The sequence below is a fragment of the Phyllobates terribilis genome, unplaced genomic scaffold (assembly GCF_046119375.1).
Source record: "Phyllobates terribilis strain yellow unplaced genomic scaffold, ASM4611937v1 Scaffold_13__5_contigs__length_258822181, whole genome shotgun sequence".
NCBI classification, from domain to species: Eukaryota; Metazoa; Chordata; class Amphibia; order Anura; family Dendrobatidae; genus Phyllobates; species Phyllobates terribilis.
In genome coordinates, this window is record NW_027362773.1 from 79,443,190 (window position 1) to 79,587,368 (window position 144,179).

The following is a 144,179-nucleotide window of genomic DNA, read 5'->3' on the forward strand; positions in this document are numbered from 1 at the left end:
GATGCAACCCCTGGGCCTTGGGACACCCGGAGCCGGACCCTTTTTGGTGGATGCTGGTGGTTGTAGTCTTCGTGGCGGCGACCCGGTTCCGTGGCTCAGGGTGGTCAAACCAGTGGCGGAACTATTTATGTGGTTTTGATGTTTAAATGTCCGACTACGCCACCCGTGGATTGCGGTCAGAGTGAACCGCCGCTGCAGGGCAGACCGCTGAGGCTGGTGTTGTGGGTGCAGCAGAGCATAGCATAACTCCCCACGGGAGGAGTATAGCCTCAGGGCAGTGTATGCGGAGGATGGGGGTGATGGTGCAGGGCAGCAGCAGTAATGACACGGAGTCAGTGATGCAGTCCAGGGCCTTTACTCACAGTTCTTATTATCCAGACCACGTCTGCAGGTAACGGCTGCCCACGTCGTACTGTGCTCACCAGGTGAGGGACTCAGACAACTCCCAGATAACTTTGGAGCGCTTCACAGGACCCCCTTTGTGTGTCCTTTGTCTGGCCTTTCTTACCAACCCTTCTGTCCGGCTGCCTCGGGCCTCCTCTTGGTAAACTTGGCGCCAGTTTACCTGACCCTATGTGGTGCCTTCCTAGCGGGTGTAGCGAGGGGCTGCGCCACATAAAATGTCACAGCCTCCGGTTTCTAGCTGAGGGTCGTTTCCTGCCTCCACTAGTTTCGGGGCACCTGTCTCCCCCTTTGGCCTGACCCCTCCACGCAGGTGGATTCGGGCGTGCGGTGGCGACTCGCCCGTCCGCACCCCTGGGATCCCTTCATTCCTCGTTCCTGGAGCCTTCTCCACTCCTCTTCCTTCCTTCTCCCTCTTCCAGGCCTGGGCCTCTGTTACTAGGCCCGCCTCCGGAGCAGAGCTCATGCAGAGCCCCTGCTCCCTGCCACTTCTGCTCAGACTTCTCTGCACTGAACTAAGATGGTGCCCATCTTTTATACTCCCTTCTCAATGCAACCAGGAACTGCTTCCTCCCTGCTCCTGCACTACAGGGTTCCCCTTCCTCAGTGTTCCTTCCCCCACTCCAGCCAGGGACAGGGACTGTCGTGCCCATCTCAGAGGCATATTGGTCGCCCTGCCCCACGGCAATGTGGTGTAATGCATGCAGGTGTCGGGTCCTGATCCACACTCCATCCTTACCTGAGAGTGAGATATCACACCTCTGGGTGAGGTGCAATACCTCTGTAGCAACCGAGCCCTCAGGGTGCTACAGTTCCATTTATCTTCAGCCTAGGTGACGTATTGTGATACAGGGCCGTGATTTTGGCTATAAAAGGGTCCCCTAGACCCCTACCCCAAGCTTTTTAAGAGAATCATATATGGCGTGCCAGGAGACTCTATGGAATGCTTTCTCAGCATCCAACGAGAGTATCTAATTACAAATTTTTAACTGCATCTAGCCCAGGAAATACTTTGTGCCTAGTAGCAGTGTCTGCTAGTCAGCGGATTATCCCGGCTGTTAAGCAAGCTACACCACCTGTAGTTTAGACACTTAATTTTTTCAAAGGAAATGCTTCGGGACCATGGGATACTCAGTGAAGAGCATCAGGAGGCACCCCAAGGCATAGGGGCTGGGACTGGCAGTAGGATGCCTTGCGGTGGACAGCCGAGCTCGATCCTTATAAAAGCTTTTTAACTGCAGCAGCTTTAGTGGACGCTACTGGAGCTGGAATTACGCGGCTGCTGGCATGAGACTGGCCCTCCAATAGATCCTTGTAAATGGATTTAAAGTGTATTCATTCAAATTAGAGAGACAATTTAAATTAAAAAGCTTAGAGCTGCCTCCACCACAGGGGGGCTCGCTCGACCCACCAGCGGACAGGCACCAGTATTGGGAGAGGGGGGCTGGCCGTCAGGGTTCACCGCGGCTCTGGCACAAACCCGGCGACACGGAGGTGGCAGGGGCAGGAGCGGACTGGCCGTGTCGGCTTCTCACTTTTTGGATTTTAGAAGGGCATGACATGCCTATATCTGTGTCTCCCCCTCCTTTTACTCCTCCACCTCTTTTATTTTCGCATGACTATATGTACTTGTCACTTTTCCATGTGTTAGTTATGTCTTCTGAGCAGTTTGTCAGCTTTTGGACACCTTTGAAGGTGTTTTCTATGTGTTTCTATGTGTTTTTGTTTGCCTGCCATTGGTTTTAACGGTGTTCGAAGGTGTTCGACGTACAGTTCGACGAACAGTTCGGCGAACACACGGGTGTTCGACGAACCGAACCGAACTCGAACACTACGGGGGTGGCTCAACACTACTCATCACTAGTTATCTTCTTTGCTAAAATGTGATTAGCGACTGAAGAAGACAACCGGACTAGAAAGACCTCGGCATAAAAGTGAACATTCAATTTGCATTGAATAAGTTTGATTTCCCAGCCAAATTTAAACAAACTGCTAAAATTATCATTATTAGTGATGAACAAATCTGCCGAATTTCAAATTCAAATTGAGCTTGAATTTGGTCAGAAAATTCAATTAGTATCAAACTTATTCAATGTGAATCAAATGTACATTATTCTAGTCTAAGATCTCTGCAGACCCCATAGGATAATAAACTGGGGTGAAAACAAAATTATACTCAACTAGTCCCCAAATGTCCTTCCATAAAGCCCGTTCTAGTATGGTCTTCTTCGGTCCATTCACTGGTGTGGTCTTCATCATGTACCAGTGCCTGGCATCCTTGACATTTCTATGTATCATCACGGCCATGAAGACACCAAAGATGCTGGGCACTGAAAGGCTCTATAGACAGCCTTGCGAAGACCACATCAGTAATAGAGATGAGCGGTGTTCAACTCGAACTGTTCGCCAATCTCAAATTCGAGCTGTTTTGGGCGGTGTTCGAGCCGTTCGACGAACCCGAACGATTTGCAAAAAATCCGGCTGTTCGAGGTTATGTTCGATAACTGTTCATGCACCAAAATCGTAACTGGATTTTTTCACTGTAATACTGTTAATCAATGTTAATAGACAGTTTCAGTGTAGAGTGGGTGGAGGGGCGGGGGATGGATCTCTGCAGAAATAATGCCGATCTCCATTTTTTTTTGCTTTCCCGCATCTACAGTGGGGAGGTGCAATCTGTCAGCCTATCAGCAGCGCACACACGGAGCGAACTGCTTTTTTTTCACACAAGCAAGGGCATGTGTCATTGGCTGTGTATGTCACATGTCCTTGCCCTATAAGACTCAGCTATTTTCCCCGTCGCCACCATTTTCTCACTGCTGCAGCTGAGTGTTAGACGGCACCGCTGTTGCTGTGGGAGCTATACTTTGTAACTGTGTGAATTGCAAGCGAATTTGCTCTTAAATAGAGATGAGCGTTGTTCTACTCGAACTGTTCGCCAATCTCAAATTCGAGCTGTTTTGGGCGGTGTTCGAGCCGGTCGGCGAACACGAACAATTTGAGAAAAATTCGGCTGTTCGAGGTTATGTTCGATAACTGTTCGTGCACCAAAATCATAACTGGATTTTTTCTCAGTAATGATGAAAATTAATGTTAATACGCAGTTTGAGTGTACAGCGGGGCGGCGGGAGGGGCAGGGGATGGATCTCTGCAGGAACAATGAAGATCTCCATTTTTTTTTCTCTTTCCCGCATTTCCAGTGGGGAGGTGCAATCTGTCAGCCTATCAGCAGCGCACACACGGAGCGAAGTGCTTTTTTTCACACAAGCAAGGGCATGTGTGATTGGCAGTGTATGTCACATGTCCTTGCCCTATAAGACCAAGCCATTTTCCCCGTCGCCACCATTTTCTCACTGCTGCAGCTGCGTGTTAGACGGCACCGCTGTTGCTGTGTGCGCTATACCTTGTTAATTTCAAGCCAATTTTCGCACAAATATACAGATAGCTTGGGAGTAGGGAATAGTTGTGATTGCAGTCCTTTTAAGGACTAGGTTACAGCATTTCCTACGACTTTTATCAGGCAGGTCTGTGCTCTTAAATAGATAGATTGTGGGAGTAAAGACTAATTGTAATTGGAGTCCTTTTCAGGACTAGGTTACATCAGTTCCTATCAGTTTTTGCCAGGCAGGTCTGTGCCAGTGCTGTGCAAGTTTTTTTCACAGCATTTGGCTGAATCTAGCAAAGCTAATCCTTTTTGGCCTATTGCAGAGTGTGTTAGTCAGTGGAGTAGCCTATCTGTGTTGCAAGATATACCACCTGTGTATAGAATACCAATTTTTTTACTGCACCTAGTGAAGTAAAATCTTTTGGGCATAGCATCATTCTATTAGTCCATCTATACTGACCTCCATCAGGTTGCAAACTGAATATAATTTTTTTCTGCATCTAGCTCTGAAAAAATATTTGGGCTTCTAGCAGTGTGTGGGACTTGGTCTATTAGTCCATCCATACTGACCTCCATCAGGTTGCAAATTAAAAATAATTGTTTTCTTCATTTAGCTCTGAAAAAATATTTGGGCTTCTAGCAGTGTGTGGGACTTGTTCTATTAGTCCTTCTATACTGACCTCCATCAGGTTGCAAATTAAAAATAATTTTTTTCTTCATTTATCTCTGAAAAAATATTTGGGCTTCTAGCAGCGTGTGGGACTTGTTCTATTAGTCCATCTATACTGACCTCCATCAGGTTGCAAATTAAAAATAATTTTTTTCTGCATCTAGCTCTGAAAAAATATTTGGGCTTCTAGCAGTGTGTGGGACTTGGTCTATTAGTCCATCTATACTGACCTCCATCAGGTTGCAAATTGAATAAAAAAAATTTCTGCATCTAGCTCTGAAAAAATATTTGGGCTTCTAGCGGTGTGTGGGACTTGGTCTATTAGTCCATCTATACTGACCTCCATCAGGTTGCAAATTAAAAATAATTTTTTTCTGCATCTAGCTCTGAAAAAATATTTGGGCTTCTAGCGGTGTGTGGGACTTGGTCTATTAGTCCATCTATACTGACCTCCATCAGGTTGCAAATTAAAAATAATTTTTTTCTGCATCTAGCTCTGAAAAAATATTTGGGCTTCTAGCAGTGTGTGGGACTTGGTCTATTAGTCCATCTATACTGACCTCCATCAGGTTGCAAATTGAATAAAAAAATTTTCTGCATCTAGCTCTGAAAAAATATTTGGGCTTCTAGCGGTGTGTGGGACTTGGTCTATTAGTCCATCTATACTGACCTCCATCAGGTTGCAAATTAAAAATAATTTTTTTCTGCATCTAGCTCTGAAAAAATATTTCGGCTTCTAGCGGTGTGTGGGACTTGGTCTATTAGTCCATCTATACTGACCTCCATCAGGTTGCAAATTAAAAATAATTTTTTTCTGCATCTAGCTCTGAAAAAATATTTGGGCTTCTAGCAGTGTGTGGGACTTGGTCTATTAGTCCATCTATACTGACCTCCATCAGGTTGCAAATTGAATAAAAACATTTTCTGCATCTAGCTCTGAAAAAATATTTGGGCTTCTAGCGGTGTGTGGGACTTGGTCTATTAGTCCATCTATACTGACCTCCATCAGGTTGCAAATTAAAAATAATTTTTTTCTGCATCTAACCCAGCCAATAGTTTTGGCCTAATACCACAGTTTGGCCACTCAGCTCTGCTCGGTTACCATCCATTGTTTTTTTGTGCAAACAACTCCAGAGTTGTGAATTAGTTAACCACCAAAATGAGTGGAAAAAGGCCTGCTGCTGGTGGAAAGGGGAATAGGCGTGTTGGGAAGGGGAAAAAAGGTTGTGTCCGTGGGGTAGGTGCAGAAGAAAGACCATCTTCCAGCCAAACTAAAATGTCTACTTCTTTTAGCGGACAATGTGATAAGATCCCTTTCTTACGGCCACGCCAATCGCTACAAATTCCAGATGAGGCACAAAAACAGCAGGTGCTTCAACGGATATCAAGTGCTCCTTTAAGTGGGCTCTCCTCCACATCAACTTCAACATCACAAATACTCCAGTCCTCAAAGGTGTCACCCAAATCGCACTTGCTTCCTCACAGCTCCCAAATCTCCAGCTGCCCGTCTGAGTATGAGGTAGAACAGATGGTTGAGTCTGCAGAGCTGTTTACTCATACTATAGCCTGGGAATCAGAGGTCGACTCCAGCGCTTCTGTGAATCCAGACGAGGAAATGATCTGCACTGATGCCCAGAATCTTTATGAGTCGGATCCAGGACCAGACGCAGAAGGTTCTGACCATAATGTAGACCCTCATTCCCAAACTGTAACTCCTGTTGGTGGAGACAATGAGGAAGACGATGATAAGACTCAAATACCTGATTGGAGCGACAACTTTCGTTTTTTGTCAGGGCAGGAACAGGTTGGCTCTGAGGACGACGGGTGTGATAACGCACAGGGTGATGATGATGAGGTCGGAGATCCCACTTACTGTCAACCCACAGTCAGCCAAGAGATGAGGTCAGCAGAGGAGGTGGAGGAAGATGCTAGTGACGACGAGGTCAGGTTGCGCCTTCCTGGACAGAGACGTAGTACTGGAAGCACGTCAACAACTGCATCCTCAAACACAACTCTGCCTCTCACCACAAGTCGTGGTGGCTCTTCAGGTCGCATGGGTGCTAAGCCTTGCATAGCCTGGGCATTTTTTCAGATCGATAAAGATGACCCAACTCGTGTTATCTGTAACATTTGTCAGCAAAAGCTAAGTAGAGGCCAAAAAATACATAGTTTGAGTACTTCATGCATGAACCGGCACATGGACATGAAGCATAAGTTGCAGTGGGAAGCTCAGTGTGCTACAATGCGGTCTAGCCGGCCGGGCCAACCACCGTCTGCCATATCTTGTGCATCCGCGGCCTCTTCATCCTCTGTGACTGGGGGGACAGCAGTCACACCTGTTTTGGGGCGCAGACCTGCCACCTCTTTACCCGCAACAGCCAGCGTGATTGGCAGGTCATCATTTTCTTAGGAGGTGGTAACACCAGCTGGTCTTGAGCGCTGTCCGACATTGATAGCACCACCTTTGGATCAAGGCAACCTAACATGTCCGCCTGCATCTTCCTCACAGACTGGCAGTTTGCCGGGGACACCCTTATCAACCCCGTCTAAGCACAATAGCCAGCCCTCGGTCCCTCAGATGTGGACAAGTAAAAGACCATTTCCTCCTAGCCATGAGAAAGCTAAGAGGTTGAATTTCACCATCTGCAAGCTCTTGGCTACAGAAATGCTGCCTTTCCGCCTGGTGGACACAGAGGATTTTCGAGACCTTATGTCCGTCGCAGTGCCCCAGTACCAGATGCCCAGTCGGCACTACTTCTCAAAGAAAGGTGTGCCTGCGCTCCACCAGCATGTCGCACACAACATCACCGCTTCTTTGAGAAACTCTGTGTGTGACAGGGTGCATTTCACCACAGACACTTGGACGAGTAGGCATGGACAGGGGCGTTACATGTCGCTGACTGGGCACTGGGTAACTATGGTGACAGCAGGACAAGGGGCTGCTGTCCAAGTCTTGCCGTCCCCACGAGTTGTGCGTCAATCCTCTTTATGTCAAAGTTCCTCCACTGCTTCTGCCTCCTCAACCTCCTCTCGGTCTTCCACCTGCACCCAAAGCCTGTCTGGTCATGCCACAAGCTTTCTAACTACGCAGAAGGGATCCTGCACACCTCCTTACTATGCTGGCAGTAGGGCTCAACGTCATCAGGCGGTTTTTACATTGAAATGTCTGGGAAATGTGAGTCACACAGCTGAGGAGTTGTGGTCAGCTCTGGAGAACCAATTTCATGAATGGTTGTCTCCACTGGACCTGAAACCAGGGAAGGCCGTGTGCGACAATGCTGCAAACCTGGGTGCGGCCCTTCGCCGGGGCAATGTCACACACGTGCCTTGTATGGCTCACGTGTTGAACCTGGTTGTCCAGCAATTTTTAGCCCACTATCCCAGACTAGATGGCCTTCTGCAGAGGGCACGGTCGCTGTGTGCTCACTTCCGCCGTTCGCATCCCGCAGCTCAGCGACTTACATCTCTACAGAAGTCGTTGGGCCTGCCACTTCACCGGCTAAAATGCGATGTGCCTACCCGGTGGAATTCAACTCTGCACATGTTGCAGCAACTGTGGCAGCACCGACAAGCCCTGGTGCAATACGTTCTGACGTATAGCCTGGGCCAACGAGATTCAGAGGTGGGGCAAATCACGCTGGAGGAGTGGTCTCAGATCAGGGACCTATGCACCCTTCTGCACAGTTTTGAAATGGCGACGAAGATGTTTAGTGCTGACGATGCCATTATCAGCATGACTATTCCGGTGATTTACATGCTGGAGCACATGTTAAACAGAATTCGGAGTCAGGTAGTGGCACAAGAGGAGGTGGAGGAAGTAGAGGAGGAGGAGTTGTATGCGGAAGGGCTAACATCTGCAAGGTCCAGACGGTCGGCAGCACCAGGGCGGCAGGCATGTGAGGGTGGGGGAGATGATTTTACCAGGGCGCATGGTAGCAGCCAAACTAGTGAGGAAGGTGCAGGAGCCCAGGAAGAAGTGGAGGACGAACTGATGGAAGACTCATCAGATGAGGGAGACCTTGATCACATTTCTGTTGTGCGAGGTTGGGGGGAGAGGACAGAGGAAGGAAGCATGATTGTTACCTCGCCACCAACACAACAGGGACTTGGTGCTCCTGGATGCGCAACACACATGAGTGCCTTCTTGCTGCACTACCTGCAACATGACCCTCGAATTGTGAGAATTAGAAATAATCCTGACTACTGGGTTGCCACACTGTTAGATCCCCGGTACAAAAGTAAATTTGCAGAAATTATTCCTGCCATAGAAAGGGATGCACGCATGCAGGAGTATCAGCAGAGACTGTTGCAGAATCTTACATGTGCTTTTCCACAAAATACCAGTGGTGCACGTAGTGAATCTCACAGTTCCAACTTGCCAACCGTGGGACCGTCAAGTGTTCAGCACTCAAACCGTAACAGAACCACAGTATCTGCTGGTAACATCAATTTTGCGGAATCATTTCACCACTTTTTTAGCCCATCCTTTGCAAGGCCACAGGAGACAAGAAGTCTGACACATAGTCAACGCCTAGAGACGATGGTACAGGAGTATCTCCAAGTAAACATTGAAGCCACGACTGTGTCACTGGACCCTTGCTCTTTTTGGGCTTCCAATCTGGATAAATGGCCGGAGCTAGCCACTTACGCCTTGGAGATCTTGTCATGCCCCGCAGCCAGCGTTCTGTCTGAACGTGTGTTCAGCGCTGCTGGTGGTGTGCTGACAGATAAGCGCACGCGGCTCTCCACTGATAATGTAGACAGACTCACGTTCATAAAGATGAACAAATCATGGATCCGAAACGACTTTTCTACCCCTGTGTCATCCTGGGGAGAGTAAAAGCTTGATGATTGGTTAAAATCACCCTACCAACCGTTTTAAGCTTTCAAATTACTAATCATGTTTATCTGTATCTTGACTGGAAAATAATTTGGGCTTTGTAGCAGTGTGCAGCACTGATCCTATTAGGCCATCTATAATAAGCTTCACCAGATTTAAAATTAAAAATAATTTTTAGCTGCATCTAGCCTGGAAAATAATTTTGGGGCTCCGAGATGCGCAAGACACATAAGTGCCTTCTTGCTGCACTACCTGCAGCATGACCCTCATATTGTCAGAATTCGAAGTAATCATGACTACTGGGTTGCCACACTCTTAGATCCCCCAAACTTTTCGATCAACCTTTTCATTTTAATAAAGACCAAAAAAATGGTCATTTTTGAAATTATAAGCATTAGCAGGTTGTTAGAAACTGAAATCAAACAGTTTTCAACTCAAAACTTTATTCTAGGTGATGTTACATTTTCACATAGGACCCCTTGTTCGAAAGGAGCTTCTGAACTCTCTCGTCCATTGAATTTGTCAGGTTTTGGATGGTTTCTGCTTCAATTGTTTTGCATGAGGACAGAATACCCTCCCAGAGCTGTTGCTTAGATGTGAACTGCCTCCCGCCATCATAGACACTCCTTTTAATGATGCTCCAAAGGTTCTGAATGGGGTAGAGGTCAGGGGAGCATGGGGGTCACACCATAAGTTTGTCCCCTTTTATGCCCATATCAGCCAGAGATGCAGATGTTTTATGTGCAGCATGAGATGGTGCATTATCATGCAGAAAAATGATCTTGCTGTGAAATACACGGTTCTTCTTCTTGAACCATGGCAGGAAGTGCTGTTTGAGAAAATCCACATACATTATGGAGTTCATCTTTAGCGCCTTCAGGGATCCTAAAGGGGCCGACAATCTCTCTCCCCATGATTCCAGCCCAAAACATTACTCCACCTCCTCCTTGTTGGCGCTGTAGCCGTGTTTGCGTGGGGTGTCCATCAACCAGCCATCCTCCACTCCATTCATCTGGACCATCGAGCGCTGCACGGCACTCATCCGTGAACAAAACAGTTTTGAAATCAGTCTTCATGTAATGTTTGGCCCACTGGAGCCGTTTCTGCTTGTGTGAAGTGGATAGAGGAGGTCGACAGGATGGCGTATGCACAGCTGCAAACCTCTGAAGGACCCTGCATCTTGTTGTTCGGGGGACGTTGGAGGCACAAGCAGCTTCAAAAACTTGTCTGCTGCTATGACAAGGCTTTTTTGCCGCTGCTCTTTCAACCTGACGTAATTGCCTGTAGGAAAGAGTCCTCAATTTGCCCTTATCAGCACGCACACGTGTGTACTGTGAATCAGCTACATACTTCTTGATTGCCAAGACACTTCATCCTGATCATCGCACAATGTTGATTGTAGTCATGCCTTGACCTAAACACTCCACAATTTGTTGCTTCTCAGCAGCCGACACATCCTTTTTCTTTCCCATTTTGGCAGAAAATGTAGGCTGCTTAATAATGTGAGAGAGCCTTCTTAAGTAGTCTTGCCTTTCATTGGACACACCTGCCAAACTAATTAGCACAGGTGTCTGCAATTGCTTACAGTGATATAAAGAGCCCTGACACACATCACCATCAATGAGTTTAACTGACAAACAAACAAATTCTTCCCTTATCACTCCTAAACACTTTTTGCATAATAATTTGGAACGCGGTGTACATGTGCTTTTCCACAAAACACCAGTGGTTCACGTAGTGAATCTTACAGTTCTAACTTGCCAACCGTGGTCTGTATGGAATTGTTCAATAAAGGGCCCAAAATTAAGATAACATAGATGGGAGAGGTCTCTATGAATAGGAATTCCTAAGTATTTGATACCCTGTGAGGGCCAGGCAAAGGGAAAGTTGGACTGGATGGAATCCTATATGGATTTAGGGAGGGAGACATCGAGGGCCTCAGACTTCGCTGCATTGATTTTAAAATTTTACCATGTAACAAAGTGATCTATTTCAGCCATAACAGCAGGGATGGATATATGTGATTGAGTGATATATACTAGGACATCATCAGCAAATAGAGAGCACTTGTACTCGGTGCCTCCCACCTCAATCCACCTAATATTGGGGTTATGGCGAATTGATGAGAGCAGGTGCTCCGTCACTAGGATGTATAAGAGAGGGGACAGAGGACATCCCTGCCTTGTCCCATTGGTGATTGTGAAAGGTGATGAAAATGTTCTGACGCACCCCCTGGGCCTTGGGACACCCGGAGCCGGACCCTTTTTGGTGGATGCTGGTGGTTGTAGTCTTCGTGGCGGCGATCCGGTTCCGTGGCTCAGGGCGGTCAAACCAGTGTCGGAACTATTTATGTGGTTTTGATGTTTAAATGTCCGACTACGCCACCCGTGGATTGCGGTCAGAGTGAACCGCCGCTACAGGGCAGACCGCTAAGGCTGGTGTTGTGGGTGCAGCAGAGCGTAGCATAACTCCCCACGGGAGGAGTATAGCCTCAGGGCAGTGTATGCGGAGGATGGGGGTGATGGTGCAGGGCAGCAGCAGTAACGACACGGAGTCAGTGATGCAGTTCAGGGCCTTTACTCACAGTTCTTATTATCCAGACCACGTCTGCAGGTAACGGCTGCCCACGTCGTACTGTGCTCACCAGGTGAGGGGCTCAGACAACTCCCAGATAACTTTGGAGCGCTTCACAGGACCCCCTTTGTGTGTCCTTTGTCTGGCCTTTCTTACCAACACTTCTGTCCGGCTGCCTCGGGCCTCCTCTTGGTAAACTTGGCGCCAGTTTCCCTGACCCTATGTGGTGCCTTCCTAGCGGGTGGAGCAAGGGGCTGCGCCACATAAAATCTCAGAGCCTCCGGTTTCTAGCTGAGGGTCGTTTCCTGCCTCCACTAGTTCGGGGACCGGTCTCCCCCTTTGGCCTGACCCCTCCACGCAGGTGGATTCGGGCGTGCGGTGGCGACTCGCCCGTCCGCACCCCTGGGATCCCTTCATTCCTCGTTCCTGGAGCCTTCTCCGCTCCTCTTCCTTCCTTCTCCCTCTTGCAGGCCTGGGCCTCTGTTACTAGGCCCGCCTCCGGAGCAGAGCTCATGCAGAGCCCCTGCTCCCTGCCACTTCTGCTCAGACTTCTCTGCACTGAACTAAGATGGTGCCCACCTTTTATACTCCCTTCTCAATGCACCCAGGAACTGCTTCCTCCCTGCTCCTGCACTGCAGGGTTCCCCTTCCTCAGTGTTCCCTCCCCCCACTCCAGCCAGGGACAGGGACTGTCGTGCCCATCTCAGGGGCATATTGGTCGCCCTGCCCCACGGCAATGTGGTGTAATGCATGCAGGTGTCGGGTCCTGATCCACACTCCATCCTTATCTGAGAGTGAGATATCACACCTCTGGGTGAGGTGCAATACGTCTGTAGCAACCGAGCCCTCGGTGCTACAGTTCCATTTATCTTCAGCCTAGGTGACGTATTGTGATACAGGGCCGTGATTTTGGCTATAAAAGGGTCCCCTAGACCCCTACCCCAAGCTTCTTAAGAGAATCATATATGGCGTGCCAGGAGACTCTATGGAATGCTTTCTCAGCATCCAACGAGAGTATCTACTTACAAATTTTTAACTGCATCTAGCCCAGGAAATACGTTGTGCCTAGTAGCAGTGTCTGCTAGTCAGCGGATTATCCCGGCTGTTAAGCAAGCTACCCCACCTGTAGTTTGGACACTTAATTTTTTCAAAGGAAATGCTTCGGGACCACGGGATACTTAGTGAAGAGCATCAGGAGGCACCCCAAGGCATAGGGGCTGGGACTGGCACTAGGATGCCTTGCGGTGGACAGCCGAGCTCGATCCTTATAAAAGCTTTTTAACTGCAGCAGCTTTAGTGGACGCTACTGGAGCTGGAATTACGCGGCTGCTGGCATGAGACTTGCCCTCCAATAGATCCTTGTAAATGGATTTAAAGTGTATTCATTCAAATTAGAGGGACAATTTAAATTAAAAAGCTTAGAGCTGCCTCCACCACAGGGGGGCTCTCTCGACCCACCAGCGGACAGGCACCAGTATTGGGAGAGGGGGGCTGGCCGTCAGGGTTCACCGCGGCTCTGGCACAAACCCGGCGACACGGAGGTGGCACGGACAGGAGCGGACTGGCCGTCTCGGCTTCTCACTTTTTGGATTTTAGAAGGGCATGACATGCCTATATCTGTGTCTCCCCCTCCTTTTACTCCTCCACCTCTTTTCTTTTCGCATGACTATATGTACTTGTCACTTTTCCATGTGTTAGTTGTGTCTTCTGAGCAGTTTGTCATCTTTTGGACACCTTTGAAGGTGTTTTCTATGTGTTTCTATGTGTTTTTGTTTGCCTGCCATTGGTTTTAACGGTGTTCGAAGGTGTTCGACGAACAGTTCGACGAACAGTTCGGCGAACACACGGGTGTTCGACGAACCGAACCGAACTCGAACACTACGGGGGTGGCTCAACACTACTCTTAAATAGACAGATAGGTTTAGGGAGTAGGGACTAGTTGGAATTGCAGCCCTTTTGAGGGCTAGGTTACAGCAGTTCCTAGCACTTTTTGCCAGGCAGGTCTGTGCCAGTGCTGTGCAAGTGTTTTTCACAGCATTTGGCTAAATCTAGCTAAGCCAATCCTTTTGGGCCTCTAGCAGTGTGTGTTAGTCAGAGGAGTAGCCTATCTGTGTTGCAAGCTACACCACCTGTGTATCTAATATCAATTTTTTACTGCATCTAGCCCAGTAAATCCTTTTGGGCCTGTAGCAGTGTCTGTTACGCATTGTAGTAGCCCATCTGTACCAAGCTACACCACCTTTGTATTTAATAACAATTTTTTACTGCATCTAGCCCAGTAAATACTGTTGGGCCTGTAGCAGTGTCTGTTACTCATTGTAGTAGCCCATCAGTACCAAGCTACACCACCTTTGTATTTAATAACAATTTTTTACTGCATCTAGCCAAGTAAAACCTTTTGGGCATAGAAGCAGTGTCTGGTAGTCAGTGGAGTAGCCCATCTGTCCCAAGCTACACCACCTTTGTATTTAATAACAATTTTTTACTGCATCTAGCCCAGTAAATACTTTTGGGCCTGTAGCAGTGTCTGTTACTCATTGTAGTAGCCCATCTGTACCAAGCTGCACCACCTTTGTATTTAATAAAAATTTTTTACTGCATCTAGCCAAGTAAAACCTTTTGGGCATAGTAGCAGTGTCTGGTAGTCAGTGGAGTAGCCCATCTGTACCAAGCTACTCCTCCTTTGTATTTAATAACAATTTTTTACTGCATCTAGCCCAGTAAATACTTTTGGGCCTGTAGCAGTGTCTGGTAGTCAGTGGAGTAGCCCATCTGTCCCAAGCTACCCCACCTTTGTATTTAATAACAATTTTTTACTGCATCTAGCCCAGTAAATACTTTTGGGCCTGTAGCAGTGTCTGTTACGCATTGTAGTAGCCCATCTGTACCAAGCTACACCACCTTTGTATTTAATAATTTTTTTTTACTGCATCTAGCCAAGAAAAAACCATTTGGGCCTGTAGCAGTGTCTGTTACTCATTGGAGTAGCCCATCTGTACGGATATGCAGCGATACTAAATATCCAATGGTGCCCAAGCTTATAGCCTCCATATTGGGCAGAACAAGTGCTGACAAAAAAACAGACACTCCTGGAACTCTTCCCAATAGTGGTAGCAATAGAAATATGGGGCGCGCGCCTGGCTAACAAAAATATACGCTTCATAACAAAAAACACCAGCCTAGCTCACTGCATTAATAAGATGGCACCATCGTCTCTCCCAGTGCTAGGCCTACTATGTCGGCTAGCATTCCTGTGCCTAAAACATAATGTATGGGTCCACGCTAGCCATGATGCTGAGGGGTCTAACGCTGCTGCTAACGCTTTATCACAATTCAATTGGCAGATTTTCACAGAGCTCCTCCCCAACGCCCACCCATCAGGCAACAGTTGCCCACCCTCCCTATGGGATCTAGTGGCGAATAGTTGAAGCCATTAATCAGAGCGTCAGTTGCCCCGTCGACATGGCAAGCATACGGTAAGACATGGGAAGAGTGGACACGACTAGTAGCAGGCAGACGGGTTGACCAATGTGAACAAGCCAGATTACAAGTCACCATAGAATTTCTCCACCAGCTAATGATGAGGGGCATATCAGGGGCATCAGCGCAGTGATGTCTGACCGGAATAGCATTTCACTTCCAACTACTGAATTGGGGAGATGTGACAAAGAGATTCATCATCAGACAATCCATAAAAGGGTGGAAAAGGGGTCAGCCAAGTCAGGAGTGTAGACGTCCCGTCCCGTGTCATTAAAACTGATTTCTCACATCATATCCCTAACACCATTAACATGACACTCACAATTTGAAGCAACACTACTGTCTACTGCATTTGTGATCGCCTTCTTTGGGGCGCTATGCATAAGCGAATTAGTCCCTCAATCCAAAATTACCACTAGTGGAGGCTTATTACACCAGGACGTAGTCATAGCCAGTAATGCAATACGTCTACGCATACGCAAATCGAAAACGGTTCCAGCGTGCAGGGGCACTTGGGTACTTCTACAACCCACAAACGGTACACTAAGTCGGGTAACAACAGTAAAAACATATATAACCATCAGATCACAAAGTAATTTCTTCCTATCACACATTGATGGAACGCCATTATCAAGATACCAGTTCCAAGCTATATTTAATAAATGCCTAACATCGGCAGGGAACCACCCCAAAGATTACGGGACACACTCATTCCGCATAGGTGCGGCTACGGAAGCAGCAAGAGCAGGACTGTCAGAAACGGAAGTTCAGAGGATAGGGAGATGGCGATCCACGTGTTTGGCGAGATACATAAGACCGGACTTGTTATCCTAACGTGGTTTGTTTCTTTTACAGGTGACGCTAAGCCAACAGTGTGGGTGATAGGCCACTCGTATATACAGTATATTGGGCAGAAAAATGGGCGAAAGTCCGCCCAGGCGGGAGGAAATTAGAGTTTCATAACACATATTTCAACTGGAGAGGTATTAGAGGCCTGCAATGGCCACAGGTACTAATGGAGGTAATCAAGGTAGGGAGAGAGGCAAGAGGTCCGGTCATCTTAGTTATACAGGCCGGGGGAAACGACCTAGGTCATTACAAAAGCGCATAACTAATGGCAATAATGAAACTAGACACTGAGCGCTTCAGAGAATTTTTCACAAAACTAACTATAGTATGGTCAGAGATTGTGCCGATAGCGGTATGGCAAGGTGCGCGAGACATCACGGCCATCGAACGGACAAGGCGAGTAATAAATATTCGGATGGCAAAATTTAGAAGAGACAGAGGTGGTGTAGTGATACGACACCGACAACTGGAAGGAGATAAAGCAGGCCTCATACGGCCCGACGGTGTTCACTTAATGGGTATTGGACTGGACATATTCCTGTCAGGACTCCAGGACGGAGTGGAACAAGCGTTAAGAGTGATGGATGGGGGTCAGAGTCCTGCATACGAGTACGCAGGATCCTCCGTGGCCTGGAAATAGAAAGGACATGTTGGAGAGTTACACTTGTTGGCCAACTTGTGAGTGTGGAGACACAGGGCATGCTGCAACAAGCTGAATTATTTTAGAAATAAAATGCCTTTCTAATGGAATAAGTATAAAGAGTTAATAAAGCTGTGACCGCTCCTCACCCATCCAGTTGTAAGAGTTACATTATTGTAATTGACTAGCAGACACTGAAGCTTTGGAGCAGACCTCTGAGTAAACAGCTCTTCAGACTCAACCATCTGTGTTACCCCAAGCCATAGTGTATGTAGCTTCTTACGGTTAAAAGGGGGGGGGAGCGACCCAACCCACCTGGAAATGACGATGCCAACGTCAAGTAAAACACAGCTAGGGGACTCCAAAAAGAGTCTCCATTTTTTCCAAAAATTGTGGCACAGACACCACTTAAGTGGCATCAATTGCCCCAGAGTTGCTTAAAACGGTTGGTGAGGTGATTTTACCAAATCCTCAAGCTTTTAGTCTCCCCAGGATGACACAGGGGTAGAAAAGTCCTTGCGGATCCATGATTTGTTCATCTTTATGAACGTGAGTCTGTCTACATTCTCAGTGGACAGCCGCGTGCGCTTATCTGTCAGCACACCACCAGCAGCGCTGAACACACGTTCAGAGAGAACACTGGCTGCAGGGCATGATAGGATCTCCAAGGCGTGAGTGGAGAGCTCCGGACATTTTTCCAGAATAGAAGCCCAAAATGAGCAAGGGTCCAGTGACACAGTCATGGCTTCGATGTTCACTTGGAGATACTCCTGTACCATCCTCTCTAGGCGTTGACTATGTGTCAGACTTCTTGTATCCTGTGGCCTTGCAAAGGATGGTCTAAAAAAGTGGTGAAACGATTCCACAAAATTGCTGTTACCAGCAGATACTGTGTTACTGTTACGGTTTGAGTGATGAAGACTCGACAGTACCACCGTTGGCAAGTTAGAACTGTGAGATTCAGTACGTGCACCACTGGTGTTTTGTGGAAAAGCACATGTAAGATTCTGCAACAGCCTCTGCTGATACTCCTGCATGCGTGAATCCCTTTCTATGGCAGGAATTATTTCGGCAAATTTACTTTTGTACCGGGAATCTAAGAGTGTGGCAACCCAGTAGTCGGGATTACTTCGAATTCTGACAATCCGAGGGTCATGTTGCAGGTAGTGCAGCAAGAAGGCACTCATGTGTCTTGCACATCCAGGAGGACCAAGTCCTTGTTGTGTTGGTAGCGAGGTAAGAATCATGCTTCCTTCCTCTGCCCTCTCCCCCAACCTCGCACAACAGAAATGTGATCAAGGTCTCCCTCATCTGATGAGTCTTCCACGCCCATCGGCATTTCGTCCTCCACTTCTTCCTCGGCTCCTGCACCTTCCTCAACAGTTTGGCTGCTACCATGCACCCTGGTTAATCCCTCTCCCCCACCCTCCCATGCCTGCCGCCTTGATGCTGCCGACCGTCTGGACCGTGGAGATGTTATCCCTTCCGCATACGACTCCTCCTCTACGTCCTCCACCTCCTCTTGTCCCACCACCTGACTCCGAAGTCTGTTTAACGTGTGCTCCAGCATGTAAATCACCGGAATAGTCATGCTGATAATGGCATCGTCAGCATTAAACATCTTCGTCGCCATTTCAAAACTGTGCAGAAGGGTGCATAGGTCCCTGATCTGAGACCACTCCTGCAGCGTGATTTGCCCCACCTCTGGATCTCGTTGGCCCAGGCTATATGTCAGAACGTATTGCACCAGGGCTTGTCGGTGCTGCCACAGTCGCTGCAACATGTGCAGAGTTGAATTCCACCGTGTCGGCACATCGCATTTCAGCGGGTGAACTGGCAGGCCCAACGACTTCTGTAGAGATGTAAGTCGTTGAGCTGCGGGATGCGAATGGCGGAAGTGAGCACACAGCGACCGTGCCCTCTGCAGAAGGCCATCTAGTCCGGGATAGTGGGCTAAAAATTGCAGGTTCAACACGTGAGCCATACAAGGCACGTGTGTGACATTGCCTCGGCGAAGGGCCGCACCCAGGTTTGCGGCATTGTCGCACACGGCCTTCAATGGTTGCAGGTCCAGTGGAGACAACCATTCATGAAACTGTTTCTCCAGAGCTGACCACCACTCCTCAGCTGTGTGACTCACATTTCCCAGACATTTCAAAGTAAACACCGCATGATGCCGTTGAGCCCTGCTGCCAGCATAGTAAGGAGGTGTGCAGGATTCCTTCTGTGCAGTTAGAAAGCGGGTGGCAATACCAGACAGGCTTTGGGTGCAGGTGGGGGACCGAGAGGAGGTTGAGGAGGCAGAAGCAGTGGAGGAACTTCTAGATAAAGAGGATTGCCGCATAACTCGTGGGGATGGCAAGACATGGACAGCAGCCCCTTGTCGTGCTGTTACCATAGTTACCCAGTGCCCAGTCAGCGACATGTAACGCCCCTGTCCATGCCTACTCGTCCAAGTGTCTGTGGTGAAATGCACCCTGTCACACACAGAGTTTCTCAAAGAAGCGGTGATGTTGTGTGCGACATGCTGGTGTAGCGCAGACACACCTTTCTTTGAGAAGTAGTGCCGACTGGGCATTTGGTACTGGGGCACTGCGACGGACATAAGGTCTCGAAAATCCTCTGTGTCCACCAGGCAGAAAGGCAGCATTTCTGTAGCCAACAGCTTGCAGATGGTGAAATTCAACCTCTTAGCTTTGACATGGCTAGGAGGAAATGGTCTTTTACTTGTCCACATCTGAGGGACCGAGGGCTGGCTGTTGTGCTTAGACGGGGTTGAGTAGGGTGTCCCCGGCAAACTGCCGGTCTGTGAGGAAGATGCAGGCGGAAAAGTTAGGTTGCCTTGATCCAAAGGTGGTGCTCTCGATGTCGGAGAGCGCTCAACACCAGCTGGTGTCTCCACTTCCTAATGAAATGATGACCTGCCAATCACACTGGCTGTTGCGGGTAAAGAGGTGGCAGGTCTGCGTCCAAAAACATGTCTAACTGCTGTCCCCACAGTCACAGAGGATGAAGAGGCCGCGGATGCACAAGATGGGGCAGACGGTGGGTGGCCCGGCCCGCTAGGCCGCATTGTAGCACAGTAAGCTTCCCACTGCAACTTATGCTTCATATCCATGTGACGGTTCATGCATGAAGTACTCAAACTATGGATTTTTTGGCCTCTACTTAGCTTTTGGTGACAAATACTACAGATAACACGAGTTGGGTCATCCTTATCGATCTGAAAAAATGCCCAGGCTATGCAAGGCTTAGCACCCATGCGACCTGAAGAGCCACCACGACTTGTGGTCAGAGGCAGAGTTGTGGTTGAGGATGCAGTTGTTGACGTGCTTCCAGTACTCCGTCTCTGTCCAGGAAGGCGCAACCTAACCTCGTTGTCAATAGCATCCTCCTCCACCTCCTCTGCTGACCTCATCGACTGGCTGACTGTGGGTTGACATTAAGTGGGATCTCCAACCTTGTCATCATCACCCTGTGTGTTCTCACACCCGTCGTCCTCAGAGCCAACCTCTTCCTGCCCTGACCTAAAAGTCAAGTTGTCGCTCCAATCAGGTATTTGAGTCTCATCATCGTCTTCATCATTGTCTCCACCAACAGGAGTTACAGTTTGGGAACGAGGGTCTGCATTATGCTCAGAACCTTCTTCATCTGGTCCTGGATCCGACTCATAAACATTCTGGGCATCAGTGCAGATCATTTCCTCGTCTGGAATAACAGTAGCTCTGGAGCAGACCTCCGTTTCCCAGGCTATAGTATGAGTAAACAGCTCTGCAGAGTCAACCATCTGTGTTACCCCATACTCAGACGGGCAGCTGGAGACTTGGGAGCTGTGAGGAAGCAAGTGTGATTAGGGTGACATCTCTTAGGACTGGAGTATTTGTGATGTTGAAGTTGATGTGGAGGAGAGCCTACTTGAAGGAGCACTTGATATCCATTGAAGCACCTGCTGTTTATGTGCCTCATCTGCAATTTGTAGCGATGGGCGTGACCGTAAGAAAGGGATCGTATCACATTGTCCACGAAAAGAAGTAGACATTTTAGTTTGGCTGGAAGATGGTCTTTCTTCTGCAGATGTTACTCCCCCCCACCGCGGGGGGGGGGCTCGACCCACCAATGGACAGGCACCAGTATTGGGAGAGGGGGGCTGGTCGTCAGGGTCCACCGCGGCTGTGGCACAAACCCGGCGACACGGAGGCCGCACGGGCAGGAACCGACTGGCCGTGTCGGCTTCGCACTCCAGCGCAGTCCCTCTGCCCGCTCGCGCCCGTAACCTCAAAGGGATGCGCAAGCGGCTTTTCTTCCCAGGGCTGTTCCCCGCACAGCAGGAACGTGGGGGAGCTCAGGTCGGCCTTCCACTGTACTCCCTTACCTCACTCGCCCTCTTTCCTTCTTCCCTTCTCCATCTAACCCCTAGGCTCTGTGGTGTCTGCTCTCTCACAGGTGTACTACCGCGTGTATTCACACTGTGGCGAATCTTTTGGGCCCAGGCATAAGAAGTTGTCGAGGTAATGGATAATATGTGCCCCCTTAGAAACGTCCATTACAACCCATTCGAGGAAGCAACTAAACGTCTGAAATAGTGAGAAGGATCTGGACCACCCCATGGACAAACAGCGATCTGTATAGTATGCTCTTTCCCAGAAGCAGCCCAATAGGTGGACACTATTCGGACGCACAGGTAGTAAGTAACCGGAACACCGCATCAATGTCTGTTTTGGCCATTAGGGTGACCCTTCCCAACTTCGTGATCAGTCTGATTGCCTTGACAAAGGATGTACAGTATATACTACTTTACTTGGTTCTGCGTCGATGTTGTCGTTCACTGACCTGCCCCTTGGATATGACAAATGGTGGATTAGTCCGAATGTATTGGGTTCCGTTTTTGGCACAACTCACAACGGGGATACCACTACGTCTTGTAAGGAAAGTGTTCTGAATGGAACCGCCATTCTACCTAAAAATATTTCTTTTTTTAATTTTCTTGTCACGACGTCTGGCTGTTGGTAGGCTGATTTTAGATTTTTACTCCAGCCTTTCTTGATTTTAGAAGGGCATGACATGCCTATATCTGTGTCTCCCCCTCCTTTTACTCCTCCACCTCTTTTCTTTCCACATGACTACATGTACTTGTCACTTTTCCATGTGTTAGTTGTGTCTTCTGAGCAGTTTGTCAGCTTTTGGACACCTTTGAAGGTGTTTTCTATGTGTTTCTATGTGTTTTTGCTTGCCTGCCATTGGTTTTAACGGTATTCGACGGTGTTCGACGAACAGTTCAACAAACAGTTCGGCGAACATACCGGTGTTCGACGAACCGAACCATACCCAAACACTACGGGGGTGGCTCAACACTAATCAGTAACCGTGCCAACGAAGACTGATGAGGGCTCAGTGGGTATTATTTTTTATTACTTTTTAACCCCTTCCTGGCTCTTTTGAATCCAGCAAGTGGGCCGCCATTTTGCTGGACTGGTGGAATTCGAATGGCAAAAAAAATTATATTTTGGTGATTTTTTTCTACTTATTTATTTATTTTAGTTAGTTATATAGCACCATTGTATTCTACAGCACTTTACCGACATAAGCATCACTTTCTCCATTGGGGCTCACAGTCTACATTCCCTATCAGTTTGTCTTTGGAGTGTGGAGAAAACCCACACAAATACGGAAAGAACATACAAACTCCTTACAGATGTTGTCCTTGGTGGGACAACATCTGGGACAACAAATGCTGTGTTCTAATGCCACACTTGTTTTGTCAGTACATGCGGATCCACCACATGTAATGACATTTCATTCAGTCAAAATCTGCATCGTAGACTAGGGTCTCCGCTACAGAAATTGATATGCTGCGGGTAAGTTTGGGTACGTGCCCATGATCAGGAAATGCTGCAGGTTTGACGCTGCATGGTTATGCAGCATCAAACCTGCAGTGGCCAGATGTTACAGCATAGTGGATGGAATTTCTAGATATCCCATGTCCACTATGCGTGAAACTGAGACTGCAGTTTACCCATGTACACGACATGTGCCACGTCTTTCAGGACTGTAGTATGTCAAACTCAGTTGTGGAGTCGCTAGTCTCCGTAACAGAAATTTGACCACTATAATGTTTTGAATGCAGGAAATCTGCATGTTTCAGTAAAAACATGCGGATTTACCTGTGTTCAATTGAACACAGCGTTTTGGATGCAGCAAAAATATGCTGCGTCCAAAGCGCTGCTACATCCAGATCATGGACACATAGCCTAAAATTAAAAAAAATTGGCATGGGCTCCCGTGTCATTTTCAGAACCAGCAGAGAGAAAGCCAACCACTGGGGGCTGATATTACTTGCTGGGGAAAGGGCCATTAGCAAAAAAATGTTCCCTGGCTATTATTAGCAGCCCACAGCTGTTTTCTTAGCCTTTACAGGCTAGATTTCAGGGAGACCCCAGAAAAAAATTGACATAGGGTCCCAATATAAAATCTAACCAGTGAAGGCTAGGCAGACAGCTGCAGGCTGATATTAATAGGTAGGGAAGGGGCCATGTATCCTGGCCCCCTCCAAGGCTAATAATATCAGCCCTCAGCAGCCCCATAAGATGTGCCAAATCTGGCGCTTAGCCTTCGCTTTTCCCACTTGCCCTGGTACGGTGGCAAGTGAGGTAATAGGGTTGGGGTTCATGTCAGCCTTGTATTGGCAGCTGACATGAAGCCCAGGTTAGTAATGGAGAGGTGTCTATAAGACGCTCCCATTACTGACCCCCATAGTAAAGGTTTTGAAATAAAGACATGGCCAGAATAAAGTCTTTTATTTTAAATAAAATTACACATGGTTTTAATCATGTATTTAAAAATAAAAATAACAATAATAAATAAAAAAATAAAAAAAATAAAAAAGTAATGAAAAACACCATATACTTACCTAATGCCCAATCCCCGAAGCCCTCATCTCCTGTAAGAAACCAAAAAGAAAAAGAACAATATCCCTCACCTGTCCACCGTGATGTCATAATCCACAGTGTCCCACGAAAATCTGAGTCACTTCTACAACAATCACATCAGCAATCACTGATGTGGCTTCTCTAGAGGACAGCGCTATATACACTGACAGGAGTGTAATCACTCCTGTCAGTGTATAGAGCTGTGTTGCAGGAGTTAGGTCACTTGAGTTCATCAGCTGAAGATCAGCTGAGAGCTCCGGTGACCTCATGTACTGCATCAGTGTTGCTTGGGAAAATTCTCACACAGCACCGATGTCATAAGTGAGGTCACCGGAGCTCTCAGCTGATCTTTAGCTGATGAATTGCTGGCTGCTGGGTGATCGGATCACCGTGGGACACTCGGGGTATTGTGGACAGGAGAATATAAGGTGTTTTTTATTTTATTACCGATTTATTTTTACTTTTTTTTTTTTCACAGCGCACAGGCGCCGGCTGAGGAGACTACTTTTCCACCCAGCCGTGCCTGCTTCCGCTATTATCAGCCTTAGTGGCCGTAGGATAATGGGAGGAGTAGTCTCCTGCGAGCAATTCATTGTGTGTTTTTGCAACGTTTTTGACTGATTGACTTGAGTCAGTCACATACAAAGCAAGCATCCACAGCAAATCCGCAAATATTTTTATATCTGCATTTTTGCTGCGGATTTGACTGACTCAAATGAAGTCAATGGGTGAAAAATGCTGGAAAAACGCAAAAAGAATTGACATGCTGCAGATTTAAATGCAACGACAATCCTGACAGGAAAATTCCTGATCATGCGCACAGCATTTCAGGATTGTCATTGCATTAGCTGGCTCACGGATTAACTAGCGTTTTTGGCCCATTTCATGGAAAAAACGCTGCAAAATTGCATGTAAACAATTCTGCTGATCTCTCGTCAGCCTTCCACATATCTATTATGCTGCCGCTGCTCTTCACAGGATCCCAAATGGTCATCTTTGCCTTTCTTTCTGTTTCAAGTCTTTCGGAGTTACTGGCTAGGCAGTATGCTGTAATGTGGGGCACGACGAATGTGTTTGATGCCAATGACTTGTGACATTGCCCTCCGATTGCTCTTCTTTGAAGTTCTACTCCTTCTGATTCTTCTGATGTTGACTAGGCCTCATGTGATCATTGACATGCATCATGTCCACGTGACCACATGGAGGTCAAGTCAGAGGTAGCGACAGAAGACTCACAATGAGAAGCATCGATCGGAGAACTGGGTGGGAAAGGTATAGAGAGGGCCGAGGAGAGGTGAGTATATTGTTTATTCTTTTTAATCCCTTTCCCTCCTTCGGAATCCAGGAAAAAGTATTTTCTGGAATTGAAACAAATCACCGAATTCATCACAAAATTGATTATTTTAGAAATAAAAAGCTCATCTCTAATTATATGCAGAAATGAGCGGATCGATTCCAAACAAATCAAATTCAATTAGTTTTCTCCCAAATTTATGGCTAATTCCATCCAAATTTTGGATGAATTGCTTCATGGAAATCTTGCAAAATGGTGGTCATTACAAGGTCAGTTCATAAGTCTTATAAGTTCATACAAGGTCAGCTCATAGTCCAGTCTACCGCATACTGACATTTTTGGCCCTTCACACTTGATTACGCCTAAGAACGTAATTTTAATGAAAAAAAATGTATCTACAGTGGGTATGGAAAGTATTCAGACTCCTTTACATTTTTCACTCTTTGCTTCATTGCAGCCATTTGGTAAATTCTACAAAGTTCATTTTTTTTCTCATTAAAGTACACTCTGCACCCCATCTTGACTGAAAAAAAACAGAAATTTTTGCAAATGTATTAAAAAAGAAAAACTGAAATATCACATGGTCATAAGTATGCAGACCTTTTGCTCAGTATTGAGTAGAAGCCCCATTTTGAGCTAGTACAGCCATGAGTCTTCTTGGGAATGATGCAACAAGTTTTTCACACCTGGATTGGGAATTCTCTGCCATTCTTCCTTGCAGATCCTCTCCAGTTCTGTCAGGTTGGATGGTGAACGTTGGTGGACAGCCATTTTCAGATCTCTCCAGAGATGCTCAATTGGGTTTAGGTCAGGGCTCTGGCTGGGCCAGTCAAGAATGGTCACAGAGTTGTTCTAAAGCCACTCCTTTGCTATTTTAGCTGTGTGCTTAGGGTCATTGACTTGTTGGAAGGCAAACATTCGGCCAAGCCTGAGGTCCAGAACACTCTTGAAAAGGTTTTCATCCAGGATATCTCTGTACTTAGTCGCATTCATGTTTACTTCAATTGCAACCAGTCATCCTGTCCCTACAGCTGAAAAACACCCCCATAGCATGATGCTGCCACCACCATGTTTCACTGTTGGGATTGTATTGGGCAGGTGATGAGCAGTGCCTGATTTTCTCCACATATACTGCTTAGAATTATCACCAAAAAGTTCTTTCTTTGTCTCATCAGACCAGAGAATCTAATTTCTCATAGTCTGGGAGTCCTTCACGTGTTTTTGAGCAAACTCTATGCGGGCTTTCATACGTCTTGCACTGAGGAGAGGCTTCCGTCGGGCCACTCTGCCATAAAGGCCCGATTGGTGGTGGGCTGTAGTGATAGTTGACTTTGTGGAACTTTCTACCATCTCCCTGCTGCATCTCTGGAGCTCAGCCACAGTGATCTTGGGGTTCTTCTTTACCTCTCTCTCCAAGGCTCATCTCCCATGATTGCTCAGTTTGGCTGGACGGCCAGGTCTAGAAAGACTTCTGGTGATCCCAAACTTCTTCTATTTAAGGATTCTGGAGGCCACTGTGCTCTTAGGAACCTTGAGTAATGCAGAAATTCTTTTGTAACCTTGGCCAGATCTGTGCCTTGCCACAATTCTGTCTCTGAGCTCCTTGGGCAGTTCCTTTGAGCTCATGAATCTCATTTGACTGACATGCACTGTGAGCTGTGAGGTCTTATGTAGACAGGTGTGTGCCTTTCCAAATCAAGTCCTATAAGTTTAATTAAACACAGCTGGACTCAAATGAAGGAGTAGAACCATCTCAAGGAGGATCACAAGGAAATGGACAGCATGTGACTTAAATATGAGTGTCTGAGCAAATGGTCTGAATACTTATGACCATGTGATATTTCAGTTTTTTATTTTAATAAATTTACAAAAATTTCTACATTTCTGTTTTTTTTTTCAGTAAAGATGGGGTGCAGAGTGTACTTTAATGAGAAAAAAATGAACTTTTTAGAATTTACCAAATGGCTGTAATGAAACAAAGAGTGAAAAATTTAAAGGGGTCTGAATACTTTCCGTACCCACTGTATGTTTATTATGGAGACCTCAGAGTGTAATGGAGAATAATTGAATGCATATTGAATTTCCTGGCCAAATTCCAGCGGACTCGCTGAATCGAACTTCCCCATCTGTATGTGCATGTAGTGTATGGCATATAAAGAATAACATAATACTGTACAATTTTCTTCTTTTTCCCCCAAATAAAAGTTTGTATATTGTAAAGGAATTACTATGTATATGCTCCATAATGCAACACCTACATTGAGTAGAGGTCGTCCTGCGAGAAGCAAAGACTTGTGGCTAAACTGGAAAGCCAAGAGGTACATGGCCTGGTGATCAACAATGGGTTAATTGTAGGTGAAGCTTCTGGACCTAAACAGATCCAGTCATCTGTATATTGTCACATGCCTTCTCATTACTCAAGGTCGTCCTGTTACATACTTCTCATTACTCAAGGTCGTCCTGTTACATACTTCTCATTACCCAAGGTCGTCCTGTGCCATGCTCAGTGCGGGAGGCGCAGGGATTGTTGTGCACATTGCTACATTTGTGGAGATGTCTATGTTTGTTCTATATCAATGGTTGGGGATATAAAGAAAAAAAAATATGTTCAAGGTTTGCCTTGCATGAGTGCAGAAAAGCTGCTTAATAAAACAGAATCACAAGAGAAAAGGAATAATATGGCCTTATGACGAGATGTCTACAGCCTTCAGATTAATCCAGCACCTTTCACCGCAATCCAATTCTCCTAATCTCCAATGAATGCCTCAATCTTTCCTATAATAGTCACCTGATGTGCAAGTCGGCATCCGCCATTATGGCCCAAGGTGGCGGCTACAAGAGTGCACAGCCTAATGTAATCTTTATTCAGTGCAGAACTATAAATTCGAGGGTGTAAATGTAACGCAGCCGTTCTATCGGAACTTTGCTCGTGACTTCACGTTAGTCCGTAGATTCCTGGGACTGCATCCTGTAAGTGACTAAACTTGAATTCGACAGATCCGCTCAAATTCGGCCGGAAGTGTGATTCACATCCAACTCATTCGATGAGAATTGATTGTGCCTTATAATGTTCTGATGTCTCTCCCGACCCCAGAGGATAATAAATGTAGCTTTTACAAAGAGTAAAAATATATATTCATGACTCCTTGGCCATGACCTTCTACGCAGTCCTTTTTGTCTTCATCTTCACAATTTTGGTCCAGTCTTTGGCACCATCGAGACTGACTTATAATAACATCATGGGGAGACCTACGTCATGCAGGGATTAGACAATGCCGTAGGCACCGAAGGTGTAGATTGCAGATGTTTATCTAGATGTTGCATGACCTTACTAATCTGGATGCTTTATGATGACACTATTTATCTGGAAACTGTATGACACTATATACAGTGGGGAAAAAAAGTATTTAGTCAGCCACCAATTGTGCAAGTTCTCTCACTTAAAAAGATGAGAGAGGCCTGTAATTAACATCATAGTTAGACCTCAACTATGAGAGACAACATGAGAAAACAAATTCTGAAAATCACATTGTCTGATTTGGAAAGAATTTTTTTCAAATTTTGTTGGAAAATAAGTATTTGGTCAATTACAAAAGTTCATCTCAATACTTTGTTATATATCCTTTGTTGGCAATGACAGAGGTCAGACGTTTTCTGTAAGTCTTCACAAGGTTGGTGCACACTGTTGCTGGTGTGTTGGCCCATTCCTCCATGCAGATCTCCTCTACAGCTGTTATGTTTTGGGGCTGTCGCTGGGCAACACGGACTTTCAACTCCCTCCAGAGGTTTTCTATAGGGTTTAGATCTGAAGACTAGCTAGGCCACTCCAGGACCTTGAAATGTTTCTTACGAAGCTACTCCTTTGTTGCCCTGGTGGTTTGCTTGGGATCATTGTCATGCTGAAAGACCCAGCCACTTTTTATCTTCAATGCCCTGGCTGATGGAAGGAGGTTTGCACTCAAAATCTCACGATACATGGCCTCATTCATTCTTTCATGTACACAGATCAGTCGTCCTGGTCCCTTGGCAGAGAAACAGCCCCAAAACATGATGTTGCCACCCCCATGCTTCACAGTAGGTATGGTGTTCTTTGGATGCAACTCAGCATTCTTTCTCCTCCAAACACGATGAGTTGTGTTTCTACCAAACAGTTCTACTTTGGTTTCATCTGACCATATGACATTCTCCCAATACTCTTCTCGATCATCCAAATGCTCTCTAGCAAACTTCAGATGGGCCCGGACATGTAATGGCTTAAGCAGGGGGACACGTCTGGCACTGGAGGATCTGAGTCCCTGGCAACGTAGTGTGTTACTGATGGCAGCCTGTGTAACGTTGGTCCCAGCTCTCTGCAGGTCATATGCTAGGTCCCTCTGTGTGGTTCTGAGATTTTTGCTCACCGTTCTTGAGATCATTTTGACCCCACGGGGTGAGATCTTGTGTGGAGCCCCAGATCGAGTGAGATTATCAGTGGTCTTGTAAGTCTTCCATCTTCTAATTATTGCTTCCACAGTTGATTTCTTCACACCAAGCTGCTTGCCTATTGCAGATTCAGTCTTCCCAGCCTGGTGCAGGGCTACAATTTTGCTTCTGGTGTCCTTCGACAGCTCTTTGGTCTTCACCATAGTGGAGCTTGGAGCGTGACTGTTTGAGGTTGCGGACAGGTGTCTTTTATACTGATAACAAGTTCAAACAGGTGCCAGTACTACAGGTAATGAGTGGAGGACAGAGGAGCCTCTTAAAGAAGAAGTTACAGGTCTGTGAGAGACAGAAATCTTGCTTGTTTGTAATTGACCAAATACTTATTATTTTCCACCAAAATTTGAAAAAAAATTCTTTCCAAATCAGGCAATGTGAATTTCAGGATTTGTTTTCTCATTTTGTCTCTCATAGTTGAGGTCTATCTATGATGTCAATTACAGGCCGCTCTCATCGTGTTAAGTGGGAGAACTTGCACAATTGGTGGCCGACTAAATACTTTTTTCCCCCACTGAATCTGAATGCTATGTGACAGTATTTATCTGGATGCTTCATGACACTATACGTCTGGATGCTGTATGACACTATTTATCTATAAGTTGTATGGCAATATATAACGGGATGTTTCATGACACTATATATCTGGAAATTGTATGGCACTATATAACTGAATGCTGTATGACCCTATTTATCTAGATGCTTTATGACCCTGTTTATATTAAAGCTATAAGTTCCTATTTATCTGAATGCTGTATGCTATTATTTACATTGATGCTGTATAACTATTTAACTAGATACTTTATGACCCTATTTTTCTGGCTGCAGTATAGCACTATTTATCTGAATATCACGTCACTTTCTTGATACTGTATCACATCTGACTACTGTATTTATCTATCTATATATGCTTATAGTAATGGAATAATTTCTGACATCATGGAATTCGAAAAGAAGCCAAATAGGACTTTAAAAAAGAAAAAAATCATCAGTTGCTGCACAGGTTTGGTTTTAGAGAACAGATCAGAAAAAGCATCATGCAGCATTATCTGACGAGGATATGCATGCTGGATTGATGCACAAACTGCACAGTTTTGAAGCAGTTGCATGTGGCTCAGAATTATAAAAAACTGACCCGATAATACTGATACATGGAAACTGCCTTTTATCTGAATGCAACATGACACTATCTGGATGCTACATGATTTCATTTATTTAGATTTTTGAAGTACTTGACATTGTGGGAATATACAGAAATAATGTGCATTAATTATTCATTTATGCATCTGTTACAAGTGTGCGACCACATTACAATAACTTTTATGGCAGAATGAGATTTAAACTTTTAAAGTCTTTCATTTTAAAGTCAGCAAAAAAAAAAAAAAAGTCCCCAGTTAAGGCAGTGGGCTGAAAAACAGCCCTGACAAAGTGAAAGACGCATGGGGATTATAAAGTCTTCTACTGGCACAAAACAGATGGAGGCTTTCACAATTTTTGCCACAGCAAGGATTCTGAGAAAAGATGCTACAGTGAGATTTCTGTGAAATGTAAAGGTAGAAGGAATATCTATTTATAAAATACTGTAGTAATTGAATCATCTGTTTTGTTCATTCATACTTTTCACCATTAGTTTTTGCTCTTATTGTACATTAATTATTTGATAATGTCTGTTACAGTAGCTATATTGTAGTTTAGAAGCAATATTATACCAGTTATATTCTTGTACATAAGGGGCAGAATTATAGTAGTTATATTCTTGTACATAGGGGCAGTATTATAGTAGTTATATTCTTGTACATAGGGGGCAGTATTATAGTAGTTATATTCTTGTACATAGGGGAAGTATTATAGTAGTTATATTCTTGTGCATAGGGAGCAGTATTATAGTAGTTATATTCTTGTACATAGGAGCAGTATTATAGTAGTTATATTCTTGTACCTAGGGGGCAGTATTATACCAGTTATATTCTTGTACATAAGGGGCAGAATTATAGTAGTTATATTCTTGTACATAGGGGCAGTATTATAGTAGTTATATTCTTGTACATAGGGGGCAGTATTATAGTAGTTATATTCTTGTACATAGGGGAAGTATTATAGTAGTTATATTCTTGTGCATAGGGAGCAGTATTATAGTAGTTATATTCTTGTACATAGGAGCAGTATTATAGTAGTTATATTCTTGTACATAGGGGCAGTATTATAATAGTTATATTCTTGTACATAGGGGGCAGTATTATAGCAGTTATATTCTTGTGCATAGGGAGCAGTATTATAGTAGTTATATTCTTGTACATATGGGGCAGTATTATAATAGTTATATTCTTGTACATAGGGGACAGTATTATAGTAGTTATATTCTTGTACATATGGGGCAGTATTATAGTAGTTATATTCTTGTGCATAGGGAGCAGTATTATAGTAGTTATATTCTTGTACATAGGAGCAGTATTATAGTAGTTATATTCTTGTACATAGGGGGCAGTATTATAGCAGTTATATTCTTGTACATAGAAGCAGTATTATAGTAGTTATATTCTTGTACATAGGGGCAGTATTATAATAGTTATATTCTTGTACATAGGAGCCGTATTATACCAGTTATATTCTTGTACATAAGGGGCAGAATTATAGTAGTTATATTCTTGTACATATGAGCAGTATTATAGTAGTTATATTCTTGTACATAGGGGGCAGTATTATAGTAGATATATTCTTGTACATAGGAGCAGTATTATAGTAGTTATATTCTTGTACATAGGGGCAGTATTATAGTAGTTATATTCTTGTACATAGGAGCAGTATTATAGTAGATATATTCTTGTACATATGAGCAGTATTATAGCAGTTATATTCTTGTACATAGGAGCCGTATTATACCAGTTATATTCTTGTACATAAGGGGCAGAATTATAGTAGTTATATTCATGTACATATGAGCAGTATTATAGTAGTTATATTCTTGTACATAGGAGCAGTATTATAGTAGATATATTCTTGTACATATGAGAAGTATTATAGTAGTTATATTCTTGTACGTATGGGGCAGTATTATAGTAGTTATATTCTTGTACATAGGAGCAGTATTATAGTAGTTATATTCTTGTACATAGGGGCAGTATTATAGTAGTTACATTCTTGTACGTATGGGGCAGTATTATAGTAGTTATATTCTTGTACATAGGAGCAGTTTTATAGTAGTTATATTCTTGTACATAGGAGAAGAATTATAGTAGTTATATTCTTGTACATAGGAGCAGTATTATAGTAGTTATATTCTTGTACATAGGGGGCAGTATTATAGTAGTTATATTCTTGTACGTATGGGGCAGTATTATTGTAGTTATATTCTTATATATAGGTGTTAGAACCTTGTTCTTAGTTTTTTTCCTTTGCTGGTCACATGACCTTGTTGGCCTATTTAATCCTGCTCCGCCCTTCTGGCTTTGCTGGACTTCATTGTTTAACTACTTTCTAGCTAGCCTGTGCTCTGTATCTAACTCTGTTAGTTTGCTTGGTCTACGGACCTCTATGTTCTATATATTTTGTTTGTTCGTCTGTCTGCTACTATTTCTGTTAGGAGATGTTCCATTTTCCTCCCAGTCCTTAGTACTTGTAGGGATTCCTTCCCCACATCTATAGGTCTCCGTACAGACTAGCTTAGGACTTTAGCAGGTCTGATCGCAGGATCAGGTCCCCTGTTACATCGTAGGGATTAAGCTGAGTTCTATCGTAGGGACAGCTCTCCTCTCTTTCCTTAGCTCTGGTAGCAGAACAAAACAGTAAGTCCAGCCCAGCAAATGCTCTAAGGAAAGATTTTTTTTTCTGTTCCATCATGGTGTCGGTTCTGGATTTGGCTAAACACCTGCAGGGACTCTCTTTGGAGGTGACTGAGCTCCGTCAGCACGTGAGTAACTGTCCTGGAGCACATTTCTTGGAGCCTAAGGTACGTTTGCCGGATTTATTTTTTGGTGAACACCGAGAATTTTTTTCATTTAAAAATGCTTGCTTATTGTATTTTCGTTTGAGACCCAAGTCCTCTGGGGATGAATCCCAGCGCATAGGGTTCATTATGTCACTTTTGCGCAAAGAGCCTCAGGAGTGGGCCTTTTCTTTGCAACCTAGTGATACATGCTTCAGATCAGTGGATAGTTTTTTTTCTGCTTTGGGACTATTATATGATGATCCTGACCGTGTCGCATCAGCTGAGACTGAGTTAAGACGTTTGAGACAGGGATCAGGTAATGTGGAAAAATATTGTACTCATTTCCGTCACTGGTCTACTCAAACAGGGTGGAACGATTCTGCTCTGAAAAGTCTATTTCTTGCTGGGCTCAGTGAAAGGGTTAAAGACCTGCTAATTGCTTATCCTACACCTGAAGATTTGCAACAGGCTATGCAATTAGCTATATGGGTGGATAGGAGACTGCGTGCAAGGGTTAATGAGAGCAAATCCTCTGCTATGTCAGTTTCTGGTTATGAGAATGTGTGTACTAACAGTGGTGAACCGATGGAGATTGGATCGGTGGCACCTCGCTCTCAAGAAAAAGATCGCAGATTTTCTGAAGGCTTGTGTTTCTATTGCGGAAAATCTGGTCATTTGATTAAAGACTGTGAGCTTCGTATGAAGAAAGAAAAAAAAATGGTCAGTCATGCCCGTATTGCCTGTTTAAATTCCAAGGGTGTATTTTTAGCTGCTTCCACGATTGCTCAGGAAAAATTAATGGAATTTCGGGTGTTTGTTGATTGTGGGTCTACTCTGAATGTAATTGATGGGGGATTCTTGGAAAGACTCAATTTAAAACCCGAACCTTTATCATCCCCCATTGCTGTGGTCTCTGTGGATGGTTCCCCTTTGAAGAATATTACTCTCAAGGTCTGTGAATTTCCTCTCACTATTAATGGTGTTCACCATGAGAAATTGGATTTGGTAGTGTTGAATAACTTGCCTTCTCCAGTAATATTGGGATTGCCCTGGTTAAAATTTCACAATCCTGTACTGGATTGGTCTACCAGTGAAATTAAATCCTGGAGCCATAAATGTTATGACAAGTGTTGTAACGGGCGTATTGCAGCTTTGGATAGGGGAGAATTGCCTGTTCCTATTCAGGATTTTTGGAGAGTTTTTTCTGAGAAGGAATCGCAGGTTTTGCCTCCCCATAGAGACTATGATTGTTCTATTGAATTTGTCCCTGGAGCGACTCTTCCTAAAAGTCGTTTATTTAACCTTACTATTCCTGAGAGAAAGGCTTTGGAGGAATACATACAGACAAGTTTGGCCGCCGGTCACATTAGGCCCTCTAAGTCTCCTGTGGCGGTTGGATTTTTTTTTGTAAAAAAAAAGGACGGCGGTTTACGTCCTTGTCTGGATTTTCGTGAGATTAACAAAATTACTGTATGCAATCCTTACCCACTGCCATTGATTCCTGATCTGTTTAACCAGTTAATGGGGGCCAAGTGGTTCTCTAAAATTGACCTTAAGGGGGCATACAATCTGTTGCGCATGAAGGAGGGTGACGAATGGAAGACTGCTTTTAACACTCCTGTGGGTCATTTTGAGAATCTGGTTATGCCTTTTGGTCTTACTAATGCTCCTGCATTTTTTCAGAATCTTATTAATGACATCCTTAGACCTTTGATCGGCAAAAATGTGGTTGTGTATTTGGATGACATTTTGATTTATTCGCCGGATCTGGAGTCTCATTGGCGGAGCGTACGTGAGGTATTACAGTTGTTAATGGACAATTCGCTTTTTGCTAAGCTGGAGAAATGTGAGTTCGCTGTACAGAGAATTAGTTTTTTGGGCTACATTATCTCCAGCGAAGGTTTTGAGATGGACCCAGTTAAAGTTCAAGCTGTACAGGAATGGCCTAGGCCTATTGGTTTGAAATCGATACAGAGGTTTTTGGGTTTCGCCAATTATTACAGAAAATTCATAAAAAAAATTTCTAGTATTGTCAAACCTCTGACCGATCTCACCAGGAAAGGTGCTGATGCGGTTCAGTGGTCTTCTGAGGCCATTGAAGCTTTTGTGTATCTCAAGGAGAGGTTCACCTCTGCTCCCATCCTTATGCAGCCTGATGTGACTAAGCCGTTTTTGGTTGAGGTTGATGCTTCCTCTATGGGGGTTGGCGCAGTATTGTCTCAGGATAACGGGGATGGATTACATCCCTGTGCCTTTTTTTCAAAAAAATTTTCGGAGACTGAACTGAATTACGATATTGGTAATCGGGAATTATTGGCTATTAAACTCGCATTTGAACACTGGCGCCACTTCTTGGAAGGTGCGGAATTTCCCGTTCAGGTTCTTACGGATCATAAAAATCTGATATATCTTGATGCTGCCAAGCGCCTGAATGCCCGTCAGGCTAGGTGGGCACTGTTTTTCTCGCGGTTTAATTTCTCCGTTACTTACATCCCTGGTACTAAGAATGTTAAGGCGGATGCCTTGTCTCGCAGTTTTTCTCCCATAGTCGGTGCTGAGAAAGAGGAGAACATTTTACAAGAAGGTGTTGTGATAGCTGCTTTGGACTCCGTTTTGGAAGATGAGATTCTTAAAGCACAGGAGAATGCCCCATCTAACACTCCTCATGGGAGGTTGTTTGTGCCTGGGACCTTTAGGAGAGATTTGTTTGTTGAGTGTCACGAATCTCGGTTGGCAGGTCATCCCGGAATCTCTGAGACCAAGAGACTGGTGGGTCGCAGTTTTTGGTGGCCTGGATGGCAGAAGGAAGTCATTAAGTGGGTGCGCCAATGTACTATTTGTGCTAGATCTAAGTCCTCACATACTCCTGCTGCGGGGTTGCTTTGTCCTTTGGAGGTTCCCAGTGCTCCTTGGACACATTTGGCTATGGACTTTATAACTGACCTTCCCCCCTCTGAGGGTTTTACTGTCATCTGGGTGGTCGTGGACCGTTTTAGCAAGATGTGTCACTTGGTTCCCTTCGTCAAACTGCCCTGCGCTAAAACTCTCGCTAAGGCCTTTGTCAAGGAAATTGTCAGACTTCATGGCGTTCCTACTGACATTGTTTCTGATAGAGGTCCTCAGTTCGTGGCTCGTTTTTGGCGTGCCTTTTGTGACAGGTTGGGAGTTCATTTGTCGTTCTCGTCCGGATATCATCCTGAATCTAATGGCCAGACAGAAAGGAAAAACCAGGATGTTGAGCAGTTCTTGCGTTGTTTTGTGGCAGACAATCAAGAGGGGTGGTCTGAGTTTCTGCCACTTGCTGAATTTGCTCTGAACAATCATACATCTTCTTCTGCTGGTTGTTCGCCTTTTTTTTGTTGTTCTGGGAGACATCCGTCGTTTGGGTCGTTCTCCAAGTTGGGATCTGCCGTGCCTGAGGAGGAGAATTTTTCCAGTGATTTGGAGAGAGTTTGGACGGATGTGCGTGGTAATCTTCAGGAGGCCAACAGAAAATCTAAAGACTACTTTGATAGGAAACGACAGGAGGTTTTGTTCGCTGTTGGTGACATGGTTTGGTTGTCCTCTAGGAATCTGCGGTTGAGGATTCCTTCTAAGAAATTGGGTCCCAAGTTTGTAGGGCCCTTTAAGGTGCTTCAGGTTGTCAACCAATCTGCTGTTAGGTTGGAGGTTCCTACCTCCTGGAGAATTAATCCGGTATTTCATGTCTCTCTGTTGAAAAAAGCTGTTGTATCGGATTGTGACGCCTCTGCCTCTGTTCCTCCGGTGGTGGAGGACGGGGAATATGAAATTTCTCGCATCCTTAACTCTAGACAGTATAGAGGTAGTTTGCAGTATCTTGTGGCCTGGAAAGGTTTCGGACCTGAGGATAACTCTTGGGTGAGGTCGGATGATGTTTCCGCGTCCAGACTTATCAGAGCATTTCACAGGAGATTTCCTGATAAGCCTGGTCCTAGGGGATCCGGAGGATCCTCTTAGAAGGGGGGGTACTGTTAAAACCTTGTTCTTAGTTTTTTTCCTTTGCTGGTCACATGACCTTGTTGGCCTATTTAATCCTGCTCCGCCCTTCTGGCTTTGCTGGACTTCATTGTTTAACTACTTTCTAGCTAGCCTGTGCTCTGTATCTAACTCTGTTAGTTTGCTTGGTCTATGGACCTCTATGTTCTATATATTTTGTTTGTTCGTCTGTCTGCTACTATTTCTGTTAGGAGATGTCCCATTTTCCTCCCAGTCCTTAGTACTTGTAGGGATTCCTTCCCCACATCTATAGGTCTCCGTACAGACTAGCTTAGGACTTTAGCAGGTCTGATCGCAGGATCAGGTCCCCTGTTACATCGTAGGGATTAAGCTGAGTTCTATCGTAGGGACAGATCTCCTCTCTTTCCTTAGCTCTGGTAGCAGAACATAACAATAGGAGCAGTATTATAGTAGTTATATTCTTTTACATAGGAGCAGTATTATAGTAGTTATATTCTTGCACATAGAGGGCAGTATTATAGTAGTTATATTCTTGTACATAGAGGGCAGTATTATAGTAGTTATATTCTTGTACATAGGGAGCAGTATTATAGTAGTTATATTCTTTTACATAGGAGCAGTATTATAGTAGTTATATTCTTGTACATAGGAGCAGTATTATAGTAGTTATATTCTTGTACATAGGGGTAGTATTATAGTAGTTATATTCTTGTACATAGGGGGTAGTATTATAGTAGTTATATTCTTGTACATGGGAGCAGTATTATAGTAGTTATATTCTTGTACATAGGAGCAGTATTCTAGTAGTTATATTCTTGTACATAGGAGCAGTATTATAGCAGTTATATTCTTGTACATAGGAGCAGTATTATAGTAGTTATATTCTTGTACATAGGAGCAGTATTATAGTAGTTATATTCTTGTATATAGGGGCAGTATTATAGTAGTTATATTCTTGCACATATGGGGCAGTATTATAATAGTTATATTCTTGTACATATGAGCAGTATTATAGTAGTTATATTCTTGTACATAGGGGGCAGTATTATAATAGTTATATTCTTGTACATAGGAGCAGTATTATAGTAGATATATTCTTGTACATATGAGCAGTATTATAGTAGTTATATTCTTGTACGTATAGGGCAGTATTATAGTAGTTATATTCTTGTACATAGGAGCAGTATTATAGTAGTTATATTCTTGTACATAGGGGCAGTATTATAGTAGTTACATTCTTGTACGTATGGGGCAGTATTATAGTAGTTATATTCTTGTACATAGGAGCAGTATTATAGTAGTTATATTCTTGTACATAGGAGAAGAATTATAGTAGTTATATTCTTGTACATAGGAGCAGTATCATAGTAGTTATATTCTTGTACATAGGGGGCAGTATTATAGTAGTTATATTCTTGTACGTATGGGGCAGTATTATAGTAGTTATATTCTTATATATAGGAGCAGTATTATAGTAGTTATATTCTTTTACATAGGAGCAGTATTATAGTAGTTATATTCTTGCACATAGAGGGCAGTATTATAGTAGTTATATTCTTGTACATAGAGGGCAGTATTATAGTAGTTATATTCTTGTACATAGGGAGCAGTATTATAGTAGTTATATTCTTTTACATAGGAGCAGTATTATAGTAGTTATATTCTTGTACATAGGAGCAGTATTATAGTAGTTATATTCTTGTACATAGGGGTGGTATTATAGTAGTTATATTCTTGTACATAGGGGGTAGTATTATAGTAGTTATATTCTTGTACATAGGAGCAGTATTATAGTAGTTATGTTCTTGTACATAGGAGCAGTATTCTAGTAGTTATATTCTTGTACATAGGAGCAGTATTATAGCAGTTATATTCTTGTACATAGGAGCAGTATTATAGTAGTTATATTCTTGTACATAGGAGCAGTATTATAGTAGTTATATTCTTGCACATATGGGGCAGTATTATAATAGTTATATTCTTGTACATAGGAGCAGTATTATAGTAGTTTTATTCTTGTACATATGGGGCAGTATTATAGTAGATATATTCTTGTACATAGGAGCAATATTACAGTAGTTTTATTCTTGTATATAGGGGCAGTATTATAGTAGTTATATTCTTGTACATAGGAGCGGTATTATAGTAGTTATATTCTTGTACATAGGAGCTGTATTATAGTAGTTATATTCTTGTGCATAGGGGCAGTATTATAGTAGCTATATTCTTGTACATAGGGGCAGTATTATAATAGTTATAGTCTTGTATATAGGAGCAGTATTATAGTAGTTATATTCTTGTACATATGGGGCAGTATTATAGTAGTTATATTCTTGTACATAGTAGCAGTATTATAGTAGTTTTATTCTTGTACATATGGGGCAGTATTATAGTAGATATATTCCTGTACATAGGAGCAGTATTATAGTAGTTTTATTCTTGTATATAGCGGCAGTATTATAGTAGTTATATTCTTGTACATAGGGGGCAGTATTATAAAAGTTATATTCTTGTATATAGGAGCTGTTACGCACACGCCCGGCAGACTAGCGTGAGCGTGATTAGTGATCCCACTGTACCATGAACCGAGGAGTGCCTGGAGGGGCGTAACTAAGTATCAACCCGATCCTACCAAGGTCTCACGGCGGCTCAGTCGACTCCGTGAACCAGGGAGGATCCGAGCAGAGGGACCAGGCGCTACTCCAGGTCAGACCCCGGTCATAGCTGTTGACCCACACTGGGGAATGAGAAACACAGTAGCCCACATATTGAGATTCACACTAAGGTGGTATGGATGAAATACCACTCACACCCCATATCCGTGTCGCCAACTCGAACAAGATATATGTAAACAGGAGAAGAAACAAGTGTATTGGCATACAAAAATTTATTAGTAATTCATATAAAATTCCATTAATAAATGGCAAAAAGTATATATTGTAAAGTGCAGACATGCAGATCAGAGAACCCCACTTAATCTATAGCCCAAAAGGAAGGGTAATATAGATATATACAAGAAATTACATAAATGTCATAAACCATACAAATATTACACACATATCCTCCTAAAAGGAGGGGATGCAATAAGTATTAAATAATAATGACAAGACAGTAGAGGTAGAAAAAAGGGAAATAAAGCGGGGCAGAAAAAGGTGGTATACATGGACAATAAACATACCACTAAGTGTATGGGGATCACGTATACCATAGTCCTGTACAATTGATCAGTTGCCATAGTGCATATCATGTACAGGACACTGGTGACTCACCCCAAATATTGTCACATGTAGAGAGGGGACCACATGAGGGCAGGTGTCTGTCGTGGAGGGCAGCCTCGACGCGCGTTTCGCGGGTGCTTTTTCGAGAGGCTTGAATGGGGAATGCAGGAACAGGCAGGTTAAACTGGCATATTGACTGGTGGGTACTGGCAGGCACAGCTTGTATGCAGACAGGTGGATATTGACAGGCACAGCTGGTATGCAGACAGGTGGGCACTGGCAGGCACGGCTGGCATGCAGACAGGTGGGCACAAGGAGGCACGGCTGACTTGCAGACAGGCGAACTAGCAAAGCAGAGTAAAACCCCTCAGATGCGGTGAACTAGCAAAGCAGACCAAAACTCAAAGATGTGGTGAACTAGCAAAGCAGAGCAAAACCGCAGATGCGGTGAACAAGCAAAGCAAAGCAAAACCCGCAGATGCGGTGAACAAGCAAAGCAGAGCAAAACCGCAGGTGCGGTGAGCAAGCAGAGCAAAGCAAAACCAGCAGATGCAGTAGACAGGACAGGGCTCTGTTCACATGGAACAGACGGGAAAATACAAGAAGATAGCTGGAACACAGGAGTTAGACACTGAGGGAGGGAAACAGAACGAGCAAAAACAGATACACACAAGGTACTTAAAATGAAGTAGCGAGTGAACACAAAACTCACAAACAGAAGTACAGAGACAATGAGTTGGAGTTAGGTGCAGGTTCAGATACTGCAGGAAAGAGGGAAGATACAGACATAGAGACAAAAAAGTAACGGACTCGGACACTGTTCAGACAGGATCTGAACCAGGAACAAGATACAGGAACGAGCCTGGGAACTCAGCCCCCAGGGTGGCAGAAACTGACTAGAAGTCACAGGTACAGGTAGAGGCCCTGGGTACTCAGCCCCCAGGGTGGCAGACAGACTAGAGTCAGGACAGGACCTGGCAACTCACAGTTGCACAGAACAGACTGTAAGAAGTGTTGCTCAGGCACCTCCTACTGGGTGGAGGGGGTTTAAATATCCAGTGACTCACAGCAATAGGCTGGGGACGCATTAGGACTGCACACACTGTATCTTTAAGAATGAGAAAGCAACAGCGCCGACTCCCTAAGCCAGCAGACAAGAGATATACAAACAGAAGGTACTGGAGCAAAAGTGTGCAGCCTGGCCTGAAAGGTAAGATTGCGGTCTTGCATGGTGGGAGATGGTAAGCCATGCAAGCACGCCGCCAGGGATGTTACAGGAGCAGTATTATAGTAGTTAAATTCTTGTACATAGTGAGCAGTATTATAGTAGTTATATTCTTGTACATAAGGGACAGTATTATAGTAGTTTTATTTTTGTACATAGGAGCAATATTATAGTAATTATATTCTTGTACATAGGAGTAGTATTATCATAGTTATATTCTTGTACATAGGGAGCAGTATTATAGTAGTTATATTCTTGTACATAGAAGCAGCATTATAGTAGTTATATTCTTGTACATAGGGAGCAGTATTATAGTAGTTATATTCTTGTACATAGAAGCAGTATTATAGTAGTTATATTCTGGTACATAGGAGCAGTATTATAGTAGTTATATTCTTGTACATAGGGGGCAGTATTATAGTAGTTATATTCTTGTACATAGGGAGCAGTATTATACTAGTTATATTCTTGTACATAGGAGCAGTATTATAGTAGTTATATTCTTGTACATAGTAGCAGTATTATAGTAGTTATATTCTTGTACATAAGGGACAATATTATAGTAGTTATATTCTTGTACATAGGGTCAGTATTATAGTAGTTATATTCTTGTACATAGAGAGCAGTATTATAGTATTTATATTCTTTTACCTAGGGGCAGTATTATAGTAGTTATATTCTTGTATATAGGGGACAGTATTATAGTAGCTATATTCTTGTATATAGGGGACAGTATTATAGTAGTTATATTCTTGTACATAGGGAGCAGTATTATAGTAGTTATATTCTTGTATATAGGAGCAGTATTATAGTAGTTATATTCTTGTACATAGAAGCAGTATTATAGTAGTTATATTTTTGTACATAGGGGCAGTATTATAGTAGATATATTCTTGTACATAGGTAGCAGTATTATAGTAGTTGTATTCTTGTACATAGAAGCAGTATTATAGTAGTTTTATTCTTGTACATAGGAGCAGTATTATAGTAGTTTTATTCTTGTACATAAGGGCAGTATTATAGTAGTTATATTCTTGTACATTGGTAGTGTAATTCTTCTACCTGCAAACAATATTATACTAAATAAGCTGATATTTACAGAAGGATTGATAAAAATGAACTCTTTTCCAAATAGATTTTATGCTTACTTTGCAAAAAAAGAAATAGCCCTTTAATGCTTCCTACTTTGATATGCATTCATATAAATTAGTTGGTGATAGGTTCTCTTTAACAATCCAGTTACCACAGTGATGCCCAGCGATGTGTACCCTAAAATACTGCAATCATAGCGTACTAATAGTCAGCCCCTAAATAAAAGATTCCCCTCGGTTGAGGTATGTGCTGCCCCGATGCTTACTTCGCAGTTCTTCATAAAAAGCTGATATTGCTGTATCTACCAAGGCTCCATCGTCATCATCTACATTCTGCTCATTCTCCCAGACTGGCATACAGTACATACGTGGCGTCCAGAAGAGGACCCTCAAGGTCATTTAGGTTCTTGCCAATTAACACTTCAAATTATAGTCATGTGGTCGGAGGCGCAGCGCTCTCTCATCAACTGTCACATCTGCAGAAAGTGCTTGTCAAGAGATTGTCCAGAGGGGCTGCTCTGACCTTGCCTATCATTGAAGATGCAAATGTGTAAAGGTGTTTGCAAAGAAAATGTTAGAATATTTCCCTGCATGCGGCTGAAACCGAAGGATCAAACAAGTATCTTCTCCTTATCATTTCTGTAACATAAAGGCAAACACACAAACAAACCCACGCTAATCTCAGATGAAAGAAAAACTATAGAAAAAAATGTTATCTTAAATAAAAAGTAAAGATTTAGCAGAACTGAGTCTCTTTCAGGTATAACTGAGATAATAATAATAATCTTTATTTTTATATAGCGCCAACATATTCCGCAGCGCTTTACATACATTATTATTAGTGATGAGCGAGCATGCTCGCTACTGTTCGTTGCTCGCCGAGTATTTCCGGGTTACTCGGGCGGGAGCTCGGGTCTCCGTCCTGCATGTTTGGCGCTCTTTACAGAGCCAATGAACATGCATGGATTGCCTGCCACACACTGTAATGCCGTAGCCATGTTGTTTGTGGCATTACAGTGATTGGCTGGCCGCACAGCGTCATCAGGTGTATATCAGACCTGGCGCCGCCATGCTCGTCACAGTCACTCCGGAATCAGACAGTGTAGGGAGAGCTGCTGCTGAGCTAGGGAGAGATTTGCTTGTTTCTTAGTTAGTGTAGGTATGCCAGCATATATTATTCACATATCCATCTCAACTAAGAGTCCTTCTGAGGACTAATCCAGCTGTATAGATATCAGTGCTAGGCAGGCAGGCAGGGTATATGGCAGACTGCAGTGCATATAGCAAGAGGGTCCATTCCAGTTCTGTCTGCTGCTGGTGCTTTTACAGATATTTCTAGAAATAGCCCCAGGTATCAGTGACCAGGAATAATTTTCTTTCTGATCTTAATCCTGATTATTTGCTTAAAAAGCAATCCAGAGAACACAGTTTTTCTGCGCCATTTGCTTGTTGGCGCTGCAGAATACAGCCAGGTCCTTTTCATATTACAGCGCTAAAAATCCATCTATTTAAAACTGTGGTTTGTCCGTCACATGGATCACATATAATTGCACTGAAAATTCTGCCATTTCTGGTCTCCATTGAAATTTTGTTGCAGTGTGTCAGCGAAGTTATTGACACGAGGTCATTGTTAAAAATAGTTACCTACAGGTCAGGTATTTATAACTGTGGTTTTCTGTGACACGTATCGCATATCACTGCTGTTCAAATCCAGCCATTTGTAGTGAACGTGGAAAATATTGTCTTCCATTTCAAAATGGGCAACGCGCGTGGCAAGGGACGGGGAACTGGACGTGATGGTGATGATGGTGCATGCAGAGGACAAGGCCAAGGCTGTGGGCTAGCTGAAATTGTGCCACAATAAACACCCACGTCTTCTCGCTCGACCTTCCTGTCCCAATTAATAGGGGACTGCAGCACACCACTATTGAATACAGAGTAGTGTGAAAAGGTTATTGGTTGAATAGCGGATAATGCTTCCAGTCACTTAGCAACCACCACAACCACCCTGTCTTCCACACGGTCAAATCTCAGAAGCTGTGAGTCTGGACCACATATTTCTCACCCTGAACCTTCTTCCTCCCACCATGCCCAGTGCCCGGAGACAACTGATCCCACACTTGGACACTCCGAAGAGCTGTTCACTTTTCCATTTATAGATTCTTGAATCTCGCCCAGTCCACTTGAAGCAGGGCAAGAGGAGATCACCTGTAGCGATGCCCAAATATTTGAGCAGCCACGGTCACACGAAGAAACAGTGTGGTGGCCACAGACAGAAGGCGGGCAACCGTTCCTCGTAACATCAACATGACGGAAGTTGCCAGCATAACTGTTAGGTCTTCCCGAGACTGGTTGTTTTTTAAAGACTCTGCCAATAACCCAAAAAGGCCATTTTCACCACCTGACAGGCCAGCTTCAGCAGAGGTGGCAAAACGACCAGCCTGACCACCACCAGCATGATCAAGCACGTGGCAGCAAAGCACCCGACTTTGTTAGCCGAACCCCAGTGTCCAGGAACAGTGTCTGCAGGTGGCACCATTGCTTCTTCCGCTGTTGTGCATGCATGCCAATCCCCTGTCCATGGTGCATGCGAAGATGCCTCCTGCCCTGCACCTGTGGTTGCGCACTCTCAAGTAGCAGCATCAGGAAGCACGTCCATGTCCTTGTCCCAGCACAGCGTTTAGTTGTCCATACCCCTGTCCTTGGAACGCAAGCGCAAATATGCAGCCAATGCCCCACAGGCCACACTACTAAATTCTCACATTTCACGACTGCTTGAGCTCTAAATGTTGCCTTTTAGGCTCGTGGAGACGGAAGCATTCCGCAACCTGATGGCGGCGGCCGTCCTTCGGTACTCGGTCCCCAACTGCCACTATTTCTCCCGGTGTGCCATCATCTCATTACACAAGCACGTGTCCCAAAACATTAGCCGCGCCCTCAACAACGCAGTTACCGAGAAAGTCCACCTAACCACGGACACGTGGACAAGTGCTTGTGGGCAGGGACGGTACATCTCGCTGACGGCACACTGGGTTAACATAGTGGAAGCCGGGACCCAGTCGGACCTTGGGACGGAACACGTCCTCCCAACTTCAAGGATTGCGGGCCCTAGGTCAATCAGGGTTGCCCCCACGGTCTACAGCTCCTGTACCTCATCCTCCTCAACCTCCTTCTCCTCTTCTGCCTCCATCTCCAAAATGACCACATCAGTCACAAGCTGGAAGCACTGCAGCACTGCCTCGGCCAAGCGGCAACAGGCAGTGATGAAGCTATTATGCTTAGGTGAAAAACCGCACAATGCTGAAGAGTTGTGGACAGCTACAGCCAGGCATGGTCGTGTGTGACAATGGCTGGAACCTGGTGGCGGCTCTGAGGCGAGGCGAGCTCACACTCGTACCATGCCTGGCCCATGTGCTTAACCTCGTGGTTCAGCGGTTTCTCAAATCCTACCCGGAGCTGCCGGATCTGCTTGTTAAAGTACGCCGCCTGTGTGCCCATTTTAGAAAGTCAGCTACAACTTCCGCCCCCCTTGCCGTGTTTCAGCAGCATTTGCAGCTTTCGGCTCACATTCTGGTGTGTGATGTCCCCACGCGTTGGAACTCTACACTGCAGATGCTGGGAAGGATTTGTGAACAGAAGAGGGCAGTTGTTGAGCACCAGCATCAACAAGGCCATCGGTATTCAGTTCAGACTCCACACATAAGACCTCAGGAGTGGACATGGATGTCAGACATAAGTATCATCCTCCAAAACTTTGAGGACTCCACCAAGATGGTGAGCGGCGATGACGCCATAATTCGAGTCACCATCTTGCTTCTCTGTCTTCTGAAACGCTCCCTGCTCACAATCAAAGAGGATGCATTGCAGGCAGAGCACGATGAGATGGAGCAAGGAACCATACAGGGTGATTACACACAGCCCAGCCTCATCTCATCCCAACATGGATTGGGTGACAATGAGGAGGAGGAGGAGGAGGAGGAAGGACAGGAGCTAGTTTCTTGCATTATAGACAGTACTACCTGCACAGCTGTCATACCGTCTGTTCAGCGTAGATGGCCAGAGGACAGAGAGGAGGAGGAGGAGAGCATGGTCAGTCATACTCTTGGTGAGGACACGGAAGACTTGCCTGTTAGTAGTCTGGCACGTATGGCTGAGTTTATGTTACGCTGCCTTTCCCATGACCCTCGCATTCTTAAAATTTTGGGTGACAGTCATTACTGGTTGGTGACACTTCTAGACCCATGCTACAAGGAAAACTTTCTATTTCTTATTCCTGAGGAGAACAGGTCTACAAAAATAGGGCTGTACCAGTAGGCCCTTGTTGCGGAACTGTTAAAAAAATTGCCATCTGAAAATGCTGGCGGCAGAGGGCACACTTCCTTGGACAACCAAGGAGTACAGGCGAGAGAGACACAACTTCAATCCAGCAGAGGCAGGGGAACACTGTCAAAGTTCTGGGAGAGTTTTCTCAGACCATCCTATCGCACAGGCCTTGAGGCGCGGGGTACTCTCACAAGGAGTGCAAAGTTTTGGAAGATGCTGAGGGAGTACCTTGCCGACTGTACCAACGTCCTCCATGATTCCTCTGTGCCTTATAATTATTGGGTATCCAAGCTGGATACGTGGAATGAACTGGCTCTCTATGCCTTGGAGGTCCTGGCCTGCCCTGCCGCTAGCATTTTATCAGAGCAGGTTTTTAGTGCCGCTGGTGGAATAATAACTGATAAGCGCATCCGCCTGACAACTGAAAATGCTGACAGGCTGACTCTTATAAAAATGAACAAGGGCTGGATTGGGCCAGACTTCTCAACACCACCGAATGATAGCAGCGTAACATAAACTCAAATCCAGTGTCTTTTCTTGGGAGGTGTATTCCCATGCATCTTTTCATACCCACACATGGGTATATGCTTCATGATTTTGGCTATTTGCTCTTGTCCTCCTCCTTCTCCTCATCCTCCACCACCATATCACCAGGGTGACTGTGTTCCGTGATGCAACACCCACATAATTTTTTTAAAGGGTGTTTATGATGCCCGTAAAAAAATAAATTATACAGTATGTTCATGTATACCCCCCAGGGGTAAATGTTTTTCTGCCCATACATTAGTGCATGGGCATTACAAGTATAGGAGGCCCGCTCCTTTCTAATGGGAACATTTTTTATGAGGCCTTCCTCCACGTCTCTTCCAAGGGGCATTGAAGTGCCTCCAAATTTTTGGCAGCCCTTGCATTCACTGCATAGGCCAACACTATGGGAGACTCTCTCCTTTCTAATGGGAATTTGTCCTTACTGTGACACTGCTCTATGTGTCTTTAAATTCTTAGTGGGGTTTTCCTAAAATTGGTCAGCCCTTGCAGTCACAGCATGGGCATTACCACTATAGGAGACCTTTATAATGGGAACATTTTTTTACTGAGACCTTCCTCTATGTCTCTTCAAAGGGGTATTGGGTTGCATCCAAATTTTTGGCAGCCCTTGCAGTCACTGGATATGCAATAACAGTATAGAAGACACACTTGTTAATAATGGGAACAACAAGGCATAGTCGGCTGATGGCTCTCTAACAATAGCGAGGGCCGACTGCTGGCCTTTTAAGAATACTAAGGGCCGTCTGATGTCCCTATAAAAATAGGCTTTATGACTTTCAGAGTCCCTCCATCATAAATAAAACAGGACGTGTCTGATGATGTGTCACACTCCACATTGCCAGATAAGGTTGTAAAATGTTAAAATGACATTTCCCGGTGAATGCATTTGTCTTAAAAAATAACGTAAAAAAAACAAAACAATAGGATCTTTCTTTATTATAAAAAACAGCGTCACCAATTTAACCTCAATGTAATCACATTGTTCAGCTCCTGCACCTCCTCCTCCATCTCCGAAATGACCACATCAGTCGCAAGCTGACAGCACTGCAGCACTGCCTTGGCCAAGCGGCAACAGGCTGTGTTGAAGATAACATGCTTAATGCTTAATTGACAAACCGCCCAGCGCTGCAGAGTTGTTGAAACCTGTAACACAGCAGCCTGATCTGTGGCTCTCACCGCTGAACATACATTGTGTGACAATGGGCGGAACCTGGTGACGGAGAAATGACAGCCGGAGTAGATATGGTTTCCCTCTATGCCAGCCCTTTCACCGAGCTAAATACACCTCTCAGCAAAAAAAGCTGTGGACTGGCTCGGTACCGTCCCTGGCCACATTCACCTGTCCACGTGTTTGTGGGTAGGCGGTCCTTCCCAGTAAGTGCACTGGGGAGGGCATGGGTAATGTTGTGGGACCCGTGCTTATGGAAGGCGGAGACGATACCGGGAAAAATAATGGCGGCTGGGGACCGAGTATAGATACCCGGTCGCCGCTGCCATAAGATTGTGGACAGCTTCCGCCTCCAAGAGCCTAAAAGGCCATATTTCAAGTAGAAGCAGCTGCCCTGAAATCTGATAGTTTAGTGTTGCGGCCTGTGGGTGGGTGATTGGCTGGCTGCATACTTGCGCTTGCATTCCAAGTAACAGAAAACTAAGCAGATGGTGGCCCCTATCATCATCAAAGCCTCACCTCGGCACTATGAACTCTCCTGAAGGAGAAGCCAGGGCCCACCGGAGGAGTCTCCAGTTCTCTGGTGGGCCCGTCCAACCCTGCTGAGAAGCAGCCCTGGCTAAGAAAAGTGTGGGGGAAGGTTCCCGGACACTCTATGGCTGCTTTTTTAATGTGAATTGGACATGCTTATGCATGTTATTTCTTAAACCGCATTGCAGATCAGGCTATTGTCCAACTGTGTATTCATGAAATTAAATGCACAAAGAAAGATGTTTGTGTGTCAAAGCACCACCGACAAGTGCGAGTTGATGTTGGACGGGCTGCCATTGCTTCTACAACAGGCTGCATTAGAGGACTTTCTGGGAGAAATGACACCCAGGGTAGATACGGTTTCCCTCTATGCTAGTCCTTTCACTGAGCTAAATACAACTCTCAGCAAAAAAAGCTGTGGACTGGCTCCGTAACGTCCCTGGCCACATTCACCTGTCCATGTGTTTGTGGTTAGGCGGTCCTTCCCAGTAAGTGCACTGGGGAGGGCACGGGTAATGTTGTGGGACACATGTTTGTGGAAGGCGGAGACAATACCAGGAGAAATAGTGGCGGCTGGGGACCAAGTATGGACAACCGGCCGCAAGGGGAATAAGGTTGAGAAAAGCTTCTGACGCGCCCCCTGGGCCGTGGAGTACTCGGTGCCGGGCCGGTAGATGCTGGGGGATGTCACAGTGGTGGTGACCCGGTCCGTGACCCAGGGCAGTCAATAAAAAGGGGTTTATTTACAGGGGATTTATATACAAAGTTCGTGACGCCACCTGTGGTATGCGGCTAAAGGGAGCCGCCGCTGTGGAGCAGGTCCCCTGAAGCTGATGTTACTGCAGCAGGGATGGTGTGGCTCTCCACAGGTAGAGCTTAGCTACAGGGCAGTGTAGATGTTAAAGGTTGTGCTGAGCATTGTAGTGCAGGGGGTGATGACACAGACAATAATCACAGAGACAGTGGGGTGCAGTCTTCCGAGTTTACTCACAGTTGTTAAGTTCCTCGTGTTGCACTGCCCAGCTTACAGCCTCCCACGTCGCGCTGCGTTCACATAGCAGGGGTTCAGCAATCCCCCAGATAATTCAGGAGTACTTAACAGGACCCCTTTCTGTGTGCCTTTCTCAGTCGTCTTCCTGCCCTGGCTCTCACCCTCCTGCCCTGCGCCTCGCAACCAGTGTCCCAATCCGGTAGCCTCGGGTCTTGTCGGGCAACCTGCAGTCCCCTGGACCCTCTGTGGCCACCTTCTCGGCGATATAGTTGTGGATGTGGCCACTGCACCTTGCAAGTACAGCAGCCTCCGGTTCCTAGCTGAGCCTTGTAGTTCTCCACTAGTTAAGGGGCCGGTCCCCTCTGTGGCTTGATCCCTCCACCTCCTGGCAGATTCTGGCGTACGGGTGGCCTCCAGCACTTCCCGTACCCCTGGGATCCCTTCTGTTCCTGGAGCCCTTCTCCTGCTCCCTCTCCTCTTTCAGTTCTGGGCCTCTCACTAGGCCCGCCTCTGGAGCAGAGCTCCTGCAGAGCCTCTGCTCCCCTCACTTTCCTCCTCTGACTGGCTTGTCTTTCTAAGATGGCTCCCCATTTTATACAGCTTCCTTTCATGTGCTCCCCTTATCTACATCCTCCACCCACACCCACTAAATGGTTCCCCCTTACTAGATTCCTCCCACTCCAGCCAGGGAAGGGGCTCAGCAGGACCAGAGGCATCTTGCTCCTGCTGCTGGCCTGGAGTGGTGTGTTGGATGCAGGTGTTAGGGTCCCGGGCAGCACTCCATTCTTACCTGAGAGTGAGATACCACACCTCTGGGTGAGATGCAGTACGTCTGTGGCGACTGAACCCTCAGGGGCGCCACACTTCCGCCTCCACGAGCCTAAAAGGGCATATTTCAAGTGCAAGCAGCTGCCCAGAAATCTGGCAATTTAGTGTTGCGGCTTGTGGGTGGGTGGCTGGCTGCATACTTGCGCTTGCATTCCAAGAAATGGGGTAGGGACAACTGAACGCTGCCCTGGGACAAGGACGTGGACAGTGATTGTTGCAAGTCTGCAACGACAGGTGTATGACGGGAGGCATCTTCGCATGCGCCAAGGGTCACTTATGATGGGCACACTTTTAGGCAGTGAGCTGGGAGTCAGAAATGCTTCCAGAGGTCTTCCCCATGCTGTTCCCATGTCTTTTCAGCACTGTATGCATGTGTCTGATGATGTGTCACACACCACATGGCCAGATAAGGTTGTAAAATGTTAAAATGACATTTCCCAGTGAATGCATTTGTCTTTGTTGAAAGCAATGCAAAAGTGAAAAAAACGCATCAAAAACGCTACGTGTGAACATAGCCCAAGGTGTGGAGGAGTATTTTTGGTTTTGGTTATTTATTTTGCCTTATATACAAGTCATTACCCTGGAAAGGATGTTCACAGGAAAATCCATTTTGGTTTTGTTTTTGTATGTTTTATTGTGAGTCCATAAAAGTGGCGTAATACCTCTGACAACATTGTTCACAGCAGTGATCTGGGAGTCAGAAATGCTTCCAGGGGTCTTCCTCATGCTGCTCCCATGTCATTTGAGCACTGTTCCCATCGATTTGGGCAATTTTTAGGCCCTCTGCTGACCGCCGGGGGGAGCCGCCTGAAAAATGCTCTAGTTTCCCATAGACTTACATTGGGCTCGTTGCTTGGGTCGAGCACCCGAGTATTCCAATTTGCTCGACCCGAGCAATGAGTACCCGAGCATTTTAGTGCTCGCTCATCACTACTCTCTAACAATAGCGAGGTCCGACTGCTGACCCTTTAAGAATAGTAAGGGCTGCCTGATGGCCCTATAAAAATAGGCTTTCAGAGTCCCTCCATCATAAATGAAACAGGATGTGTCTAATGATATGTCACACACCACATGGTCAGATAAGGTTGTAACATTTTAAAATTACATTTAACAGTGAATGCATTTGTCTTGGTTGAAAGCAATGCAAAAGTGCAAAAACGCATCAAAAACGCTACGTGTGAACATAGCTTAAGGTGTGGAGGAGAATTTTTGTTTTTGTATACAGTAGAGACCAAAAGATTGGACACACCTTCTCATTTAAAGATTTTTCTGTATTTTCATGTCTTTGAAAATTGTACATTCACACTGAAGGCATCAAAACTATGAATTAACACATGTGGAATTATATACTTAACAAAAAAGTGTGAAACAACTGAAAATATGTCTTATATTCTAGGTTCTTCAAAGTAGCCACCTTTTGCCTTGATGACTGCTTTGCACACTCTTGGCATTCTCTTTATGAGCTTCAAGAGGTAGTCACCGGAAATGGTCTTCCAACAATCTTGAAGGAGTTCCCAGAGATGCTTAGCACTTGTTGGCCCTTTTGCCTTCACTCTGCGGTCCAGCTCACCCCAAACCATCTCGATTGGGTTCAGGTCTGGTGACTGTGGAGGCCAGGTCATCTGGCGTAGCACCCCATCACTCTCCTTCTTGGTCAAATAGCCCTTACACAGCCTGTAGGTGTGTTTGGGGTCATTGTCCTGTTGAAAAATAAATGATGGTCCAACTAAACGCAAACCGGATGGAATAGCATGTCGCTGCAAGATGCTGTGGTAGCCATGCTGGTTCAGTATGCCTTCAATTTTGAATAAATCCTCAACAGTGTCACCAGCAAAGCACCCCTACACCATCACACCTCCTCCTCCATGCTTCACGGTGGGAACCAGGCATGTAGAGTCCATCCGTTCACCTTTTCTGCGTCGCACAAAGACACGGTGGTTGGAGCCAAAGATCTCAAATTTGGACTCATCAGACCAAAGCACAGATTTCCACTGGTCTAATGTCCATTCCTTGTGTTCTTTAGCCCAAACAAATCTCTTCTGCTTGTTGCCTGTCCTTAGCAGTGGTTTCCTAGCAGCTATTTTACCATGAAGGCCTGCTGCTCAAAGTCTTCTCTTAACAGTTGTTGTAGAGATGTGTCTGCTGCTAGAACTCTGTGTGGCATTGACCTGGTCTCTAATCTGAACTGCTGTTAACCTGCAATTTCTGAGACTGGTGACTCGGATAAACTTATCCTCAGAAGCAGAGGTGACTCTTGGTCTTCCTTTCCTGGGGCGGTACTCATGTGAGCCAGTTTCTTTGCAGCGCTTGATGGTTTTTGTAACTGCACTTGGGGACACTTTCAAAGTTTGCCCAATTTTTCGGACTGACTGACCTTCATTTCTTAAAGTAATGATGGCCACTCGTTTTTCTTTACTTAGCTGCATTTTTCTTGCCATAATACAAATTCTAACAGTCTATTCAGTAGGATTATCAGCTGTGTATCCACCAGACTTCAGCACAACACAACTAATGGTCCCAACCCCATTTATAAGGCAAGAAATCCCACTTATTAAATCTGACAGGGCACACCTGTGAAGTGAAAACCATTTCTGGTGACTACCTCTTGAAGCTCATCAAGAGAATGCCAAGAGTGTGCAAAGCAGTCATCAAAGCAAAAGGTGGCTACTTTGAAGAACCTAGAATATAAGACATATTTTCAGTTATTTCACACTTTTTTGTTAAGTATATAATTCCACATGTGTTAATTCATAGTTTTGATGCCTTCAGTGTGAATGTACAATTTTCAAAGTCATGAAAATACAGAAAAATCTTTAAATGAGAAGGTGTGTCCAAACTTTTGGTCTGTACTGTATTTATTTTGCCTTATATACAAGTCACTACCCTGGAAAGGATGTTCCTTAACATATTTCCCAGGAAAATCCATTTTGGTTTTGATTTTGTATGTTTTATTGTGAGTCCATAAAAGTGGCATAATACCTCTGACAACATTGTTCACAGCAGTGATCTGGGAGTCAGAGATGCTTCCAGGGGTCTTCCCCATCCTGTTCCCATGTCATTTGAGCACTGTTCCCATCGATTTGGGCAATTTTTAGGCCCTCTGCAGACCGCCGGGGGGGAGCCGCCTGAAAAATGCTCGAGTTTCCATAGACTTACATTGGGCTCATTGCTCGGGTCGAGCACTCGAGCATTCCAATTTGCTTGACCCGAGCATCGAGCACCCGAGCATTTTAGTGCTCACCCATCACTAATTATCATGGCTGTCCCCATTGGGGCCCACAATCTAAATTCCATATCAGTATGTCTTTGGAGTGTGGATGGAAACCGGAGAACCAGGAGGAAACCCACGCAAACACGGGAAGAACATACAAATTTCTTGCAGATGTTGTCCTTGGTTGGATTTGAGCCTAGGACCCAAGCACGGCAAGGCTGGAGTGCTAACCGCTGAGCCACCATGCTGCCCCCGAGATGAGCATTTCATTCCGCATAATTCATTAAAACATCTTAGAGCTTTACATAGGACATCAGGATCTCTATTTGAACGACACTTTGTTAGTTCACAAACCTTTTGCAATTCAATTTTGCAACCATTCAGCCCTAAAGATCTTATGGAGAGCCTCTTAGAGCTGAGCAAAAAGATTCCCAGGACGCTGGTCAAGAGACCATGTTGGTATTCCATGGTCACCTGACCAGAGCTCGGCAAACCTCCTACTATCTGCAACATCCTCAGTGCTTCTTCTGATTACTGGACTACCGCAAAGTCATTATTGACCTATTGTTAACTGTTCCAGGTTTGGGCTGTGCTCCCTACACCCTGCTAAACTTTCTTTCCACATCGGGCTTTGAAATTATCCAAGTGTGTTCTCATGTGATTTTCTACCTAAGCCTATATAAGGTCTATCAAGACACACATCTGTTACATGTTTCTTCGGCTTCCGGTACCTCGACTATCTGTCTCCTGCTTGCTTCACTTGTTTGCTGCCCCGACGCCTGTGGCCTGTGTGCCCACCTGCACCTTAGGCTTAGAGGATCCACCTTACCTAGAGAGTCCTTGACAACTATAAGCCAGAATGGCCAACTAATTAGAAAAACACAGATGGTTTCACAGGTAGTAGGAAGTTTGTGATGTCCTGATCTGGTGGCCGGTTGACTAGAGTCCTTTTTCTGACCTCAAGTATCTATGATAGTATGGATCTAAAGGGGCATCATACTGTTTCCTTCATGTACAAAGGGCAACGCTCATGAGAGATGACATATCGTTGACAATGGCAAGCATCTAGAAACTTGAGCCAATATCTAAGATAAAGGGGTTTGCAGAATAAGTCTTATTACCAAACAATGAGCAAGTAGTTGATTTATTTGTCCATCATGGTGCCAGGTTGGCTCTACCAACTCCATGGTGTGAACAGTCTTGAAAACTGGGGTGAAAGCATTGTTATTTCAGCACTTTTTTGTGCTAATGTTGACACTGTATAATTTAGTAATTTAATCCTATGTGTAAGTCGCTATAGAGCACTGTGGTACCTTTATTTGGTCACTGTAGCAGTCCACTACAGTAGGAGTACTTGGAAGTCTGTACAGTATTGACGTTTGTCCACTGTATGGTGGTATTATATAGGGTTTTTTTTCTTGCATTTGTGTCATTGTGCATGGAAATAGTTGTATGACCCACAAAAGATGAAAGTATTCTTAGAGTGACACTTTATTGGTTAATCAGAAAATATGTATTTGCAAGTTGTCAGCACAGAGAAGCTCCTTTGTTAGGCAGGTGAATAACAGAATATGGTCACTGTACATGAAAGCTTATAGACCAAAAAGGGCTTCTGTGCAAGAACAATATATGGGCCCTTTACCGTCCAATAGCTTCTCATAATGCAAAATTTCACCTGTTTTGGAGGTGGCTGTGACCCCCTTACCTCTTAGGCCCCTGTGAGGCTGCACAGGTTGCACCATATGTCCACCTCAGCTTATACAGATGTAGCTTTTGCTAAACTCACAAGATATTACAGTGCAAAAAGTTAACTGAACACTTAGTACAACAAACGCCATTGAATTTGTATAGTAATAGCTCGAGTTACATTTTTCTGCGCTGGGATGTCTTTATCATATTAAGATGACATCTGTACTCTAAACACCTTGGAGAGATAACAGAATTTTAATTTCTAGGAGCAAATCTAATGATTTGGGTAGTTAGCTTCACAGAATGGATGCAGCACAGGAAAAGTCCTGCAGAAAGAAGTTATACACTTTAAGAGTGTTTTACACATGTCCTGGGTATCCCGGGCTCGGCTTCCTTCACCTCTGTCGGCTGCGTTTTGTTGTGCTCCACATCGGGTTTTGCATGTTGCCCGGTGCAACTCAGTGATGTCATCTCCATGATCCTATTTAAGTCCCAAACCTCCTGTGTGTGCCATGACCTTACTCTCCATGTGCCATCCTGCAAGTTGCACCAATACCCGTGGGGGTCCTTCTACCAATATGGACCTGGGGCTTAGCGGCTCCACTTCACAAGGTGAACCTGACAAAGAGGAGATGAGAGTTATAAGCCATTGGCTGAATGGTGAGCACAAGGAAGATAAATCCTTAGCACAAAGTATTTGTAAGATAGGGAATAACTGGCTGATTGCTGGGCATGACCTATAGGACCCCACCGAACCAGAGAATGGGGTTGAGCATGTGCACCTCCTCTCTACTCATTTTCTTGGGAACTGCTGAAAATAGTGGAAGAGTGTACAAGGTGATATCAGGCAGTTCTGTAGACAACGAATGGAGTGGACATGAGTATGAAAACCCTTCACTCTATTCAGATGGAGTTCAGCACAGATTAACATGGATCCCGATTGTCAGACTCCCAACAATCTGCAAATAATCTCCTATTTTATTCATGTGTATGTTTGGCACAAACTCTTTAATTGATGGAAATGAAACTGGAGATGCATATTGGTGCAGCATTATAGAGATACCCTTACCAGAATTGGTAATGGTCCCAATTTTTCCAGGACAGTTGCGGGAAACCAAGTGTACAAGGAGCCATATTTAGGAAATTAGTCATGTTGGGGGCAATACTGGTCGTTCCCAAATGGTGGTAGGTTTGCTTTTACCCAAGACTTTGCAGGAAGCTCGGGAGGCTTTGCCTTCTGGGTTGCCTTTCCTATTTGGTTACTAGTCGTAGACCTACATGGAAATTGAACAGCTGTTCCTTGGTCTCCCTGAATAATATTATCTTTCATGCTGAAAGTTTCACAAAAGTTGAAAATGCCTCCTGATAAGTTCTTTTTTATTGCAGTCAGCTTCTGATTTACACCAGAAGCTATGATATAACCTGCCTAATTTGGCTTTTACATTTTTAAGGGCCTCATAAGAGCTTCCTGGGCTACCTGTATAGTCTGTTGCAGATCGAAGAGACCTTTGTAATGGTTGTGTTACTTCTAACCAAAAAAGGAGAGGTGGTTTCCACACAACGCTTTGCCTATAGGTCTCTACAGTCATTAATTCAGTCTTATTTTTTAAGTTAATGACAAACTGAAAAATGCATAAAAATAAGAGAAAAATACCTCAGATATTACCAGTGTCTGGTTGGGCGTTTTCCAAATCTAAGTATTATAACAAAAATGGCTGAAAACACTGGAGCTATTTTTCCTACCGTCAGCCCTTCTGTGAAATCTCAATTAAGATGCCAGGTTAAATACTCTGCTTGCTAAATGCTTGTCAACCTCAATATCCAGCCCATGATTTCTGAAGACCACGACGTGTCGAATCAAACCCTAGAAGCATCTAACAAGGAGCCCATCAGTAAAGCCATGTATTGACAACCTGTTTAAGCGTAGCAACCACCGCAGACAATCCAGCCTCAAACCCTTTACTCTGCAAAAGAAACTTCTCTGATCCACGATTAAAGAGTTTATTCTACATGACACTCAGTGCAAAGTCAAGAAAAATCTTATCTAGTTCAGCAAAAACAAATTCAGATACTCTAGTAGTGATTTTATACTTAAAGGAGTGAATCCCATGTTCATTCCTCGAAATACAAGAGTGTCTCTCTCTAGAGGACCCAGTATGTATTTGTATGGTATAACATTGTGTAATGCTTTAACTACCCTGGGGTGGTCCTGTAGGTAAACTGAACACCTGCTGTGTGGGCCGTCTCCATATTATACTTGACTTTTTAAGGTCTCACCGAAGCGGACTACCCCTTCAGATGGTCACTTCATTCCACTTTATTGACTTATCAATCACATGTGTAGCATTGATTTTCCTAATACAGAACTTCTAATTCACCGAATAGTCAAAGAATTAAAATATAAACTTATTGCTGCATTTTGTCATGACTAAGGTAACCATATTGCACGCTGTCTTATTATTTAGTCTTTTTTCTTTCCGACATCTTCTTAATCTCACATCATACATTAAATGTGATAGACAATCTGCAAATCATATTATTTAGAAAATTGTTGTTTTATCCAAAAAATGACTCCACAGTTATGACTGTGTGACTCTCGCTGCCCTGCCCTGGGAGATGGGGGTACTCGGAGCCGGGTCAGATGTTGGGGAGGCAGTCGTGGCCTGGACCCGTTCCGTGCCCAGGGCCATCACACTCAAAAAAGGGTTGTAATGGGCTATCAGGGTTGAGTGGTTGCTATCGACTACGCCACCTGTGGTACCTGGTGAAGGCCACCAGCGCTGCTGCAGTCCTCTGAGGCGGGATGTTGTAGCAGCCGACGTTGATGCTACTCCCCACAGGCGGAAAAGGGCCTCAGGGCAGAGAAGAGGATGAAGGGGGTTGAAGTGTAGGAGGTCTGGTGCTGCGCGATGCGGTGCGGTGCCAAAATAAAGAGTCCAGAGGCCATAGGGGTCGACTTCCAGAGTTTTTACTCACGGTGTAGCGTGCAGCTGCAAGGCTTCTCCCTGCTCCTTACAGAGTTCTGCAGTCACCAGTAACGGGGGTCCGACAACCTCCGAGTAATTCAAGTGTTTAATCAGGACCCCGTGTAATGCACACGCCTGGGCTGAGTGGCGTGTGCGTGTGTATGTAGTGATTCCACTGTGCCATGAACCGGAGAGTGCCTGAAGGGGCGTAACTAAGTATCTGCCCGATCCGACCAAGGTCGCACGACGGCATACGACGCCAGTGCACCAGGGAGGAACCGGGCAGAGGGACCAGGTGCTACTCCAGGTCAGACCCCGGACACGGCTGTTGACCCACACAGGGGAATACTGGAACAGGCAGGTTAGGCTGGCACACCGACTGGTGAGTATAGGCAGACATGGCTGGAATACAGACGGGTGGATGCTGGTAAGCACGACTGGTATGCAGGCAGGGAGGTACTGGCAGGTACGACAGGTTGGAGCACCGAGTGGATAGGACCCAGTACAGACTGGGACTCAGGAACAGAACCGCAGACGCGGTGGACAAACAGCAGAGTGAGGCCGCCCAGAGCGGCGAGCAAGAGCAGAACAAGACGAGACCGCCTGGAGCGGTGAGCGAGAGAAGAGCAGGACAAGGCCGCTTGGAGCGGTGAGCGAGAGAGGAGCAGGGCGAGACTGCTGAAGCAGCGAGCAAAGGGTCGGAGCAGAGCGAGACTGCCGGAGCAGCGAGCAAAGGGTCAGAGCAGAGCGAGACTGCCGGAGCAGCGAGCAAAGGGTCAGAGCAGAGCGAGACTGCCGGAGCAGCGAGCAAAGGGTCAGAGCAGAGCGAGACTGCCGGAGCAGCAAGCAAAGGGTCAGAGCAGAGCGAGACTGCCGGAGCAGCGAGCAAAGGGTCAGAGCAGAGCGAGACTGCCGGAGCAGCGAGCAAAGGGTCATAGCAGAGCAAGACTGCCGGAGCAGCGAGCAAAGGGACAGAGCAGAGCGAGACTGCCGAAGCAGTGAGCAAAGGGTCAGAGCGGAGCGAAACTGCCGGGGCAGTGAGCAAAGGGTCAGAGTGGAGTGAGACTGCCGGAGCAGTGAGCAAAGGGTCAGAGCGGAGCGAGACTGCTGGAGCAGTGAGCAAAGGGTCAGAGCGGAGCGAGACTGCCGGAGCAGTGAGCAAAGGGTCAGAGCGGAGCAGGACTGCCGGAGCAGTAAGCAAGGCAGAGCAGGGGGGACAGGGCTCTGTACACACGGAACAGACAGGAAGGGAAAGGCAGAACCAGATACCCACAGGGTACTTGCAGTGAAGTAGCGAGTGGACCACAAACTCACAAACGGAAGTACAGTGACAACGAGCAGGAGTAAGGTACGAGTTCAGACTCTGCAGAAAAAGGGAAGGTACGGACATAGAGAAAAACAGGAAACAGGCTAGGAGAGTATTCAGACAAGAACAGACACAGCAGCAAGAAACAGGAGCGGGTCTAGGTATGCGGCCCCTAGAAGGTGGAACGAACAGGCTAGGAGTGTGTTCAGACAGGAACAGGCAAGATACAGGAACGGGTCTAGGTATGCGGCCCCTAGAAGGCGGAAAGAACAGGTTAGGAGCGTGTTCACACAGGCCTGGAAATACAGCCACCAGGATAGGCCGAAGACAACAGGCTAGAAGATAATACAGAGAGGACACAGTGCAGACACGGGAACTGATACCGAAGGCAGGAAACATAAACGGGACCTGGCATATCAGTGACCTGAAGCCAACTGACAGAACACAATGCTCAGGCAGGGTTTTTTGGGAGGAGCTGGGTTAAATACCAGGTGACAGACAGCAATAGGCTGAGGACGCATCAGGGGTGTGTCTGCAGCAGGTACAAGAAACAGGAAGTGATCGGACGCCGCCCTTAAGCAGCAGAAACAGAGGCAAGCAGACAGCATGGAGGGAAGCCAGGCTAGCAGACTGGACTGGAGATCAAGTGCGCGCTCTTGCACAGTGGGAGATAGACCACTATGCAAGGACGCCGCCAGGTATGTTACACCCCGCACCAGAGTGTTCCTAGACTTCAGACCGAGTCCTCTCCTGTCTGTGTGTGTAGATAGGGCGGGTCTCCCTCTGGACTACTCTCAGAAAAAGGGTATGGGTGGCGACTCCGCTCCTTCCGTTACCTGGTGGGATCCTCTGGGCCTGCCGGGCTTCCCTGACTAGGACGTAGAGTAGCAAAGTCAGGTGTCGGGGGCCGGTACCCCTCTTGCAGCCGGAATCTCTCTGACTAGGCCAGAATAGTGAGGACAGGTGGCGTATACCGCTCAGTCTGCATCCCCCTGGGATCCTTTTGTGATGGAACTACACTCCTAAGCTCCAGGCCTTCTTGGGTATGGACCTTGACCGGGTTGAGACATACGTTATCTCCAACCTGCCCCTCGACTCAAGGCCAGAGTATGAGGGCCGTGTCTCCATCCACTGCAGGTTCACCCAGAAGCCACGTTCAGGGATGAAGATCACAATCAAAGACCTAGTACCCAAGATGGCTGTTTATTAAATATGAAATATTAAGTGCAAACTAAATGTGCGTCCTCCACCCTCACCCTCTACATGGTTCCCCCTATCTTTTGTTTCCCCAGTCTCCCATTTTCCCGAGAGGGGCAGCACACTAGTGCCAATTAGCCCCCTCTGGTGGAAGAAGTATGGTGTTGGATGTGGAGGTGGGGTCCTGACCATTGCACCGATCTTACCTCGAAGGAGGGACACCACACCCCATTGAAGAGGTGCAGCATCCCTGTGGCGGTTGAACCCTCAGGGGCGCCACATGACCAATAGACTTCTTCCTTTTGTCTGACTTACTATCCACTGCCAGTTGTCAAGTGTAATCCACTGCAACAACAGAGATGCTAAAATGCATTACAGTAAGTGAGGGAGGGTTTGTATCTTTCTACAGTGAGTATGAGGGGCTTAATCAATTCCCAGTAAGTGGGGTGGCTCTTTGTCTCTACAGTAAGTGTGGGTGGGTTTAGTCTATGCACAATAAGTGCGGATGGGCATTTGTCTTTCTGCAGTAAGTGGGGGCGAGTCTTTTCTCTATAGTAAGTGGGGATGGGTTTTTATCTTTCTAGAGTAAGGGTGGGTCTTTATTTGTACAGTAAATGGGGTGGGTCTTTCTTTCTGCAGTAAGTGGGGGGCCTATTCTATATACATTAAGTGGGGGTGGTTTTTTTCTTTGCAGTAAGTGGGGGGCTTAGTCACCATACTGTAACTGTGGGTGGATCTTTGTCTCTACAGTAAGTGGAGAAAGGTTTTTGTTTCTATAGTAAGTGGGGACGGGTCTTTGTCTCTACAGTAAGTGGAGATGGGTCTTTGCCTCTATAGTAAGTGAAAACAGGTTTTTGTGACTACAGTAAGTGGGGGTAGGTCTTTGTCTCTCTACAGTAAGTGGGAGTAGGTCTTTGTCTCTCTACAGTAAGTGGGGGCGGGTCCTTGTCTCTCTACAGTAAGTGGAGGTGGGTTTTTATCTCTCTACAGTAAGTAGGGGTGGGTCTTTATCTCTCTACAGTAAGTGGGGGTGGGTCTTTGTCTCTCTACAGTAAGTGGGGGTGGGTCTTTGTCTCTCTACAGTAAGTGGGGGCAGGTGTTTGTCTCTACAGTAAGTGGAGGTGGGTCTTTATCTCTCTACAGTAAGTGGGGGCAGGTCTTTGTCTCTACAGTAAGTGGGGGCGGGTCTTTGTCTCTACAGTAAGTGGGGGCAGGTCTTTATCTCTCTGCAGTAAGTGGGGGCAGGTCTTTGTCTCTACAGTAAGCGGGGGTAGGTCTTTCTCTCTACAGTAAGTGGAGACCGGTCTTTGCCTCTATAGTAAGTGAAGACAGGTTTTTGTGACTACAGTAAGTGGGGGCAGGTCTTTATCTCTCTACAGTAAGTGGGGGTAGGTCTTTGTCTCTACAGTAAGTGGGGGAAGGTCTTTGTCTATACAGTAAGTGGAGGTGTGTATTTGTTTTCTACAGTAAGTGGAAGCCGGCTTTTGTCTCTACAGTAAGTGCAGACGGGTCTTTGTCTGTCTACAGTAAGTGGGGGCAGGTTTTTATTTCTACAGTTTTTGTGTTTGGGTTTTTGTGAAAAGACTGATAGATGTTATGTCCAAACTGTATTTAGAAAACTATCAAGCTCCCTCTAATTGTGGCTGATAACAGCAATAATTTTATATTATAACTCTATTGTTCATCTACAATAGGAATGAGTTTTGGAGCAGCGTATCAAGAAAACATGGATAAAAGTGGAATTCTCTCTATCTATCTCTATCTATTATCTATCTATCTATTATCTATCATCTATCTATTTCTTATCTATTGATCTATTTATCTGCCTAACTATTATCTACAGTAGGTATGGAAAGTATTCAGACCCCTTTAAATTTTTCACTCTTTGTATCATTGCAGCCATTTGGTAAAATCTAAAAAGTTAATTTTTTTTCTCATTAAAGTGCACTCTGCACCCCATCTTCACTGAAAAAAACAGAAATGTAGAAATGTTTGGAAATTTATTAAAAAAGAAAAACTGAAATATCACATGGTCATAAGTATTCAGACCCTTTGCTCAGCATTGAGTAGAAGCCCCTTTTGAGCTAGTACAGCCATGAGTCTTCTTGGGAATGATGCAACAAGTTTTTCACACCTGGATTTGGGGATCTTCGGCCATTCTTCCTTGCAGATCCTCTCCAGTTCCATCAGGTTGGATGGTGAACATTCGTGGACAGCCATTTCCAGGTCTCTCCAGAGATGCTCAATTGGGTTTAGGTCAGGGCTCTGGCTGGGTCAGTCAAGAATACATAGTAACATAGTTTTTAAGGTTGAAGGAAGACTAAGTCCATCTAGTTCAACCCATAGCCTAACATGTTGATCCAGAGGAAGGCAAAAAACCCCATGTGGCAAACACTAAGCTCCACATTGGGGAAAAAAATTCCTTCCCGACTCCATATGACAATCAGACTAGTTCCCTGGATCAACGCCCTATCAAGGAATCTAGTATATATAACCTGTAATATTATACTTTTCAAAAAAGGCATCCATGCCCTTCTTAAATTTTAATAGTGAATCACTCATTACAACATCATGCGGCAGAGAGTTCCATAGTCTCACTGTTCTTACAGTAAAGAATCCGCGTCTGTGATTATGATTAAACCTTCTTTCCTCCAGACGTAGAAGATGCCCCCTTGTCCCAGTCTCAGGCCTCAGAGAAAAAAGATCAGTAGAAAGGTCTTTGTACTGTACCCTCATATACTTGTACATAGTAATAAGATCACCCCTAATCCTTCGTTTTTCCACAGTAAATAACCCCAAGTGTAATAACCTGTCTTGGTATTGCAGACCCCCCAGTCCTCTAATAACCTTGATCGCTCTTCTCTGCACCCGCTCTAGTTCAGCTATGTCTTTCTTATACACCGAAGACCAGAACTGTACACAGTATTCACCCGCTCTAGTTCAGCTATGTCTTTCTTATACACCGAAGACCAGAACTGTACACAGTATTCTAAGTGTGGTCGCACTAATGACTTGTATAGAGATAAAATTATGTTCTCCTCATGAGCATCTATGCCTCTTTTAATGCATCCAATTATTTTATTTGCCTTTGCAGCAGCTGCCTGACACTGGCCACTAAACGTGAGCTTGTCGTCCACCCAGGTCTTTTTCAGTTACAGTTTTGCCCAGTATTTTACAATTAAGCATATAATTATACATTTTATTTCCTCTGCCCAAGTGCATTATCTTACATTTATCCCCATTAAAGCTCATTTGCCATTTATCAGCCCAAGCTTCTAGTTTACATAGATCCTCCTGTAATATAAAATTGTCCTCCTCTGTATTGATTACCCTGCAGAGTTTAGTGTCATCTGCAAATATTGAAATATTACTCTGTATGCCCCCTACCAGGTCATTAATAAATATGTTAAAAAGAAGGGGGCCCAATACTGACCCCTGTGGTCACAGAGTTGTTCTGAAGCTACTCCTTTGCTATTTTAGCTGTGTGCTTAGGGTCATTGTCTTGTTGGAAGGTGAACCTTCAGCCAAGTCTGAGGTCCAGAGCACTCTGGAAGAGGTTTCCATCCAGGATATCTCTGTACTTCGCCGCATTCATGTTTCCTTCAATTGCAACCAGTCGTCCTGCCCCTGCAGCTGAAAAACACCCACATAGCATGATACTGCCACCACCATGTTTCACTGTTGGGATTGTATTGGGCAGGTGATGAGCAGTGCCTGGATTTCTCCACACATACCGCTTAGAATTATCACCAAAAAGTTCTATCTTCGTCTCATCAGACCAGAGAATCTTATTTCTCATAGTCTGGGAGTCATTCATGTGATTTTGAGCAAACTCTATGCGGGCTTTCATATGTTTTGGACTGAGGAGAGGCTTCCATCGGGCCACTCTGCCATAAAGGCCCGACTGGTGGAGGGCTGCAGTGATAGTTTACTTCGTGGAACTTTCTCCCATCTATCTACTGCATCTCTGGAGTTCAGCCACAGTGATCTTCGGGTTCTTCTTTACCTCTCTCACCAAGGCTCTTCTCTCACGATTGCTCAGTTTGGCTGGACGGCCAGGTCTAGAAAGACTTTTGGTGATCCCAAACTTCTTCTATTTAAGGATTATGGAGGCCACTGTGCTCTTAGGAACCTTGAGTAATGCAGAAATTATTTTGTAACCTTGGCCAGATCTGTGCCTTGCCACAATTCTGTCTCTGAGCTCCTTGGGCAGTTCCTTTGAGCTCATGATTCTCATTTGGTCTGACATGCACTGTGAGCTGTGAGGTCTTATATAGACAGGTGTGTGCCTTTCCAAATCAAATCTTATCAGTTGTATTAAACACAGCTGGACATAAGTGAAGGAGTAGAACCATCTCAAGGAGCATCACAAGGAAATGGACAGCATGTGACTTATATATGAGTGTCTGAGCAAAGGGTCTGGATACTTATGACCATGTGATATTTCAGTTTTTCTTTTTTAATAAATTTACAAAAATGAACTTTTTAGAATTTACCAAATGTCTGCAATGAAACAAAGAGTGAAAAATTTAAAGGGGTCTGAATACTTTCCGTAGCCACTGTATCTATTATCTATCTATCTATTATCCATCTATCTATTATCTATCTATCTATTATCCATCTATCTATCTACCTATCTATATATCTATTATCTATCTATCTATCTATTTATCTATTGTCTATCGATCTATATATCATTATCTAATTGTCATGGACTTTATATGCAGACAGATACAGCTTGTATTAAAGTAGATACTCCTGTCACATTGTAACTGAAGCAGCTGTTTTCAGAAGTCCTGTGTACATAATGGATCCCTGGACCAATTGGTGCACGCGCTGCATCCCATTAGTTAACTGATGGCACATATATTCTATAGTATACAGCACATAGAGCCGGTATATAAAAGCACACATCTATACTGAGAGAAGGAGTGTGGAACATCTGCAGTCATTACAGTCTGTTCTTATAAATTAGTCCTACTGTACCTTCCCCATCTGAAGAGACTGGTTAATATTGAGCTATTATGATCGGAGCCGGAAGAAGAAGATGTATTTGCATTTGAAACATATCAATATGGTGAAGCAGGAGATTTAGTCTGACCCTAAATGGGAGATTAACATATTCATATTCGGTGGGGGAAAAGCTGAAGCCTCCATATAGAGAGGACTGCAGTTGCTGTGACCTTGATCCCAGTCTGACTGGCTTGTTAAAACGGAATCATTTAGTGCTTGCAATATCCTTCACCTTATTATCCGCTACTGAAATGTCTTTCTTAGAACAGCCTGACCTACAAATTCCCTCCGCTTCTTCCTATTACTTCCACCCCGCTTTATTAGAATTGCACAATCTCCGAAAAAACCAAACTGTTCGTGACTTCCATATTTAACAAGATTTTGCAGCAAAAAAAACCCCATAAAAAGCCCCGGTTATGTACAGTATATGATGTGGAGGTCATACAACGAAGCATCTGTGAGGAGATGGAACATGTTCAGGATGGATTATCGGGGAGATTCTGAGGAAGGAAAAGGAAAGATGAGGGGACATATACTGGTGACGGTGACCACCTGTATCTGACATGATATTTGGCAGATCTGTATGATCTCTTACAATGGGACAGATAAAGGTAATTCTTTCATATTGTGTTACTTAATAAATTGTTCTATCCATCCATCCATTCATCCATCCATCCATTCATCCATTCATCCATCCATCCATCCATCCATTCATCCATCCATCCATTCATCCATTCATCCATCCATTCATCCATCCAAGCATTCATTCATCCATCCATTCATCCATCCATCCATTCATCCATCCGTCCATCCATCCATTCATCCATTCATTCATCCATCCATTCATTCATCCATTCATCCATCCATCCATTCATCCATCCATTCATTCATCCATTCATCCATCCATCCATTCATCCATCTATCTATCCATCCATTCATCCATTCATTCATCCATCCATTCATTCATTCATTCATTCATCCATCCATTCATCCATCCATCCATCCATTCATTCATACATTCATCCATCCACCCATCCATCCATCTATTCATTCATCCATTCATCCATCCATCTATCCATCCATTCATCAATCCATCCATCCATTCATCCATTCATTCATCCATCCATCCTTCCATTCATCCATCCTTTCATTCATTCATTCATTCATTCATCCATCCATCCATCCACAATTTATCTTTTAGCTATTTCCTATTTATCTTTTCTCTCTCTTTCTCTCTCTCTATATACTGTATCTAGAGATGTACAGTACCGTGCAAAAGTTTTGGCAGATGTAGAAAGAAATTTTGCAAACTAAGAAGCTTTATCAAATAGAAGTGTTAAAAGTTTATTTTTATCAATTAACAAAATGCAAAGTGAATGAAAGAGAAATCTAAATCCCATCAATATTTGGTGACCACCCATCACCTTCATAAATTCTCCTAGATACACTTGCACACAGTCAGCATTTTTGTAGGATCATAGTCAGGACTATGAGTAACCAATTACACCAAACAGCTGACAACGATCATCATTTTCATATGGAGGTTGAAACATAGTCCTTAACTGAAACAAACACAGTTGTGTAGGAAGCTTAAAACTGGGTGAGGAAAAGCCAATCTCTGCTTCAAAGGTGAGGTTGTAGAAGGCAGTTTAATGTCACAGGTCAAACACCATGGCAGTGAATCAATAGAGCGAAAGTATGTCAACGCTCCGCATGTACTGGAGTTTCCTGGAAGTCAAGTATAGTAGTCCCGGCAAAAACCTTGGATGGGCTGAAATATTTAATTCGATTTCCATGAGTTTGCTGGATTAAAAATGGTTTATCCTACACATGAGTTCTCAGACCTTTCTTCATATAATACACCATGGCAAGACTGTTCACAACAACAAGACATCAGGTAGTCATACTGCATCAGCAAGGCTTCTCCCAAGCAAAGATTTCACAACAGACTTGGGTTTCAAGATAAGCTGTTTAAGGTCTTTTGAAGACGCACAAAGAAATAGGTAATACTGAGGACCATAGATCCTCAAAGAACCTTAGATCAGCAGATGAAAGATACACCAAATCGGAAGATGTCCAGCAGAGCCATCATCTCAGAACTGGTAGCAACCAATGTGACTCAGCACCAATCATCTACTGTTCGGAGAAGTCTGGCCAGAAGTGGTTTCATGGAAGAGTTGCAACAAAAAAAAAAGAAACAAAATTTCTACATGGAGAGAAGACTAAGTGACTTAACTATGCACAGAATATAGGAACTGGGGTGCAGAAAAAAAGTCAGCAGGTCTCTGGACTGATGATTAAAAATGTGAAATATTTGGCTGTAACAGAAGGTAGTTTGCTCCCTGAAGAGCTGTAGAGCTACACAATAATGAGGGTCTGCAGGATCAGTGACACATGGTGGTGACACCTTGCAAGTTTGGGGCCGCTTTTCAGCAACTGGAGTTAGGGATTTCGTCAGGATTAATGGTGTCCAAAATGCTGAGAAATCTAGGCGGATACTTTTCATCAGGTAATACTATCCCGGAGGCGTCTGATTGTCTCCAAATTTATCCTGCAGCCGGACAACGACCCCAAACATCCAGCCAATGTCATCAAGAACGAGGAGTCCTGGAGGTGATGATCCCCACAGAGCCCTGATCTCACATCATCCAGTCTGTCTGGGATCACATGAAGAAACAGAAGGATCCGCACAAGTCTCATGCACAGAAGATCTGGGGTTAGTTCTCCAAGATGTTTGGAACAAACTCCTGATTTCCTTCAAAAACTGCAAGTGATAAGTGACCGAGAAGAACTGATGAAGGCAAAGGGCGGTCACCAAATACTGATGGGATTTAGATTTCTCTTTTATTCAGTTACTTTTCCATTTGTTAATAGTTAAAATTAATCTATTAATACTTTCATTTTTTAGAGCTTCATGCTTTACAGCAATTTGTGGCTATCTACCTAGCCACATACGTAAACATACATGTGATTTCCCACACATTTAATGATAGCGCACAGCCCCCTATGTGACTCTCACATCTGATGGATAGGAGGTAGAGCGCTTCTCACTGTTTTTATAACGATGTTTTACAAATTGGGACGTGATGAGCATTTTATCTGACTTTCATTAATGCTGAAGCAAAACAGACGCTGCGGGAAGCCAGCAGGTTCTCACTGTAAAGAGGAAGAGGAAGGAAGTCGGTAAAGCTGTGGGAAACGACACACAAATCTACGTTCAATTCTTTCCCTTCATCGCTGAGAAGTTTTCATCCTAAGGTATTAAAGACAAAAATTATATGATGATTTAAAGGGCTTCTCCACTTTGGGCAATCCCTACTTATTAGAGAAGTCCCTTGACGATAAGGATCTAACGCAAAATGTCCTCCTGCTGCGACTCCTGATCAGTTGTAATCTATGATCAAACATTGCATTAATTATGCAGTTTCTCTGCAGCGCCCCCTCAGGGGAAATGAAGAATTACACAGTGCCCATTCAAATGAATGACTTGTCTATGTAGTACAGGATGAGGAGGGTCCTCCAGAGCGGGAGATGCTCTTTAAAAGAACTGAACTGATGAATGTACTTCTTTTCTTTGCTGCACGTTGCAAACGTCTGACCACGGCTGAATCATCCTCCATTCTGTTCCTCTACATGCAGCTTTGCCGTCCGGTCCGCTAGGGACTATTCTGGGGACTGTGAGGTCCAGATCCCAGACTAGAGAACCGGCATTATTACTCTGGGTCACCAGTACTTACTACATTAAAATATGCTAAACTTTAAAGGGAAGCGTTCACATTGTGCATACTGTTCTATCTGTGCAGGGAGCACGGTGAAGAGCTAGAGGAGCCGAACAGATTGATATATATGTGTATAGGGAAAAGATGGTGAAACTTCTAATTTCATGAACATACGTTCTTTCTGGTCTTAGGAGTCCAGTGGGTGGTCCTAATAAGTGAAGGCTGTCAATCATTGATTAGCCCCTCCTCTTTGACTGCTCACACCAGTGTGAACAAAGGTTTCAATGATATAAAACAAGTTCTACTAATTCTTTTCCCACACACTTATGTATCAATCTGTTCTATAACATGATGCTTTTCATTTTCCTAGCTGTGCTGCCTCCTACTAAGTCCACGTTCACACGTTCAGTATTTGGTCAGTATTTTCCATCAGTATTTGTAAGCCAAAACCAGGAGTGGGTGATAAATACAGAAGTGGTGACGTGTTTCTATTATACTTTTCCTCTGATTGTTCCTCTCCAGGTTTTGGCTTACAAATACTGATGTAAAATACTGAACGTGTGAACGTGGCCTAATAGGTACTGATGGCCAGACAAAAGTTAAAACCACTGATGTGTGACTTTTTGGCATCCAACAAAAAAGAGACCCCAACTAACTTGAGTCCTCCGATTCTTCAATGCTTTTCCAGGGAACGTATTCACATGTGGCTGTTTTTGGTACTGACATTAAACTTCCATTCACAGTGCTTTCAAACTACTAATCATCAAGAAGACAATGCTCCTGTCTTAAAGGGAATCTGTCAGCAGGTGGTTTTTCTATGTAGTCTGATATCAGCATGATATAGGGACAGAAACCCTGATTCCAGTGATGTATCACTTAACTCACTGGGTGCAGCAGTTGTGATAGAATCACAGTTTTCTCTGCTGCAGATCTAGCAGAGCTCGGGAATGCTGAGCTCTTATAACCCCGCCCACACTACTGATTGGCTGCTTTCTGTGAATAACCCCGCCCACAGCATCGATTAGCAACTTTCTGTTTACATTGTATATTTACAGAAAGCTACTAATCAGTGGTGGGGAGGTGTTTGGACTAGGAAACACATGGACAGTTGTCCTGTACTGATAATCTCTTGCTGATAAAACACTGATTGTATTAAAACAAAAAAACACAGCCAACTAAGTGACACATCACAGGAATCAGGCTCTCTGTCCCGATTGGCAACTTTCTGTCTACATTCTATATTTACAGAAAGCTACTAATCAGTGGTGGGGAGGTGTTTGGACTAGGAGACACATGGACAGTTGTCCTGTACTGATAATCTCTTGCTGATAAAACACTGATTGTATTAAAACAAAAAAACACAGCCAACTAAGTGACACATCACAGAAATCAGGCTCTCTGTCCCGATTGGCAACTTTCTGTCTACATTCTATATTTACAGAAAGCTACTAATCAGTGGTGGGGAGGTGTTTGGACTAGGAGACACGTGGACAGTTGTCCTGTACTGATAATCTCCTGCTGATAAAGCACTGATTGTATTAAAACAAAAAAACACAGCCAACTAAGTGACACATCGCAGGAATCAGGCTCTCTGTCCCTACATCATGCTGCACTCAAATTACATAGCAAAAAATCTGCTGACAGATTCCTTTAAGGATAGGTCATTGATGTGTATTACTGGATCATCCCTTTAAAACATGCACTTTTTATTTTTCTTTACTCAGAAAAACAAAACTTCACATATTTCCTATATACAACTCTACATGTTTACAGATATTATGGAAAATCCGGAACTGCTGACCCCATACAGGTCTATAAACGTTATTATGAGCCAAGCCTACACTATAATGAACATTTCCCGTGCAGTTCTTGCTCTTCCATGATGGCTGCTCTTTATCTCTCTGCAGCCTGATGGGTTTCCACTGTTTCTGCACAGTATCAAGGTGGACAATGACCCGAGGCTACTTACCGCATCCTTGACTGACCAGACTCTGACAAGTGACATTTAGGGATTTCCAACCTCGCTCACCTTATGTTCGGCTTTTATACTCTAACCATTGGTCACATAGCTGTTGACATTTTTCAGTCGTTTACGAAAGCCAAGAAAAAAAATCTCCACCGAGCAGGTTTGTAGGTTTGTTAATTTGGAGAGACATTTGGCAGAATCTTGAACCGGTTTCCTGGAAGACGGACTGTACAATGTATTACGTCGGGCACCGGAAAAAGCAAAAAAAAAAAAGTATTAACTCTTAAAAATAGTTTCTACATCCCAGTAAATGCATATTGCTGAAAAATATGCAACCTTGTGCCACCACTTTATCTGACCTCCGGGATCTCTAGGTGGGAACTAAATCCTAAGCAAAACAAGGTGTCAAGAAGTGCTGCCAGGTAGGGAAAAGAGGTGGTGGTGCATGCATATTGTTTGTATGTGCCATCCCTTTACTGTTTGATCCGTGGGGGTGATTTCTATCGATCCAAGTGAATGGGGACAGCTACATCTTATGCAGAGCAATGTGGCATGGACAGTTGCAGAGGAAAATAATTAAGAACCCCAGTACTTTAAGCAGTTACTCCACTACTTTTATTTTGAGGAAACTATCCTAAAAGGCCATATTTTCGGTCCAAGTTTGATCCGACAAAATATCGGATCGGAATCGGCCCAATGTTATTCTATTGGGCAGTGCATATGTCAAAGTATTTCCTTTGCCTGATCTGGTCGTAGGAAATAATCTGATCTGATATTTGGATGGAACTTCACCACATAGGTCAATGAGTGCATGGAAAACATCGGACTACACTCGGATGACATCTGAGTGCGGTCTGGTTTCTGCAGCCTCACAGAATGGAAAAGACAAATATTTTTTTTTCCAGCTTTTCCACATCCGAGAGAATTGGATCACACTATGATTACACTCTGATGAGAATTTGATCAGATTGTGATTTCAATAATCGACCGGATTCTCTTGGATGAGGGAATACATGGTCATCTGCACCAAGCCTTGGAAAGGTCACCAATATCAGAATGGTGTAGGTGCGATCCTCAGTACACCAAATCATCACCTGCTCCCAGTGCCGGCAGTGGCCAAATGTTTTCATTTGTGGAGCAGAATAGCACAGCTCCGTCAGCTGCATAGTGGTCTCAGCGGGATCGCAGAGACAGATCCACTCCCATTCATTTGGATAGGGGCAGATGTGCAGTACCCAGCTGTAGCCACTATGCAGTTGATGGAGCTGTGCTTTGCAGCTCCGCAACTAATCACATCTGGTCGTCACTGGCACTGGGAACAGTCGATCGGAGGAGGTGCTGTGTGTTGCCCCTAAATTGATCTGATATTCCTAAGGAATGATCATCAATATAAAAGTAGTGGAGTGCCCCTTTAACCAGATCTGATTATTTTTTACGCATGAACGACAGAGTTTCCAGAGGTCGGATCCGCACTGATCATAAAGTGACATCACTTTTAGAGACAGAGGTTTTTTATCCAGTTTTTTGTAAAGATATTTTTTTTTTGTTATATACAATATATATTTTTCGTAAACGTATACATCGTACAGTGAAAAGTTCTGTTATTCTTCTCTGTTTGAGTAAAGGAAAGTATTAGCAGCAAAGTTCTAAATGCTACAATCAATGGAATCCTTTTGATCCTCAAACTTTCTTTTGACGTGAAGATTTGTTGTAATAAGTTGGTGCTGGTAAAAAAGGAAATATCAGACCAGAGTTCAGTCTCTTTAACACTTCAATTAATGGATCCAATATTTGCGTTTCATTCCATTTTAGCTTCTATAACTTTTTTTTTTAATTATTATTTCCATTGTGAGTTGCATTGCTTTATGGCATTATTTTTCTGCATTGTTATATAAATATTGTGTAGTTTATATCATTTGTTTTTCAACAAGAACAAAAAAAACATTATTTGACTTCTTTTTACACTGTTCACATTTCACACAAAATAACACAAAATAACAAAAAAAATGCCATCGAAAAATAGTAGAAATTTTCTGTACATATTTCAAGACATGCTGCGGCTTATTTTAAATTGTGCAGAAATATTTCACCCGACTCCTGCTGCTGCTGCAAATTGTAAAATCCACTATATATTTTGAAAAAAAAAATGGCAGTGATAAAACTCTGTCATGCTGAACTTTTTGCAAGGCTAAGTGCCTATGGAGTTTTTTTTTTTTTTAAGTGGTCAAAAACTACAAGTTTTCTAGTGGAACCCGCTTCAGGAAATGTTCCTTCTTTGTGTTGAAATACATGCAACAAGCTACAGACTTATTATACGTTGGAGGAGATACATTGCAGTGTCAGCAGATGGCGCTGTTGTATCTGTTGATGCTTACTAATATGTACTGTTTCTCTTGTTTTAAATTGTCACTCCCTGGTATAGCGGCCATCTTAGGCTAAGTCTCTTTCTTTTTTAGTTCTTGTATTTCTCAAGTAAACTCTGGTTTCTCCCACAAATGTCTGATTGCTGTTACTACTGCTGAAGCCGCACAAATCTGTTACGCTTTGGGGAGTTTTTTGAGCAATTTTTCTTTTCCGTAAGGAGAGGTTTTTGAAGCCTGCTGATTGGACGGCGCCTAGTTTTTGGAGCATTTTTCTTCATGAGATGCTTCAAATAATGGACTTGCACTTTCTTTTTTTCCAACCAGATGTTTTTCAAAATCTGAAAATGCTGAAAAGTCTGAAAATATGTCCAAAGTGGTTTCACAAAAAGAAATGAATAAGAAGCATTTTTTAGTCATCTAAGGCTATGTTCAAACACATTGGGCTCTTTTTTGCTGCAAATTTTTTCGGACATTTTTAGCTGCGTTTTGCAGTACCAGCAAAGTCTATGAGAAACCAGAATTCTCTGTTCACACTTCTTGTTTTTTTTTGTTGCGTATTTTGGGCCTTGGTTGGGTTTTTGGAAAATTGAGCATGTCACTTCTTTCAGCGTTTTTTCAGTGTTTTTTTCACCCATAGGAAGTAATGGGTGGTGAAAAAAACCTTGAAAAAATGCATCAAAAACGCACCAAAAAATGCAGGTAAATTTTTGTCAGCGTTTTTTAAGCGTTTTTGATGGCAAAATAGAATGGGGATATTTTTTTTCCCAGACCCTTATGTACATGCATAAATAGAGACAGAAGGACACTGAAGGACGCTGAAAAAAATGCACAAAAAACGCATAAAAAAACACAGCAAAGCCTGCGTTTTTGGCGCATCTGATTTCCTGCCAGAGATCAGTTTGGGAACATAGCCTTACTGTCATTGTTTGGAGTGGACCTGCTCAACAAACTCAGTGTGCACATACCCTAATAACTACAATTATGTCCCCCTGGGTGACAACCCAATAATGGTTGCCATATTGGAATTTTTTTTTATGTTAATGCCTATAATGGGTTGCAATAAAACCTCTAAAAGTGAAGTCCTCATAGTCTTGTAGTAATCACCTATCTCGCATTATAACGGAACTGCACCAACAGCCGATGATGATATCCGGAAAGGCCATCGGTAATGCAGCGGCTGGGAGTACCTGGCAGAAGTCGTCGCCTCCATATCATCGGCATTAGCAGCGAGAATCATTCATTTCCTCAATGGCTTTTGTTTATTCGGAAAGATCGCATCCTGATTATGTTCGAGAGGCTGTGACATTTGTCAGACCTTGATTCCGCCATCGGGATGTGTGTTCGGCATTTTTCAAGGCGTATGTTATATTTAATTTAGGAACTTTCAGATAACCTTGGATATGAAAGCGCTGAGCAGCATCAGGCCTGGAAATGAATGTGACATACGCCAGGAGATAATGCGATTCCTCTCTAATATCACAATCTGGGGAGCGCATGACACGGAGGCAGCTAATTGCAGAGGCAAAGAGCGGACTACATGGCAGGAAGCACAGGAGACGGGGTGTTCAGTAAGCGGTGAAGGACGTGCGAATTGGATATTGCCCACAGTGACCAATTCCTTTTTTTGGTTTACAATGTATTTTATAAGAAAAAAAAAAAATCTAAATTCTGTTGCTATGGTTACGTATTGTTTGACAAATGACATCATGTTAGTAGAGAAGAAGAAATATGAGCATGCAGAGATTTTCTAAGCGCTTAGTTGTCCTACCACAGGGCATCATCATAGGGAGTGCACAACTGAGCGCCTGATTTTTGAGCACCATCAATTCCAAGGTGCTGAACATTATTATTATGCGTGGCTTATATAGTGTCATTCATTTCACAGCCATCAGCATCCCTGTACCCATTGGGTCTCACCATCTAAATTCCTTATAAGTATGTCTTTAGAAGGTTAGAGGAAACCGGAGAACACCTACGCAAACACGAGGAGGACATACAAACTCTGAACAGATGTTATAGTTGCAGGATTTGAACCCAGGACCCCAGTGTTGCAAAGCAACATTGATAACCACTGAACCACAGTACAGTGCTAACCACTAAGCCACCGTACCTTGCTAACCACTAAGCCACTGTATAGTGCTAACACATCAGCCACCGTGCTGCATATGAAATAAGGATTAAAGTACAGAAAATAGGAAGAAAAGACCCCACCTTCGAGGGCTTACAGTCTGCAAGAGAAGTGGAAAGAAGACAGGAGGTGATGGTAGAAGCAGCTCACATGGCAGGATGATGAAAGTAGGTGGTTGATGATATGGACTCTGGATTTTAAATGTACATTAAATATACTGGAAATTTTATTAGAATTTCTCGCTGTTGCTGGAATACTGGGTTTTATATGGAGACAGCAACAAGTTTCTTGCAGGTTGCATATTTTGTGAAGAAGTGGGTCTTCAGCTTGCGCTCCTAGGTTTCAAGATGGGAAAGAGTCTGACCAATTGGGAAAGTAACTACAAGAAAAAGGGAAGTCTTACAAGGATCCAGAGATTATGTGTGGGAAGGCAATGGGAAATATGGTCATAGATTTAAGGAGATGACAGATAAAGAAGAACCTTCTACAGGCAGCATGGCGATTGGTGCCACTGGACCTTGGTGCAGGAGATAAGTGCCTGTGGGCTACTTAATATAAAAAGGAGTTGTCCAGGGAATGAGACTTGATTTTTGTTCCACAAGATGTTCTTTTCCTTTCCATTTCTACCATTTTAGAGTATCTATAGATTAGCGTTTCATTGTTCATAGGTGGCTTAAATGTCAGCACAGGTTAGGACATTGCTAAGTTCACAATACACTGCAATATTAAAGTAGTGCAGTGTACTGTATAGGGAATGAAGCAATCATAGATTTAAGTCTCCAAAGAGACCTACGGTAACTAAAAATGTAAGAAACATTGAAAAATCATTTTTAAAAATATGCAAAACCACACAAAAATGCTAAAAGTTACATCACCCCTCTTTCCAAAATGTAAAAAGTAAAATTAAAAAAATATACTAAAATAATACATTTGGTATTGTCATGGGTAATTTCCTGAACAGAAAAAATAAAAAAAATTATTTATCCCATAAAGTGAATGCTGTATTGGAAAAAACAAACAAACGGTAATTCCAAGAATTGCAGTTTTTCAGTTATTGACGCCAAAATGGAATCAATAAAGCATTCTAGAACCCTTTAGAATAAGGGACATTAATGGAGGTATAAAATCTGGGTGAATTTCCTGAATATTATCCATTTTCAGCACTTAGAATATTGAATAAGACCATTAGGGATACAACTCATAAAATTATGGCTACTACATTTTTCATAAAAACTCCCCCATACTTAACAATACTGCAGCTGGTATCAGCCAATGATCTCCGGAAGACGGTAATCACCGGTAATAAGTCTCTTGAACTCAAAAGGGCACTTACTGTGCCTTCCAATGCTTTGAGTAGCACTTAAGACTTCACACGTGTAAGGCGTACCATTTCATGTTTTTTGCCATCTTTTAGTTACACAAAAACAGCTTAAGAAACGAGTGAAGATACAAAACTACAGTATATACAGGATGGACATCTTTTCATTAGGAAAACAGTCCTGTCCAATTGGCATTATATCATGACATGTTAGCGAAACCCTAAACAGGATGCAATACCCTTCACAACCACTGGATGGAGACAAATAGACACATGTAGCTTAAACATCTCCCGACAGAGTATCGGAAAATTATGATTTTATTCAAAGCTGGTCATCTTGTGCCACTCAGATATATCGAGAGGAAAGGTGAGGAATTAATCAACTGCAAATTTTTCTTTTAGGCAGTGTCAGACCTTATGTAATAAGGGTTAACAACTGCTGGACATTCTTTTCGGAATCGTTCCAGTCTGCTGCAAAAGAATTAAAAACGTCAGACTTACGTTTTACACCGGCGCTGTTTCGATTTCTCTGCTTTGTTAATGTTCAAGCAAATCAGCAGCCGCCAATTGTCTACAGACTTCTCTAACGCCATCAGAGTGTGGATTTATATTCTGGTGTACTTTGAACATGGTGTCTGATATTCCGCTCTTGTTGTAGAGCAGGAGGAGCTGAGCAGATTGATATATAGTTTTGTAGGAAAAGTTTCAGTATAACTTGCATTTTATGCCTTTTTATATTTGCTTTTTCTATACTTAGGAGTCCAGTGGGCGGTCATTTTCAGTGACTGCCTACTGGACTCCTTAACAAAGAAATTATAAATATACAAGTTATACTGAATCTTTTCCCACAAAACTATATATCAATCTATTCAGCTTTTCTTGCTCTATGACATGATATCTGCAGATCAGACGCCCTATGCAATGTGAACGGATACAAACAAGCAGTATACGGTAAGCTAACTTCCCTTGGACAACTCTAACGTAACGTTCTTCACTTTAGATGGCTCGTATAGCAACTTCTAAGCTATGCACACCCTTGAACATAGCAAAGATGAGCTTGATATTTGACATAACTAGTCATGAGCCAATCTACCGGTTTAATTTGAGCTCAAATTTGGCTACAAAATTTGATTAAAATCGTATTTATTCAATACGAATTGAATGCACTTTATTATTCTCCAGGGTCACTCCAAATCTCAGAGCATAATAAATGTAGGGTTAAAAAAAGAATACTCACCTCACCACTTACCTGTCTCTCTTACGTAGCAGGTCCCCGGCTCAAATCCCAGTGACCTATTCTTTACTCCTCACCCACATCAGAGTCCTCTTCCTCCATCTCCATTCTGTGCCGGAGCGTGATGTCATGATGCGACCCAGAGTTAAAAAATGGACAAAGAGGACATTGAGCACTGCGGAAAAGTAAAGAAGAGGCTAAAAGGAGCTGCGAGGAGGACCGGACAGGTGCTGAGATGGAGGAACAGGTGAGCATTATTTTTTTTTTTTTGCTCCTTCCATCACCTTTTGCAAATTTTGCTGAATTTGCACTAAATGAGTCACAAAGAAATCTTGGATTGAGGAGAATCAGATTTTTTTTTGTAAATTTAAGGCACATTAAATTTATAACATATGGATGTGATACCTAGACGAAAAAGAAACAAGAAGGAAGAAGAATCGACGTCTTCGAAATATGGTGCTGGAGAAGGACATTATCAATACCATGGATGGCAAGAAGAACAAACAAATACATTTTGGAACAAATCAAGCCAGACATGTCACTCAAAGCAAAGATCACCAAGCTACGACTTGCCTACTTTGGACACATCATACAAAGAGAGCAATCACTGGAGAAGGACATTATGGTCAGAAGAATCGAAGGAACAAGGTGAAGAGGAAGACCAGCAACCTGATGATTCTATACTATCAAGATAACGGTGAAGAAGACCCTGGTGGACCTATCTAGGCTTGCACAAGATTAATCTTCTTATAGAGTGTTCACCACCAAGTCACTATGGCTCGAGATCAAGCTGAAGGCCGTTAAATAAATAAATCAATAATAAATATTTGCATACAGCTTCATGATAGCGTCACACCTGTAGGTAAGGGAAGGAGACATTCAGTGAAGCCTTTACGACCTGGTAGAACCGAGGGACCTATTACCTGAACTAGAAGGGTTGGCAAAGAAGTTTTTCTCAACATAAAAATGAAATAATGAACTTGAAGTGTGAACGAGGATGGCATTAATTGTGTATCACTCATTTACTCCGGCCTTGAGGAGTAATTGGTGCAACATTAATGTTTCTATACAGCAGGAGTTCTCAATATGATTTTTCTAAGACTGGAACCAGTGACCCTGTAATATTCTGCAAACATCACATTATTCTGGGGGGAAATTAAAAATGGGGATACAGATTCCAACATGTTTTGCTTACGGCAAAGAATATTGATCAGCCATTGTAAATAGTTCATAAACGGTATATATTCATTAAACTGTGGTAATGACCCGTTGCTGATTTGAAGTGTGTTAATGACCCACTGTGAGATCTTAGCTGATCGAGTCGATCATTAACGGGAAGGTCATTCACTAGATTAGCCATTATTCCCTTCATTTTTTGCATTAGGTCGTGATAAATTATTTCTTAGATATATAATCATGGACTTACTTCTATTTAAGAGCAAAATTATTAGTCAGAGAGAATCTCTATTAGGCAAAATGTAAAGCTGTGGCTTAAACATGCTCAGAAGCTTTGTGTTATGTGGTATAATGTAGATACCGATGTGTCCATTTGGGAAAATATAGACAGACAAGATTTTTTGGAGGATTCAAAGTCAATATATTATTACAACATGCGAGCAAAACTCTCCATAAGCTGCAATGTACAACAGAGCCACTAGGTGACAACATGTAGACACATATAGCGTATTGGTCTCCCGACAGAGTATCTCAAAATCATAATTTTATTTCAAACTTGGTCATCTGAGGGAATACTTGGCAAACATAAATGATTTCAAGTCTCAAGGTCCAGATGAATTACATCCTAGGGTACTGAAGGAGATAGCAGAAGAAATTATTGAACCACTCTTCATAATCTTTGAAAATTCTTGGAGAACAGGAGAAGTCCCAGAAGACTGGAGAAGACTGAATGTTGTCCCTATCTTCAAAAAAGGGAAGAAGGTGAAGCCAGGGAACTATAAGCCTGTGAGCCTCACTTCTATACCAGGAAAGATCTTTGAACAAATTATTAAACAACATGCATGCAAGTACCTTTATGAGAATGAAATAATTAACTAGAGCCAGCATGGATTTGTAACTAATAAGTCATATCAGACTAACTTTATTTCCTTCTATGACAGAATCACTGACTTGGTGGATCAGGGAAATGCAGTAGGTAGAGTATATCTTGACTTCAGCAAAGCATTTGACAAAGTATCTCATACCACCCTTATTGAAAAAATGACCAACTATGGAATGGACAAGGCAACTGTTAGGTGGATTCATAACTGGTTTAGTGATCGGAGCCAGAGAGTGGTCATAAATGGTTGCACATCCAGTTGGAAGAATGTCTCAAGTGGGGTACCAGAAGTCTCTGTCCTGGACCATGTTTGTTCAACATCTTTATCAATGATTTAGATGAAAGAATTGAGGGTAAGCTGATTAAATTTGCTGATGACACAAAGCTAGGAGGGAGAGCTAATACTAAAGGAGAGAGAGCATTTAAAAAGATCTAAACAAGCTTGAACTATGGGCAGCAACTAACAGAATGTTTTTTTAACAGGGAGAAATGCAAAGTCCTACATTTGGGCAAGAAAAAATAAAAAAGCATGTACAGAATGGGAGAAATAGGGCTAATGTGACATGCAGAAGTAGTGCTGTTGCTTTAAAAGCATTCAGCAACTATTAGAAGTAACAAAAGCACAGGAGACAGGAAGTGTTGTGCTCCAGAAGCATTCAGCAACTAGAGGGATTAACAGTCACAGGAGAAGGGGAGTGTTTTAGCAGAGCCCCAGGGGGATTGTGGAGAAGTTGTTTATTGTTCTGGCCGGAGCCGAAGAGAAAAGTGGCTTACGATCTGTATCTCACAGAAGGCAAGGGAACAAAAGTCAGGTCAGGAGGGAAGCTAAACAAAGGTCAGTTAGACTCCCTGAGCTAACAGTGTGGAGTATTATTGGCCAGGAAGATAAGGACTGGAAGGAAGCCTCTCATAGCGATCATCTCCCTCATCACACCCTTCCCCCCTCCATCTCCATGCAGGATAAAGAATGCTGTGTACTATTGAGTCCTTGTGAAGGAAAAGCCTGTGGTTGTGTATGCATTAAAATAGTGCTGTACTGTGCTACCGGAAAATAGACTGTACACTGCTGTGCTGCAAAGGAGACTGTACTGTTACTAGAGCCTGTTGCTCAAAGAGACATTTGCATTGCACGGGCCGTGCCTCATTAAATATTGTTGTTCTACTGTTTATGAAGACTTGTCAGATGTGTCTGGTCAGCAACTGAATCTATCCTATGCCGGAGAGAAGCTGCAGCCTATGATCGCCTGGAATAACGGTTCCCCCAGGATTCCAACGAATTAATGTAGCCGGTCTCACTCCTATCTGAACTTAGGCGGCATGCGTGTAACATTGGTGGCCCATACGGGGAAACCTGAGTGGGAATTAGGGTGTAGAGGGAGAAGAGGAAAAGTGTCTGGAAAAACACAGCAGCACAGCACCTCAATTAAACTCTGCTACACCAGTTAAAGGGGACCAGCCATAAAGAAAACTCACTAGCAGCAATGGCTGTGAAAATACAAATGGACAGAATTAGTGAGCTGCTTCTTCAGTTAACCTGTGAAGAATTGAGAACAGTAGCAGAACATATAAAGATGTCAGAAGAACAGATTTCTAATGCACACAACCGCAGGCAACTGTTAGCTGCCATTAATGAAAAAATGGATGAGCTGGGGGAGAAAGAAGCTGAAGACGTCATGGGAATGTTCCTCCAGGAGCTAGCACAGTTTCTAACCAGGTTGAAGTTAGAGGATGGAGGGGCAGCATCAATTACCAAAAGTGGGAATCTCTGTCCGCAGACTGAACTACAGGAATTGAAGAACAATTCAAAGCCCTAACAACAGCCCTGCAGGAAACTACCAAAACCTCTAAATGGGTGACAGACTCAGACAGGACCTTTAACCTGCTCGGGTTAGATAAATCAGGGAGACAGTCCTCTGTAACACCACAAATCACCATAAGAAAAGAATTCAAGATCCTGGGACAGATTGGATAGTGTGATCAGAAAGAGAGGCTGTGTTATAGGAACTTGTTGAACCAGATTGATGCAAGCTTACACAAAGGCTACCAGCGAGATGAGATCGTTGAGGGGGTGGTGAAAGCGATCAGCCCAGGACTGAACCTCCGCAGTATGCTTGAAATGAAAAGTCAAATGACTTTGCAACAGCTGAAGATGATTTTAAAAGGGCACTATAAAGAAGAGAGCACTTCAGAATTGTTCCACCGACTCATTAACCTCTCACAGAAAAATAATAAATCACCCCAAAGTTTCTTGTTCAGAGCAATTGAACTAAAGGATAGACTGTTATTTGCATCCAGAGATGTAGAAGCGGAAGAGAAGTTTGATGCTGGACTAGTCCAGAAGAAGTTCTTGAGATCATTGGGAACGGGATTAATCAGCAAAGACATCGAGTTGCAGCTGAAACAGTACCTAGAAGATCCTGACATTCTGAACGAAGTCCTAATTGAAAAAATGAATGAGGCAGATAGTTTGGAGTCAGAGCGCGAACAAAAGTTAAAGAAAGGCTCTGCTCCTAAAATCACCAAAATGAGTCAGCTGAAGTTGGAGACCCCCGGTGGCCAGTCTGAAGATCATCATGGAGACCCTACAGTGCCACCTCTGAGTGAGAACCTTAAAGTACCAACAAAAGAGAGGACCGCCAGAGATAACTGGGAGGAATTAATAGGAGAACTGCGAGCCGAGTTGATTGAGGTGAAAAAGTGGATTTGTTCCAGGCTAGACCCTGTATCCCTCAGACTCAGGAGTGAGTTCCAAAACAGAAGATACCCGGCTTGTGAAGCGTGCCATTCATCAAATCAGAGTACGGCGTGTGTCCACTGTCTAAGATGTGGTGAGGAAAGACATTATGCCAAGGAATGTCAACAGTCACGGTCGTTTGGGTTAAAAGACAGGAGGTTACCAGTGTGGGGCGACTATAACCGTGACACAGAGGAGGCCCCAGAAGCAAATCCAAATCTCACCAAACCCCAGAATGGCGCATGAGGTAAAACGGCTGCGTCAGTACTATCCCCAAGTGTGTTCCCATCTACAACAGCTGCAAGGGAGACAGGGGCATCAGTTACTTAATGCCCAGTGTGGAGGTCAAACAATGTACTCCTGGGAAGAGGAGTCCCCAGTCAGTAAAGATAGCCTCATCAGCCTAATTGGTGAAAGGTGCTTTATATAGTGCCAGCTAGATGGACTCCTAGTAAAAGCACTGTGGGACACAGGAGCCCAATTGAGGCTTTTAAATGAAGAATGGAGAAGGCGCTACCTGCCACACACTTGCCTTTGGTCACTAAAAGAACTCTTGGGACCAGTGGAACTCCACGACAAAGCCATCAACCAGACCGAAATCCCTTTCATAGGCTGGGTGGAAGTGACTTTCCAACTCAGGGCCACAAAGAACAGCAACAACATTGAGCTTTTGGTACCTTATCTCATGACCAGTGATCAGAACATGGCAGAGGATCCTATCCTGGGTTATAATGTAATCAGTGAAGTCATCATGAAACACAAGGCAGGGGCGCTGGTGGTGGATGAAATCACCACATCGTTCACCATACCCAATGCCATGGCAGAAAACGTTATTCATAGAGTAAAGAAAGCACAGAATACAATGGACCTAAAAGAAGTCAAGGTAGGCTTGCGCCCAATCATCATCCCTGCAAATCAAATGGTGGGGGTGAGGTGTGGAGTACGGGTAGAACCGGGAAGAAAAGTCCAGAAAAGACTGTTAGTGCCAGAAGACTCCTCAAAACTTCTGGAAGGCCTAGTTCAAGGTGAGACAGTCCTTATGATTCCTACTGGTGGTTTTGCTCGAGTGACAATACCGGTGATGAATACTATGAAGCACAAAATTAGACTGGATCCAAAGACTGTGTTACGTCACATCAGAACAGTTAAAATGGTATATCCAGCCAGTGTGAGACCGCCCAGGGGTCTAAAGTAAATTCAGTCTCCCCACCAAGGAACAGGAGTTGCCCAGGGGCGGAAATTGCGCAACCCACCTCCGGGTCCTGGGACCCCCCAATACCCCTGGAACACTTGTGTGCTGAGGATCTAGCGGTATCAAAACAGATGCTGAGAGAAGAGTGTCATGCGTTCTCCAAAGATGACTCTGAAATAGGCTGTATCCCGTCACTGCATTTGAAAATCAATTTGAAAGACACGACCCCAGTAACCAGAAATTACATGTCTGTGCCAAAACCATTACATCGTGAAGTGAAAGAATATTTACAAGATCTCATCAACAGAGGTTGGGTCTAAAAGTCGAAGTCGTCTTACTCCTCTCCTATTGTCAGTGTTAGGAAGAAGAACGGTACATTGAGACTCTGTTGTGATTACAGGGAACTAAACCGAAAGTCAGTACCTGATCGACACCCGATACCAAAGATCCAAGATATGCTGGATAGCCTATCAGGAAGTACCTGGCTCTCTGTCCTCGATCAGGGTAAGGCATACCACCAAGGGTTTGTCGAAGAGTCCAGTAGACCTTTGACAGCATTCATCACACCGTCGGGATTATATGAGTGGATCTGCATACTGTTTGGGCTCAGTTCAGCTCCAGCAGAATTCCAGAGGAGCATGGAGACATGTTTCGAAGGATTGAGGGATGATATCTGCCAGCCATACTCAGATGACAATGTGGTACACAGCAAAACCTTCCAGGAGCATGATGAACACGTGAGGACCGTATTACAACGGTATCAACGGCACGGAGTTAAGATGACCCCAAAGAAGTGTGAACTGTTCAAAAGACAAGTACAATTTCTAGGGAAAATTGTGTCCGGAGAAGGATATACCATGGGCCCAGCAGAAATCGCTCCGGTACTGCCCTTAAAAGACAAGCGGCCCAATACCGTGGGGTAGTTGAGGCAGATATTAGGATTCCTCTTCTACTATCGTACTTACATTCGGAACTTCTCTAGGATTGCCGCCCCACTATACCTCCTCTTGGGGGGGATGACAGAGACAACAACACCCACGGAGAAAAAGAAGAATGTGGATAGGACCAGGCTTAAAAGAAACAACACCGTTTCGTCCCAACAGCCCATTCTCTCGACAGCAGACCACCAGAAGGTATTGGAAGAACTAGTAGACTACCTGGTAAAACCACCCATCTTGGGATATCCTGATTTCAATTTACCATTTTTTCTTCATTGTGATGCTTCTCAAGTTGGACTGAGAGCTGCCTTGTATCAGCATCAAGATAGAAAAATGAAAGTCATTGGTTACGGTTCTAGAACGTTGACAGAGGCCGAGAAGAATTACTACATTCCAGAAAATTGGAGTTCCTGGCATTGAAATGGGCTATCTGTGAACAATTTAGAGATTATCTCTGCTACATCAAAGAGTTTGAGGAATACACTGACAACAACCCTTTGACCTATGTCCTTACTACAGTCAAACTGAATGTAACGGGTCAGAGATGGGTCGCTGAACTAGCTGACTTCAATTTCAGCATCAAGTACAGGCCAGGAAAATGCAATGCGGATGCTGATGGATTGTCAAGAATGTCACTAGAGCCTGAGGAGTTCAAGCAAGAATGCTCGGAGGAAGTCAGTCTGAAAGCAATTGAGAGCACTACCCAAGCAGTACAAGCTTATCAGGAGGAAGACACGCCATTGTGGTGTCTGTTGATGGTGGAAACCACCATAAAAGCGAGAGAACAAGATCACTCCTGGTCTATTCAACAACTACCAAAAGGGAAAATCCGTAGAGCACAATGGGAAGATCAGATAATTGGCAGAATACTACTTTATGTGGACCAAGATCGGTTTCCAAGTAAACGGAAGAGAGACAATGAGTCACTAGCAGTATCTGTTTTAATTATAGAATGGTCGAAGCACTACCTCAGTGAAGACAATATCCTGTATCATAAACGAGGACAAAACTGACAGTTGGTACTACCCAGAGTATTCCGTAGGTTGGTCTTCAAAGAACTCCATGAAAACATGGGACACCTGTGAGTGGAAAGGACAACAAACTTGATCCATGAACATTTCTTCTGGTCGTACATGCAGAGATATATTGAGAGGTACGTGACCAGGGAGTGTGGGTGTCTGAAAGATATACGTCCCAACACATCAACCCAGGCACCAATGGGCAACATCCAAACTACGTATCCATTTGAGATGGTCTCAATAGACTTTCTACATCTCGAGACGTGCAAAGGTGGTAAGGTTAAGAATACATCTTGGTGGTGATGGACCATTTCACTCGATTTGCTCAAGCATATGCCACCACCAATAAATCGGGTCGGACAGCAGCAGAGAAGATCTTCAATGATTTTGCTATGAAGATTGGCTTTCCTACGAGGTCTCTGTAGAATTCCGAGATCCCACACAACGCCCTATCACCCAGAGGGTAATGGACAAGTGGAACCGAACAATATTGTCGATGTTGTGCACTTTAACAGCTGATGAGAAGAAAGACTGGAAGAGTTCTCTGTCAAAAGTGGTATATGCCTATAACTGCACAAAGAGTGATGCAACGGGTTACTCACCCTTTTTCCTATTGCATGGACGATCGCCAAGAATGCCAATCGACATCATGTTCGATACTCCGGTGTCAGAGACTTACAGAACAGATCCAGAGTACTTTCGGAAATGGAAGGACTGGATAGCAGAGGCATACAACATAGGTGTCACGCCAGGTGTGAGTGCAACACAGAGGGGAAAGGGAAAGGGGGGAGAGGTGACCTCCTAATCTGGACTAGCATCACCCTGTCTCCCCCTAATGTCCCTATACAGCCTCCTGTCACCGATCACATGCCTCGCCCTACTATCACTGGCGTAAGGCTATAGCTTGGGGTAGAAGGAGATGAGCACTAGTCAACCTCCGCTGGCACTCTAAAGACAAAAGGGGAAGACAACACAGGGGAATAACAACTTAGCTTTAGAAGAAACTCCAACAGGGCACAAGGCCTCAAGACTCCAGAGAGGACATGATGCTGCTTAAGCCAAGTTTCAAGTAGAAATGAGTATAACCGGCGACGCCCACCTGGAGGGATCAGGTATATATACACCCAGGCCAGTGGGAGGTAGCCGCTGGGTCCTAAAGACAGCCTCCTATCTAGTCAGCTGTCTGCATTGCCAAGCGTGGAGATGTCCTGCAAACCACTGCAGTATGACTGTCTGTCACCTCTGACACACCCATGACAATAGCGTCCAAAGTGGTTATGCAAGGACAGAGCAAGAGTAAAGAGTACATCAAAAATGTTATGGAGCAGAATTGACACCGGGAAGCTGGGTGCTAGTCAAGAACGTACGTGAGAAATGAGGTCCAGGGAAACTTTGTTCGTACTAGGAAGACAAGGTGTATGTGGTCGTAAGGAGGAAAGCTGATGACAGCCAAGTGTATGAAATCCGATTGGAAACGGGAGACAAGAAAACCAGAATAGTCCATCGGAATTTACTACTACCCTGTGATTATCTCCCACCACAACAAGACTTTCTAGAAGTAGACCGACATCGTCCGAGATCGACTAAGGGACCACCACAGATTGAAGCTCCGGAGGTGGATAGTGATCTTAAAAATTTTGATGGAGAAGAACACACCATTGTATTTCTCGGACCAGCATGGAGAGGGATGTACCATCCTCAGGAGAGTGAACTAAGTCCTGAAGCTCTAGAGTTCGTACCAAGGTGTACAGATAAAGTCCAATTCAGATCTGATGATCGAACATCGGTCCCTGAAGAGACCGATCGACACTCAGGCGGAGCGGAATTACCAGACCGTACGGAAACAAGTGACTCAGGAGAAGTACAGGAACTTACAGAGGCAGCTCCAAGAGCATCTGAGGAAGCACAGGAAATGAGAGTGGCGGAAGAAACTCCTGTGAACGAAGAATCCGTGGTCTCTGAGGAACATCCCACCAGGGGGTTGTCGACTCGAGAAGTGAGGAGGCCTGCGATGCTGATGTATGAGACACTTGGTGAACCGAGTCAAGTGCCAAGGACTGTCAACTGGAAACAGGTATCTCTGCCTGCAGACCAGGTAAGCCCACTTGAGTGGTATTCACCACCGAGAGGCAGTATGGAAGATGTTGCCTGGTGGAAAGACTTGTTTTCATGCTTTAATTTTTCTTGAAAGACTTTGTAGAAACAAAGAACTGTTAAAGCATGGAGAGAGAGCTGGTTGAAGACGTACAAAAAGCTTCAGATGAAGAGATGCTGATTGTTTTAATTGTGTTAGTTGTTTATTTCTTAGAGGCATCCTACAAGAAAAAGATTGTAAGATTAGGTTGTTATCAATGTTTATGAACGTTATACCAATTTCACAATGGCAATTTGTATATAAAGTTATCCAACTTTCACCACTGTCTCAGAATTGGTCAGATTGACCAATTAAGACAAATGTCGAGGACGACATTCAAAAAGGAGGGAAGAGTGTGTCATACAGAAGTAGTGCTGTTGCAGAGTGTGACATGCAGAAGTAGTGTTGTTGCTTTAAAAGCATTCAGCAACTATTAGAAGTAACACAAGCAAAGGAGACAGGAAATGTTATGCTCCAGAAGCATCCAGCAGCTAGAGGAGTTAACACAGTCAAAGGAGAAAGGGTGTGTTTTAGCAGAGCCCCAGGGGGATTGTGGGGAAGATGTTTATTGCTCTGGCCGGAGCCGAAGAGAAAACTGGCTTATGATCTGTATCTCACAGAAGGCAAGGGAACAAAAGTCAGGTCAGGTGGGAAGCTACACAAACGTCAGTTAGACTCCGTGAGTTAAAAGTGTGGAGTATTATCGGCCAGGAAGATAATGACTGGAAGGAAGCCTGTCATAGAGATCATCTCCCTCATCACACCCTTCCCCCCTCCATCTCCATGCAGGATAAAGAATGCTGTGTACTATTGTGTCCTTGTGAAGGAAAAGCCTGTGGTTGTGTATGCATTAAAACTGTGCTGTACTGTGCTACCGGATAATAGACTGTATACTGTTACTGGAGCCTGTTGCTCAAAGAGACATTGCATTGCACTGGCCGTGCCTCATTAAATATTTCTGTTCTACCGTTTATGAAGACTTGTTAGATGTGTCTGGTGAGCAATTGAATCTATTGTGTGCCTGAGAGAAGTTGCAGCCTATGGTCGCCCAGATTAAAGGTTTCCCCAGGATTCCAACGAATTCATGTAACCCGTCTCACCCCTATCTGAACTTAGGCGGCGTGCGTGTACCACTAAACAACAGCACATGTGAAAAAGACTTTGGTATACTAATAGATTACAGACTGAACATGAGTCAACAGTGTAATGCAGCAGCAAAAAAGGCAAACACAATTCTGGATTGCCTTAACAGGAAGCATAGAGTCTAGATCACGTGAAGTAATTATCCCCCTCTATTCCTCTTTGGTCAGATCACATCTGGAATTCTGTGTCCAGTTCTGGGCACCATATCTTAAAAAATACATGAAGAAACTGGAGCAAGTTCAGAGAAGAGCGACCAGAATGGTGACCGGTCTGCAAACAATGTCCTGTGAGGAACGGTTAGAGGATTTGGGAATGTTTAACTAGCAAAAGAGAAGACTGAGAGGAGACGTAATAGCTGTCTACAAATATCTGAAGGGCTGTCATTGTGTAGAGGGATCAGCTTTATTCTCATTTGCACAAAGATAGACTAGAAGCAATGGGATTAAATTGAAATGGAGAAGACACAGATTAGATATTAGAAAAATCTTTTTTGACAGTGAGGGTGATTTATGAGTGGAACAGCCAGCCACGAGAGGTGGTGACTTCTCCTTCACTGGAAGTTTTCACACAGAGATAGGACAGACATCTGTCTGAGATGGTTTAGTGAGTAGTGTTGAGCCACCCCCGTAGTGTTCGAGTTCGGTTCGGTTCGTCGAACACCCGTGTGTTCGCCGAACTGTTCGTCGAACTGTTCGTCGAACACCTTCGAACACCGTTAAAACCAATGGCAGGCAAACAAAAACACATAGAAACACATAGAAAACACCTTCAAAGGTGTCCAAAAGCTGACAAACTGCTCAGAAGACACAACTAACACATGGAAAAGTGACAAGTACATATAGTCATGCGAAAAGAAAAGAGGTGGAGGAGTAAAAGGAGGGGGAGACACAGATATAGGCATGTCATGCCCTTCTAAAATCCAAAAAGTGAGAAGCCGAGACGGCCAGTCCGCTCCTGCCCGTGCCACCTCCGTGTCGCCGGGTTTGTGCCAGAGCCGCGGTGAACCCTGACGGCCAGCCCCCCTCTCCCAATACTGGTGCCTGTCCGCTGGTGGGTCGAGAGAGCCCCCCTGTGGTGGAGGCAGCTCTAAGCTTTTTAATTTAAATTGTCCCTCTAATTTGAATGAATACACTTTAAATCCATTTACAAGGATCTATTGGAGGGCAAGTCTCATGCCAGCAGCCGCGTAATTCCAGCTCCAGTAGCGTCCACTAAAGCTGCTGCAGTTAAAAAGCTTTTATAAGGATCGAGCTCGGCTGTCCACCGCAAGGCATCCTAGTGCCAGTCCCAGCCCCTATGCCTTGGGGTGCCTCCTGATGCTCTTCACTAAGTATCCCGTGGTCCCGAAGCATTTCCTTTGAAAAAATTAAGTGTCCAAACTACAGGCTCCAGGAACGAGGAATGAAGGGATCCCAGGGGTGCGGACGGGCGAGTCGCCACCGCACGCCCGAATCCACCTGCGTGGAGGGGTCAGGCCAAAGGGGGAGACCGGTCCCCGAACTAGTGGAGGCAGGAAACGACCCTCAGCTAGAAACCGGAGGCTCTGACATTTTATGTGGCGCAGCCCCTTGCTCCACCCGCTAGGAAGGCACCACATAGGGTCAGGGAAACTGGCGCCAAGTTTACCAAGAGGAGGCCCGAGGCAGCCGGACAGAAGTGTTGGTAAGAAAGGCCTGACAAAGGACACACAAAGGGGGTCCTGTGAAGCGCTCCAAAGTTATCTGGGAGTTGTCTGAGCCCCTCACCTGGTGAGCACAGTACGACGTGGGCAGCCGTTACCTGCAGACGTGGTCTGGATAATAAGAACTGTGAGTAAAGGCCCTGAACTGCATCACTGACTCCGTGTCGTTACTGCTGCTGCCCTGCACCATCACCCCCATCCTCCGCATACAATGCCCTGAGGCTATACTCCTCCCGTGGGGAGTTATGCTACGCTCTGCTGCACCCACAACACCAGCCTTAGCGGTCTGCCCTGTAGCGGCGGTTCACTCTGACCGCAATCCACGGGTGGCGTAGTCGGACATTTAAACATCAAAACCACATAAATAGTTCCGCCACTGGTTTGACCGCCCTGAGCCACGGAACCGGATCGCCGCCACGAAGACTACAACCACCAGCATCCACCAAAAAGGGTCCGGCTCCGGGTGTCCCAAGGCCCAGGGGGTGCGTCAGAACATTTTCATCACCTTTCACAATCACCAATGGGACAAGGCAGGGATGTCCTCTGTCCCCTCTCTTATACATCCTAGTGACGGAGCACCTGCTCTCATCAATTCGCCATAACCCCAATATTAGGTGGATTGAGGTGGGAGGCACCGAGTACAAGTGCTCTCTATTTGCTGATGATGTCCTAGTATATATCACTCAATCACATATATCCATCCCTGCTGTTATGGCTGAAATAGATCACTTTGTTACATGGTAAAATTTTAAAATCAATGCAGCGAAGTCTGAGGCCCTCGATGTCTCCCTCCCTAAATCCATATAGGATTCCATCCAGTCCAACTTTCCCTTTGCCTGGCCCTCACAGGGTATCAAATACTTAGGAATTCCTATTCATAGAGACCTCTCCCATCTATGTTATCTTAATTTTGGGCCCTTTATTGAACAATTCCATACAGACCACGGTTGGCAAGTTAGAACTGTAAGATTCACTACGTGAACCACTGGTGTTTTGTGGAAAAGCACATGTACACCGCGTTCCAAATTATTATGCAAAAAGTGTTTAGGAGTGATAAGGGAAGAATTTGTTTGTTTGTCAGTTAAACTCATTGATGGTGATGTGTGTCAGGGCTCTTTATATCACTGTAAGCAATTGCAGACACCTGTGCTAATTAGTTTGGCAGGTGTGTCCAATGAAAGGCAAGACTACTTAAGAAGGCTCTCTCACATTATTAAGCAGCCTACATTTTCTGCCAAAATGGGAAAGAAAAAGGATGTGTCGGCTGCTGAGAAGCAACAAATTGTGGAGTGTTTAGGTCAAGGCATGACTACAATCAACATTGTGCGATGATCAGGATGAAGTGTCTTGGCAATCAAGAAGTATGTAGCTGATTCACAGTACACACGTGTGCGTGCTGATAAGGGCAAATTGAGGACTCTTTCCTACAGGCAATTACGTCAGGTTGAAAGAGCAGCGGCAAAAAAGCCTTGTCATAGCAGCAGACAAGTTTTTGAAGCTGCTTGTGCCTCCAACGTCCCCCGAACAACAAGATGCAGGGTCCTTCAGAGGTTTGCAGCTGTGCATACGCCATCCTGTCGACCTCCTCTATCCACTTCACACAAGCAGAAACGGCTCCAGTGGGCCAAACATTACATGAAGACTGATTTCAAAACTGTTTTGTTCACGGATGAGTGCCGTGCAGCGCTCGATGGTCCAGATGAATGGAGTGGAGGATGACTGGTTGATGGACACCCCACGCAAATGTAGCACCCTGAGGATTCGGCTGCTACAGGGGTATTGCACCTCAACCCAGAGGTGTGATATTCCACTCCCGGGTAAGGATGGAGTGTGGAACTGAGCTCAGTCAGCTGCATGCACTACACACATCCCATTTCCGAGGAACAGACCAACGGTACTCCCACTTAGAAATGTGCAGGTACGACCGAGTCTGTTCCTGGCTGGAGTGGGAGGGGGGTGGTACATCCCAGTAGTGTAGGGGCAGATAGGGGGAGCAGCCTGGGTAAAGTTAGGAGCTCATTGGGTGCTGGTCACCTGAGCTCACACATAGAGGGAGTATTTAAGGTGGGCACCATCTAAGATCAGGGTCAGTCAGTCAGCCAGTCTTTGCAGAGAAGTCAGAGGAAGAGAGCAGAAGAGCAGAGCAGCCCCAGAGCAAGAGTGAGAGAGGAGAGAGAAAGACCCAGAGGGGGAGAAAGAAGGAACTCTGAGAGCCCAAATATAATCACAGGGTGAAGAGTTGGCAACAGGGTACCGGATCCCAAACTGGTGGGGGCTACAGCATACCTCAGCCAGAGACCGGAGGCCGTGGGCAGCATCTGCCACGGCCACCCACCATATCCACCCAGAAGGCAGACCACGCATAGGGTCAGGGAACCCAGAGGCAAGGGTTCGCCAACAAGAGGCCCGAGGGAGCCGGACATAGGTGGATCCCTGGTGGGGAAGGCCAGAGACGAGGACAAGACAGAACGGGAGCTCAGAACCACGCTCCAGAACTACTTGGGGGTTGGCCGAGTCCAGGACCTGGTGGACGCAGCACGGCTCGGGTGGTCACTCAAGGCCGGAGTGACCGGAACATCTGCAGTAAGTAAAGAACCCTGAACTGCACAACCCGACTCTGACTCTCATTACCATCATCCCTGCACTTCCACAACCACCATCCTCTGCACCTGACCCCCTGAGGCTATACCCCTCCCGTTGGGGGTTATACTACTTAAGCTGCACAAACACCATCAGCCTCAGCGGACCCTGCTGCAGCGGCGGTCGTAGTGACCGCAATTCAACGGGTGGCGTAGTCGACATAAAGAACTTTAGTAACATCAGTAAGGACTGCCACACACTGAGCTTGACACCCTGGGCACGGACCGGGTCACAGCCACTCGGAGACTACAACCCCCATCTGATCCGGCTCCGGGTATTCCCCTAAAGAATATGGCCCAGGGGGCGCGTCAACTTTGGCGTAGTCGGCAGGATTACGTGCCCACAACAACCGGGTACTGCGTGCCTGAAGAAAAGAACGAGTTTACCTCAAAAAGAAGTCTCCTGCCGGTTCCGGAGGGTCCCCGCCATCGGACCCCATCACAGGTCGTTTCCCGCCGGTTGTCCGCCATTAACAGCTTTTTCCCGCCATCTGCAGAGTTTCCCGCCACTGGGAGACGATTCCCGCCATTTCCAAAGGTTTCCCGCCTTGGAAGAGCGGACGCCAATATGGGCGTGCCAGAGGGTGGCGAGAGGCCGCCTCCCATCGTGGGCCAGGACCGAAAATGGCGCCAAAAGTGGAAACCGCCCCCACCAACAGAGACTGTGATGCCAGAGGTGTCTGTCAGCGTGAAAGAACTGCCCCTGGAGCTGACAATCACCAAGTGGCCCCGGGACCGCCCTCGAAGTGGGAGGACTGAGAACAAGAGAGCAAAGATGGGTGTCGCTTGGAGCAGTCTGGAGAGAGCGCACCCAGAGACGAGAAGCCTGGAGAAGAGTCCAGAGAAAGCACACCCGGAGATGGAGGGAGAGCCAGGCAGCACCGACCCAGAGGTCAGGAGCCTGATGCGGGCCGCCACTCCAGGCAGCACCGACCCAGTGGTCAGGAGCCTGTTGCAGGTCGCCACTCAAGAAGGCCTGCTGGAGATCCTAACACAGCTCCCCCGAGATCGGGAGTGTGCACAGACTGCGCTGGAGGGCCTCGCACAGAGGTTGGCCCGGGTGCAACGAGAGACGTTGGCGGAGTGGAGCCGAGAGATGGCCCAGCAGACCGAGACTCGTCAGCGGAGCACGCCACCCGAGACGAGGAGACAGACCGCCTCTGAGGATGGCGCAGGAGGACTGAAGGCCGGAGACGGCGCCGAGAAGGGAGCCGAACGAATGGAGGCAGGTAAAGGGGACGTCACTACCCCGAGCCGGGAAACCGCGTGCCTGCCCCAGCTCCCCGTCGCAGAGCCCGAAGTACCCCCTGCCGTGCCCGTCGCTGCAACGTCACCGCCGCAGACTAGGCCTCAAACGGAAGCCGCGACCCCTGTGACGTCACACGCCTCGACCCCGAGCGTGGCCAAGCAGGAAGTACCATCGGCCTGGTCGCAAGGCCTAGTACCCCCGGGCGACGCAATACCAACAGCGCCCCCTACCTCCGCGGAGCCCCCGGCCTGGTCGCAGGGCCAAGTAACACAGGGCGCCGCCGTTCTTACGGTGCCCTTTACTTTCAAGGTGCCCCAGGCCTGGTCGCAAGGCCTGGTAAACCCGGGCGCCGCTACCACCACGGCGCCCATAACACCTAAAGTACCGCACCTGGGTGAGGACTTGTTCGCCCAGCATACGTGCCCGGATGGGCAGCCCTTCGTATGGCCCCAGGAATACATCCAGCTGGAGCTGCAAAAAGCAAGGGCCATGTGCGAACCCCTGATCCCGGCTCCAAAGCCCATGAAGAGGATCTCGCCCCCGCTAGAAGAGACCCAGTTTGAGTGGGATCCCACCGGAGAAGACCTCATGGGGTTCACTCAGGAGACTCGGGCAGCCGCAGCGGAGCGTGCAGAGTGCTGCCGGCAACAGCTCGAGGTCTTCGAGAGGGAGCGGAGAGAGAGGCGGGTCCGGGAACAACAAGCCCAAATAAGGAGTGCGGAGCAGAAGAGCCGGACCAGGAGAAACCCCCATGCAGCGCATGGTCCCCGTACCATCGGGACTGTGATAAAGTTCAATCTGCAGCACGGGTGGGGCTTCATCCGAGATCACCGCACCCCAGGCGACGTCTTCGTGACAAGAAGAGACGTTGAGTCCCACCTACCGGAGGGACACAGAGGTCGTGACCTGTATATAGGGGACGAGGTCACCTTCACCCGGCACAAGTGTGCCAAAGGACCCTACGCCCTCCATGTGCATCGCCTGACGGAGGAGGAGCTGCGGTGTGAGGAGGAGCAAGAGGACCCGGACGGGTCTGAAGCTAAAGTTAATCACAAAGAAAGAGCAGGAGGACGTCGTCGTTGAGTACAGCAGAGTAGAAGCTGTATATAGTTGCCCGTCGGGGCACAGTGAACCGTTGCTGCTAATATAGTCCCCGTTGGGACCAGAGAACTGAACTGTTAACCCGTGTGTCCCCATTCCCACTGACCGAGGACTGAGAGCGGTCGTTCCTTCCTAATACCTGGCCGAGGACTGAGAGCGGCCATACCTTCCCTTTGTATATAGTTGCGCTTCCTAAAGCGCCCCCTACCGGTTTTATAGAAGAACTGATTTTTCTTCAAGAGACTGTCGCACTTTACCCGGTCACAAGTTGCACCGTGACCGGAGGTACCAGAAGACAAGAAAGTTTATATGAAAAGTTTATGCTGATATATATGGTGTTTTATATGTTTTATTATGTTGTTTATGCAAAAATTGTATGTTTTGGTGTTGTTTTATATCTTACAGCCCGAGGACGTGATGTGATTTACCAGGGGGGAATGTAGCACCCTGAGGATTCGGCTGCTACAGGGGTATTGCACCTCAACCCAGAGGTGTGATATTCCACTCCCGGGTAAGGATGGAGTGTGGAACTGAGCTCAGTCAGCTGCATGCACTACACACATCCCATTTCCGAGGAACAGACCAACGGTACTCCCACTTAGAAATGTGCAGGTACGACCGAGTCTGTTCCTGGCTGGAGTGGGAGGGAGGTGGTACATCCCAGTAGTGTAGGGGCAGATAGGGGGAGCAGCCTGGGTAAAGTTAGGAGCTCATTGGGTGCTGGTCACCTGAGCTCACACATAGAGGGAGTATTTAAGGTGGGCACCATCTAAGATCAGGGTCAGTCAGTCAGCCAGTCTTTGCAGAGAAGTCAGAGGAAGAGAGCAGAAGAGCAGAGCAGCCCTAGAGCAAGAGTGAGAGAGGAGAGAGAAAGACCCAGAGGGGGAGAAAGAAGGAACTCTGAGAGCCCAAATATAATCACAGGGTGAAGAGTTGGCAACAGGGTACCGGATCCCAAACTGGTGGGGGCTACAGCATACCTCAGCCAGAGACCGGAGGCCGTGGGCAGCATCTGCCACGGCCACCCACCATATCCACCCAGAAGGCAGACCACGCATAGGGTCAGGGAACCCAGAGGCAAGGGTTCGCCAACAAGAGGCCCGAGGGAGCCGGACATAGGTGGATCCCTGGTGGGGAAGGCCAGAGACGAGGACAAGACAGAACGGGAGCTCAGAACCACGCTCCAGAACTACTTGGGGGTTGGCCGAGTCCAGGACCTGGTGGACGCAGCACGGCTCGGGTGGTCACTCAAGGCCGGAGTGACCGGAACATCTGCAGTAAGTAAAGAACCCTGAACTGCACAACCCGACTCTGACTCTCATTACCATCATCCCTGCACTTCCACAACCACCATCCTCTGCACCTGACCCCCTGAGGCTATACCCCTCCCGTTGGGGGTTATACTACTTAAGCTGCACAAACACCATCAGCCTCAGCGGACCCTGCTGCAGCGGCGGCCGTAGTGACCGCAATTCAACGGGTGGCGTAGTCGACATAAAGAACTTTAGTAACATCAGTAAGGACTGCCACACACTGAGCTTGACACCCTGGGCACGGACCGGGTCACAGCCACTCGGAGACTACAACCCCCATCTGATCCGGCTCCGGGTATTCCCCTAAAGAATATGGCCCAGGGGGCGCGTCACAAACACGGCTACAGCGCCAACAAGGAGGAGGTGGAGTAATGTTTTGGGCTGGAATCATGGGGAGAGAGATTGTCGGCCCCTTTAGGATCCCTGAAGGCGCTAAAGATGAACTCCATAATGTATGTGGATTTTCTCAAACAGCACTTCCTGCCATGGTTCAAGAAGAAGAACCGTGTATTTCACAGCAAGATCATTTTTCTGCATGATAATGCACCATCTCATGCTGCACATAAAACATCTGCATCTCTGGCTGATATGGGCATAAAAGGGGACAAACTTATGGTGTGACCCCCATGCTCCCCTGACCTCTACCCCATTCAGAACCTTTGGAGCATCATTAAAAGGAGTGTCTATGATGGCGGGAGGCAGTTCACATCTAAGCAACAGCTCTGGGAGGGTATTCTGTCCTCATGCAAAACAATTGAAGCAGAAACCATCCAAAACCTGACAAATTCAATGGACGAGAGAGTTCAGAAGCTCCTTTCGAACAAGGGGTCCTATGTGAAAATGTAACATCACCTAGAATAAAGTTTTGAGTTGAAAACTGTTTGATTTCAGTTTCTAACAACCTGCTAATGCTTATAATTTCAAAAATGACCATTTTTTTGGTCTTTATTAAAATGAAAAGGTTGATCGAAAAGTTTGGGGGATCTAAGAGTGTGGCAACCCAGTAGTCATGATTACTTCGAATTCTGACAATATGAGGGTCATGCTGCAGGTAGTGCAGCAAGAAGACACTTATGTGTCTTGCGCATCTCGGAGCCCCAAAATTATTTTCCGGGCTAGATGCAGCTAAAAATTATTTTTAATTTTAAATCTGGTGAAGCTTATTATAGATGGCCTAATAGGATCAGTGCTGCACACTGCTACAAAGCCCAAATTATTTTCCAGTCAAGATACAGATAAACATGATTAGTAATTTGAAAGCTTAAAACGGTTGGTAGGGTGATTTTAACCAATCATCAAGCTTTTACTCTCCCCAGGATGACACAGGGGTAGAAAAGTCGTTTCGGATCCATGATTTGTTCATCTTTATGAACGTGAGTCTGTCTACATTATCAGTGGAGAGCCGCGTGCGCTTATCTGTCAGCACACCACCAGCAGCGCTGAACACACGTTCAGACAGAACGCTGGCTGCGGGGCATGACAAGATCTCCAAGGCGTAAGTGGCTAGCTCCGGCCATTTATCCAGATTGGAAGCCCAAAAAGAGCAAGGGTCCAGTGACACAGTCGTGGCTTCAATGTTTACTTGGAGATACTCCTGTACCATCGTCTCTAGGCGTTGACTATGTGTCAGACTTCTTGTCTCCTGTGGCCTTGCAAAGGATGGGCTAAAAAAGTGGTGAAATGATTCCGCAAAATTGATGTTACCAGCAGATACTGTGGTTCTGTTACGGTTTGAGTGCTGAACACTTGACGGTCCCACGGTTGGCAAGTTGGAACTGTGAGATTCACTACGTGCACCACTGGTATTTTGTGGAAAAGCACATGTAAGATTCTGCAACAGTCTCTGCTGATACTCCTGCATGCGTGCATCCCTTTCTATGGCAGGAATAATTTCTGCAAATTTACTTTTGTACCGGGGATCTAACAGTGTGGCAACCCAGTAGTCAGGATTATTTCTAATTCTCACAATTCGAGGGTCATGTTGCAGGTAGTGCAGCAAGAAGGCACTCATGTGTGTTGCGCATCCAGGAGCACCAAGTCCCTGTTGTGTTGGTGGCGAGGTAACAATCATGCTTCCTTCCTCTGTCCTCTCCCCCCAACCTCGCACAACAGAAATGTGATCAAGGTCTCCCTCATCTGATGAGTCTTCCATCAGTTCGTCCTCCACTTCTTCCTGGGCTCCTGCACCTTCCTCACTAGTTTGGCTGCTACCATGCGCCCTGGTAAAATCATCTCCCCCACCCTCACATGCCTGCCGCCCTGGTGCTGCCGACCGTCTGGACCTTGCAGATGTTAGCCCTTCCGCATACAACTCCTCCTCCTCTACTTCCTCCACCTCCTCTTGTGCCACCACCTGACTCCGAATTCTGTTTAACATGTGCTCCAGCATGTAAATCACCGGAATAGTCATGCTGATAATGGCATCGTCAGCACTAAACATCTTCGTCGCCATTTCAAAACTGTGCAGAAGGGTGCATAGGTCCCTGATCTGAGACCACTCCTCCAGCGTGATTTGCCCCACCTCTGAATCTCGTTGGCCCAGGCTATACGTCAGAACGTATTGCACCAGGGCTTGTCGGTGCTGCCACAGTCGCTGCAACATGTGCAGAGTTGAATTCCACCGGGTAGGCACATTGCATTTTAGCAGGTGAAGTGGCAGGCCCAACGACTTCTGTAGAGATGTAAGTCGCTGAGCTGCGGGATGCGAACGGCGGAAGTGAGCACACAGCGACCGTGCCCTCTGCAGAAGGCCATCTAGTCTGGGATAGTGGGCTAAAAATTGCTGGACAACCAGGTTCAACACGTGAGCCATACAAGGCACGTGTGTGACATTGCCCCGGCGAAGGGCCGCACCCAGGTTTGCAGCATTGTCGCACACGGCCTTCCCTGGTTTCAGGTCCAGTGGAGACAACCATTCATGAAATTGGTTCTCCAGAGCTGACCACAACTCCTCAGCTGTGTGACTCACATTTCCCAGACATTTCAATGTAAAAACCGCCTGATGACGTTGAGCCCTACTGCCAGCATAGTAAGGAGGTGTGCAGGATCCCTTCTGCGCAGTTAGAAAGCTTGTGGCATGACCAGACAGGCTTTGGGTGCAGGTGGAAGACCGAGAGGAGGTTGAGGAGGCAGAAGCAGTGGAGGAAAAATGACATAAAGAGGATTGACGCACAACTCGTGGGGACGGCAAGACTTGGACAGCAGCCCCTTGTCCTGCTGTCACCATAGTAACCCAGTGCCCAGTCAGCGACATGTAACGCCCCTGTCCATGCCTACTCGTCCAAGTGTCTGTGGTGAAATGCACCCTGTCACACACAGAGTTTCTCAAAGAAGCGGTGATGTTGTGTGCGACATGCTGGTGGAGCGCAGGCACACCTTTCTTTGAGAAGTAGTGCCGACTGGGCATCTGGTACTGGGGCACTGCGACGGACATAAGGTCTCGAAAATCCTCTGTGTCCACCAGGCGGAAAGGCAGCACTTCTGTAGCCAAGAGCTTGCAGATGGTGAAATTCAACCTCTTAGCTTTCTCATGGCTAGGAGGAAATGGTCTTTTACTTGTCCACATCTGAGGGACCGAGGGCTGGCTATTGTGCTTAGACGGGGTTGATAAGGGTATCCCCGGCAAACTGCCGGTCTGTGAGGAAGATGCAGGCGGACATGTTAGGTTGCCTTGATCCAAAGGTGGTGCTATCGATGTCGGACAGCGCTCAAGACCAGCTGGTGTTACCACCTCCAAAGAAAATGATGACCTGCCAATCACGCTGGCTGTTGCGGGTAAAGAGGTGGCAGGTCTGCGCCCCAAAACAGGTGTGACTGCTGTCCCCCCAGTCACAGAGGATGAAAAGGCCGCGGATGCACAAGATATGGCAGACGGTGGTTGGCCCGGCCGGCTAGACCGCTTTGTAGCACACTGAGCTTCCCACTGCAACTTATGCTTCATGTCCATGTGCCGGTTCATGCATGAAGTACTCAAACTATGTATTTTTTGGCCTCTACTTAGCTTTTGCTGACAAATGTTACAGATAACACGAGTTGGGTCATCTTTATCGATCTGAAAAAATGCCCAGGCTATGCAAGGCTTAGCACCCATGCGACCTGAAAAGCCACCACGACTTGTGGTGAGAGGCAGAGTTGTGTTTGAGGATGCAGTTGTTGACGTGCTTCCAGTACTACGTCTCTGTCCAGGAAGGCGCAACCTGACCTCGTCGTCACTAGCATCTTCCTCCACCTCCTCTGCTGACCTCATCTCTTGGCTGACTGTGGGTTGACAGTAAGTGGGATCTCCGACCTCATCATCATCACCCTGTGCGTTATCACACCCGTCGTCCTCAGAGCCAACCTGTTCCTGCCCTGACAAAAAACTAAAGTTGTCGCTCCAATCAGATATTTGAGTCTTATCATCGTCTTCCTCATTGTCTCCACCAACAGGAGTTACAGTTTGGGAATGAGGGTCTACATTATGGTCAGAACCTTCTGCGTCTGGTCCTGGATCCGACTCATAAAGATTCTGGGCATCAGTGCAGATCATTTCCTCGTCTGGATTCACAGAAGCGCTGGAGTCGACCTCTGATTCCCAGGCTATAGTATGAGTAAACAGCTCTGCAGACTCAACCATCTGTTCTACCTCATACTCAGACGGGCAGCTGGAGATTTGGGAGCTGTGAGGAAGCAAGTGCGATTTGGGTGACACCTTTGAGGACTGGAGTATTTGTGATGTTGAAGTTGATGTGGAGGAGAGCCCACTTAAAGGAGCACTTGATATCCGTTGAAGCACCTGCTGTTTTTGTGCCTCATCTGGAATTTGTAGCGATTGGCGTGGCCGTAAGAAAGGGATCTTATCACATTGTCCGCTAAAAGAAGTAGACATTTTAGTTTGGCTGGAAGATGGTCTTTCTTCTGCACCTACCCCACGGACACAACCTTTTTTCCCCTTCCCAACACGCCTATTCCCCTTTCCACCAGCAGCAGGCCTTTTTCCACTCATTTTGGTGGTTAACTAATTCACAACTCTGGAGTTGTTTGCACAAAAAAACAATGGATGGTAACCGAGCAGAGCTGAGTGGCCAAACTGTGGTATTAGGTCAAAACTATTGGCTGGGTTAGATGCAGAAAAAAAATATTTTTAATTTGCAACCTGATGGAGGTCAGTATAGATGGACTAATAGACCAAGTCCCACACACCGCTAGAAGCCCAAATATTTTTTCAGAGCTAGATGCAGAAAATTTTTTTATTCAATTTGCAACCTGATGGAGGTCAGTATAGATGGACTAATAGACCAAGTCCCACACACTGCTAGAAGCCCAAATATTTTTTCAGAGCTAGATGCAGAAAAAAATTATTTTTAATTTGCAACCTGATGGAGGTCAGTATAGATGGACTAATAGACCAAGTCCCACACACTGCTAGAAGCCCAAATATTTTTTCAGAGCTAGATGCAGAAAAAAATTATTTTTAATTTGCAACCTGATGGAGGTCAGTATAGATGGACTAATAGAACAAGTCCCACACGCTGCTAGAAGCCCAAATATTTTTTCAGAGATAAATGAAGAAAAAAATTATTTTTAATTTGCAACCTGATGGAGGTCAGTATAGATGGACTAATAGACCAAGTCCCACACACTGCTAGAAGCCCAAATATTTTTTCAGAGCTAGATGCAGAAAAAAATTATTTTTAATTTGCAACCTGATGGAGGTCAGTATAGATGGACTAATAGACCAAGTCCCACACACCGCTAGAAGCCCAAATATTTTTTCAGAGCTAGATGCAGAAAAAAATTATATTCAATTTGCAACCTGCTGGAGGTCAGTATAGAAGGACTAATAGAACAAGTCCCACACACTGCTAGAAGCCCAAATATTTTTTCAGAGCTAAATGAAGAAAAAAATTATTTTTAATTTGCAACCTGATGGAGGTCAGTATAGATGGACTAATAGACCAAGTCCCACACACTGCTAGAAGCCCAAATATTTTTTCAGAGCTAGATGCAGAAAAAAATTATATTCAGTTTGCAACCTGATGGAGGTCAGTATAGATGGACTAATAGAATGATGCTATGCCCAAAAGATTTTACTTCACTAGGTGCAGTAAAAAAATTGGTATTCTATACACAGGTGGTATATCTTGCAACACAGATAGGCTACTCCACTGACTAACACACTCTGCATTAGGCCAAAAAGGATTAGCTTTGCTAGATTCAGCCAAATGCTGTGAAAAAAACTTGCACAGCACTGGCACAGACCTGCCTGGCAAAAACTGATAGGAACTGATGTAACCTAGTCCTGAAAAGGACTCCAATTACAATTAGTCTTTACTCCCACAATCTATCTATTTAAGAGCACAGACCTGCCTGATAAAAGTCGTAGGAAATGCTGTAACCTAGTCCTTAAAAGGACTGCAATCACAACTATTCCCTACTCCCAAGCTATCTGTATATTTGTGCGAAAATTGGCTTGAAATTAACAAGGTATAGCGCACACAGCAACAGCGGTGCCGTCTAACACGCAGCTGCAGCAGTGAGAAAATGGTGGCGACGGGGAAAATGGCTTGGTCTTATAGGGCAAGTACATGTGACATACACTGCCAATCACACATGCCCTTGCTTGTGTGAAAAAAAGCACTTCGCTCCGTGTGTGCGCTGCTGATAGGCTGACAGATTGCACCTCCCCACTGCAAATGCGGGAAAGAGAAAAAAAAATGGAGATCTTCATTGTTCCTGCAGAGATCCATCCCCTGCCCCTCCCCCCACCCCGCTGTACACTCAAACTGCGTATTAACATTAATTTTCATCATTACTGAGAAAAAATCCAGTTATGATTTTGGTGCACGAACAGTTATCGAACATAACCTCGAACAGCCGAATTTTTCTCAAATTGTTCGTGTTCGCCGACCGGCTCGAACACCGCCCAAAACAGCTCGAATTTGAGATTGGCGAACAGTTCGAGTAGAACAACGCTCATCTCTATTAGTGAGTCCTGCATTGAGCTGGAGATTGGACCAGATGACCCTAGAGGTCCCCTCCAACTCTTACATTCTATGAGTCTTTGATTCTATGATCTCTTGCCATCTGGAGATGTGTTGAGCTTAAAGGAAAGGTAAGGATAAAACAACCTAATGGAAGTGGATCTGTAAGAATACATGGATGCAAGAGCGGATACTGACAGTGAAGGCTCCCTGTGTAGCACTTGTGGTGAGCCTCCCATCCATCAGGTCCCACCTACATAAACACAGACATTTACAGGGATGCTCCCGCTTATTAATTAATTTTGCAGGGAAAAAAATATTTTGACTTTTATTTTACCTCTAAAAGACAGGTATATAGGGTTGCATTGGTATATAGAGATGTACTGTATTTCTATATAGCAGCACATTATACCTGTAAAGAAGAAGAATACCTTTAAGCTCTTCAGGCAGAAGAAATCTTATATTCCTTAGCAGTGCAGCCTATGAATGACAAAGACCGCTCCTGCCTACTATGCAAGATATTTATGTTAGGTGCTCACAAGGCAAAATGGATCCTTGTGGATACATGGGTAATGGGTGTTGATGCAGCAGGAAGGTGAAGCATACGGGATATAGGTAGCTGAGATACTGGAAACCACATACAGGCAGGAAACATCCTGGAGACCACAGACAGGTAGCCAAGATACTGGAAAACTAAGGCAGACAGGAAATATCCTGGAGACCACAGACAAGTAGCCGAGATACAGGAAGCCGCATGCATGCAGGAGACGACCTGGAGACTGCAGACAGGTAGCTGAGACAGTGGAAACCACAGATAGGTAGGCGAAATCCTTGAGACCACAAACAAGTAGCTGAGATACTGGAAAATGAAGGCAGACAGGAGATGTCCTGGAGTCCGCAGACCGCTGAGACACAGGAAACCACAAGGATGCAAGAGACATCCTGGAGACCATAGACAGGTAGCTGAATAACTGGAAGCCACAGGCAGCCAGGAGAACTACTGGAGACGGCAGACAGGTTGAAAGTGTACTGAAAGCAACAGGGATGCAGGTAGCTAAAGAACTGGAAGCCGCAGGAAGCCAGGAGACGTCTTGAAGACCGCAGACAGGTTGCAGAGGTACTGAAAGTTGCAGTCAGACAGCTGAAAAACTGTCTAACAGTTTAGTAAATGTGGACCACCATGTTTATTCATTGAGTAAGGTGCAGCATAGCGTATCAGACTGTGTACCTGGTGCCTTGTGCTATCTGATACATTCGCCGTGATGAGTCCGATCCTCCCAGCATTAGGAAATTAAAGACAAATTGAATTAAGAGCAGCAGATGGAACAACTAACTTCAGAAATGCTGACAGTTAAGAGCCTTTTAAGCATTAATTGCGCCTGTCTTTGTTTTATGAATGTCACCTGGGGGGATAACAAGATGGCAGCGATGCTTACAAGTGCTCGACAATATTTCATTTGTGACGAAAATTGTCCCTTCTGCCAACAAGAATTTAACAGCCCAATGCCTTGGTCTAGTCACTGCAAAGCAATTACGATACAATTGAATTTAGTGCTATGTCCATGTGCACGGGAAGATGCGCAATATTGAAAAAGAGCCGTCAAATGAGGGAACATTACAGAAATGTAATATTTATTCATTAAACTAGACTGACTTAATGGCTTGTGTCAACACATTAACAACTTCCAGATATTGAGATATCGACCTTACGTTTATGTTATATATCAGTAGCGTTCACGTTTCCAAGTAAGAGCTGAAAAAACTGCATCTGTCAGTGGGAGAGGAGAACATGCTTCCCCTTAAAGGGCTTGTCCCATAAAGAGCAAATCACATACTTACACATGGGCTGGGAATACATTGAGCATGTGCGACCACTGCTCTAGTCACTATCTATACGAGTGGTGGTCGCAGATGTGTCCCTGCCACTCACAAAGAACCTTAAGTCCCCACATCCTCAGGATCAGCAACCAAACCCCAATGATCCTACATTTAGCATTTATCTTATGAAAAAGTGATTAATATTGATTATAGAACAAACCCTTTAACATAAAGGATTATTATGTTCTACTTTTATAGGGAATGTCTTGTTTAGAAGACCCTTCATTTTTAATTATTTAAGACGGCTTCCGACTCTTATTATGGAGAACCTATATAGTCCCTTAGTTAAGATGACAGCCTACTCATTTCAAAGTGGACTGTGTAATACCCCTTTCCTCCTATAGTGGCAGTAATGAGACACTTGCTGTCAATGTCCACAACAGTTCATCGCTGAGTGCTGGAATTGATGTCATTGGTTTATTATTAAAGGGAATATGTTATCTTAAAGAAAAAAAGATTTCAGTAGGCTCATTATCATCAGAGGTAGTTTTGCAATGAAAAAAAACCTCTATTTACAGCTGATAACACAAGATTCACCAATCACAATATGTGATGGCACAGCTCACCTTTTCCTCCTCCCTTCTAAATGATCTTTGCACACGCTCATTAAATGCTTCAATGCAAACGATAGGGTTAAGGTTTGATCATTGTGGCTACAGTACATGTAAAGTTAGACTCTAAAAATGCCCTAGTGGTCAGAGTGAAAATTGCAAGATTTTTTTAATTTTTAGCATTCATACAGATTGTGATATGGAAAAATAAATATTACCCCAAAATTTTACGTAGACATTGAACACCAAAATTTGCTTTAAACAATGTGTCATTTTATGATTAAAACAATGGATTCTTGGGACAAACAAGGGTACAACTTCCTTTTTATTTAATAATACCTATACTATTCATTATAATATTATTTCTGGGTGGCTTAATATCCCTTCTATCAGGTGAAGTGTCCAAATAGCCTGCCACTCTGGAGGACTCAGTTACTAATTCAGTTGAGCTGGCTCTGTGTAATACCACATTTTTCCAGCAGTGGCCACTAGTTACCTTTTCTACTTTTTTTTTCTACACTATGTAACTTTTTTTTCATGAGTTTATGGAATGCCAAAAATGAAAGTATTAAGAAAGTATTATGGAAGATTCTTCCAAGTTATTAAATAAAAGTCTTCTTGCAGTCAATCAAGAGTTAACTGTATACAAGCATCCCCGCCATAATATTACTAAGTGGTTTCATGTTCAATAACAAAAGACATTCCATTATTACAGATTGCAGCCAAAAGAAAAATAAAATGAAAGTCAACATATGTATCTTCTCCATTCGTGCTATTTGTGATGTTTTGTTTTTACACAAATATGTATGTATTTATGCAAATGTATTCTCCCACTTTACATAAGCAAATATAAACTAATACATTTCAAACAATCATCGCAAATGACAAAGAGACAGGAAAGCGTAGGAGAGGCGAGCATGAAATGGCTAATAACTGAGTGTGGGCATTGAAGGAAAGGCAAGGACAGACACTGGCAGAATTCTCGAACAGGTGCGCTGGAAAAGGAAAGAAACACTTTCGGAAATGCTTAACGCACAAAAGTCAAAAATAGAAGAACTGCGCGATATAAATATATTGCGGGAACCATCGTAGAGTTTTCTGTCTATGAGGCCAGATTCTGATCTCAGAAAAGGAATGTAGCAGAATGAATCCTGTTTTAATTGTAAGCTGGGAAACTGACTCTCTAAGACATGATTATGAATCATGCATCGTCTTGGATACTTTGCATCACTTATGTAGTATTACAACCTTTGTACTTCTAATAGGGCGCATTTACTATTGCCATTGAACCTCAAATTTAGCAGAAAATGAGCCAATTCTTTCCCATTTTAAAATTAAATTTGTTTTCGCATTTAAAGAGGATTCTGGTCTTAGGCTACAAGTCTGCAGTCACTCTATGAGTTGATTCTCCAGTGCCGATTTGCCACATTCCAACTAGACATGTCCGGCTTCGCTCAATGCACTTGAATTGAGTGAGGCCACGTATATCTAGTTGGCACATGACCGCATGTATGCACATCTGTCAAGGTGTGTCAGATGTGACAGACAGTCTCCATGCAGTTGGTTGCAGAAGATCTCTTTGTTTGGCATTACAGACACCTTCTTAGAAGCTGTCTCACTCTAGGACCCAGAGGCTACCTCCCTCCTGCTAATTGACACCCAGGCCTGGGTGTTTGAATACTTTCTGTTTGCTACAGGGAGGTGCCAGTGATATTCACATGTTCCCTTGTGAAGGCTTGGAGCTATTGCAGTCTGCTTACTTCCTTTCTGGTGTCTAGAAGGACATTTGGTGTAATCTTTCTGAAATCGGCTCAAGCTAAGTTACTTCCCCCATGTTTGTCTCCCTTGTTGTATTTAGTTATTAGTGGGGACTGACTAGTGCTCATCTTCCCTTCCCTATCCAGGCCTAAGCTCTAGGAAAATACAGGGTTTAGGGTCCTGTGTGATGATTAGTGCGGTACCAATATAGGGACGTTAGGGTTATAAGGGTGATATCAGATAAGCCTAGGAGGTCTCCACTTCCCCTTTCCCTAGTGTCTGGGCTCACTTCCCCTCTTCCCTTCATGTTGCACTTAGTCTTTCCTACATCTTGCGTAACATTATCACATACTTGTAGTGGCAGGCATGCGCTCCCGCTGTCGGCACCCAAGATCTTAGACAGTGCTAAATTTGAATTACAATTATACATTTATTCTTTCTTTTTTATTCTTAATACACTAGAATAAAAAAAAAATTGAAACCAGTGTCAATCAGAGAAGGTGTGCTTGCTTGTCACAAGTGACTGTACTGAATTTTTGCACTTATTGTGCAATCATTTTTCTGAAGGGGGAATAATTGATTTTTTTTTTTAAAGAAAATTCCCAAAAATTCAGACATTTAACAACGACTGTCTAGCTCATTACCTCACAAAGTGTGCATGTCACAAATTTCTTAATACATCATTTTTGGAAAAAGGGTTGAATTTTGTTGACATTCAACTGTGCATATCTGTTTTGCACACATTTTACTAGTCCAAGTTGACATCTGTACATACCACTCCTATACTGCAACTTGCAGCCACATTTTGGTTTCTGCATGTCTAACTATGGTTATTAAACCTAAGGGTTTAATAATTGTGGATGAAAAAGTTGTAATTTTTTAACTATAGTGTTGTACAAAATGTATGGTAAAAGAAAAGTTGGCAATGGATGGGGTTGTGTAAAAAAAAATATAAACCCCATATCATGGCTATAAATGTGGGAGCCGCTAGCAGCAACAGAAGCTACCACTACTGACACCAGCTGTCTGGGACAGGCCACAAAAACAGGCCTCTAATGGCTTTCTTTGACTTCGGAATGCCTATTAGTCAGGATGAAGTGGATGACATTAGGAAATATCTGGCACATCACTTACCTTAGTCACAGCAGGATGATGTTACCTCTGACAGTGACACCGTCAGATTAAGTCAGTGATCTGCACTGAACGGTCTGCCTGACCAAAAATGATTTAGAGGGATAATTTTTAGACCATTTTTTTGTTTAAAAAAAGAAAAGTTTGTCACTACACTGTGGCATTAAATTGTCTGGTGGTTAATACCAGGTTACCATCCGTTTCTAAGCTGAGGTCACTTTGACATTACTAAGGCAGTATTTGTGATATGGAGATTAAAAGGAGTTGGATACAGACCTAAAAGACTTCAGAGTGTTATATGCATCTTTTCATTGCAATTATTCTGGCAAATTAGAAAATAATAAAAAGATAGATAAAAGATAGATAGATGGGATAGAGTAGAAATGAGCGAATAGACTCTCCGAACCTTGGTCTAGCAGCCAAGTCAGTATTCTGTGGGCACTGCACACTTATGGCTCAATTCAGGGTCCAATTACAACTTCCGTGCACTTTTACCAGAAATGTTGCACTGGCGTATACTTTTGGAATAATTTATGATGGATTTTTGTGTAACTTCAAGATTTGCAAAAAAAAATTGCTACATTTCAAGGTGTTGTATGCTACATTTCTGGCGAAAACATCTCGATTAGTGATGAGCGAGTGTGCTCATCACTGCTCGGTGCTCGACGAGTATTTCCGGGTTGCTCGGGCGGGAGCTCGGGTCTCCGCCCTGCATGTTTGATGCTCTTTAGAGAGCCAATGAACATGCAGGGATTGCCAGCCAGTCACTGTAATGCTGCAGCCATGCCATTACAGTGATTGGCTGACCGCACAGCATCATCAGGTATATAAGGTCGGGCTCCGCCATGCTCGTCACAGTCTATCCCGGAATCAGGCAGAGTAGGGAGAGATGCTCCTGCATCAGGGAGAGATTTGCTTGTTAATAGTTAGGCTGTGTGCCCACGATGCGGATTTAATGCGTTTCAGTGGCGGCATTTCCACCGCAAAAACACACTAAAAACGATTGTTAAGATGTCTGCCATGTTTCCCAATGAAAATCCACATGTGCTGTGCACATGCTGCGGAAATTTCCGTTGTAGATTATCATTGTGGAAAAATCGGCAGCACAACCATTTCTTGTGCGTAATCGCGGCGAAATCGCCGCTATTGACTTGCATTGAACTGCATAACATCCGCATGGATACATGTATGCATGCGGATGTTATGCGGTTCAATGCGCGAATGGTACCCGGGTCTGGAGAAAAGGAAACTCTCATCCGACCCGGGTACCATTAGTAAAAAAAAAAATGTAAAAAAAAAAAATAATAATTATACTTACCTCTCTGGCCGCCCCCGGTCTTCTCTCATGTGATGGTCACTGACGTCAGCGGTCGCGTGATCTGTCATCTGACTAAATGACGTCAATGCAGGTCCTTTCAGAACACCGCGAAACGCCGATGACAGAGGACGCCACCGGAGAGGAGATCGGGGGCCACCGGAGAGGTAAGTATAATTTTTATTTTTTATTTTTTACGTTTTAATTCTTTTTCTTAACTATTGATGCTGCATTTAAAGCATAAGTTCGCCACACAACTTACATGGATGGATTTATATTGTGTGGCCAACTTGTCAAGCACTTTTTCAAGTGATGCTCAAAATCGCTTGGAAAAGTGCTTGAAAAAACGCATGCGAAAATGTTTACAAAAAACCTTCTCACTGGCAGAAAAAAGCGCATGTAAAATCCACATCCGTTTTTTCTTTCAGGGAGAGGCAGAAACGCTCAGGAAAAATCCGCATCAATTCTGCATCGTGGGCACATAGCCTTAGTATAGGTATTCCACAACATATATCTATAATATCCATCGGAAATAACAGTCCTTCTAAGGACTAATCCAGCTGCATATTTTCAGTGGTGAAGGTGATAGCAGGAGTTAGGCAGGCAGGCAGTGTACATGGCAGACTGCAGTGTATAATACAGCACAAGAGGCTCCATTCCAGTTCTGTCTGCTGTTGCTGATACAGAAAGTTCTAGAAATAGCCCCAGGTATCAGGGGTCAGGGATAATTTTTTTTTACCTTAATCCTGATTATTTGCATAATACAGCCAGATTCTTTCCATATTACAGCGATAAAAATCCAGAAGTTTGTAGTGAACGTGGAAAATAATGGCCTCCATTTAAATTTTGTTGCAGTGTGTCAGTGAAATAATTGACACCAGGTCGCTGTGAAAAATAGAAACCTACAGGCCAGCTGTTTAAAACTGTGGTTTTCCATCACACGTATCACGTATCACTGCGGTTAAAATCCAGACATTTGTACTGAACGTGGAAAATATTGTCCTCCATTTAAAATGCGTGACAAGGGACGGGAAAGTGGACGTGATGGTGATAGTGCATGCAGAGGACGAGGCAGTGGGCAAGCTGAAATTGTACCAGAACACCCACATCTTGTCGCCTGACCTTCCTGTCCCAATTAATAGGGGACTGCAGCACACCACTATTGAACCCATAGCAGTGTCAAAAGGTTGTTGGTTGGATAGCAGATAAGGCTTCCAGTCACTTAGCCACCACCACCACCCTGTCTTCCACACGGTCAAGTCTCAGTAGCCGTGAGTCTGGACCGCATATTCCTCACCATGATCCTCTTTCCTCCCACCATGCCGAGTGCCCGGAGACAACTGATTCCACACTTGGACACTTCGAAGAGCTGTTCACTTTTCCATTTATAGATTCGGGCCTCTCGCTCGGTCCACTTGAAGCGGGGCAAGAGGAGATCGCATGTAGCGATGCCCAAATATTTAAGCAGCCACGGTCACACAAAGGCGATGGTGGGAAACTGTCACAAGAGGTGGATGATGATGAGACACAATTGCCAGAAAGTCAGGAGGAAGACCAGGGTGCGGAAGTAAAAGATTAGGTGGTGAATGATATAGTAACTGACCCAACCTGGCAGGGGGACACACATAGCGAGGACAGCAGCACACAGTGGAAGGGAGGCGTAGCACCACAACAGGCAGGAAGAAAGGCGGGAAAGCGTTCCCCATAATGCCAACACGAAGGAAGTTGCCAGTACAACTGTTAGGTCTTCCTGAGTCTGGTTGTTTTTTAAAGACTCTGCCGATAACCCTAAAAAGGCCATCTGCACCACCAGCATCAGCAGGGGTAGCAAAACTACCAGTCTGACCACCACCAGGATGATCAGGCACATGGCAGCAAAGCACCCGACTAAGTGGGCCGAACCCCATGGTCCAGCAACAGTGTCTGCGGGTGACACCACTGCTTGTTCCACTGTTCTGCGTGCACGCCAATCCCCTGTCCATGGCGCATGCCAAGATGCCTCCCACCCTGCACCTGTCGTTGAACACTCTCAACTAGCACCATCAGCAAGCACGTCCACGTCCTTGTCCCAGCGGAGCGTTCAGTTGTCCCTATTGAAGTCCTTGGAACACAAGTGCAAATACGCAGCTAACACCCCACAGGCCACACTACTAAATTCACACATTTTGTGAATGCTTGCGCTCGAAATGTTGCCTTTTAGGCTTGTGGAGACAGAAGCTTTCCATTTCCGCAACCTGATGGTGGCGGCTGTCCCTCGGTACTCGATCCCCTGCCGCCACTATTTCTCCCGGTGTGCCGTCCCCGCATTACACAAGCACGTGTCCCACAACATTAGCCGTGCCCTCAACAATGCAGTTACTGGGAAAGTCCACCTAACCACAGACATGTGGACAAGTGCTTGTGGACAGGGACAGTACATATCACTGATGGCACACTGGGTTAACCTAGTGGAACCCGGGACTCAGACAGACCTTGGGACGGAACACGTCCTCCTGACACTGAGGATTGCGGGCCCTAGGTAAATCAGGGTTGCATCCACATTCTACAGCTCCTGCACCTCATCCTCCTCCTCCTCTTCAGCCTCCATCTCCGAAATTACCACACCACTCACAAGCTGGAAGCACTGCAGCACTGCCTCAGCCAAGCAACAACAGGCTGTGCTGAAGCTAATATGCTTAGATGACAAACCGCACAATGCTGAAGAGTTGTGGACAGCTTTGAAAGAGCAGGCCGATCTGTGGCTGACACCACTGAACCCACAGCCAGGCATGGTTGTGTGTGACAATGGCCGGAACCTGGTGGCAGCTCTGAGGCGAGGCGAGCTCACACACGTACCATACCTGGCCCATGTGCTTAACCTCGTGGTTCAGCGGTTTCTCAAAACCTACCCTGATCTGTCGGATCAGCTTGTCAAAGTACGCCGCCTGTGTGCCAATTTAGAAAGTCAGCTGCAGCTTCCACCGCGCTTGCTGTGCTTCAGCAGCGTTTGCAGCTTCCAGCTCACCGACTGATCTGCAATGTCCCCACGCGTTGGAACTCTACATTGCAGATGTTGGGAAGGATTTGTGAGCAGAAGAGTGCAGTTGTTGACTACCAGCATCAACAAGGCCGTTGTTATTCAGGTCAGACTCCACACAAAACCTCAGGAGTGGACATGGATGTCAGACATTTGTACCATTCTCCAAAACTTTGAAGACTTCACGAAGATGGTGAGCGGCGATGACAACATAAGTAGCATCACCATCCCGCTTCTCTGTCTTCTGAAACACTCTCTGCTCTCAATTAAAGAGGATGCATTGCAGGCGGAGCACAATGAGATGGAGTAAGGGGCATTGGAGTTCCTCCAAATTTTTGGCAGCTGTTGCTTCACTGCATAGGCAAACACTATAGGAGACCCACTTCTTAATAATGGGAACATTTTTTTCAGTAGGCCCTCTGACCTCTACGTCTCTTGCTAGGGGCACTGAAGTTCCTCCAAATTTTTGGCAGCCATTGCTTCACTGCATAGGCAAATACTATGGGAGACCCACTTTCTAATAATGTGAACATTTTTTTCAGGAGACCCTCTGACCTCTACGTCTCTTGCAAGGGGCATTGGAGTGCCTCCAAATTTTTGGCAGCCCTTGCAGTCACTGCATATGCAATAACAGTATAGGAGACCCACTCGTTAATAATGGGAACAACAAAGCATAGCCGGCTGATGGCTCTCTAGCAATAGCGAGGGCCAACTGCTGTCCCTTTAAGAATAGTAAGGGCCGCCTGATGACCCTATAAAAATAGACTTTGTGACTTTCAGAGTCCCTCCATCACAAATGAAACAGGATGTGCCTGATGATGTGTCACACACCACATTGCCAGATAAGGTTGTAAAATGTTATAATGACATTTCCTAGTGAATGCATTTGTCTTGGTTGAAAGCAATGCAAAAGTGCAAAAACACATCAAAAACACCACGTGTGAACATAGCCCAAGGTGTGGAGGAGCATGTTTGTTTTTTGTTTTTTTGCCTTATATACAAGTCATTACCCTGGAAAGGATGTTCCTTAATATATTTCCCAGGAAAATCCATTTTTGTTTCATTTTATTGTGAGTCCGTAAAAGTTGCATAATAACTCTGACAGCATTGTCAACAGCAGTGACCTGGGAGTCAGAAATGCTTCCAGGGAACTTTCCCATGCTGTTCCCATGTCATTTGAGCACTGTTCCCATCGATTTCTGCAATTACTAGGCCCTCTGCAGACCGCCGGAGGGGCTGCCGGAAAAATGCTCGAGTTTCCCATAGACTTATTGGGCTCATTACTCAGTCCGAGCACTCGAGCATTCCAATTTGCTCGACCCGAACAACGAGTACCCGAGCATTTTAGTGCACACTCATCACTAATCTCGATGAATCAGGCCCTTAGAATTTTATTTATGAATGAACCATGAACATTGCTACAGCCTCTGTCAGCACCACTGTAACTTTTTTGTTACTATACATATAAAACGACTGAGGAAGTCATTAGAATGTAGAACACGTGTGATGCCCGAGAGCTGCACTGTGTAAAAGTACAGCTGCCCAGCGTGAAGACTTTATATACTGTACAATGTATTTCTAAATACATATAAAGAGTGATAGGCACAGCAGTGCACCAATATATATTAAGTACAGAGAATGCGGCCATTAAAATAACAGATGACTACGCAGGTTAATGTATTCTCTCTTTATAGCTTCCTCTGTATTTATGTATATTAATATGAGGTTTAATGTAGACTGGAGGAATTTAAATGCATTGAGGGAAAATGCTATGATAAATTACCGCGATACATAATTTATGCAAAACCAGCGTTATGTGGATTCTGCATAAATAAAGAGCGAGATCTCTATGATCGGAACTTCAGGGCTTTTTTACTTCCTTCTGTGACTTATTTCGTGTCCTACTTTATATAAAATGGGTTACAGAAGATGACTGCATTTGTTGTCTTTAATCATATGTGGATTTTCATGTTTTTTTAATGTTTTTGTAGCATCCCCCATTTAATAAAAGGAAGTTATGTCATACAAGATTTATGGTCTTAAAGGGGTTGTCTACTTTATTTATCCCATTTATACTTAGGCTTTTAGGAAATTCTGAGTTAATAGAGGGGTCCTTTGTTGGTCTTGGTCAGAGTGGAGAGTGGTTAGAAAGAGAGCGTCTCTCACTCTGGAGGACCAATCCTGTTCTGTATTACTCAGACAATCCATTGATCTTAGTGGGTACTCTGTAATGTCTGATTTTTCCAGTGGTGGCGCTGCAGAGAAATCAAACACTTACTACAATTTTCTTTCTCAGATTACAGCTGATCGCTGGGGTTAAAATCAAGAGGACACTAGTGGAGAACATTATACCATGTGTGCAGGACTATGGCGCCATCATACTGTATGTGGAGCTGTGGGGGCATTATACTATTTGTGGGGGCTATGGTGGCATCATACTTTTGGAGAGCTGTGAGGGATATAATACTGTGTGGCAGGCTGTGGGGACAAAATATTGTGTGGGGGGACGGTGGTGGCTATTATACTGTGTAGGGGACCATGGTGGCCATTATACTGTGTGGAGGCTGTGGGGACATCATGATGTGTGTAGGGCTGTGGTTGATCATACTGAGTAGGAAGCTGTGGGGGCATTATACTTTGTGTGGGGGATATGGCGGCATCATACTGTTGGAGATTTGTGAGGGATATCATAATGTATGGTAGGCTGTGGGGACATTATATTGTGTGGGGGCCATGACACTGTTTGGGAGACCATGGTGGCTGTGGGGACATCATAACATGTGTAGACGTGTGAGGACATCATGCTATGGGGGCATCATTCTTTTTTGGGGTATACTGATGGCCTTATAATGTATGTAAAGGGCTGTGAGGGCATTATACTGTGTTTCAATAGCAGACGAGACATCATACTGTGTTGGGGCCATTGTGATAACATCATATTATGTTGACTATGTTGGGAGCACTGTGGGGGCATCATACTTTACTGAGGCAACTGTGGGGTCATCATCCTGTGCGTGGGGGATTCTGTTGAGCAATTCACTGCAGGGATGTCATACTTTGTATGGGGAGCAGTTTTGTTGGCATCATACTTTATGGGGGCCATGGAAGGGTATCATGGTAGGTGAGAACACTAGGATGCTTAAATAGGGGAAAAATACTGTGTATGTCCCGGAATACACGTCCCTCTTATTGTCTTTAAAAGTTGGACAGTCTGCAGTTCTGTAACTGTGCTTATGTCCCAATACGCTGTCTACTCAGCCAATTGGAACTTTTCCCACGATTTCCATGTATGCTCCTGCAGGGGGTCCCCAAAACAGATAAAAAAAGGTCTCACTCTCTAATATTGTACTGGGTTTGACTACCCAAGACAGAAAGGTATGCTTTTTGGTTTTCACTTCTTGCTTCTTGTATGACCTTGGGCCACATCTGTAGTATGAGCATGAAAAATAGCTATTTTATATTTCAAATCCATATCGAAATAAAATAGGAACCAGACATGTCAGCATTTGTAGGTATCCTACCTCAGTAGACTAGGGGTTATTAGTCCAGACATACTAAAACATAGCTTTAGTTTAAGTTTGCTAACAATCTGAGGTTTAATCTTTATTACTGAAGGGAATTAGACTTTGTATATGCTGTGTTTGCTAGAACCAGAGACAGATGGTTGCACATTATTGTAAATAGGACTACAGGCATATGGCTTAAGATGGAGATGCTTATTGTAGTACCAAAAATATAAGTGGCTATCTGCAACCCATTTTGATGTATCCAACCTTTAATTAAAATTCTGATTATATATTCTGTGTTAAGGTATACTTTATCTGTGAATGTATCTCACTGATACATAGCTTCTTAACACAATATACTGTCTGGGAAGAAAACCTTGTTCTGAATTATAACCTGGTGTAGGATTTACTCTTATTATATGTAAACATTATGACAGAAGTAGAATGGTCCGTGAACAGGTCTTGTCCGGCATTGCTTATCTGTGATAGCTGGCAACTGTCACAGGATTGTAATGTTGGACACTAACCTATGAATGCTCATGCTTACATAATATTAGGTTGGGTAAGCCTTTTTCTAAAATATAAAAGCTGTTGAAGAATTCAGTTATGACAGAAGCATTGTGGACCTGTGAAGAGGACGCTCTTCACAGTGTAGGACCTATTTTGCATTCTCTGTAGTGTTGAGCCACCCCGTAGTGTTCGGGTTCGGTTCGGTTCGTCGAACACCGGGATGTTCGAGGAACTGTTCGTCGAACTGTTCGTCGAACACCTTAGAACACCGTCGAACACCGTTAAAACCAATGGCAGGCAAACAAAAACACATAGAAACACATAGAAAACACCTGCAAAGGTGTCCAAAAGCTGACAAACTGCTCAGAAGACACTCTCTTTAAAAAAGCCGGCCGGCAAATTCAGCAGCGGCATACACCGGTACCCGACAATTTAGACAAGAAGGAATAGAGCATCACACATAGATTAGATAGATAGAAACATGTCAGTCACACATATAAGAAGCACAGTGACAGTGTTGGTTACTGCACTTGTCATTTTGTGTAAAGGATTTATTAAAAAAAATATTAGTGTTTTCATGCACCGTCTCTTTAAAAAAGCCGGCCGGCAATTCAGCATCTGTACCCGACAATTTAGAACAGAAAGAATAGAGCTTCACACATAGATTAGATAGATAGAAACATGTCAGTCACATATATATGAAGTACAGTGATAGTGTTGGTTACTGTACTTGTCATTTAGTATTAAAATAAAGGATTTATTATTAAAAAAATTGGCGTGGGGTTCCCCTTAATTTTAGGCTCTAGCGGAGGTTAAGCAGACGGCTGGGGCAGATGTTTGAAGCCTGGGAAGGGGGTAATACCCACGGAGCTTCCCAGGCTACTAATATCAGCCTCCAGCTGAATACATAGCCTTTACTAGCTATTAAAATGGGGGACCCCCCCAAAAAAATGACGTGGGGTCCCCCCTAATTTAATAGCTAGCAAAGGCTAGGCAGACAGCTGGGGGCTGATATTAATAGCCCAGGAAGGGAGCCATGAATATTGGCCCCCTCCCAGGCTAGAAACACCAGCCGTCAGCCGCCCCAGAAATGGCGCATTCATAGGATGCGCCAATTCTGGCACTTAGCCTCGCTCTTCCACGCTGCCCTGGTGCGGTGGCAGGGGGTAATAGGGTTGGGGTTGATGTCAGCTTATAATGCCAGCTGACATCAAGCCCAGGTTAGTAATGGAGAGGCGTCTATAAGACACCCCCATTACTAACCCCATAGTCAAAGTTAAAAAAAACACAAACACCCAGAATAAAGTCCTTTAATTGAAATAAAGACACAATCCTTTATTGTTCTAAATTAAACCATACTTACCATCACGCCCATTCCAGCTGAAGCCAACGATCTCCTGCAATAAAAGAAAAATAATAAAGCAACCTCATCCTTACCTTTCCATGGTTCCCACGACAGCTTCAGCTCTGCTACATCGAGATGACAGGCTGGACCGCAGCAGAACGCTGCCATCCAGCCTGTCATCCCGCAGACACTGAGAAGCGCAGGCTTGCTTGCGCTGCTCAGCGTCTCTCTGTGACGACATCCAGATGAGCCGAGTTCATGTCCAATGAACTCGGCTCACCTCATGCACGTCACTGACAGCGTGGGAAAATTCTCACGCTGAAGCGCTGATTGCAGGAGAATTTTCCCACGCTGTCAGTGACGTGCAGGAGGTGAGCTGAGTTCATTGGACATGAGCTCACCTCATGCACATCACTGACAGCGTGGGAGTATTCTCCTGCACTCAGCACTTCAGCGTGAGAATTTTCCCACGCTGTCAGTGACGTGCATGAGGTGAGCCGAGTTCATTGGACATGACCTCGGCTCATCTGGATGCCGTCACAGCGAGACAGTGAGGAGCGCAAGCATGCCTGCGCTTCTCAGTGTCTGCGGGATGACAGACTGGATGGCAGCGTTCTGCTGCGGTCCAGCCAGTCATCTCGATGTAGCAGAGCTGAAGCTGTCGTGGGAACCATGGAAAGGTAAGGATGAGGTTGGTTTATTATTTTTCTTTTATTGCAGGAGATCGTTGGCTTCAGCTGGAATGGGTGTGATGGTAAGTATGGTTTAATTTAGAACAATAAAGAATTGTGTCTTTATTTCAATTAAAGGACTTTATTCTGGGTGTTGTGTTTTTTTTAAATACTTTACTAGAAATTCATGGCGGTCATGTCTAATACTGGCGTGACCCCATGAATTTTGGGCTTGGGGCCAGCTGATAATACCAAGCTGGCCCTAACCCCTTTATTACCCAGTGAGCCACCGCACCAGGGCCCTGGATGAGTTGGGTACAGCGCCAGAAGATGGCGCTTCTATGAACGCGCCATTTTCCGGGGTGGCTGCGGACTGCAATTTGTAGCGGGGGTGGCCCAGAAAGCTTGGGCCTCCCTGCGCTGCAGATTCCAGCCCCCAGCTGCCTAGTTGTACCTGGCTGGACACAAAAATAGGGCGAAGCCCCACGTACTTTTTTTTTAATTATTTCATGAAATTCATGAAATAATTAAGAAAAAAAGGGCTTCCCTATATTGTTGTGTCCGGCCAGGTACAAATAGGCAGCTGGTGGATGGGGGCAGCCCGTTCCTGCCTGCTGTACCTGGCTGGACACAAACATAGTGCGAAGCCCCACTTCAATTTTTTTAAATTATTTCAGGAAATTCATGAAATAATTTAAAAAAAATTGACGTGGGGCTTCGCACTATATTTGTGTCCAGCCAGGTACAGCAGGCAGGAACGGGCTGCCCCCAACCACCAGCTGCCTATTTGTACCTGGCCGGACACAACAATATAGGGAAGCCCTTTTTTTCTTAATTATTTCATGAAATAATTTAAAGAAAATTGACGTGGGGCTTCGCCCTGTTTTTGTGTCCAGCCAGGTACAACTAGGCAGCTGGGGGCTGGAATCCGCAGCGCAGGGAGGCCCAAGCTTTCTGGGCCACCCCCGCTGCAAATTGCAGTCCGCAGCCACCCCGGAAAATGGCGCGTTCATAGAAGCGCCATCTTCTGGCGCTGTACCCAACTCATCCAGGGCCCTGATGCGGTGGCTCACTGGGTAATAAAGGGGTTAGGGCCAGCTTGGCATTATCAGCTGGCCCTAAGCCCGAAATTCATGGGGTCACGCCAATATTAGACATGACCACCATGAATTTCTAGTAAAGTATTTAAAAAAAACACAACACCCAGAAAAAAGTCCTTTAATTGAAATAAACACACAATTCTTTATTGTTCTAAATTAAACCATACTTACCATCACGCCCATTCCAGCTGAAGCCAACGATCTCCTGAAATAAAAGAAAAATAATAAAGCAACATCATCCTTACCTTTCCATGGTTCCCATGACAGCTTCAGCTCTGCTACATCGAGATGACAGGCTGGACCGCAGCAGAACGCTGCCATCCTGCCTGTCATCCCGCAGACACTGAGAAGCGCAGGCTTGCTTGCGCTCCACAGTGTCTCTCTGTGAGGGCATCCAGATGAGCCGAGTTAATGTCCAATGAACTCGGCTCACCTCATGCACGTCACTGACAGCGTGGGAAAATTCTCCTGCACTCACCGCTTCAGCGTGGGAGAATTCTCACACTGAAGCGCTGAGTGCAGGAGAATTCTCCCACGCTGTCAGTGACGTGCAGGAGGTGAGCTGAGTTCATTGGACATGAGCTCACCTTATGCACGTCACTGACAGCGTGGGAAAATTCTCCTGCACTCATCGCTCCAGCGGGAGAATTCTCACGCTGAAGCGCTGAGTGCAGGAGAATTCTCCCACGCTGTCAGTGACGTGCAGGAGGTGAGCTGAGTTCATTGGACATGAGCTCACCTTATGCACGTCACTGACAGCGTGGGAGAATTCTCCTGCACCCACCGCTTCAGCGTGAGAATTTTCCCACGCTGTCAGTGACGTGCATGAGGTGAGCCGAGTTCATTGGACATGAACTCGGCTCATCTGGATGTCGTCACAGAGAGACGCTGAGCAGCGCAAGTAAGCCTGCGCTTCTCAGTGTCTCCGGGATGAGAGGCTGGATGGCAGCGTTCTGCTGCGGTCCAGCCTGTCATCTCGATGTAGCAGAGCTGAAGCTGTCGTGGGAACCATGGAAAGGTAAGGATGAGGTTGCTTTATTATTTTTCTTTTATTGCAGGAGATCGTTGGCTTCAGCTGGAATGGGCGTGACGGTAAGTATGGTTTAATTTAGAACAATAAAGGATTGTGTCTTTATTTCAATTAAAGGACTTTATTCTGGGTGTTTGTGTTTTTTTTAACTTTGACTATGGGGTTAGTAATGGGGGTGTCTTATAGACGCCTCTCCATTACTAACCTGGGCTTGATGTCAGCTGGCATTATAAGCTGACATCAACCCCAACCCTATTACCCCCTGCCACCGCACCAGGGCAGCGTGGAAGAGCGAGGCTAAGTGCCAGAATTGGCGCATCCTATGAATGCGCCATTTCTGGGGCGGCTGACGGCTGGTGTTTCTAGCCTGGGAGGGGGCCAATATTCATGGCTCCCTTCCTGGGCTATTAATATCAGCCCCCAGCTGTCTGCCTAGCCTTTGCTAGCTATTAAATTAGGGGGGACCCCACGTCATTTTTTTGGGGGGGTCCCCCATTTTAATAGCTAGTAAAGGCTATGTATTCAGCTGGGGGCTGATATTAGTAGCCTGGGAAGCTCCGTGGGTATTACCCCCTTCCCAGGCTTCAAACATCTGCCCCAGCTGTCTGCTTAACCTCCGCTAGAGCCTAAAATTAAGGGGAACCCCACGCTATTTTTTTTAATAATAAATCCTTTATTTTAATACTAAATGACAAGTACAGTAACCAACACTATCACTGTACTTCATATATATGTGACTGACATGTTTCTATCTATCTAATCTATGTGTGAAGCTCTATTCTGTCTGTTCTAAATTGTCGGGTACCGCTGCTGAATTGCCGGCCGGCTTTTTTAAAGAGACGGTGCATGAAAACACTATTATTTTTTTTGATAAATCCTTTACGCTAAATGACAAGTACAGTAAGCAGCACTTTCACTGTACTTCGTATATATGTGGCTGACATGTTTATATCTATCTAATCTATGTGTGAAGCTCTATTCTTTCGGTTCTAAATTGTCGGGTACCGGTGTATGCCGCTGCTGAATTGCCGGCTTTTCATGTTTCACTGTTGGCACTGTTCCCATCGATTTGGGCAATCACTGTAATGCCACAACCACCATGGCTGTGGCATTACAGTGAGTGACAGACAATCCCTGCATGATTGGTGCTCTAAATAGCGCCAGACATGCAGGACAAGCTTTTGGTGCATGAACAGTTATCGAACATAACCTCGAACAGCCGAATTTTTTGCAAATCGTTCGGGTTCGTCGAACAACTCGAACACCGCCCAAAACAGCTCGAATTTGAGATTGGCGAACAGTTCTAGTCGAACACCGCTCATCTCTAATTCTCTGCCCATCGCTAAACGCTTCTCCAGCTGAAGTTTCCGGACAGATGATGTACATGCTACTAGGGAAATCTTTTTCTTCTTCTATCTAATAGTAAGTATGTAACCTTTATAAGTATTTAACCTTGGTAACCTATAATCAACAAAAGTGTACGCAATATCATAATATCATACTATTCCTTTAATTCTGTATTTTATCTTTCAAATTAACTATTATAAATAAAATTGCGTTATATTACTAGTGGTTGCCTTCTTTAAAGTCGTATCCGAACCTTATTGCTAAAAACTTGGCAATACAACATCCCACCCTCTTGCGCGAGCTCTGTAGGGATCTACCCACCCAAAGGACTTAATGAAACCAGATGCCATTTAAAGAAAACAAAAATATGTCCCATCATGGTTATCCCCACCACTCCGGCAAAGCCTCTCCCACATAGGAATATGGGATTGTCTTTGCAACCAAATTTGTTTTAAATCCCTTGTGCATCTAAAATTGAAAAAATAAATACATAAAAATGTTGCAACTCTACAAATGGAGTGGATTGAGAATATTCTTCTTTTGTGTCTACAGTTCCTATGCTATATTTCCCCATGTTTAGAGACCACAAACAAGTCCCGTGTGTAGTCTAATGCTGCCGACATGGCAAAGATCTACCTCGTCCACTATTATTTGGATCACAATCTTTTTAGCTATCACTGTGCGTATGTATCACCAATACGAATCAGGGACGTTGAAGGATTAAGTTTTCTGCTCGGCAATAGGTTTGGAACCTACTGTATATAGGGACAATAGGGTAGTCAGAGTGATATTAGATCTGCCTAGGGGGTATCCACTCCCCCTTTCCCTAGTTGTCGGGCTTTCTTCCCCCTTTTCCCGTCGTTGTACACTTGTTCCTTCCCTCACCATGCGTGACATTATCTCCAAGGTCACCACCAAGTGGAGTTGTCCATTCCTGGCCATTTGGGGTTCATTTTCTATTTGAGCCAGGTCCATTCTCTACTACTCTACTCTAAAAGTCTGACCTTGGAGAAAAATTAGTAAATGACCAAAATTACGCCAATGCTGGATAGACAGAGTTGTAATGTGTCCTCTTACTAGGAAAATAATGGTGCAACGTATGGGTTTTCTTGAAGATATCACCGGAGAAATGTTAGCCCATGCTGAGTTCATGTCATTTCACAGCTGTGTGGTTCAAAGACTAAATCAATTATTTCAGCAATAACATTGTCATTATTTCCATGCTTCATGATACGTGCAGTAGGGTTTTTTGCCGCCATTGTTGTTACACATGTATGATTCCAGAAATCAAGACATGCAAATCTAACTGGAGAACACACACATCAAACAGGGAAAATGTAATATATTTCTCCCAATATATGTTCTAGGATCCACCCCAGACAAAGTTCATTACTCTGGGTGGGTGAGAATACTTATTTCATTTAATATGACTATTCAGTTTTTTTTGTTTTTTTATTTCTGGGCATTATTCCTCTTGCAGAATCCTTCTATGATCTGTTTTGCACGATGCCTTAACTTTTCTGATTATTAAATATATACAGTGGGGAAAATAAGTATTTGATACACTGCTGGTTTTGCATGTTTTCTCACCTACAAAGAATGGAGAGATCTGTAATTTTTATCGTAGGTACACTTCACCTGTGAGAGACAGAATCTAAAAATAAAAACCAGAAAATCACATTGTATGATTTTTACATGATTAATTAGCATTTTATTGCATGAAATAAGTATTTGATTACCTACCAACCAGCAAAAATTTTGGCTCTCACAGACCTCTGAGTTTTCTTTAAGAAGCCCTCCTACTCTGCACTCATTATCTGTATTAATTGCACCTATTTGGACTCGTTATCTATATAAAAAACACCTGTCCACACACTCAATCACACTCCAACCTCCCCACCATGGCCAAGACCAAAGAGCTGTCTAAGGACACCAGGGACAAAATTGTAAACCTGCAGAAGGCTGGGATGAGCTACAGGAAAATAGACAAGCAGTTTGATGAGAAAGCAATAACTGTTGGCACAATTATTAGAATATGGAAGAAACACAAGATGACTGGCAATCTTCCTCGGTCTGGGGCTCCATGCAAGATCTCGCCTCGTGGGGTAAGGACGATTCTGAGAAAGGTCAGGAATCAGCCCAGAGCTACATGGGAGAACCTGGTCAATGACCTGAAGAGAACTGGGACCACAGTCTCAAACATTACCATTAGTAACACACTACGCTGTCATGGATGAAAATCCTGCAGGGCTCGCAAGGTCCCCCTGCTCACGCCAGCACATGTCCAGGCCTATTTGAAGCTCTCCAATGACCATCTGGATGATCCAGAGGAGGCATAGAAAAAGGTCATGTGGTCATATGAGACCAAAATAGAACTTTTTGGTATCAACTCCACTCGCCATGTTTGGAGGTAGAAGAAGGATGAGTACAACCCCAAGAACAACGTCCCAACCATGAATCATGGTGGGGAAAATATCATACTTTGGGGGTGCTTTTCTGCAAAGGGGGCCGGGGCGACTTTACCGTATTGAAGGGAGGATGGATGGGGTTATGTATTGTAAGATTTTGGCCAACTACCTCCTTCCCTCAGTAAAATCACTGAAGATGGGTCATGGCTGGGTCTTCCTGCAGGACAATGACCCGAAACACACAGCCAGGGCAACTAAGGAGTGGCTCCGTAAGAAGCATTTCGATGTCCCGGAGTGGCCTGGCCAGTCTCCAGACCTGAACCCAATAGAAAATCTTTGGAGAAAGCTGAAACTCAATGTTGCCCAGCGACAATCCCGAAACCAGAAAGATCTGGAGAAGATCTGTATGGAGGAGGGGGCCAAAATCCCTGCTGCGGTGTGTGCAAACCTGGTCAAGAAATACAGGAAACTTCTGACCTCTGTAATTGCAAACAAAGGTTTCTGGACCAAATATTAAATTCTATTATTGCTAATGTATCAAATACTTATTTCATGCTATAAAATGCAAATTAATTATGTAAGAATCATATAATGTGATTTTCTGGATTTTATTTTTAGATTCTGTCTCTCACAGTTGAAGTGATCTATGATAAAAATTACAGACCTCTCCATTCTTTGTAGGTGGGAAAACCTGCAAAATCTGCAGTGTATCAAATACTTATTTTCCCCACTGTATACAAATATATATATTTATAAATGTATATATATATATATATATATATATATATATATATTCTCTGCCCAGATGCCTAATTATTTATTTGTGACTTTTCAGCTGAATTCTAACCATATTTTATTCTGTATTTATCTCACCCAGCCATATTTTCTTTTTGCGTCTGATGTACTTCTGGTTTCTTTTGGAATTTTTAATTTAATCTCAAACAAACTAAAATATGTTTTTACATTTTGGATAAATATTTGTTCTGAATTTTCATTTTTTGGGGGGTTTTGTTACAGGATCACAGATATAGATTGCAAACTCATCGCCAAAGGATTTGACTTATGATGGGGCTAAGATGCTCTACATATCAATGTGTCCTTCCTTAACTTTTCATACATTTGTTTAAGGACTCCAATTCCTTAAGAAATAACATTTGTTATCATTGCCCTTGACATGCTTAATTCACATCATTTGGTGGCTACATATAGCATAAACATCTCCACATTGCTGCACCATATACTTTCAGTGTTTTATGTAAGGGGGAATGTCTGACGTCTTGGAGGTTTACTCCCCTTGTTACAAGTACCCCCCAATTATCACTAGCCTACGTATTGTGCTTGGCCATGTACAGTATAACAGGCAATCAGGACTCTTTAGACAGGAACTATCACACTTAGACACCTGGGAGTACAAGGAATGCACTTCTGTATTGATATCATTGATCAAGAAGGTCCTGGCAGGGTACTATCTAAATATTCCTTAATGCAATATCTGCAGAATTTTGTGGTATGGAGACAGTGAAAGAAATCTTTGCACCAAGTGAAGCAACTCTGCACCATGACTCTCATATAACAAAAATCCTGTGTTTTATTTTATTTTATCTGTCTGTATTAAACTGGCTCTAGACGTAAAATATTGGAACAGAACAATAACATTTGTTTGATATCTGTTTTCCATAAGTCATCCACCTTTCTAAAATCAAACCACTAATTCCACATTATCTACTCGGTGGCTTTACAGACCCAGCATAATACAAACTGGGATGTCACATTATAGGGGTAATGCACATGCAAAAAAAAGTCATGATGTCAACTGTGACATCACAGCACAAGAAGAAGAAATGTAGTGATGTCATCATGCAGGTATAATTGAAACATGATGTCACAATACCCGAACAATTCACATTGTGATATCATTGAATGGTCAGAGTGCAAAAAAAAATCATCATTATATCCTCTGTGACAACATAGCATAAGAGAAAGAAAAATAATGATGTCACCATGCAGGAAACATAATGATGTCACCAAGTAGGAAACATAATGATGTCACTATGCAAGAAACATAATGTTGTCACCATGTAAGAAACATAATGATGTCACCAAGTAGGAAACATAATGATGTCACCAAGTAGGAAACATAATGATATCACCATGCAGGAGACAATGATGTCACCATGTAGGAAACATAATGATGTCACCATCTAAGAATCATAATGATGTCACTATGCAAAAACATAATGAGGTCACCAATTAGGAAACATAATGATGTCACCAAGTAGATAACATAATGATGTCACTATGCAGGACACATAATTATGCGACTATACAGAACAGATAATGATGTCACCATGTAGAATGATGATGATGTCACTACGCTGGAAAAATATAATCTGATTTCATTATGCAAGATGTCACAATCCAGGACACATAATGATTTCAGTACACAGGACACATAATGATGTCACTATTCAGGAAACATAATGATGTCACTATTCAGGACACATAATGATGTCACTATTCAGGACACATAATGATGTCACTATTCAGGAAACATAATGATGTCAGTACACAGGACACATAATGATGTCACTATTCAGGAAACATAATGATGTCAGTACCCAGGACACATAATGATGTCACTATTCAGGAAACATAATGATGTCAGCACCCAGGACACATAATATTGTCAATATTCAGGAAACATAATGATGTCAGTATGCAGGACACATAATGATGTCACAATGCAGGACACATAGTGATTTCAGTACGCAGGACACATAATGATGTCACAATGCAGGACACATAATGATTTCAGTATGCAGGACACATAATGATGTCACAATGCAGGACACATAATGATTTCAGTACGCAGGACACATAATGATGTCACTATTCAGGAAACATAATGATTTCAGTATGCAGGACACATAATGATGTCACTATTCAGGAAACATAATGATGTCAGTATGCAGGACACATAATGATGTCACTATTCAGGAAACATAATGATGTCACTATTCAGGACACATAATTATGTCACAATGCAGGACACATAATGATGTCACTATTCAGGAAGCATAATGATGTCACTATTCAGGAAGCATAATGATGTCAGTACCCAGGACACATAATGATGTCACTATTCAGGAAACATAATGATTTCAGTACGCAGGACACATAATGATGTCACTATTCAGGAAACATAATGATGTCAGTACGCAGGACACATAATGATGTCACTATTCAGGAAACATAATGATGTCAATACGCAGGACACATAATGATGTCACTATTCAGGAAACATAATGATGTCAGTATGCAGGACACATAATGATGTCACTATTCAGGACACATAATGATGTCAGTACCCAGGACACTTAATGATGTCACCATAAAGGAAATTCTATTTGCGGTGAATTGATTTGCTACAAATTAAAAGTTCTCCAAATCCTCTAATTGCCATGAAAAGATGGATGTAACACTCTAAGGTCTCCTAGGACTGTATCCAACTCCTTACAGGCTCCTTAACGCAAACATAGCCATAGTATATTTCAAACTGACCTCAACATATATATAGTTATGGTAAACCAAAGGTAACAATAAACACAGTGACTCTCCTATCACTTTCTTCCTATCAATTAAATTCGGAATTTTCTCACATCTTCACAGTGTGTGACTGCTGTGCTGTCATACACTATCGGTACAGTTTCTTCAGTGTTTTATTGCTTTCTCTCCTTATCTCTATGGGTATCTCTATGGCTGAGCTGTGAGCAGTGACATGTCTTTTCACAACCCAGCGTCACAAAGTAGCTGCTGCATTCCCTGCCTTAGCTTTTATACATGCTCTGATGATGTAATAGAACCACCAGCTGCATCAAGGTCATGTCATCACTCTGATGTAAACTTCTGCAACATGTAAAATTACTGTAATGGAGCAATCATTTTGGGTGACTTGTACAAAGTGAATTGTAAGTTGCTTGAATTAGTCAGATCAAGAAAATTCCTACATATTCGATTTGCATCAAATTGATTTGCTCTTGCATAATGTAGCTATATGTTCATTCAACCAGAATACAGACCATTACTGCAGGACGGTCCCAGCTCAATTATCTTCTCATTGGAACCCCCTTGACTACACCCCTGGCACTCGCTCCACTACCCCCGAACTTTTCCTCTGAGCTAATTACACAAACTCATTGTGAATAAGCCCCGGCGCTAGAAAGATATATGGACCTGCGCTGGTTTGACATTGGCCATTCGTAGAAAATAAGGACGGGAGCAAACATTGCCTGAAAGAAGCATGAAACTGGACTTGGAAATGCAGTTCTGTATGAAAACCTCCATAAATATAAAGCAAATGATCTGAGATTACCCCCCACCAGCTCACATCCATATGCAGATATGTTCCCCACAGCACTGAACATCGCACTACACAACGTTATGTATGTCCTTTACCGGGAGAATTACCATACGCCCTGCGGGGCGCTGCTTACCACTCACCCAACTCTCTTCCCGGAATTGCTGGTACAGAGATACTTAAAGTTAAAGACTTAACTCCATAAAGAAGAATTCACTGTTACATTACATCCTCCGCTAGGGATGAGCAAGAGTCATTTAGATATATTATCATCTGGAATCATGTAATGCTTGGAGAACTTTTTTGATACAGAGCTCCAAGTTTTTTTGCATTGATATAGAGTTATAGAAGTATTCTCATCTCCATGATCCTATCCCAATCTGTATCAGGTGTAGTAATAATAATAATAATAATAATAATGTTAGCAAATACCTTCAATTAGAAATGTAGTATAGTTTTTCTGATTAGCTATGTCTCTTTCCCCATGTGCAGGGCATTGGAGGACTTTAGGTAGCCATGGTTATGACCACTAGCAATTAACTGTCACTATAATCAGTAGTCATAACCATGGGTACCTAAAGTTTGCCCTGCACATGAGGACAGAGACATAGCTAATCAGAAAAACTATACTACATTTCTAATTGGAGGTATTTGCTAATATTGTTATTATTATTATATCTACTACATATTGGGATAGGACCTTGGAGATGGGAATACCCCTTTAAGTGTGAACTGGCTGCGTGCAATCAACATTGGGGGGAGCTTAGTGCATTTTTCGTTCTAGTGGTATAAGCATGGTGTTTTACAGCACGGTGGCTCAGTGGGCAGCACAGTGGCTCAGCGGTTAGCAATATATGGTGGCTCAGTGGTTAACACTTTGTGGTGGCTCAGTGGTTAGTACTGTATGATGGCTCAGTGGTTAGCACTGTTGCTTTTCAGCGCTGGGGCCCTTAGTTCAAATCCCACCAGGGACAACATCTGCAAGGAGTTTGTATGTTCTCCCTGTGTTTGCGTGGGTTTCCTCCGGGTTCTCCGGTTTCTTCCCACACTCCAAAGACTGATAGAGAATGTAGATTGTGAGCCCCAATGGGGACAGTGATGATGACAAATCTTCGAACGTAAGACTACCATCATTTTATAGACAATCATCTTGGCTATCTCATACATAAATTTGACTTACAACTGATTAGCATATGATTAGCTATGCAGATTCTTGTCTTGTCACTGTATTGTTACTGTTTTGCTCCTGGTGGTTCTTATATACTACAAATTACAACCTTATCTCACATTCTCTAATAGCTCAGTGTGTTATTAGGTTGATTCCCAAGCGAAAGGTCACTGGTTTGAATCGAGGAGCCTCCATGAAGAAGATTTCCCAAGAAAAGAGAAGCAGCATCATCCAGCTCATCGATAGCGGTCTCTCGGCCAAGAAAATTGTCAAACTGCATCATGAGAGCGCCATGACAGTTGGAAAAATACAAAATGAAGTCCATCCATCCATTCAAAAGCCAAGAGGTGGACGTCCAAGCAATATACCGTAGTCAACAAGTCGGCTCATCACAAGGTCTATCAGCTCTGGTGACAAACACGGCAGTGGAGAAGGCTCATATGCTTCATAATAGTGAGATCACAGACGTCCATGCAACCACCATGTCATGCACAGGTCTAGAATGGTGGCCCGAAAAAAGGTGAAGAAGCCTCGACATCAGAAACATCGGCTCAAGTTTGCAAAAAAGTACGAAAGTGGAAGACTGGAAACGGGTGATTTGGAGCGATGAGACGAAAGTCAATAGACTAGGCTCTAATGGGGGCAAATGGGTCTGGAAGAAACCAGGGAAAAAAGGGGCTAATGGATCGAGAAAATGAAGGAACTGTCAAGTTTGGTGGAAGAAGCCTGATGATGTGGGATTGTTTCACAGCCAAAGGTGTTGGATACTCGACCAGGATTGATGGTGGTCTCAATGAAGAGCTATATGTGAGTATCCTACAAGACGAGTTACTTCCTACATTCTCATTTGCACAAGGAAAGACTAGAAGCAATGGGATGAAACTAAATGGGAGGAGACACAGATTAGATATTAGAAAAAACTTTTTGACAGTTAGGGTGATTAATGAGTGGAACAGGCTGCCACGAGAGGTGGTGAGTTCCCCTTCAATGGACGTCTTCAAACAGAGGCTGGACAGACATCTGTCTGAGATGATCTAGTGAATCCTGCTTTTAGCAGGGGGTTGGACCAGATGACCCAGGAGGTCCCTTCCAACTCTACCATTCTATGATTCTATGATTCTATGATTCTACACACGGGTACTATGGGTATGAAAAGGACGACATAGTGTTCAAGCAGGACAATAACCTGAAGCAAACGTCGAGATTGGCGAAGAAATGGTTCAAAGACCATGAAGTAGAGGTGCTAGATCGGCCCCCACAGTCCCCAGACCTCAACCCAATTGAACACTTGTGGGTAGAGTTGAAGAAAAAGCTGTATATATACCCCAGTGATGGGACCAGCAACTTTGGGAATGCGAAGAAGAGACCTGGGATCAGATTTCGATCGAGACATGCTTGAATCTGATGGAGAGGATGTCCAGAAGGATTCAGGCAATGCTGAAAGCCAAAGGTGGATTTACAAAATAATAGAAATTAAAATTTAGATTTTTAGGAGCAAAACAGTAACAATGCAGTGACATGACAATAATCTGCATAACTAATCAGTAGTGTTTAGCCACCCCCGTAGTGTTCGAGTTCGGTTCAGTTCGTCGAACACCCGTGTGTTCGCCGAACTGTTCGTCGAACTGTTCGTCGAACACCTTCGAACACCGTTAAAACCAATGGCAGGCAAACAAAAACACATAGAAACACATAGAAAACACCTTCAAAGGTGTCCAAAAGCTGACAAACTGCTCAGAAGACACAACTAACACATGGAAAAGTGACAAGTACATATAGTCATGCGAAAAGAAAAGAGGTGGAGGAGTAAAAGGAGGGGGAGACACAAATATAGGCATGTCATGCCCTTCTAAAGGAAGGCACCACATAGGGTCAGGGAAACTGGCGCTAAGTTTACCAAGAGGAGGCCCGAGGCAGCCGGACAGAAGGGTTGGTAAGAAAGGCCAGACAAACGACACACAAAGGGGGTCCTGTGAAGCGCTCCAAAGTTATCTGGGAGTTGTCTGAGCCCCTCACCTGGTGAGCACAGTACGACGTGGGCAGCCGTTACCTGCAGACGTGGTCTGGATAATAAGAACTGTGAGTAAAGGCCCTGGACTGCATCACTGACTCCGTGTCGTTACTGCTGCTGCCCTGCACCATCACCCCCATCCTCCGCATACACTGCCCTGAGGCTATACTCCTCCCGTGGAGAGTTATGCTACGCTCTGCTGCACCCACAACACCAGCCTCAGCGGTCTGCCCTGCAGCGGCGGTTCACTCTGACCGCAATCCACGGGTGGCGTAGTCGGACATTTAAACATCAAAACCACATAAATAGTTCCGCCACTGGTTTGACCACCCTGAGCCACGGAACCGGGTCGCCGCCACGAAGACTACAACCACCAGCATCCACCAAAAAGGGTCTGGCTCCGGGTGTCCCAAGGCCCAGGGGGTGCATCAGAACATTTTCATCACCTTTCACAATCACCAATGGGACAAGGCAGGGATGTCCTCTGTCCCCTCTCTTATACATCCTAGTGATGGAGCACCTGCTCTCATCAATTCGCCATAACCCCAATATTAGGTGGATTGAGGTGGGAGGCACCGAGTACAAGTGCTCTCTATCTGTTGATGATGTCCTAGTATATATCACTCAATCACATATATCCATCCATGCTGTTAAGGCTGAAATAGATCACTTTGTTACATGGTCAAATTTTAAAATCAATGCAGCGAAGTCTGAGGCCCTCGATGTCTCCCTCCCCAACTCCATATAGGATTCCATCCAGTCCAACTTTCCCTTTGCCTGGCCCTCACAGGGTATCAAATACTTAGGAATTCCTATTCATAGAGACCTCTCCCATCTATGTTATCTTAATTTTGGGCCCTTTATTGAACAACTCCATACAGACCACGGTTGGCAAGTTAGAACTGTAAGATTCACTACGTGAACCACTGGTGTTTTGTGGAAAAGCACATGTACACTGTGTTCCAAATTAATATGCAAAAAGTGTTTAGGAGTGATAAGGGAAGAATTTGTTTGTTTGTCAGTTAAACTCATTGATGGTGATGTGTGTCAGGGCTCTTTATATCACTGTAAGCAATTGCAGACACCTGTGCTAATTAGTTTGGCAGGTGTTTCCAATGAAAGGCAAGACTACTTAAGAAGGCTGTCTCACATTATTAAGCAGCCTACATTTTCTGCCAAAATGGGAAAGAAAAAGGATGTGTCGGCTGCTGAGAAGCAACAAATTGTGGAGTGTTTAGGTCAAGGCATGACTACAATCAACATTGTGCGATGATCAGGATGAAGTGTCTTGGCAATCAAGAAGTATGTAGCTGATTCACAGTACACACGTGTGCGTGCTGATAAGGGCAAAATTGAGGACTCTTTCCTACAGGCAATTACGTCAGGTTAAAAGAGCAGCGGCAAAAAAGCCTTGTCATAGCAGCAGACAAGTTTTTGAAGCTGCTGGTGCCTCCAACGTCCCCCGAACAACAAGATGCAGGGTCCTTCAGAGGTTTGCAGCTGTGCATACGCCATCCTGTCGACCTCCTCTATCCACTTCACACAAGCAGAAACGGCTCCAGTGGGCTAAACATTACATGAAGACTGATTTCAAAACTGTTTTGTTCACGGATGAGTGACGTGCAGCGCTCGATGGTCCAGATGGATGGAGTGGAGGATGGCTGGTTGATGGACACCCCACGCAAACACGGCTACAGCGCCAACAAGGAGGAGGTGGAGTAATGTTTTGGGCTGGAATCATGGGGAGAGAGATTGTCGGCCCCTTTAGGATCCCTGAAGGCGCTAAAGATGAACTCCATAATGTATGTGGATTTTCTCAAACAGCACTTCCTGCCATGGTTCAAGAAGAAGAACCGTGTATTTCACAGCAAGATCATTTTTTTGCATGATAATGCACCATCTCATGCTGCACATAAAACATCTGCATCTCTGGCTGATATGGGCATAAAAGGGGACAAACTTATGGTGTGACCCCCATGCTCCCCTGACCTCTACCCCATTCAGAACCTCTGGAGCATCATCAAAAGGAGTGTCTATGATGGCGGGAGGCAGTTCACATCTAAGCAACACCTCTGGGAGGGTATTCTGTCCTTATGCAAAACAATTGAAGCAGAAACCATCCAAAACCTGACAAATTCAATGGACGAGAGAGTTCAGAAGCTCCTTTCGAACAAGGGGTCCTATGTGAAAATGTAACATCACCTAGAATAAAGTTTTGAGTTGAAAACTGTTTGATTTCAGTTTCTAATAACCTGCTAATGCTTATAATTTCAAAAATGACCATTTTTTTGGTCTTTATTAAAATGAAAAGGTTGATCGAAAAGTTTGGGGGATCTAAGAGTGTGGCAACCCAGTAGTCATGATTATTTCGAATTCTGACAATATGAGGGTCATGTTGCAGGTAGTGCAGCAAGAAGGCACTTATGTGTCTTGCGCATCTCGGAGCCCCAAAATTATTTTCCGGGCTAGATGCAGCTAAAAATTATTATTAATTTTAAATCTGGTGGAGCTTAGTATAGATGGCCTAATAGAATCAGTGCTGCACACTGCTACAAAGCCCAAATTATTTTCCAGCCAAGATACAGAAAAACATGATTAGTAATTTTAAATCTGGTGGAGCTTATTATAGATGGCCTAATAGAATCAGTGCTGCACACTGCTACAAAGCCCAAATTATTTTCCAGCCAAGATACAGATAAACATGATTAGTAATTTGAAAGCTTAAAACGGTTGGTAGGGTGATTTTAACCAATCAGCAAGCTTTTACTCTCCCCAGGATGACACAGGGGTAGAAAAGTCATTTCGGATCCATGATTTGTTCATCTTTATGAACGTGAGTCTGTCTACATTATCAGTGGAGAGCCGCGTGCGCTTATCTGTCAGCACACCACCAGCAGCGCTGAACACACGTTCAGACAGAACGCTGGCTGCGGGGCATGACAAGATTTCCAAGGCATAAGTGGCTTGCTCTGGCCTTTTATCCAGATTGGAAGCCCAAAAAGAGCAAGGGTCCAGTGACACAGTCATGGCTTCAATGTTTACTTGGAGATACTCCTGTACCATCGTCTCTAGGCGTTGACTATGTGTCAGACTTCTTGTCTCCTGTGGCCTTGCAAAGGATGGGCTAAAAAAGTGGTGAAATGATTCCGCAAAATTGATGTTACCAGCAGATACTGTGGTTCTGTTATGGTTTGAGTGCTGAACACTTGACGGTCCCACGGTTGGCAAGTTGGAACTGTGAGATTCACTACGTGCACCACTGGTGTTTTGTGGAAAAGCACATGTAAGATTCTGCAACAGTCTCTGCTGATACTCCTGCATGCGTGCATCCCTTTCTATGGCAGGAATAATTTCGGCAAATTTACTTTTGTACCGGGGATCTAACAGTGTGGCAACCCAGTAGTCAGGATTATTTCTAATTCTCACAATTCGAGGGTCATGTTGCAGGTAGTGCAGCAAGAAGGCACTCATGTGTGTTGCGCATCCAGGAGCACCAAGTCCCTGTTGTGTTGGTGGCGAGGTAACAATCATGCTTCCTTCCTCTGTCCTCTCCCCCCAACCTCGCACAACAGAAATGTGATCAATGTCTCCCTCATCTGATGAGTCTTCCATCAGTTCGTCCTCCACTTCTTCCTGGGCTCCTGCACCTTCCTCACTAGTTTGGCTGCTACCATGCGCCCTGGTAAAACCATCTCCCCCACCCTCACATGCCTGCCGCCTTGGTGCTGCCGACCGTCTGGACCTTGCAGATGTTAGCCCTTCCGCATACAACTCCTCCTCCTCTACTTCCTCCACCTCCTCTTGTGCCACCACCTGACTCCGAATTCTGTTTAACATGTGCTCCAGCATGTAAATCACCGGAATAGTCATGCTGATAATGGCATCGTCAGCACTAAACATCTTCGTCGCCATTTCAAAACTGTGCAGAAGGGTGCATAGGTCCCTGATCTGAGACCACTCCTCCAGCTTGATTTGCCCCACCTCTGGATCTCGTTGGCCCAGGCTATACGTCAGAACGTATTGCACCAGGGCTTATCGGTGCTGCCACAGTCGCTGCAACATGTGCAGAGTTGAATTCCACCGGGTAGGCACATCGCATTTTAGCCGGTGGAGTGGCAGGCCCAACGACTTCTGTAGAGATGTAAGTCGCTGAGCTGCGGGATGCGAACGGCGGAAGTGAGCACACAGCGACCGTGCCCTCTGCAGAAGGCCATCTAGTCTGGGATAGTGGGCTAAAAATTGCTGGACAACCAGGTTCAACACGTGAGCCATACAAGGCACATGTGTGACATTGCCCCGGCGAAGGGCCGCACCCAGGTTTGCAGCATTGTCGCACACGGCCTTCCCTGGTTTCAGGTCCAGTGGAGACAACCATTCATGAAATTGGTTCTCCAGAGCTAACCACAACTCCTCAGCTGTGTGACTCACATTTCCCAGACATTTCAAAGTAAAAACCGCCTGATGACGTTGAGCCCTACTGCCAGCATAGTAAGGAGGTGTGCAGGATCCCTTCTGCGCAGTTAGAAAGCTTGTGGCATGACCAGACAGGCTTTGGGTGCAGGTGGAAGACCGAGAGGAGGTTGAGGAGGCAGAAGCAGTGGAGGAACTTTGACATAAAGAGGATTGACGCACAACTCGTGGGGACGGCAAGACTTGGACAGCAGCCCCTTGTCCTGCTGTCACCATAGTTACCCAGTGCCCAGTCAGCGACATGTAACGCCCCTGTCCATGCCTACTCGTCCAAGTGTCTGTGGTGAAATGCACCCTGTCACACACAGAGTTTCTCAAAGAAACGGTGATGTTGTGTGCGACATGCTGGTGGAGCGCAGGCACACCTTTCTTTGAGAAGTAGTGCCGACTGGGCATCTGGTACTGGGACACTGCGACGGACATAAGGTCTCGAAAATCTTCTGTGTCCACCAGGCGGAAAGGCAGCATTTCTGTAGCCAAGAGCTTGCAGATGGTGAAATTCAACCTCTTAGCTTTCTCATGGCTAGGAGGAAATGGTCTTTTACTTGTCCACATCTGAGGGACCGAGGGCTGGCTATTGTGCTTAGACGGGGTTGATAAGGGTGTCCCCGGCAAACTGCCGGTCTGTGAGGAAGATGCAGGCGGACATGTTAGTTTGCCTTGATCCAAAGGTGGTGCTATCGATGTCGGACAGCGCTCAACACCAGCTGGTGTTACCACCTCCAAAGAAAATGATGACCTGCCAATCACGCTGGCTGTTGCGGGTAAAGAGGTGGCAGGTCTGCGCCCCAAAACAGGTGTGACTGCTGTCCCCCCAGTCACAGAGGATGAAGAGGCCGCGGATGCACAAGATATGGCAGACGGTGGTTGGCCCGGCCGGCTAGGCCGCATTGTAGCACACTGAGCTTCCCACTGCAACTTATGCTTCATGTCCATGTGCCGGTTCATGCATGAAGTACTCAAACTATGTATTTTTTGGCCTCTACTTAGCTTTTGCTGACAAATGTTACAGATAACACGAGTTGGGTCATCTTTATCGATCTGAAAAAATGCCCAGGCTATGCAAGGCTTAGCACCCATGCGACCTGAAGAGCCACCACGACTTGTGGTGAGAGGCAGAGTTGTGTTTGAGGATGCAGTTGTTGACGTGCTTCCAGTACTACGTCTCTGTCCAGGAAGGCGCAACCTGACCTCGTCGTCACTAGCATCTTCCTTCACCTCCTCTGCTGACCTCATCTCTTGGCTGACTGTGGGTTGACAGTAAGTGGGATCTCCAACCTCATCATCATCACCCTGTGCGTTATCACACCCGTCGTCCTCAGAGCCAACCTGTTCCTGCCCTGACAAAAAACTAAAGTTGTCGCTCCAATCAGGTATTTGAGTCTCATCATCGTCTTCCTCATTGTCTCCACCAACAGGAGTAACAGTTTGGGAATGAGGGTCTACATTATGGTCAGAACCTTCTGCGTCTGGTCCTGGATCCGACTCATAAAGATTCTGGGCATCAGTGCAGATCATTTCCTCGTCTGCATTCACAGAAGCGCTGGAGTCGACCTCTGATTCCCAGGCTATAGTATGAGTAAACAGCTCTGCAGACTCAACCATCTGTTCTACCTCATACTCAGACGGGCAGCTGGAGATTTGGGAGCTGTGAGGAAGCAAGTGCGATTGGGGTGACACCTTTGAGGACTGGAGTATTTGTGATGTTGAAGTTGATGTGGAGGAGAGCCCACTTAAAGGAGCACTTGATATCCGTTGAAGCACCTGCTGTTCTTGTGCCTCATCTGGAATTTGTAGCGATTGGCGTGGCCGTAAGAAAGGGATCTTATCACATTGTCTGTTAAAAGAAGTAGACATTTTAGTTTGGCTGGAAGATGGTCTTTCTTCTGCAGATGTTACTGTTGCTTTAACACCTACCCCACGGACACAACCTTTTTTCCCCTTCCCAACACGCCTATTCCCCTTTCCACCAGCAGCAGGCCTTTTTCCACTCATTTTGGTGGTTAACTAATTCACAACTCTGGAGTTGTTTGCACAAAAAAACAATGGATGGGAACCGAGCAGAGCTGAGTGGCCAAACTGTGGTATTAGGCCAAAACTATTGGCTGGGTTAGATGGAGAAAAAAATTATATTTGATTTGCAACCTGATGGAGGTCAGTATAGATGGACGAATAGAACAAGTCCCACACACAGCTAGAAGCCCAAATATTTTTTCAGAGGTAGATGCAGAAAAAAATTATATTCAGTTTGCAACCTGATGGAGGTCTGTATAGATGGATTAATAGAACAAGTCCCACACACAGCTAGAAGCCCAATATTTTTTCAGAGGTAGATGCAGAAAAAAAATTATTTTTAATTTGCAATCTGATGGAGGTCAGTATAGATGGACTAATAGAGAAAGTCCCACACACTGCTAGAAGGCCAAATATTTTTTCAGAGCTAGATGCAGAAAAAAATTATATTCAGTTTGCAACCTGATGGAGGTCAGTATAGATGGACTAATAGAACAAGTCCCACACACAGCTAGAAGCCCAAATATTTTTTCAGAGGTAGATGCAGATAAAAATTATTTTTAATTTGCAACCTGATGGAGGTCAGTATAGATGGACTAATAGAGAAAGTCCCACACAAAGCTAGAAGCCCAAATATTTTTTCAGCGGTAGATGCAGATAAAAATTATTTTTAATTTGCAACCTGATGGAGGTCAGTATAGATGGACTAATAGAGAAAGTCCCACACACTGCTAGAAGGCCAAATATTTTTTCAGAGGTAGATGCAGATAAAAATTATTTTTAATTTGCAACCTGATGGAGGTCAGTATAGATGGACTAATAGAACAAGTCCCACACACAGCTAGAAGCCCAAATATTTTTTCAGAGGTAGATGCAGATAAAAATTATTTTTAATTTGCAACCTGATGGAGGTCAGTATAGATGGACTAATAGAGAAAGTCCCACACACTGCTAGAAGGCAAAATATTTTTTCAGAGCTAGATGCAGATAAAAATTATTTTTAATTTGCAACCTGATGGAGGTCAGTATAGATGGACTAATAGTGAAAGTCCCACACACTGCTAGAAGGCCAAATATTTTTTGAGAGCTAGATGCAGATAAAAATTATTTTTAATTTGCAACCTGATGGAGGTCAGTATAGATGGACTAATAGAGAAAGTCCCACACACTGCTAGAAGGCCAAATATTTTTTGAGAGCTAGATGCAGAAAAAAATTATATTCAGTTTGCAACCTGATGGAGGTCAGTATAGATGGACTAATAGAACAAGTCCCACACACAGCTAGAAGCCCAAATATTTTTTCAGAGGTAGATACAGATAAAAATTATTTTTAATTTGCAACCTGATGGAGGTCAGTATAGATGGACTAATAGAGAAAGTCCCACACACTGCTAGAAGGCCAAATATTTTTTCAGAGCTAGATGCAGATAAAAATTATTTTTAATTTGCAACCTGATGGAGGTCAGTATAGATGGACTAATAGAGAAAGTCCCACACACTGCTAGAAGGCCAACTATTTTTTCAGAGCTAGATGCAGAAAAAAATTATATTCAGTTTGCAACCTGATGGAGGTCTGTATAGATGGATTAATAGAACAAGTCCCACACACAGCTAGAAGCCCAATATTTTTTCAGAGGTAGATGCAGAAAAAAAATATATTCAGTTTGCAACCTGATGGAGGTCTGTATAGATGGATTAATAGAACAAGTCCCACACACAGCTAGAAGCCCAAATATTTTTTCAGAGGCAGATGCAGAAAAAAAATATATTCAGTTTGCAACCTGATGGAGGTCAGTACAGATGGACTAATAGAGAAAGTCCCACACACTGCTAGAAGGCCAACTATTTTTTCAGAGCTAGATGCAGAAAAAAATTATATTCAGTTTGCAACCTGATGGAGGTCTGTATAGATGGATTAATAGAACAAGTCCCACACACAGCTAGAAGCCCAATATTTTTTCAGAGGTAGATGCAGAAAAAAAATATATTCAGTTTGCAACCTGATGGAGGTCTGTATAGATGGATTAATAGAACAAGTCCCACACACAGCTAGAAGCCCAATATTTTTTCAGAGGCAGATGCATTAAAAAAATATATTCAGTTTGCAACCTGATGGAGGTCAGTACAGATGGACTAATAGAGAAAGTCCCACACACTGCTAGAAGGCCAAATATTTTTTCAGAGCTAGATGCAGAAAAAAATTATATTCAGTTTGCAACCTGATGGAGGTCAGTATAGATGGACTAATAGAACAAGTCCCACACACAGCTAGAAGCCCAAATATTTTTTCAGAGGTAGATGCAGATAAAAATTATTTTTAATTAGCAACCTGATGGAGGTCAGTATAGATGGACTAATAGAACAAGTCCCACACACAGCTAGAAGCCCAAATATTTTTTCAGAGGTAGATGCAGATAAAAATTATTTTTAATTTGCAACCTGATGGAGGTCAGTATAGATGGATTAATAGAGAAAGTCCCACACACTGCTAGAAGGCCAAATATTTTTTCAGAGCTAGATGCAGATAAAAATTATTTTTCATTTGCAACCTGATGGAGGTCAGTATATATGGACTAATAGAGAATGTCCCACACACTGCTAGAAGGCCAAATATTTTTTCAGAGCTAGATGCAGATAAAAATTATTTTTAATTTGCAACCTGATGGAGGTCAGTATAGATCAGGGGTCTCAAACTCGGCTGGGTATATGGGCCGCACATGGAAAAAATTTGAATTTGGGGGGCCGCATTCTTTGTTCAATGTGACATTTTTAGTGATACCATTTTTTTTTGTATACACCTTTTGAACATTTTTTCCGTGTTTATTTTTTTATGGCTTGGGTCGTTATGGATGTGGCGATAATAAACGTGCACTTTTTTGTGTTTACTTTAGTTTACATATAAAACAGCATTTTTAGTGCCCAATATTTTTTCATGCTTTATTTTTATTTTTTTGATTTTT